The sequence below is a fragment of the Onychostoma macrolepis genome, chromosome 13, assembly GCF_012432095.1.
Source record: "Onychostoma macrolepis isolate SWU-2019 chromosome 13, ASM1243209v1, whole genome shotgun sequence".
NCBI lineage: Eukaryota > Metazoa > Chordata > Actinopteri > Cypriniformes > Cyprinidae > Onychostoma > Onychostoma macrolepis.
The window spans coordinates 1,770,221-1,904,329 of NC_081167.1; the positions used below are offsets into that span (position 1 = coordinate 1,770,221).

At 38.1% G+C, this 134,109-nt stretch overlaps 2 protein-coding genes across 2 annotated transcripts; one reads left to right on the forward strand and one right to left on the reverse strand.

Moving 5' to 3' along the window:
• Positions 1-16,805: 16,805 nt before the first annotated feature.
• Positions 16,806-38,360, forward strand: LOC131552581 (filensin). Its single transcript, XM_058796440.1, has 8 exons — positions 16,806-17,194; positions 18,140-18,200; positions 18,987-19,082; positions 26,532-26,618; positions 33,149-33,262; positions 34,413-34,633; positions 35,156-35,247; positions 37,465-38,360. Exons 1-8 carry the CDS (start codon positions 16,806-16,808, stop codon positions 38,358-38,360), a joined length of 1,956 nt encoding a protein of 651 aa, XP_058652423.1.
• Positions 38,361-40,615: 2,255 nt separating this feature from the next.
• On the reverse strand, positions 40,616-95,928 carry pcsk2 (proprotein convertase subtilisin/kexin type 2). Its single transcript, XM_058796878.1, has 12 exons — positions 95,462-95,928; positions 93,168-93,272; positions 83,611-83,724; positions 83,108-83,216; positions 82,957-82,994; positions 73,154-73,230; positions 67,050-67,138; positions 64,581-64,756; positions 58,255-58,470; positions 55,360-55,460; positions 52,223-52,450; positions 40,616-42,358 (listed from the first exon to the last, which is right to left on the reverse strand). Exons 1-12 carry the CDS (start codon positions 95,642-95,644, stop codon positions 41,869-41,871), a joined length of 1,926 nt encoding a protein of 641 aa, XP_058652861.1. The 5' UTR covers positions 95,645-95,928; the 3' UTR covers positions 40,616-41,868.
• Between the last annotated feature and the right edge of the window lie 38,181 nt (positions 95,929-134,109).

Genomic DNA, 134,109 nt, shown 5'->3' on the forward strand with positions numbered 1-134,109 from the left:
CAGTTCAATTCCAACTGCAGCAAAGTCAGATTGTGTAAAGGACTCATCTGGTTCCCGAGCTCTAGTCCCGATGGCCGTCTCCTTGACAACATCTTCACTGGGGATCTGTCTCTGGGGCTCATCTAGGTGTCCTGATCTCAGCTGACATTCAGGGCTGTAGAGATCATCTCTAGGTGCTGATCCACCATCTGATCTGGATACGGACTGGATCGGATGGCTATGGTGATCTCGAAATAAGAAAGAAACAGACTAAAATTAGCGTAGACGCCATTCTTCTTACGATGTAACAAGTACATTGGGTTTATGGGAAGTGTTCCCGGTTCTGGTTGAACTAATTAATGCAGTCTAAGAATCCTTTAACGGATTTGAATATTAGAAGCGTATTAGTGTGTTATGTGTAAGCCAGGTTAAAGAGATGGGTCTTTAATCTAGATTTAAATTGACAGAGTGTGTCTGCCTCCCGAACAGTGTTAGGTAGATTGTTCCAGAGTTTGGGCGCTAAATAGGAAATGGATCTTCCGCCCGCAGTTGATTTTGATATTCTAGGTATTATCAAATGGCCAGAGTTTTGAGAACGCAGCAGACGTGAAGGACTATAATGCGATAAGAGCTAATGTGGTCATACTTCCTGGTTCCAGTAAGAACTCTAGCTACTGCATTTTGGACCAACTGGAGTTTGTTTATTAAGCATGCAGAACAACCACCCAATAAAGCATTACAATAATCTAACCTTGAGGTCATAAATGCATGAATTAACATTTTTGCATTTGACTTTGAGAGCATAGGTCTCAATTTAGATATATTTTTAAGATGAAAAAATGCAGTTTTACAAATGCTAGAAACGTGGCTGTCAAAGGAAAGATTGCTATCAAACAGCACACCTAGGTTCCTAACTGATGACGAAGAATTTACAGAGCAGCCATCAGGTGTTAGACAGTGTTCTAAGTTATTACATGTGGGGGTTTTAGGTCCGATAATTAACACCTCTCTTTTTTCAGAATTTAGCAGTAAGAAATTACTTGTCATCCAATTTTTTTATATCGACTATGCATTCCGTTAGCTTCTCAATTTGGTGTGTTTCACCGGGCCGCGAATAAATATAGAGTTGAGTATCATCAGCATAACAGTGAAAGCTAACACCGTGTTTCCTGATGATATTTCCTAAGGGTAACATGTAAAGCGTGAAAAGTAATGACCTTAGTACTGAGCCTTGAGGTACTCCATACTGCACTTGTGATCACTGCTACAAATTGATGGCAGTCAGATAAGTATGATTTGAACCATGCTAATGCACTTCCACTAATGCCAACAAAGTTTTCTAGTCCATTCAAAAGAATGTTGTGGTCGATAGTGTCGAACGCAGCGCTAAGATCCAGTAGCACTAATAGAGAGATACAACCACTATCAGATGATAAGAGCAGGTCATTTGTAACTCTAATGAGAGCAGTCTCAGTACTACGAAACAGTCTAAATCCTGACTGGAAATCCTCAGAGATACCATTTTTCTCTAAGAAGGAATATAATTGTGAGGATACTACCTTTTCTAGTATCTTTGATAAAAAAGGGAGATTCTAGATCGGTCTGTAATTAACTAGATCTTTGGGATCAATTTGTGTTTTTTTAATGAGGGGATTAATAACAGCTAATTTGAACATTTTGGGGACATATCCTAATGACAATGATGAATTAATAATAGCCAAAAGAGGATCTATGACTTCTGGAAGCACCTCTTTTAGTAGTTTAGATTTAATAGGGTCTAACATACAGTATGTTGTTGGTTAGATGATTTAACAAGTTTATACAATTCTTCCTCTCCTACAGTAGAGAATAAGTGGAATTGTTCCTCAGGGGATCTATAGTGCACTATCTGATACGATACTGTAGCTGACGGCTGCATGGTTACAATTTTATCTCTAATAGTATCAATCTTGGAAGTAAAATAGTTCATAAAGTCATTACTGCAGTGCTGTTGGGAAATGTCAACACCTGCTGATACTTTATTTTTTGTTAATTTAGCCACTGTATTGAATAAATTCCTGGGGTTATGTTTGTTTTCTTCTAAAAGAGACGAGAAGTAATCAGATCTAGCAGTTTTTAATGCTTTTCTGTAGGATAGATTACTTTCCTGCCAATCAATACAAAATACCTCTAGTTTTGTTTTCCTCCAGCTGCGCTCCATTTTCCGGGCTGCTCTCTTTAGGGCGCGAGTGTGCTCATTATACCACGGTGTTGGACTCTTATCCTTAATCTTCCTTAAGCGTAAAAGAGCAACTGTATCTAAAGTGCTAGAAAAGAGAGAGTCCATAGTTTTTGTTAAATCATCAAGTTTTTATGTGCTGTTGGATATGCTGAGGAATTGAGATAAATCAGGAAGATTATTTACAAAGCAGTCTTTTGTAGTAGAAGTGATGGTTCTACCATATTTGTAACAAGGAGTAGAATTTACAGTTTTAGCTATATGGAGGTTACACAAGACTAGATAATGATCTGAGATATCATCACTTTGCTGCAGAATTTCAATACCATTAACATCAATTCCATGTGACAATATTAAATCTAGAGTATGATTTCAACAATGAGTAGGTCCTAAGACATGTTGTCTAACCCCAATAGAGTTCAGAATGTCTATGAATGCTGATCCTAATGCATCTTTTTCATTGGATATTAAAATCACCAACGATTAAGACTTTATCTGCAGCCAGCACTAACTCTTGTTAGTAAATCAGTAAATTCTTTAATAAAGTCTGTATGGTGCCCTGGTGGCCTGTATACAGTAGCCAGTACAAACATCACAGGGGATTTATCATTAACACTTGTTTCTCTAGATAATATTATATTAAGCACCATTACTTCAAAGGAGTTATACTTAAAGCCTGCCCTCTGAGAAATACTGAGAATATTGCTATAAATTGTAGCAACACCTCCCCCTTTACCTTTTGGACGCGGTTCATTTTTATAACAGTAATCTTGGGGGGTAGACTTGTTTAAAATAACGTATTCATCTGGTTTTAGCCAGGTTTCTGTCAAACAGAGTACATCTAGGTTATGATCAGTGATCATATCATTTACAAAAAGCGCTTTCTTTACAAAAAGCCAATCTTTATCATTTGTTTCTCATTATATAAATATTTTATTTGTTGAACATAAATTAAATTGTTAAAACCTGAAAATTAACTGACTTCTGTGATGTGAGGTGGCTAGCAGACGGTCAGTTTAGCCAGTCTGTCTGCTTCCTGACCTGGGCCCCAGTTAGTCAAGTACGAACTCTAAGACTATGTGCCATATTTCTAGTGAGAAGAGCGGCACCACCCCAGGAGGGATGAACACCATCTCTTTTCAACAGGTCAGGGGCCTCATTTATAAAACTCTCCGTAGATTTCATCCTAAAAGTGTACGTAGGCACAAAAGTTTGATTTTGCGTATGCACAAAAGTTTTCAGATTTATAAAACCATGCGTATGCCGGAACCTGCGCAAAAATCCCTTTATAAATCCCCATTAGGGGAAGATTGTGCGTACGTGCATCTCCACCCCGACTCCTCCCCGAAATCACCATATATGGTGCTTACAACGCCTAGTTTTACTATGCATAACCTCATCTGCATATAATTTCCCTGCATATTCCCATCCACGTGACACCATGTTTAACACCATCAAAGGTACAAGATATTAAGGACATATGAGATACGGACTATAAATGCCATTTGTGCCAAACATTTAATTTTTATTTATAAAATAATATCATCCAATATCCTTGTTATGTTTTAGAATAAATATTGTGACGGGAGGAGCCAACGACAGACACAGTGGGTGTGGCGTCAGGCCTCGGAGAGGCTTTTATTTAACAGAAATAATAAAACAGTGTCCAAGGGGGAAAGGTGTCCAACAAAACAGGGGGGATCTGGTGTCCTCGTTGTGCTGCGGGGCTCGTGAAGGAGGGCAGTGTTCCAAAGGGGAAGGGTCCAGGGAAGGGGCGGAGTCCGGTGGCCGCACGCGCTCCCGCTCTGGTCCGGTTTACGAGGGCGGCGGCTTCTTCTGAGCGGCGGCTCTTCCTCTTCTTCCTCGGCCTTTGGCGGGACTTGATCGGCCCGGCATCCTGGCCCGACGGCCGTATCTGGTGCGGCGTTCTCCCGGACCGCGGGTTCTGCAGCTCACATCTCCGGTGGCGCGATGTCCCTCTCGCACCCTTCCTGGACCCACGAGGACACCAGCGTGCATGCACGGGGAAGAGACCGGTCTCGAGGAGAGGCGCGCTGGGCATTTAACAGCGGCGGTGATGAGGCTTCATTCAGTCCAGCTGTGCCTCATCACACGCCGCCAGCCCGCGTTGATCCCACGCCCCTCCTCTCATCCACCCACTCCAGTCGGGAGCCTGGTGAAGGGCGGCGAATAAGGGACGGGGTGGTGATGATGATGAGGGGGAGGGCCATCGATCCGTCACAATATATAAAAATATTCATAAAAAACTAAACTGTTTAAAATAAGTATCAAATAAATATTTGAATATAAAATACTCGACCACCGAGTATCCAGCAGTGTCCGCCATAATATCGAAGTAAGTGCGCATCATTGATCATTGATCTCGCTAAAAATATTTTCTCATAACATGAAATCTGCAGTTTAAAGATGAATTATTGTGCACCTATAGCACTCCTCACTGTCATTAAAACATAGCATGCCTCAGGAAAAGTGATCAAGCGCATCCACTACAAATATGTCTAAATTCATATTGCCTAATTTTTGTTTAACTTCTTCATAATGACTTTATGTAATTTCAGTGCTTATTTACATTATGAGAGGGGAATATTTAATGCAAATGTGTATATCGACATGAAAACAGAGTTTAAAATCGTTGTTTACTTCATTAATTTTCTCACTCCTGGAAAAAGAGTCCGTACGCATGGGTCAGAGTTTGCGTGCAGGTGCGCAAATTTTCCCGTCAAGTTTGTTTTTATAAATCCCACCTTTTGCATAGAAAGTGGCTTACGCCTCTTTCAGGGCAGGTTTTGTGCTTACCGACGGTTATAAATGAGGCCCCAGATCTGCCCCAAAAACCCCTCCAATTGTCTTTAAAACCTATGTAATTCTTCGGGTACCACTTAGACAGTGTGTAAGGTTTCTGTTTGTGACAAATTTTTAGGATTAGAATTACGAATATATATATATGAAAATTTTGGACTCAGTGTGAAAGGACCTCTAATCTTGATATCTGCAACTTGAGAGCGTAGTGTTACGATGGTACAGCAAGTATGTGAGGGACCTACCGTGGTGTAGCTACACGCATTTTCAATCCACTGGCGATGTATGTACATTGTCACTTGCATATCCTCAACCTCTGCATTGTGGATGTCTGTGACACCACTACAACTGAGTCAATGTTCAATCACTGTATAACTTCATTGTGTGATCATAACGACAGACTTTTCTGGTAAATCTACTACACTGAAACCTTTTAGCGACACAAGATCAGTCACTGATTTTCACTTTTTGTTCCCTTGCATTATGAAGCAACGAGTTCTCATGCAGTGCAATGTACTGTGCAAAGCGCTGCAGTCATCCACCTTGCATTATGCCACTGTAAAAAAGCTGCCACAATCTCTCTTTTAGCAATGAGAACTGATCGCCACTTTCAGCAACTTTGGGAGTTCACAGTCGAGTAGCAGACTAAACCCAGGACTACTACAAGGAGTTGCATTGCGGTGAACTGGATAACACTATTAATGAGATCCATGAAAAATTTTAGGAAAATAACATGAACATTTTAATTGCACTTAATTGCAACTCAAAATCACAAAACCAAGGTTGCCCTCTCAGCACATTTCACAAAACTCAGCTCCCACAATTACGCAGTTCCCAGGATTTCTCCAGTTCTTAGACCAGTCAATGTGCACGAGTCTCCGTCCGTTTTATCCGGTCTCTCCACGACAAATACTGCAATCAGACACAGGTGTTCATCATTTTGCACTCACCACTCGTCTCCGCTGCAGACTTCGCTTTGTTTGTAATGTTATGTTATATTTATTGTTCATTGGCCACTGCTTATGCTGAGGCAATGCGGACAGTTAAGCAAGAACGCAGTTCATCTCAATTTTCACAAGGATGCGTTCTATGTTCTCATGTCCTACCGAGTTCGTTGTTCCAAGGAAGCCTTGCAAGACTGGTCTCCATGAGAACACAAGTCCGTTCTCTGCGTTCTTGGAATTGAGATGGGTGTTCATGTTTATGTAGATTTGGATAAGACAGCGAATCACTTTGATGCCATATCTGGTGGACACCGTTTAGACCTTGATCCATTGTTTTGATATGAATAATTTTCTGATGCAGGTACAAAAAGACACTCAATTTTATTTAATTTTTTTTCTATAAAAATCCTCCCCAAAAAGCATAAAGAATGAATTACAATAAATTTTAAAGGAGTGGTTTACTGCTTTTTTTCTTTGCTTGATTGCGTTTATGGGGTGCAATATAACATGTCTTCGTGTTTCGTTTGTTTAAAAACGCCTTATTTTTCATATATTTCACCTTTATTGTAAGCCGCTTTCTCCTCTGTCATTTGAACGACCGGTTGACTTCCTGATTCTCTGAAACCACTCCCTCAGAAACAGGCGATGGGCTCAGATTGGTTAGTTGGGCCGGTGTGTTGTGATTGGCTAAACTGCGTACTGCACATTGTCCAGAAACTTCACGCCCATTACCTTCACGGGCGACAGTCGCATGTGCTGCGGTCAAATGTAAATAATGGTGTCAATATTGCCGTATCAGTTTGAGCCAGAATCAGACCCAGAAAGCGGTAATGAAGAGAGTCGAGCAGAACTTCCGCAAGCACGGCTCTTACAAAACGTTTCTGAATGGAAGTTTGCTGTTGTGATTACATACAATTTTTTGAAGTTTGTACACGTTTGTCTCATACACACAAAATAGCATCGAACTAACTGGCTACTATAACCAAACAGCACTGACTTGTGTTTACATTCTTGATCAAATCGAAAAATTACGTCATAAAGTATACATGGAAAATACATTTACAAAATTACAGAATTTATAGAACAATAATTACAAATTCGGGTCCAAAATGTTTGTACGCGTTTGTCATAGACACACGAAATTGATTCTGAAGCTGTCTTCCGTAAAATGTGCAGCACAGAGAGCTAAATTAGGATTGTAATTGTCAGGAACATAATCAAACATAAATTTTAACCATTGTTGACGAACTACAGCGTCCGTAGAAAGCCCGAACACAGAAGACCTGACAGCTGGGTGAAAATAACACCGTTTCGACGGCATGGCTACAACTCTCCACTATAACTCTTCCTCTTCGACAAAGCCGTAGAACATGGCCTTGCCCCCTTTTTGGCATGTTCCGGAGGGAGGGGTTGATGCAAATTTATGGGTTTTTACGTATGCAACCAGGGAAGTATCTCGTTGTAGTCCCATATGAGTCGTTAACTTTGCAGATACTGTTCATGCACCAACAGCAACATTACACACTATTTAAAATGAAAAAAGTGAAATCGCAGTAAACCACCCCTTTAAGTAGATATTTTTTCTTGCTTCAGCCCTCATCTTGGATGGATTTTTATTTTCACTATGCTTATTACAAGTGAATCATTACAATCACAAGATACAGTAATCTTGGAAGGCAGCATAATCATGATTAACAATACCACTGTCAAATATTCCTGTGTCCAGCATTTACATATATGGTAGAATTATTTAAATTTCAAGAATATTATTTGCAATATGCCCATGAAGTGTACACAATAGCATCATAGAACTCTGTGTGCTATTCATTGCAACCCTATACAAAAGCTTTCCATGTTGCTCTGTAGACGTGCAACAAATACCGTGACTGTGTTTGTTCATTCTTTGAAAAATGTTTGTTTAGCTGTCATGTTTTGGCAAAGTTCTGTGAATCACTATGAAAGCTAACAGTGGCCAACACTAGAATATTCCGCATTGTGAAATATCAGTTCCAAATGACAAAAACCCCATTGATCTCCCAGTGAGGGTTCAATAGCCAGGCACACAGCACACAGTGCACAAGGAAGAGAATAAACACTCATCGTGCACAGTTCTGTTCACTCCACACCCTCATACACCATCCTCCCATTTGCTTCTAGCCAGTCACATCTCTTACAATGTCAAAAGAGAGCGTGTTATATGAAGGTATTTTTGGTGCAAAACAACTGAGCGTCTGTGACAGCGGAATTTGTAGTTGTAGAGAATAGTAAATTTGAAGTCACAGACAAAAGTTGCAAACTTGTAGATTTTTTTCTCTCTACCACAAACACAGTCTCAGATGCTGTTTTTCGCTTGCAAATGACAAGTTTTGCGCACTCTTCGTTTAGCACCATATATCTGTGTGAAATATGGAGCAAAAGTGATTTTTGCATCTGTAGAGGCAATGGCGGGCATTCTTCAGAGATCAGAGAAGTTTGGCCAGTCAGAGGAGCTACAGGTTGTAGTCTATTGTTGTCATCTGCTACGGAGGTGTATTGGAGTCTTTTCTTGTGATTGCATCATAGAGGTGCTAACAAGAGGTGAGTAATAAGCTAACATTACCATTAATGCCTCCGAGACCTCGGCCCCAGCCCCTGCCCCTGTCTCGGCCTCTATGTAGCCCTACCTACACGGAAGGAGACTAATCAACTCATAATGACATTCAACGAGGACAGGAACAATCCAAATATGGGCACGAGAGGAGGGGAAACTCAAGACACAGGAAGACAGGACTGACAATTATAAAGACAAATGCTAATGAGTTATTGTGATTTTTATGGGGTTGGGGTTGTAAAAAAAAATATGGTATACAGAGTTGTACTGTAATTAGATTGTTTTATATAGGTAAAAAATTAAAATAAACTGAACAGTACTAATACTGACAATACAGTAATAATACTTTAAATGAAGATCCAGTAATAATACATCCAGCTACTGTAAAATGTACAGCAATCTCTTTCCTGAGCGAGAAGGGGGAAAAATAAAATAATAATAAAAATGTTTGCGAGCTGCGAGCATCTTCTGGAGCGGACAGCAGCAAATACCAATAAAGGTACATTTTCTTTATCTGAAATCACTCACTGTTATACTGTACATTTGTTTATAATTTAAATATATTAACAAATATATTTAATCATGTATATGACACTCTCATAATAATCTATTTAATTAATGGGCTAATCAATCTTTATAAAGCCTCTTTGTGAGTTGAAGCTGTCCTGCAGTGTTTAGCTTTAATCAACCTTTTATCAGGGTTGGAGTTAAACTCGTTTAATATTTAAACTATAAACAAATGTACGGTATAATGGTGAGTGATTTCAGAATATGAAAGAAAATGTATCTTTATTGGTTGCCGCTGTCTGCTCCAGAAGATGCTCGTGCAGGTCTTTTTTTTTCCTCCCTGCTGCTAGGCGCCCAAACTAGCTCTGATTGGCCAAATTTCTCTGATCTCTGAAGAATGCAAGCCGTTGCCTCTACAGATGCACAAATCACTTTTGCTCCATATTTCAAACAGATATATCGTGCAAAACAGAGAGTGCGCGAAACTTGTCATTTAAAAGTGAAAAACAGCATCTGAGACTCATAGCAGCAGATTCAAGCCCCGTTCACATTACAAGCGACACGCAGCGACAAAGCAACACGATCCCATTCCATTCATTTAAATGGAGAGCAGGCGATTTCCGGCGACAGCGAGCGATTGCGACCGTTGGTGACCGGATGGGGCATGTCCAGCGAAAGTTCAGAATCCTTCAAGTACTCCAGAGTGCAATCTGGACGATTGGGGCGGGACGACACGTGTCGCTCCGCCCACCCCCCATTTCCATTAGTTTATAACACGGCAAATCTTATTGGTGTAGACCCGAGCATGCGCATTCCTTTGTGTACGATTTTGTATTTAATTTGGCCATATTACAGAAATATTATGTGCTAACTCTAGAATCATAGGCCTATCTTAATTATTATATGTTTAGTAACCATGGTAATTTTAGTCAGATGAAGTCATTGTTTACAAATAAACTCTTGATGACAGCACCTTTAGGCTGAATTCTAAGCGGCTGATTTTACGTTTTAACGCACAACCGTTTTTTGTTGTTTAAAGAGATGAGTTATAGCCTATGTTGCTCAATGCGTCACAAACTTGTAGGTCATAAAGTGCTAATAAAATGTTTTCATGGCAAGCTCAATGTTTCCTTGTTTATATCTATAAAAATATTTGAGTCTATGTTGATTCTCTTACAGTTTTTAAAGGTTCCTATCTTATAGTAAATAAGTGTCCGTGACATCAGATATTAAAAATCCAATTATTTATGTATCCACACCCTCATTGTGTGTACGTGTTCTAATCTGTGTACGGGATGAATTTAGATTCAGTTATTAACACTCGATCATTGTACCCATATAGACCTGCATAACTATCGAATATTAAAACACTCAGAGCTGTAAATCTGTGCAATAGGTACGTGTACAGTGAAAAGTGCAATAATATCTGACTTCATTTAACGTGCAACCCACCTGTTGGAATTGAGTACCACTATTTACGTTCATCACACAGAAACATAATTAATATTTCTCATAGGTGAGGCTATTTATAGCATAGGTAGGACTATATCATGGCCACGAATTAAGAATTTGTTCCCCAGACTGAATTCGTGAGCCGCTCATATTACACAGCTCTGTTCTTTCCGAAGTACTCGGAGATCCCGCCACCAAGCGTTTGATAGGAACTTAATCTAACTAATTCGTCATAAGTTTTTTTTAAAAACACATTTGCTAATTGATTCTAACTAAAATCGCTGTTGTTAGCACTTAATATGTCTGTAGTACAGCCAAACAGCGTAGATCATTCATAAAAACGTATATAAAAGAATGCTCATATGCAAACGTCTACACCAATAAGCTCTGCTGTATTATAAACCAATGAAATTGAAGGTGGGCGGAGCGACACGTGTCGCCCCACCTTAATGTGTCGCCCCGCCCCATCGTCCAGGGTGTACTCTGGGGCTACTCGAATCCTTCAACTTTATGCAAATGAAGAGCGACTTTCGGGAGCGACAGCCAATAGGAAAGAAGACGGTAGAGCTCATGTGATTGTTCTCCTCTCAGCCGTAGATAAACATATGCAATGGAAGAAAGTAGGCTCTGTTTCTCATTCATTTTTGTTTGTGTGTACGAATTTAATTTAGATTTAGATTATATTTAGTCTTTTGCCTCCAAAATGTTTGTACTTAGTGGCAAGAAACCTGATTTGATGTCAAGGCAACCAGTAGTGGGAACGCCCACTAGTGACCTCATCGCCAGCCCCTGGAGACATGCAGGTATGAACGGAGCTTTATGCTGTTGTCCCTACCTGGTCTCATGGCATTTACGTACCTGGGTGCACTTTTTAGCGTGACATGAAATACGTATCAATAAGTACATATCACTGCAGTTTCCAAAATAAATGAACACTTTCACACAAATTTACAGAGTTGCGATTAATAAAGCGTAATTTTCGCACAATTACTTGAAGAATATCATGCTATGACTTCAAAACAATATTAATATGCTGGGAGATTTAAAAACTGATGCTTTTAAACGTTAGCATCACACATATACAGCTTCATATCTATGGGTTTTCATAGATGACAAGTTTGTTCGGTAGCTCACGGAGTACGGAGATGGACTTTTTGCATTTGTTAACACTATCGGGTAGGTTTAGGGTTGGATTTGGTGTAGGGCATATTTCCAACACGATACAGCATTAACCTTTAGCGACAGTCCCTGGATATTTGAATTCTGAACCGCCGCAATACGTATCTGAAGCAACGTAATAAAAAAACAGCAATACGTACCAATATCTACGTAATAAAAACGTGCCAGGGTTCACATATTGAACCTGTGTTTTAGCGCCACTCAGTGGATATTTCTATTTGAAACTGCGGCGAAACATGCAGCAAGGTATGTAAAACGGTGTCGCACAAAAAGTGCACAGAGGTACGTATTTTTATGAGACCAGGTTGTGTTGTCTTTATATGCACTTGTGTTTGTGCTAGAAAAAACATTCTACAAGTGTGCAAATCTCATTGCTAGAATTCACATACTGATTTGCGGATGTACAAAATTCGTCCGTGACTTCACATTTTTGATGCAGGTGTGTGAATGTGTTTTGCACCATATTCACTGCAGCAATAATAGCAAAACATGTGAGCGTACCAGTTTCTTGATTTGTGGAATAGGATTTGTGTATCTGCAATGAAGGATTCGAGAAGGTGTAACTGTTGTGTTGTGTTTGTGGTAGAGAGAAAAAAATCTACAAGTTTGCAACTTTTGTCTGTGACTTCAAATTTACTGATGCACATGTGTGGCTATTCTCTACAACTACAAATTCCGCTGTCCTAATACCTTCATAGTGTTCATTTGGAAAGCCTACTATTCCCCCCATAAAGTAAAGGAGAGGGGAGCTCTGCCTGCCTATGCTTTGAGCAATCACTTGAGGATGCTCCAGTGTGATAATAATTCATAATGACAGAGAGAAGCTCCATCTCCAATCAGAGCATGGCAGAGACCCTCAAAGCCCTGATGTGGATGACTCAGCCATGCACTGCTTCACCTGAGCAGAGCCACTGAGCCCCCAGTATGCCAGACACACAGCTGATTAGCTCCAAACCACTCGCAACAAAAGTGGACTCTAAATTCTAAAAAAATTTGTTTTTGGAATAATTATGTTTTTTTTATGTTTTTGAAAGTCTCTTATGCTCACCAAGTCTGCAATTATTTGATTACAATACAGTAAAAACAGTAATATTGTGAACTATTATTAAAATTTATATTGTAATATATTTTAAAATGTAATTTATTCCTGTGTGTCACATTCTGTTTTGGTTTCTGATCTTGTTTTTAATTCCTGAGTTTCCTTTGCTAGTTTGTTTCAAATGTTTGCTAATTAGTATCACAGGTGTCTTGCTGAGTTTATCATTTACCTGTGTATTTATATGCTATCAGTTTCATTCGTTCCTGGTTCATTTCCTGCATGTTTAGTTTTGTTTTGTTTGTTTATTAAAAGGAAAGTTGCTAATAGAGCCTCCTCACTTCTCCTTGCCTGCCTAGCTGTAGCAGAACAGTGGACCCAGAAATGAAAAATGGATCTAGCAGCCATCTGTCTCCTCCTCCTCACCCAGAATGATCACAAGAAACACAGTCATGCCAATCATAGACCTAGAGCCTGAGCCAACGCCGGCCATGGATCCAGAGCTAGAGCCCATGTGTGCCAAGGACCATCTGCCTGTGAAAAGTTCCACCGTGGAGCTAGATCCTGAAACTCCATTCATCCCAAAGCCATTAGCCTGACTATGTCAGACTTCGTACTTCCGCTCAATTTCATTTCGCTTCTGTACTCAGTCTGATATAGCAGACCGTCTCCCGGTTTATCTCTGGCTTCGCAGCAGCCGGGCCAACCAACGAACAGAGGGCGGGCTGAGAGCCGTGACGTAGACGCTAAGCGCCGAATTTAAGATTGTAGTTTAGGTGAGGGAAATCTAAAACGACAGCGGACATGGAGACACGGGATGCTATTCGCTCTGTTGTGGAGAATATTCCCGGCTGAAGCCCAAACAAGAAGAGTGTTTGGTTCACATTTTGAATGGAGGTGATGTTGTGGCCCTACTCCCGACAGGTTTTGGGAAAAGTTTTATTTATCATCTGTTACCGATCGTCAGAGAGAAACTGGGGAGGCCAAAGTTCGGCAAGGCAATAATTGTGGATGCGTATATTTACTTCACATAATCTGCAAAAGTCGTTCTCAGCCATCTTCACTCCGGTATTTCGCTCAATGGTTTTGTTTTCGCCGCATACCTGTGTTTACAGCGGAAGTTCGAGGCGGCTGAGTTGCCGAATAACATACGTCATAACCAACCGTTATGTGATTGGCTTAGAGGTACACCAATGATTTTAAACTTCAGACAAGCGCCTGCCCATGAGAAAGAAAACGCTTGTCAATTATGCCCTCCCAGACTCTGTCTACGAAGCAAAGCGATGTAGCAGAGTTTGGTATTACCAGGCTAAGCCTCCATGTCTGTCCTGGAAGAAGTACTAATCCAGCTCGACATCCTGGAGAGCAAGTCCCACCCTGGTTTATTGGACTGTTTCCTGGCCCTTCCTGCTCCGCTGGTCCCACCTAATCTCCAAGCTCCTTTGTCTCCGCTGGCTCCATCTAGCTCCTTGGCTCTACCCCTCCCCAGCTCCACCTCCGAGCAGCCCAGTCCGCAGCTACTCCAGCTAATCACTGTCTTCAGGATTACTAGAAAACTACAAGCATGTGAGTTTTATCAGGGTTGGAGTTAAACTCTGAGCACAGTGGCCCTCCAGAGTTTGCCCATCCCTGGCCTACACGTCGGATTCTCCTCTCTACCTCAGGCCTACAAGTCCAGGACTCCACCTCAGCCTGTTAACCCATTTGGCTCCACCTTGGCTCCTCTCTTCCTCATCCGCTCTGTGGCTCTGCCAGGCTCCCTTGCCTCAGGCTCTACCTTGGTCAGGCATTACCCTGGTTCAACCACAGTCTTCCAGGCTTTAAGCTGTACCTCATACCTCCACTGCTTTGGCTCCACCGGGCTCCTCCTTTCCTCCAACTCCAACACTGTCCTCACTCTGAACCTGAACCTCTGTATCGCAACTGGCTCCGCCTCAGCTCTGCCTTGGCCCTCCAGACCATTGGCATCACCCTGGGTCTTCAGCTCTGCCTGGGTGTCCACTTCAGTTGGTCGTCCCTTTGGTTCGTCCCTTTCAGCTTCACCGTGGACTATTGGCTGCGGAAAATTCATCTTTGCATCACAGGAATAAATTGCATTTGAAAATATGTTTAATCCGTAAACAGTGGCCATAAATACACTGGGCTAGACAGAGAAAGTTCAGAATGATTCTAGCACTGTATTTGTTCAGATCATACAATTGTTATTACAGTATTATATAATAATAATTTCTTTCATAATATTAATATATTATAAACCATAAATTAAGCTGATAATCACTAAAATGAAAAAAAAATAAATACTCCATGATGGCTTTGTGTGTGGAGTTTACATGTTGTGCATTCTTTCAGGTGCTCTTGTTACTCCCAAAGTCCATGTATTAAATTGCCAGTTAGACAATAAATTGCATAAAGGAGGGAGTGTGTGTGAGTCTGGGATGGCCTGTTCTGTTTTCCTGCATATGGCCTGAGATGCTGGGATAGACCCTATGGCAAGTGTTTTGGAGAATGGATGGATGGATTTATTTTTTTATCATAAACTGAGCTTCTATCTAAAATAAATATTAAATAATTGCAATGCTTTGTTCATAGTTGAAATTAGGTCTGATAATTTCTGATGGCATCAACAATATAGATAACTGCTTTTAAAGTTTTAAAAATGTCAGTCAGTAACTGGCGGGAACTACATAAATAAATGTAGCTCTGTAATTCAATTCTACAAAATTCTACTCTACAAAATATAACACACAGATTCTTTTTCATAATGCACTCCAGATAAATGTAGTAACTACTTACATAGCAAGGCCTACCTGTACATCCATTCAAACTTCAAAATCACTTTTAAAACTGCACAAGTATTAATAGTGCAGAGAGTTGACTTTATATCCTTCAGGCTTGAAACTCCTCTTCAAACCATATAAAGGAACATAAAGCTGACCTTCAGATTAGAAACATTCAGTCAAGACCTTGTCAAGCAAAAACCTTGATAAACTTTGTTTTTCTAGTTGACCATTGATGTCTTTATTTTTTGCTGATGCCATTTTAATAAAGCAATAAACCACAGAGACTGTGTTTTAACTCGATTTTACCATGGGCAAGGACGTTTAAGAATAATCCTTTACCCATTACTTTAACACTTTTAGAGCTTACAACTTCCATGAAGTTTACTTTCTGTTGCTCACTTGACCCTTTAACATCAGAAAAGACCTGAAAAATGCTGTCTTATGATCATTTTTAACACATCACTAAACCTGTTGGTCACACTTCATTTTAGGTGGCCTTAATTTTGGATACAATATAATTGTTATTAACACTGCAATTATATTTAAATTGCTTGCATTTAATTAACACCTAACTGTAACCCAAACCTTACCCCGTAACCCTTATAATCCTATCATTACCCTACCGTTACTAGTAAACCTAACCATACCTCAATCCATTAGCAACAAATTTTCCAGAACAACATATAAATCCAGTCTAATGTTAGTACATAGTAGTAAAGGCCACCTAATAAAAAAGTAAGACTGTACAGATTTCTTAAAATAAAACCATTTTTGCGTAGAATTACAATCCTATTTCCAAGCACAGAAAGTGACATTCCATGATAGCAATATAAAGAGGTTTATCAGTAGGTGCATCAGTGGATGTATTTAACAGTAGTTTTGGGACTGCGTATGGCATTGCCAGACTGCAGTCGAGAAGTTGCTGTTGTTTCATGTGCTCTGAAACAGCAGGCCCTGCAATTTTTCATTGTCGAACAGAAGGCCGTGGAAGCGCATCATTGTGATCGCAGAGCTGCTGAGCTGGAAAAAGCAGATCTCAAAAGATCATTCAACACGGCAAAGCCCTCGACAATGGTGGCCTTGTGCGGGACTCCACTGGAAGAATCCATCGAGGACACCATGTGAAACACCAGGATGAAAAGTTTTTTAGCAATTTTTCCCCGAGGCCTGAGCGGGCAGAGTTTAGTCTAGCATGAGACAGCAGAGGGTGAGCACCCCAGTTTTCACACACTAAAGGTGCTGAGGGGCACTAAAGCACTAAGCCAAAGATTGTAGAGGTGGAAACCATCGCGCACACAGTATGTTCAAGACCAGCTACCTGCGTGAGGTGCGCAAGCAGAAGTACGAGCGCTCCGATGTCTACGAGGAGCCCAGCAGCCCAGAAACAGAGTTGGCTCCGGCCGGCGGGCCCTCGACAGCGTCCGTCCAGGGCTGGGAGAGCCTCCAGGAGCTGAACAGCCGCCTCGCGCGTTACATCAACCGAGCGCGAGTGCTGGAGCAGCGCAACGCTGTGTTCCGCAAACAGCTGGAGACTCTTCAGCGCATGGAGGAGGCACCAGGGCTGGAGGAGGCATTCAGCGAGCAGATCAGCGCCAACAGACAGCGCATCCGGGAGCTGTTGTCGGACCGAGCCAAGCTGGAGAGGGAGCTCAAAGATGCAGAACGCATGCTGGATGAGTACAACAGCAGGTTAGACAATGCCACAGAAGTATGAGGTTGAGGTTAATTGCTAACGTCTTAACCAGAGAGCAGGGTGGCCTAAATAATGCAAACATATAGCCATCGTGTCATTAAATAGATTAAACACTAGAACATTTAATTACAGCAGACAATATTAAAGCATCTATTTAAACAGGAAGAAAGATGTAAAGAAGTACCATTTAGGGGCTGGTTTACCTGAAGTAGATTATAACATATTAACAGGCAACAGAAGAAAAAAAAAGAGAGAAAAAAAAAAGCTGATACAGCAAAAATGCAGCTGATTTCACAGACAACTGACATAGAATGTAAAACTTTTCTGCTTGTGGTAGTTTACATGCTGCTAATTTTCTTAAAACTCTGAATTTCTACGATTTGATACCACTAACCTGGCAAACTTTGGCAAATCCTGTAATTAGTTCTTCCTCAAAGGTGCTCGGTGATGCAGTGAGAAAACTTTAGTCTTACAGGCATTGAGAAAACTTTCCAATTAAAAAGCTGAAGTTATGTAAAGTCAGTCAGCCAGAGGACTTAAAGTTTATGTGTAATATGCATCAGCTCATCAAGAAATGGACGGTGGGCTTTAAGTAGCATGTTTTTATAATTGTATTTTTTTGTCTCACAATTCAGTCTTTTCTTGATACAATTAATAGTTTACATCTCTTGAGTTATAAACTCACAATTTAATCTCTCTATTGAATTGAACACAATATCAACTCAAAATTGAGTTATAATTTATAATTGAGTTTAGATGTTTTAAAACACCCAAGAAACCACTGAACTATGGTCAAAAGAAATTTACAGCAGACTCCACTGATCGAAGCGACATAGAGCAGATCAATAATGCTCCTTATACCTGATGTTTAGAAAGAGCCTTGAAATGAAAACCTTGAGCATACATGATGAGCTCTCTGAAACACTCTCTGTTGTCCACAGATACAGAAATGAATGTGAATATCAAGAGCAGCTGCGGCACACACTGGAACAGCTCAATAAGGTACAAATAAACTGTGCAGTTCTCTGACCTGCAATTTCTCAGACGATTATAAAGCAATAATCCACAAGAGATTATGCTTTTTAGTAACATAAAATCAACATAACACAGACTCAAGGACTTATCATTTTTTTATGAATGCAATACTGTAAGCTACTCTAGGCCTTTTGTACTTTAAGCTACTACTTTTGCCAGAAACATACTGTACTCTATGCAAGTCCTTTCAAATTCAAATGATTTTAGCTATTCCTAAACTTAAATCTGTGTGTTAGTACAGTTTGTTTTGTAACACTATGCATTCTCAGAAAAACAAAAGAGGCAGACATTTGTTTAAAAATGTCATCTTCAGTCTTTTGTTGTTTTCAAGCTGTAATGTTTTACAAACTCAGTACAAACTACTGTAACGTTTTGAGCAAGTAAGTGAAACTGGTAGCTACCCAGATAATAACACATTTTATTAGCACAGATATTTAAAGGTCACTCCCTTGAGTTTTGGGGATTGCTAGCGTGATCACAAATGCATGAACACGTATGTTGCTGGCAGGCATCTGTGTTTGAGTCACGAACTGTATGTTTCTGGTTTAAGATCAACCCTTACATATGGTGAAGTCTCTAATGCGTACCATGGAGTGCTTCATTGCTTTAAAAATCCACTACTGTTTATCTGCTTGAGTGCAATGTAACAGGGCTAACGGGAGTCTGAGAAAGGAAAATGCACCACCGCTGTTCATTTTTCCAGAGAAAGTCTCTCGCAGCAACACGATTGTTCATTTGGTCTTGTGTTTACAGGAAGCCGACACGGTTCTATTGAAAAACCTTGAGTATCAAATCCAGCTGCAGTTCCTGCAAGATGACGTCAATGCCATCAAAGAGAGGCACAAAAAGGTAGGAGGCGAACACAACTCCTATTTTCTATCTTTTTGAGTAGCTTCTTGAAAGCTCTTCTGTGAAATTGTCATCTGGTAGCAGAAGTGTACACTGAATGGCAAACCATGGTAAATCCACTTACTAAAAGCATTTGAAACAAATGATGTTTTAAAGCGTACACTTGTGGATGTTTCTCGTGTAGAACAGCAATTACACTTTCACAAAAAAAAATCACACCATCTCCCTTGAAAACTTAGAGTCAGCTTGAAGTAAAAGAATGGCCCTGTTTAACTTTTACTGCATGTTTAGTTCTCATTGCTAACAGTTAATCACAGCAGTTAATCCAAATATATTCATTCATTCATTTATTTATTTATTTTTTACCACCTGGTTCCATTTTTAGTAACACTTTAGTTTCAGGGACCAGTTCTCACTTTTAACTACAGTAGTTGCTTATTAGCATGCATATTACTAGCAGTGGTGTAATGTAACAAAGTAATAATTCTTCATTACAAGTATTTTTTGGGAGTAGCTGTACTTGAGTTTTTATATTTCTCTCAACTTTCACTTTTACTCCAGTAGCTACATTTCCTAATTAAAATGTATACTTTTACTCTGATACATTTCCCCAAAGCATATTAATTACTCACTACAAAATAAAGTCGGAAGAACACAAAGAACACTTAAAATTCAAGGCATTCTAAATTGTAGATGGTAAAAATGCCTCTGTATATTTTTTATTCTATTTATATAATTTAATATAGGTAATCTATATCACATGAAGAGCGACGTTTTTTCTCCACATATCAACATGATAACAAATGTAGTAATCATTTTATGCAACTTTAATAAAGTTGGCATTAAGCGACTTACATTTTAGACACAATATTGCCTGTTTTTGCTCAATTTTGCCAATGAAAATCGACAACGGACGGTCTTTACTTATTGAATGAATCAGCATTTTGAACGAACTGGTTGAATGAATGATTCAGTGACTCACTCATTAACAGTCACTTGCTGCCACCTAGCAGTTTAATTTCACATTTCGACAATTTTTTTTCATGTTTTAAATTATTTATTTAAAAAAAACATTTATGCATTTGTAACATTTTGTAACTTTATTTGCTCCTTTTCCATTTTGCATTTACTTGTACTTTTACTTTCAATACTTAAGTACGTTTAATATAAAAAAAATAAATAAAAAAAAATGCTTTTCATACTTAAGTACAATAAATATCACATACTTCAATACTTTTATTCAAGTAATATTCTAAAAGATGACATCAACTTCTACCAAGGTCATTTTCTGGTAAAATATCTGTAGGGTACTTTTACTCAAGTGTGGCTTTCAAGTACTTTATTCACCACTGATTACTACACTGTAAAAAAAAAAGTTGAGCCAACTTAAAATTTTAAGGCAACCAGCTTCAGCAGATTTTTGAGTTTTCTCAACTTGTCGTTTTAAGTTTATACAACAAACATTTGAGAATCTCCCGCAAAAATGAGTTGAGCAAACTCAAAAATCTGCTGAAGCTGGTAAAAAATTTTTGTTTAAGTTCGCTCAACTTTTTTTTTTTTACAGTGTAGCATATCGGCCGTGTATTAGTACTTACAAAGCGCATATTAATGCCTTATCCTGCATGACCATATTCTACATCCCTTAATCCTACCCTAAACCTAAACTTAACAACTAACTATGAATAAACAGCAAATTAGGAGTTTATTGAGGCAGAAGTCATAGTTATTAGTTAGTTTAAAAAAAGTGGGACCCTTTGTTTTCTCATTGAATATCCTCATATTCCTAATTTTCTCATATATTCTCAGAAAAACAGTGTATTATGGATGTGGTTGAGAGTTGTGTTTTTGTGCTGAGCTTACATTTGTTCACCCAGATGACAGAATTTGGCACTGGACCATCTTTTAAATGTGATGTCAGCAGTGTTTTTCTGTGCCGTACGGTGACAGGCCATTGTGTGCTCCTGCATTATGTTTAATCAGCACTGCTGTACATCACATTCAGCCAAATGTGAAATGCCAGAAGTTTCTCATCAACATGTGCATTATTTCAGAAGCTAGAACAGCAGCCAGAAGCACAAAAACACACTCTCCAACACAAACACAGATATATGACACAGCAGCCATAATATTGCTTTGGCATTTACATTTTTAGCAGGGATTGATATCGTACTGGTATTACTGTTTAATATAAAAGCATAATTCAGTAGGAACAATAACATATTTGCCACTAATGCTTTCCAATGGCCCGAAATAAAATATTTAGACACTTAAGACACACTTAAAGAGTACTGTAGTTCACATAAAAAAAAAATAAAAAAGCTTACCCCTCAGGCAATCCAAGATGTAGATTAGTTTGTTTCTTCATCGGATTGGGAGAAATGTAGCATTCCTTACGTTACAGGTTAACAATCGGATTGAAACCAGAAGTTTGGGAGGAACATAGCAGTGCTAATGCTAGTTGGAAGTACTGCAAAATACTGTAAAGTCTGTGTTTTATCTTTTCTACTTAAACTTTACTACACTATCTAAGCTTCAATGCTTAAAGAGACTAAAAGCCACAAAAAGCTACTAGATGATGACAACACTGATGGGGTCTTTAATTTGCTTTTTAAGCAGACTGTTCAGATCTGTAGTCATCGGTGTTGTTACAGTTTTTCTCTATTGCTAAAACACTAAAACCAGGCTTTTAAACTAAAATTTCAAAACTATAACGCCATTTTTTTTAAAAGCACACCCATTTCCCTAAACTATAAACACCATTCCTCTGCTTTGACACATGAGTCAGATTTGGTGAATTGTTACTGCAAAACTCTGCACACAAATATTGTAATTATAATATTTTAAATAAAGCATTCAATATTGTTCACTCAAGTCTGCAAAGTTTGGTTACACACCAATTTGGCCCAAAGTCGGCTTACAGTTTTCTCAGTGGCTTTGGTGTATTTCTCAGATCAGAAATGACATTCTCAAAACTACTTGTTCAACCTCCACATCATCTAGTCACATCATAAAAAGCTTCTCGTTCTTCTGAACAAGTTGTGATTGCTTTGGTACATTCATGCAATTGATTATGTACATTTGTCTGTGGTTTCCTACATCATCAGTTACTAATGTCATGTTGCTGGAAATGTATTACCGGTATATAGTTCTCTGTGCTATAGTCTTACCCCGCAAAACATCTAGTCATTAGTACATATAAGTCATTACGGTAGATGCAAAATGGTTGATAGTTGTCATAAACTTTCAAGCATATTTTCTACACATTTTTATTAGACTTTTTATAAATTTGCCATGAATTGTTCAAGTGAATCTTGACTTTCACTAATGAAGAGAATATACAGTAGATCACTCAATGACAAACCAGTTCTCTGAAATACATCTCATGAACCTTCAATTGAAAGCATATATAGACAGAGGACAACACAAGAGTTACAAATTCTGACAGTGGACTTTCTTATTTTTATTTTCGCCTTTGTGCCCATATTTCTTTTTCTTTTCTATTTCACGATGACATTGTAATTTGTAATTTTTTTTTTTTTTGTTGTCAGACCACTAGTAAAAGTGTAACTGTGAATCATATCCAGTCTTTTTCAATCAATATCTCACATACAGCAATGTGTAAATGTATACTTTTGAAATGGATATATGGCATACATAAGAAGTGCAGGCTTCTGCATTTCAGTACAGTAACTGTCATCCAAACTGTTGTCATAGTTTACATCAGGTAATACTAACAGAGTGCAGTGTTATATTGACAACATGACTAAGCATTTTGACTATCTTGTTTGTGAACAATGACACAAGGACTTTTCATTCTGATGGCACTGATATGTTTATTGGCAAGAGGATTTTACCCCCGGTGTCTGGCCAGGGTCAGTGTGTGATGTTGTGATGTTGACGAGGTTCTTTGATCTGTCCCAGACCAAAGACGGGATACTGGGGCACAATTATTAGTTTTGTTGTTATTTGCTATATTGTACTGTACTCTACAGTACATTAAATTAAGGAATAAAACACACGGGGAGTACCACAAGCAACACTTATTACCGTTTTTTGTAGCATTGATTTGAGTTTATCTCATCAGTGTGTAAGAGTGTGTTGTAGTGTGTGTGTGTTTTTGAGTGTTTGTGTATCATGTCTGAGAGCAAAGTTTGGTTTTTCAGCAAGATTGTGTTGTTTTGAGTGGAGAGCTTCATTCTGACCTGAATATATAGGATAATATAGGAAGTTTGGGGAATTATTTAGAAGTTATGGATTTGTGTTTAGAGTTTTGCAAAAAAGAAGCATCATTTCAAGAAATGTGTTTAAGCAATCGAGAAAAACTGTAATATCCAGTTTATCTATCTGTTGCAGTAGTATTGATGTGCTGTAAGCCTCTCGGAAAGAGACGACAGAAAACTGAAGCTGTTTCTCTGCTCACGTCTACCATGACATCTCATGAGGCGCTTGAGAGAACAGATGCTTTTTACGCAGTCATGCATATACTGTCTAAAGGCGCTGGCTCGGTTAATCAATCACTGTTTACAGCGCATGAATATTACGTATATGAGGCAAGAGTGAGTGAAATGTGCCACTGTGTTTGGATGCAGATCCTGACAATATTGCAAGCTTTGTGTGCCGTTATATGTGCGTTGCATTCCCGATGACAACTACTTCTGATCTGAACGTTCAAACTAATCCACTGCAAAATAGTCAACTTTAATCATACGCAAAAAAGATCAGTTAGTGACATAATCCATTACATTAAAGATTTTAGGTAATATAATCAGACTACTTTTTTGATTGCTTTTAGATTACTTTTGGCATAACTCATTTATCACGTTGGTTCAAATAAGACAATTGTGTACCACAAAGATAGTAATATAATAATGCAAAGAGTAAGAAAATATATTCCATTCATTGTTACCAACAACATGAATTGCATTAAAAAGTATATTACATCAAGGTTTTCAAAACTGGGATTCTTGAATTAAAAAAAAAAAAAAACTTTTACTAAAGAAGATTAAATATTTTATTTGTTTGCAATAATTAAATAATTTCAATATATATATATATATATATATATATATATATATATTTTTTTTTTTTTTTTTTTATGTGTTTGAAAGACAAAAGCCTTCCAAGGACATTGTAAATAACACACTGAATGGTTATAAAATTATAAATTAAAGTGTTCGTCAGTAGTTCATGCAGTGCTGAAATGTTAAGAAAACACACACACGCACACACACTCACACGCACACAAATTTTTTGTGTGAATTTTTGTAAATCTAGTGTTTGAATGCTGTGTAGACTCGCAATTTGCTGTGTAATTATAGCCAGCTGATTAGTGACAGGTCTTTGTGTGAATATCCACAAAACTGGAGGTCTTTCTGTATGTACTGTATGTAAGTGGTAGGCTATTTTAGAAAGTTTCATTTACATTTACATTTAGTCATTTAGCAGATGCTTTTATCCAAAGCGACTTACAAATGAGGACAATGGAAGCAATCAAAATCAACATAAGAGCAATTATATGCAAGTGCTATAACAAGTCTCAGTTCGCTTAACACACACGTAGCAAGGTTTTTTTTATATAATAAATAAAAAGAAAACAGATAGAATTGAAAAAGAATAGAGCAAGCTAGTGTTAGATGCCTTTTTTGCTTTTGTTAATTGTATAATAAATAAAAAGAAAACAAATAGATAGAATACAAAAAGATTAGAGAAGCTAGTGTTTTTGTTTGTTTGTTTGTTTGTTTGTTTGTTTGTTGTTATTAAGAATATAATTAGAATATTAAAAATAATAATTAATTTAATCAGTCTTAATCAAGCCAAATCTCAGTTGGACCAGGTTTTTAGGGGAGCACGGGGCACAAAGTAACGCAGTGTTAGTTGTAATACATGTGGTTTAAATATTTCCACACATGCTAGAATAGCAAAATTTACAGTATTTACTAGTTGCAATATCAATACTATATAGAGAAATAAAGTGCACCAAAATTCAAAAATCTTTTGAAGATATCACAGAACATTTATTTAACCATAGAAAAAGTAAATTTCTGACTGAAGTAAAAATCTCAATTATCTAAATTTTTAGTATTCATTTAAAATCAGTTTAGATCAGTTTTTTAATGCTTCACTAACTAGCAGAAGACACTAACCGGTTTTAAATTCCTTGTGCAGATGAGGAACGTTATAACACTGCGTTACAATGTGCCCCGCTGTTATTAAACTATGCTAATCTATGACATTTGCAATGTCATTTACACTAATTAATTTTATGAATCTTAGTGAGAAACCACGAGAAACAGGTGAATAAAGACTGACAGTCAGTGTTTAATGTTCAGAAATTATTATTTCAAGAAATGTAAAGCATTTTGGCTGGTGTATGTGTCTCGTGTTCTGTGAGAGCTGTGTGTGGAGGGAGGGGAGTGTGTGTTCATCTCTTTTTCTGAATGTGTTTCTTCATCTATTTGCCCACACTGTATAGCTGTGTGTTGTGATCAGGGCCGTTTTAAGCATGGTTGCAATGTGTTCATTGTCAAACTCCAAAATTAGATTGTTTTTAATTCTTAAAAAAAAAAAAAAAACATAATTTTATTTGAAAAAGTTAATCATTTTATTTTATAGACACAATATTTTGGTTTGTCTTGTATATATATTTTTTTTCATTAGACCAGATAACATTTGGAGCTGTCATGTGGTCATGTTACGTGCCCCTCAGATGTTACAATGTACCCCACCTATGGCATGTTTTCACATTTCACTTCCATTCTTTTGGGATAAATTAAGAAAAACATATAGGCCCACACTCTAATTATGAAACAAAGTGACATATTGGTAGTATTGTGGATAAAAAACTGTAATCTGAACTCCATGTGGATTTACAAAAACGTAGAAAGTCAAAAAGCATTAAGCTTTGCCTGCTCTCCCCTACACAGTGAATATCATATGTTTTTCCCACCACAATCTCATGGCTATTTCTGTAGCTGTTTCACGTTTTGGTTAAATTAGTGGCTAATTTGTTTGAATTGGTACAATCTTATTCATACGTTTTTGTACAATGCTTGTACCCCAGTGAATGATATGTTTAGGAGTTCCTGTGGTGTGGACACCTGTGTGAACTTGACTTCATATATTAATCACCTGCAGATGATTAAAGGGCTTAGAAAGGTGAAGTAATTTATTTTTAATAAAAGATCAACCACAGTCGTTCTCAACTGGTTTTGAGATCCTGTCAGGACAGAACCGCTGATCTAGTATCATTTCTTATCTATATATAACCATCTATTAGAACACAACATTTTACTTTTTATTGCTCACAATCGCAGTGAAGCAAGGAAAGCATCCTTGTAAACTCCTGGTGTGCAGGTCTCCTCTGTAATGAAATTGACCTTTCAACAGTCTCCGGCACTCATCATCTCCACCTACATTGATTCCTGTCTCTTGTGTTTGTTTTCTCCACAGAACCTCGCCGAAATCCAGACGTATCTAAACATCCTGCACCAGATCAACCAGACTATTCCCCTCATGGCGAGCACGTCCATCTCAGAGGTAGGGTGACCTTGTGGCTCACAGCGCCTCGGGCCCTTGCCGACTCTTCGGGTGTCACATGCAATAAGAATTGTGCGGCGGCGGTGCCAGTGAAATTAGCGCAGTGCTCTGAATGTGCCCCGAGTGATCAGTCTCCCTGAGTGATGACACCCTTTATCTTCCTGCTTCTCACACGCTTCCTCACAGGCTCACTGTATGAGTGCATGTCTCACGTCTGTACTGCAGGGACCTGGAGGAAAGATCACTGCGTTCATGTATGCTTTGCTTTTTGCGTTTGTTCATATTTTAAAGGGGTCATGAACTGCCTTTGTTTTTTATTTTGTACTGTTTTTTTTAGCACGTTTTTTTTTTTTTTTGCACTGACCACTTATAATGTTATCAAGATTTTTGCATAAAAAATATTATAATTTAGAAGTAATAGGCTATTTTCTGACCTATTTTTAACCCCCCTCATCAGAACGCTCTGTTTGGATAGGCGTGGAGGATTGTAGACATGGAAGTAAACGCCCACTGCTGTGATTGGCTAATAGTTGTGTATGTTTGACAGCCTACATACTTCACAGATGGACGCTGCTGTGATTTAGGTAAAAAATGCAAAATACTAAGTAAATATCAAACGATCTGATTAATAGACAAAGCAATAGCGAGCATGTAATGACAACAGTTACTCACACTTGTGTGTTGCGACATTACTGTCGGATCCAATATAGTCGCACAGCATCATTTCAGTCCCGTATCTAATTGTGCCTTGTTTGTAAACGAATCCGCGGTAAAGTGAAGTGAACAAAGGACCAAGTTCTTACTGATGCGGTGTGGATCTTCATTAAAAATAAAGTTCATCCACTCTTTCCTAATGTTGGGATCAGAAGGAAGGCAAAGACTGTTTTTCCACAGTTTGGCACTGAACAGCGTCTTGTTGTCGGAGCTTCGTTATCGTTTGGTTTCTGTGTAAACTTGCATTTGCCTCTCTCATAAACACTACATGTGCGAATCAGTGGGCGGGGCTAAACAGGCAGCAATGTAGAATCGGTGGGCGGGGTTGAACAGGCAGTGATCTGTGGGGAGGCGATGCTTATCCACACTATTACATCATAGAGTGGCACATTCCACAAGCTGTCGTTTTTGCACACTGGCTTCAATATAAGCTGTTTTTAGACTAACGAGAGAGATTTGAGATCTTTTTATAGCACAATGTCCTCTTATATGTCAAAAGATCAAGGGAATTTTGGTTTCTCAGTTCATGACACCTTTAAGTGAAGCAGAGCAAACTTTGCAGCAGTAACTATTAGAAGTCAGCAGATATGAGATGGGCATAAATACATGAAAATGTATTTAAAATAAAAATACAAAATACTGTGTGGAAAAATGTATTTAAATACAAATACAGTATTTTGTATTTTGAAAATACACAAAATACATGTGAAATTGGCCATCCAATGCAAGTATCCCTTTAGGCTGAATCTGGACCTATTCTGAATGCAAAAGAAAAAAACAAAAACTTGTCACAAATTGATTGTTTGACAAACTACTCTGCAAACTTTTTTCCTCTCACCACTGCTTTCTGATGGTTTGGAGAACAATTTATCCCCCTGTCGTTTCACAGAATTATACAACGGCGAGCACATCAAGTATAAAAGCCTTGTCCGTTTAGGGAGGAGCGTGTGCAGTCAGCAGGTTCGGGGCGAGCCAGGCGAAAGTACAAACATGGCTTCAACTGCACAAAACGCTTAAACTATGAGAGAAAGCAGAAGCTGTGAGTTGATTCCACCATAGAAGGCAAGCGGTGGAAAGGGCCTGATAGTTCACCCCAAAATTAAAATTATCCCATGATTTACTCACCCTCAAGCCATCCTAGGTGTGTATGATTTTCTTCTTTCAGATGAATACAATCATAGTTATATTACATTTCCAAGAGAAGTAACAAATTGGATGATCGAACCCAGCATCATCGTCTTGAATAAGAACAGCACCAGTGCCTAAGACACTAGCATCCACCTCTATTTTAAATGCCCATGAAAAGTGGAGGGGAGCAAGAACAGGCTTACTAGTCAATAACAGCTTTACACTTTCAAATACACATTGACACGCATCAGTACAGATAAAAGCCTTTGCTGGACTTAGCAGACTGGTCAGGGGATGTACTACAGTTGAAAAATTTCAACAGAAGCTTCTGTAGTACCCAGCCATTCCCAAAAACCGACGCAACTCTCATCTTGTCGTGGGGACAAGAAAGTCAACAATAGCAGACACATTGGCACTAACAGGACAAACTTGACCTTGACCTACCTGTTTGCCCAAATAAGTGATCGTTGCTTTACCAAATTCACTTAGTCAGATTGATTGTTAGGGAAGCATTAGCTAACCTTTCAAAAACTGTCGGAAGAACAGCCAAATGCTCAGACCAATTAGAAGAATAGATAACGAGATCATCAAGGTAAGCATTACAATTTGGAATTCCTGACAAGACAATATTTACAAGACGTTATAAAGTTGCGGGAGCATTTCGAAGCTCGAAAGCCATAACCCGGTATTGTAAGAAGTTATATGGAGTGACAAAAGCTGAGATTTCCGCAGCTCGAGGTGTCAACAGTACATGCCAGTATCCTCTGAAAAAGTCAAGCAGAAGCCAAATTATCTATACAGTCTTCCATCCTAGGAAGCGGAGAGCTATCTGGTACAGTCACAAAATGTACTTTCCGGTAATCTGTGCAGAAGTGAAACATACCATCGAACTTTGGGACAAGTAAACAAGGAGAACTCCTCGAGCTATAGTTATTCCTGATGCCGTCCCGTCTTTCAATACTTTCAACAGACCTCGTACTTTGTGACCAAAAACTAAATCTGCAGGACTAAAACCTAGAGATTCTTGAGTCGCTTCACGAGCAGCGAGCAGTACTAGGAGTACTCCATCGTCCCATTCTTTACCAGAGCTTAGACAGTACTTTCTTAACATCGGCTTCAACTTTTGATGAAAACATTCTATGGCACCCTGACTTTCAGGATGGTACGCGCTCGAAATTCAATGTGTGATACCCAAGGTTTTCAACATTTGTTTGAACAAAATTCATTTCCTGATCGGTCTGCGCAACTTTTGGCAGTCCGAACGTAGAAAAGAATTTGATCAATGCTTTAAAAAATGCTCTGGCTCCTCCAAATTTTATAATGGCATTGAATGGGGGTCGAGATTTTGAAGCCCAAAAATGTGAACAAATCCATCATAAAAAGTGTCCCACACGGCTCCAGTGGGTTAATAAAGGCCTTCTGAGGTGAACTGATGTGTTTAAGAAAAATATACATATTTAAAACCTTTTAACCCATAATCTCTAGCTTCCGCTAATTGTCATATGCCCGTTCACGAGAGAGTGGCGTTTCAGCGGATGACGTTGGCGTAGCACAAGCTCCAGTGAGAAGCGATGAACACAGAAGCGCAGAGGAGAGAGCAAAACCAAACACCGGCCACAAATTAGAAGTACAAAATGAGGATTTGGATTTCTATATAAACCAAGAGGAGACGAGACTCCGAGTCTCTCACGAGACTAGCATATTCACACAGGAGCTCAAGCTACTTTCCAAATCATCCACTGGAATACCACTCTCTTGTGAACACAGTACAACAGTTAGCGGAAGCTAGAGATTAGGGTTTATAAAGTTGTAAATATGGATATTTTTCTTACACAAATGCATTGATTTGCTTCAGAAGGCCTTTATTAATACACTAGAGCTGTGCGCTAATGTGCGAGTGTAAATCTGAATTTCCTTTCGTGGCACACTGCACTTATAACAAGTGCAACTGCATCAAGTAAATCACACTCATTTGCCTGTGCTTCTTTTTCCACTCCAACGTTCCAATAATTCCTGCCCACTATAAACTGCATGGATATTTTTGCCTACCCCGATAGGCTTATCTACGTAAACGATTTAGAAAAAGTTTAATCGATTCACACTTTATATCATCGCCACGATATGTATTGTCATATCACCCAGCCCTAACATGCAGTAATGCTTTAAAGGGGTCATCGGATGCAAAATTCACTTTTACATGTTGTTTGAAATTAACTGTATCTTGGCAGTGTGTGTACACAACCAACCTATAATGATAAAAATCCACCCAGTGTTTTTTTTTTTAAATATTGATAAATCATGACCCCTTTCTAAAATCAAGCCGTTCTCAGATTCTTGTCTGTGTGACGTCACACAGATACAGGCCCCTCCTACGATTGTTGATTGACACTGGCATTTTACCTTAGACACGCCCTGATGAGCTGTAAACCGTCCGCCATTGTTTTGACGCCGGAGCAGGGGTTGACAAGAATGTCTTCTAAGCGATTGAGGTGTTTCGTTGTTGGATGTAATAATGAACATAGCAGTCATCATTTACTGTCGACATCTGAGCCGCTGAAGACGCAGTGGATTATGTATGTTTTTGAAGGGAAAACATGAGAATGGCTCGTCACCCCACGGAAGAGAGGGGTGTTATAGACTTTTCATTAAGACCCTAAAGAATCATATGAGCTTGTGGAAAATGGGCATCCGATGACCCCTTTAAAACATTTGACAAGTTAAAAAACATCAACCGATTAACTAACAAAACTGATTGGCTAACGCTATTTTTACCCTTTCCTGTGCTATTTTATTCCTTCATGATAACTGAAGGCAAATCTGAATGATGCACTTTTTTTTTTTTTTACTTCAATCAACAAGTAGCTACAGTTGACCATGACATCCTCTCCTTATCTTATTCCAAAAAAGTTGCTTATGCAATGCTGAATCACTGTCTTGTGAGGGGAGGGGGCTTGTCTGAACTAATTGATGCACAAAATCAGCACCCTGATAAAGAGGTTGACTGGCACTAAATATTTTATGTATTTTGAAAATACAAAATTATATTTAATTTTTTCCCAAAGACTTTAAAATACAAAATACTATTTTGTAAATCATATACGTATTTTAAATACATGCATCTGAAATACTGCCTATCCCTGGAAATATTCAAGGGCCGATACAATATAATTAATGAGCAAGATGTACAGCCAATACATGACATGTAATACAATTTAATTGCAGCAGCTGAGATGTAAACATATACACTGGAATTAAATGAACAATTGTTTGCTATGCAATATTTACTTAAAATATGCTAAAAATAGCTAAAAAAAAAAAAAAAAAAAGCACAAACGTGTAGATTTTGGAACACCTCAAGGGAAAACACTGATATTTAGTAGAGACCTTTGCTAGCAACCATGTACAGTATTAGCAACCATCAAAGACATGCTAGCAAACCAAACAATTATACTGTCTTGTATTATATACTACAGTATATAAAGAATACACAGTGCACATGGTGAAATTTTCTGAGGAAAGTGTGAGTGGCGCATGCATTTGCGAAGCTCAAAAGCACATTGCTAAAATGGGTTGCCAAGGCCCTGCTATGTGGTTGCTAAGGTGTTTGAGTGTTTTTTAGTGCGTTGATGTGTGGCTGCTATGGTTTATGAATGGTTGCTCACTGGCCCAAGTCAAACGATCCCTCTTTCTTCGTAAGTCTGTGGAATTGTTTTGCTCGTTTCATAGTCTGACAGGTGAAAGTCCGAGTCTGCTTAGAAAAAAAAATAAATTTTCACTCATATCATTCATTCACATCTGTTGCACAAATGGTCTTGAGTGATTTATGAAATATAATAACTATATTAGCATCTACACCAACATCATAACATGCTGTTGATTATAAGCACGCTGCAGTTTTGTCACTGCCGCTTTAAAATGCTTAATCTCGTTAAAACAGGAAAGATTCTGATTGGTTATCAATGCTTTTTTGTTATTATTATTTTATTATTAATCAGCTGGGGGTGATTTCAAGTGATTCCAACAATATCGTTCATCTGTGTCGTTATCATTATAATCCATGGTGTGGACTGCGCTATCCTCTTACAGTTAGAACGATTTTTAAAACTATATTTTATGTAGTTTATTATACTTTGGGCATTAATACTTATCTTTGGGTGTTTGTTCAAAATTACTAGCACTTAGCCAATAAAACTGTGATAGCTTTAGAAGAAAAATTAAATCTGGATTCTGCAGGTTTATCAGGCTACTCGTGATTTAGCCTATCTCTGTATTTTAGTAGCCTAAAAGATGGAGCCAGAAAAAATGGAGTCTAATTTATCTTGGACTGTTTTTAGCGTAGTAACACTTGAACTTTAGTTAGTTGATGGCACAACAATCACATTGAATAACAGATATTTTTATAAACAGTAAAGTAAAATGCAAAAATTAAATATGTAGTTTTATTTCTCAGTTTTAAAACATTGTCCTTTTAGCTTTTTATTTTTAATCAATACATTGATAATTGAGTCCTAGTCTTGCATATGGATGTCTTCTCTTATAACTCCAGGCATGTTTGACCTTCAGCGTCGCAGCCCTTTTAGAAAAGTCATTGCCCTGATTTGAAAGGTGTACAGTGACGTGAGTCAAAGTGAAACATGTTCGACCTGAGTGTGATCAGATCTTTGATCATAACTGCTCTTTTCTCGCAGGATCAGGAGAGGCTGATCGCTCAGAGTCGCATGCCAGCGCTGCGCAGACAGGTGGAGGAGTACAAGAGCGCCATCTGCCAGCTCCAGGCGCAGAAACTGCGGCTGCAGACCGAGGTAAGCCAACAAGAGCTGGATCATCTCTCACACTCAGACACAGATCAATAATACCAGCAGTTCAGAATCTTCTGAGCATGACGTGCACCTGACAGAGACACAATGCTGTGGACTGTTATACAAAACCCAAATGACCAAATTAATGATGGACAGAATTTTAAACCCTGGATTTCATTTTCAGACATAGCTGAGAGCAAATAAGCTGGTTTTGCTTCATTACCCAGGTTGTAACTAATAAATGGAGACCCAACACATAAAAGTAACCAAAAATGTTCTTACAATGTTACATTAAGATTTGTTCATATTACTACTAATGGCTTATAGGCCAGACAATATGAAATTATTAACATATACTGAATATAAAATAAATACAATTGTCTCTGTAACAGGTGACAAAAATGCAATGCTATTGTCCACTGTTAGAAACATTGTTAAACATATAGACTATGTACATTTATAAGTCAGTAAGTATTATTTCAAGAGATTAATATTTTTATTCTTCAAGGATGCGTTATATTGCACAACCTGATATTGCCGAGTGCGACGTGTTCCTGGGTCAACATCTTTGTTGACCCTGGAACATCACTGTGATTAACCAATCAGATTTCAAGAACCAATTTATCAGGAGTTTAGGATTACAATCAGTGTTTGGTGCCTGTACATCAGTGTAATTCATCTATCAGTTCCTCTGATTTTAGGGATTACTCATGGGTAAGGTTAGGTTTAGGTGTAAGAATATGGTTAAGATTATATTTTTGGATTAAAATGTTGTTCCAGGGTCAACAAAATATGTTGACCCAGGAACACGTCTAACTCGGCAATATGAGGACGTGCCGTTATATTGATCAAAACTGACAGTAAAAGCATTTATAATATGTTACAAAATATTTCTATTACAGATAAACACTGTTCTTTTGAACTTTCTATTCATCAAAGAATCCTGAAAAAAAAAACGTATCAGTTTCCACAGTTTGAAACAGGAAATCAGCATATTAGAATGATTTCTGAAGCTCATGTGACACTGAAGACTGGAGTAATGATGCTGAAAATACACCTTCGATCAATACATCCATTATATTTTAACATTTCAACAGCTAATTGAAACTGTAATGGTATTTATAATGTATGTATAATGTATCTGTTTTTCTAGACCTCTGTGTTGGAACAAACCATCAGGACCACACAAGAGAGCTACGACGACGAGACCCAGCTGTACAACGAACAAATCGAGACCCTCAGGAAGAAGATCGAAGAGGCTGAGAGGTCACTGGAGAAATACACCAACGACTGTCGACAGCTGGCCATGTACCAGACCTCTCTGGAGAACGAGCTGGAGCGGTACAAGAGAATCATCGAGAACGAAGACAACAGGTGAGACAATGGGACGAGTGGTATGTCATGCTCCACAATTTATATGTGGCCTCTATATATATATTATATCTGTGATTTATGTGTAATACTGTGACATTATTTTATAATGACAATGAAGTTTCCCTGTTTATCTTCACTGTTCTGGACAATGTATGTGTATATATATATATATATATATATATATATGTGTGTGTGTGTGTGTGTGTGTGTGTGTGTATTAAAATTATGTCATTTTGATTTGGTTTAGGACTCTTGCTGCCACACAGTGGCAGTATAACCACATTGTCGTCTTACCCAATAAACCCAGCTTGTTTTTTTTTTTTTGTTTTGTTTTTTCTGGACACTTTCTTCTTTATCTACTGTAATTAAATCCTTTACCGATATTTAAGCATAAATGTATTCCAACATCATTCATTAACACAAAAGCTTTTTACATTAATAATATTTGACATTGTTTTCTCTGAAATCTTTCTTTAATATGGCTGCTTCGGGGTTTTTTTTTTCTCCCTCTTACTGTCACAGATTGAACTCAGCGATAATTGGGACACCCATTACTTTGCTCACAGCCGATTACAAATACAGCCATAGTCCTAGAATGACCAGGAAAGGAAAAGGTGAGCGTCTGGGCTGGGGGTGGGGTGTTATGTAACATGACTGCATCATTGTGATAGTCTTAAAAAGCAACAAATCAGCAGCCAGCAGCTGCCGGCCAGAATGAAGATTTACGCCCACTCAGCTGTCAATCATGCCCACTCTGTCTCGCTCAGTCCCTCTCCAGCTACTTGAATGTAGAAACATAATACAATTGCCTTTAAGATCCTTGTATTGGCCCTGATAACAATGATAAATGACTATGACCTTTATGTCTGCACTCATGGAACTATAGCGAGTAACTGCTGTTTGTTGAGAGCCACAAAACGTTTCCTAAGAAGAAAGAAAATGGTTTAGGTTTGTTTAGTACATCTGTCTTTTTATATTGGCTTAAATTATAGTCTTTATAGATTATAACATCACATCCTCCCTAAATAATAACTAAGTGAACATAATAATGTAAATAAGGCTGAAATAATTTGGCTTTATCAGATGTTGCAATGTCCCAGAGCTATTTTTAATGTTCTGAAATATATATATATATATATATATATATATATATATATATACTGTATATATATATAACGAAGCCAGTTCATTTAGAAATATTCCATATGTTTCTAATATGTTTTCTTCCTCTAATTACATTTTTGGTAATGTACATTTGGTAATGTACATTATGTACATTTTGGTAATGAAGTATAGATTTGCCCTATGTCATTAATATCAATTTCCATCCTGTTAGTTCACTGTAAAGGTCTAATGTAGCCAGACGGTTGCCTGCTGCCATAAGGCAGGGTAAAAAAAATATAGACTGGCATGCTATATAGACTGTCAGTACTTTCTTGTTTATTGCATATGCCGAAGATATTCAGTTCACAGTGAGGTACTTCACCTGATCTTCCATTATAGATGTGAGAGGACTCGTAAAATTAAATTACTTGGGAATCCAGTATTTTAATCCTATCCTTTTCCAGTATAACTTGGGTAAATGTAAACACGTCTTTTAAATTTAAATGTAGTACCTCAAACAAAACATTTTTAATGTCTTTTAAAGAGTTTGAGCTGTGAACTTCACAAATGTTTTTAAATGCAGCATTTAGTTGCTCCTTTGAAGCTCTCATTGCTGCAGTCCTGGAACTTGTAAACGCAGCTTTTGTTTCCTGCTGGACCGTAAAGATTGCCGTACAGTAGGTTCCTGGAGCACCTGCAAGTCAGCCAGTTTAATTCAGAGTTCTGCCTTATGTTTAGTGTGCCGTATGCATCTGAGGCCTTGTCCCAAATGGTACCCCAAACCCTTGCAGTTTTCCTCTGAGTCCACACTGTTGTGATGTAGTGCTGCTTTGACTGTTGGGTAGAAGTCTGCTGCAAGCTTGCCTCACTGCAGTTTCGGCAGAAGTGCACCTCAAGGGCGCACAGCAGCCAGCCACAAAGGGGGCACTCCCGAGCACACTTCTGAACACTTAAATGATGAAGTTGCATGGTTCTTTTGGCGTATTGATTACCATTTGTATAACCACAGGTTTACTACAAATACCATGGTTAAACTATGGTTAGTGTAGCAAAACCATGGTTAATTTGTGGTTAGCATGGTCTAACTATAGTAACCATGTTTTTTTTTGGTTTAATTTGTAGTAAAACCATGGTTAATTTTAATAAGGGATGGTCTTGTGAACTTCATAGATATACGTACATGGTGGCCATTGTAAGTTCAAAAGACTGCAAGTTTACATGAAGTGTGCCATTTGGGACAGGGCCTGACATTCAGTGATAGGGGAGTGGGCGGTTCATGGGCGTGAAAGCTGAGGCTGAGACCTTGACTTACAAAAGCCAGTTTCAGAAAATGACATTTCATCAGTGCATTGCAAGCACAATTTCCACACATTGAGCATACTTATGAGCACTCTGTGCCACAGTGGTAACAAACCTACAGAACTAATTCAATTAACTACAAATATCTGTCGAAAATTAGCTGTAGAAGTTTACATGAATGCCTGCTAGAGTTGCCCATTTAGGCAGCTGAGAATACAATGCATGCTTTGACGCTGCAAAAATATGAAGTGTAGCTACAATTCTTTTAGAGTATGTTTCATGCCCTGGCCAGAGCATATTTTGGAAAGTCTTACATATGCATTTACTGAAATACTTTCTTTATTTACAACACAACCATAGTAATTTTTGCCTGACCCTAAGATTATGCCCAAATTTCTTTAAAAGCATGTCTGTTATCTGCTTTTTAGATATCACCCAAGTCATGCAAGACATCACCAGTGTAAAACCTCGTCAGAAGTACTTGGCTAAGAAAGTATTTAAAAAGAAAGAAATCACATCCAAAGGAGTTAGTGGACTTGAGAAGAAGCCAGCAGAAGAATTTGAAGAGGACGAGAAAAGACTGATGGAGGTGCAAGGGGTGGGAAATGAGGAGCATGTTCCTCGTGAGGATGTGCCTGATGGCGCCCAGATCAGCAAAGCCTTCGACACACTCTGTAAAATCATACACGACCGCATGAGGCGGGTACGGAGACCAGAGCCGATTGCTGACTTCTTCACCAAGGGACGCTACGTACTAGTGACGGGCGACTCTAGCTACCTGGACCCCTGCTTCTTTTCAACCACCCCTTCTGCCAGTCACGTCTACGTCACAATCCAAGATGGCATGATGCCTTATGATCCGCACTGGGGAGGTACACCCTCACCTGTCCCGAGCCCCCCATCTGGACCAACACCCACACCTTCAGGACCAGAAAAGGGAAAAGACAAGGAGGGTGGAAATGGGGAGAGGGGAAAGTCCAAAAGTGGAGAGCCTCATCCAAAGATGAAAGAACCGGAACCGAGCCCCAGTCCACCGCCAGGCCCTCATGACGACAAAGGCCCCAGCCCTCCTCCAGGCCCCAGGCAGCCCTCACCCCAACGTGGCGGCAAGGGCAAGACCCCGGACGATCTTGGCCCTCCACCCATGCCATCGCCCAGTTCCATCCCCCCTGACTCCATGACTTACGAGAAGGTAGAAGTAGTGGAGTCAGTGGAGAAGCTCTCACCTGACAAAAAAGTGAAGGGCTATGAAGAGACAACCACAGTGGTGGAGACCATGATCGAGAAAACCAGCAGAAAGAAACACGCCGATAGATCTTCTTGAAACCACTCAAACATTCTGCACGTTCAATCCATTCCTGCCTCGGACCTGCTCCAGTTTTGCCTCCTGCCTGCTGTTGACGAGATTCCTAGTGCTGCGCTGTTAACTTCTTGCACCACTGCACCATTGCCTTTGGCCTTTACTGTCTGAAAACTTGGGAAGCCAAAAATGAAACACCCCATATTCCCCCCTCACACAAAAATAAATTTGGTAACACAGAAAACATGAATTGCCAGTTTTAATTGGATTGACAGGCTCTATTCCAAAACCTAGTGAGCCTTCTAGGGCACCATCCTTACTGAAACGGAACTTCTTAAGCAATTGATTTGGAACGTTCTACCTAGAGCTACTTACAAAGTGCACAGAAGAATCTCTGTTCAACAAATGGTTTCAAAAGAGTTTGGTGTTACCATGTTGCTAAACTAACAAAGTATGTTCATAAATTCATAATCATAAAAACAGAGAGCATACAAATGGTACATTTTCAGTTTTATATTTTATATTCTGCATTTTCTCTTGCTTCGTCTGCCATCTTGGATGGATATTCTTACTCTGGGATTGCCTTCTCTGCAAAAGATACTTGCAATGCTGCCTTAGAATTCTTCCACGTCTCAGTATTGTAGGAGGCAGTGAACCAAAAGCTGCCTACCTTTTGGAACAGCCTTATCATCGATAGTACACCTATGATGCCTTAAAATGCTGCCTAGGTAGGCAGTTCCCTAGGTTGTGGAATAGAGCCATACAGCCACCCCAATTAACATGTACAGTATCACCCTCTCTCGCCCTTACCCTCAGGTCAAACCAAAGCAAATGTTTAGTTTTATTTGCTACTATTTTGTTCAATTTAAGACACCAGCATTGCCCACCACAGTCTTGATGTGTAACTGCGACTCAAATAAACATCAAACCAAAAAATCTCAATTGGTGTTGTCTGTGTGTTGTAATCTGTAGTGCTTAATTTGTAAATTGTGAAATCCTGGAACAAAGCAAGGTGACCGATCCGGCAAGTGATCAGAGGAGGGGAAGTTAACAGAGCATATGCGCAATCACATTGGTGGACCAATTTAAGTGATTGCCAGCTTGCATCAGTTGCTTTTATTTTGCAATTTTTTTGTGTGTGTTTGGGTAGTTTTGTGTAGCTCCTGGTACAGGACAGTTGGAACAACCCAGCGGTTGTGATAAGCGTGAATATTTTGCATCCTTTTCAGGTGAGAGTAGTTCTAAGTTCTGTCAACTTGCATTTTTTTGGTGTAAAGTATAGGTTTGTGTCTTATTTAATTTTTAAAACCGTTTGTTTACTGTAAATCATTTTATTTTATGCGAAATAAACTAAAGGGTGATATCAGTCACCTAAACGTGTTGCATCGGTATTTTCGCAACAATTACTTTAATGTCAATCAGTATCCACCGATTACAGAAGTAGTTACCATGAAAATATAACCTCCAAAATATGGCATGGATAACAAGCATATCTAATTTCCTACTTTCATTATAATTTTATATTTAAAGGGGATAAAGTAATTGACATTATTATTATTATACGTGTGTTTTCATGAAATGTATGCAAGCCACAGGTCAGCATGACCGTTTTTCATTGGTGTGAGGAGGTTGAGGTGCCAGATTGGATTTTGGTGCCAGATCCGGCTTGTTCTGGTGTTGTGCTGAATTCTGGTGTTGACTCTTACAAGAGATGAGCGTTCTAAGGAAAGCTGGGGTTCATGGCGGCTGCCGTGTTGAGATCACATGACCAGCTGCATTCTACTCACCCTCGGTAACTCCTCTAATACCCTCTAGTAAACCCTCTACTTCAGAATAGTGTCATTGATAACTTTTTATGGTGGAGCATCCACAACAATAGATGACAGTATAAAGTCCAAGACCACTACATAAAGATGACTAAGGGGCAGTAAAAATGACAATGCAGCTTAAAAAAAAACAAAAAAACAAGTATATATATATATATATATATATATGTGTGTGTGTGTGTGTTAAACCAGAGCCTTAAGTATCACTCAAGTATTCTACTGACAGCCCCTTGGAGTTCAGCTAGTTCAACCATCAAGCAAAAATCTTTCACTTTTCTGCATGAGCCAGTTGCAAAAAGAAACTCATCAATTTTTCATGAAACTGACCTTGCGGGATACAGATGTGACCTTTGCATAATTTTCTGTCCAAGATCCAAAGCCAAGAGAAAATACTGAAATATGACATTCAGAATTCAGTAGAGGACTCTGACTTTTTTTTTTTTTTTTTTGCCAGAGATGTATTTGTTCATACCAATTTATAAAACAGATAGCTTTAAATTGAGATAAGCAAGGTACAACGTCAAGTCTTAAAATGCCTATAAACACACCTGAAGCTACAAAAAATATCACAGAAAGTTGCTACATTGATTGGCAACCAAAACAGCCCAGAGTAAAGATTTATGAATTATGAAGAATTATGTTTATGCAGTTTATTATTAACAATAAATGTACCTGTTTATGTGTACCTAATGTACTTATAATTCTGATTGGATGAGCTATGTTCAAAACTGTACATTTGCTAGCTGCTAAGCTTCTTGGAAATTATTTGCTATAATAAATCGATTTACGGTTACCAAGTTAGACTTTCAACCACTGTACCCCACATCACCCAACCCGCTGGGAAATTACTGTCTTAATCACTCAGGTGCTTTAACAAACAGCTAAATAGATTTATTATATATAGACAATGCTATGAAATATGCTTTGTTTGGCCATAAGCAGTAGAATGATATACATTTCATCTCTTCATAAAATAAAATAAAAATCTTCTCCTCACAAAAGAAAACAAAAAACAAAGAAATATCACCGCTCTGTTTGCAAGATACTAAACTTTTAAGGAGAATCACACAAAATGATTTACAGTCACAAACTGTACAGCAGAGGTGGGGGACAGCAGGGTAAGCAAGAACATAATAAAGTATTGATATATTTGGTTTATATACATTTCTGTAAAGAGTAAAAAAGGAACATTGAAAGTAAGATATTTTCTCGCTGGGACATACAGCGGTGCGAAAAAAACACATTTGGACACTCAAGTCACACATTGTAGTCTGAATGTCACTGCATTTAAAAACAAAATATATACAAATGATGCTAGAGGTATTCTCAGAACTAACTTTCTGAGGTACTGCTGCAATGAATTTGCCAGCTACTGTCCAGATGACTTTTAGTAGATGTATGAACTGTATTGAAACCTGACAAAGGTCTTTTAGTGAAGTGTTTGCTTATAAAGTGTGCTTGTGCTGTCTTTCATTAATGTAAATGCCACTTGCTTTGATATTTGGCACAATGATGTTCAAACTTTCCCAAGCGCGTCTTAAGTGTCGAAATGGTTTCCGTGGCCGCTGTATCATTCAGAGAATACACTTTAATAGGAGAGACTCACGTCAGACATTCATCAAATAATCACAAGAAAAAAGAGAAAGCTGAGAGAGAACGGGCTAGGAATATACGCTAATACAGAGATGATATTATCATGCACGTGGCTAGTTACTTTTACTCAAAAGGCTTTTCAAGCTTCTCTCCACAGCCTCGTCTAATTCTTCCTCAAGCTCTTCTTTTTTGGACATGGCCAGTTTGGACTCGTAGTCCCGCACCACTTGGTCTATGTAAGGGGCACTTTGTGTTCCGTGCAGCATGAGAGTCCACTCCTTCAGCACGCCACTCTGCGGGGCTTCGCCCTGGAAACCCACCTCCAGCAGCCAGGTTCCTCGAGGGTCCTCGCCCCACGTGTGGGTGGTCATGAAGGGCCACTTGTCGAAGCCCACCTTGGCGTCATCGTCCCGGGGTCGGCGGCTCAGCAGGATGGACTTGGTCCCCATCGGTGACGTCATGTTGATGTTGAGGTCTCCGCGGCGGCTGGCGTTGACGGTGATGACGGCCTGCACATGTTCCAGATAGCGCACAAAGTTGTCTTTGCCCTGGCAGGCATCGGTCGTGACGCTCAGCACCAGTTTGCTGCCCGACTGTATTTTGCTGCGCAAAGAAAGAGAGCGAGATATTACTTGCATGTAATTCTGCTGAAAAAAAAAAAAAAAAGAGTAAGCTGCGACCGACGATGTCTAACTGGCTCATATGTGACCCTGGAGCACAAAACCTGTCGTAAGTAGCACAGGTAAATTTGTAGCAATAGCCAACAATACATTGTATGGGACAAAATTATGCCAAAAATCATTAGGATATTAAGTAAAGATCATGTTCCATGAAGATATTATAAATTTACTTAATTTTTGATTAGTAATATGCATTGCTAAGGACTTCATTTGGACAGCTTTTTCTTAATATTTAGATTTTTTTGCACCCTCAGATTCCAGATTTATAATACAAATAGTAGTATCTCAGCCAAATATCGTCCTATCCTAACAAACCATACATTAATGGAAATCTTATTTATTCAGATTTTAGATGATGTATGTATCTTAATTTCTTATACCTGGTTTTGTGGTCCAGGGTCACATATAGAGACAACAGATGACATTTTATCAGGTGCACTTTATGTTAATACTAAACGTCCACAGATGAGCCTCGGCTGTGCTCTAGGCATCTCAAACCAGACAAGTGTCATGTTCTTCCATAATCACCTCTCTGGAGCAATGGAGATGGGGGGGAAAAGGCCATGTGGAGAAGTTCTGCAGATTTTTTTGTAGGAATCAAGCAGCAATCATTCACAAACGTCTCCATTTCAATACTTATGTAGTGTATTTTATATATAAAAAAGATCTAGTTTTGATTTGATGCTTTCAGCTATCAGTAAGAGTGCAGCACTCTCAGCACTCAGTGAAATGTGAATACTGTAAATGGATATTGAATGAGTAAAAATGTGGGATAGGACTTGTTTGTATCCATTAGGAATTTGTTTGTTACATACAGAAATAAGGAGGGTTTAACAAGGAGAGGAAATTTGTTGCAGAGCACGCTGTTTACATAAAATAATATAAAAACAATGCAAAGACAGACATTTTAAATAGCGTTATTTACAATAACACTAAAAACATGCATTCCCTTGTGAGACAGAAGTATGTTTAATTGTACTGAATGTGTACTTAAGAGTACTTTGAATTTGAAAATGGCATTTTAAAACGCTGTAGTTGCAGATAATATTAAATAAAAGGCCACTTAAGTGTACTTACTGTTTCTTAACACACTTGTGTGCGCTTTGTAATAATGTCAAATTAAAGATTTACTTCAAAGTTTAAGTATCAAATCATTTTTTATCATGTTTTAATAATTTTAAAGTACACTTATTTGATATTACATTTAAAATGTTTAAATGTACTAAATTTCAACTGCATTATGCAATATTTTTGAGTTTCTTTGCCCTCCTATATTTTTAATATATATATATATATATATATATATATATATATATATATATATATATTAGTATTAGTATTTATTTATATTATAGGTCAAATGTATATTAATGTAAAATGTAAAAATTATATTTCTTTTCTTTTTTAATGCTGCAAATCGGACTGAAACAGAATTTCAATGTATAAACATAAGATTATAATAAAGACCTAACCTAATCTAACTTAATCAACAATGGGCAATTATACTGTAAATATTCTTATATAATGTCATTTCTATTGAAACTTCTGTCATGTATTTAAATATATTTTAATTTGTCATAAATTCTTGTCAGTACATTTAGCAGTGCATTTTAACCATATTTCAAAAACAATAGAGGTAATTGTTCTTGTAATCATAAAAATGTACTAAAGTCCTAAGTGGGTCAAAAAAGCACTCTAATAGCATTTCATTTAATTGTAAATAACATGCAGTTCACACTTAAATATTATTTCTGTAGTAAATACTTTTTTATAAGGATGCTAAAGTGTATTTCTTTTTCACAAGGGTTAAGAAAGATATAGTGTTAATTAATATTTCACACTGATTTTAAACCCTTCTGCAGACTTAAATCAGTGCAGAAAAAAGTATATGTGAGCTCGACTATTAGATGAGATAAATCTGTTCCCGGTGACATTTACAGAGTTCATATTAATTCAGCGACATTAGCTAATAAACCGGTATGAATGCGAAGAGCTCTCTGGTCATAATATACAAGCGTCAGGCACAGACAAATGCGCTTCACTACAGCTACAGAAATGTCAAATAAATAATTACTGAAAGAGTATGTGTGCAAAATCTGCAGCTCCAATGCAAAGCTTGTGTTTTCATTTCAGAAACAACCCTACACTTCTGCCATTCTGAGCTACTGCCATTTCAAAACTGGGCCACGGAAAAAAATGATTACATGTTCCTCTATTTTCAATGGCGCACCATCCTGCTGCCAACAATTGCTTTGACCAGATGATGAGTTTTTTCCCCTCTGTAAGGTTGCTTTGTTGTGGCCCGCCGCTGCTGACGGTCTGTTTTGTGCTGCTGTGATGATAACGGCGCAGGACTGGAGTGAGCGAGTGTAAAGTGGATGTAATGGCATTATCAGAGGCAGGTCTCCCAGACTGGTCCATTACGTGCTCAGATTAGTGGGTGTGTTTGTGTGCGCATCAGTCTTTGAGAGGCTAGTGTTTCCCGGGAAACTAGTTGAGAGAAATATCCAAAGGCCACACAAGAGGACACAAGGGTGTGGATGTGATGAGAACAACAGTTATTAAAAGAGCCATGTGAAACGTAGAAGAAAACGTAAGATCCGTTGGCCTACTTAGCACTTAAATGTCAAAAGCACAGACTTTCATGTTAAGCAGGTTTTTGGCAAAATCAAAAACGTAACTGGAACTTTTTCTCTCTCAATTCTAACATTTTTTCTTACAATTCTGACATTTTTCTTGCAATTCTAAGAAAAGTCTAAATTGTGAGATAAAACATTTTTTTTTTTTTTTTCTTTTTTTGTGGTGGAAACCATGAACTGCAGGAACAGAACTGCGAAATGTAAACTCAGAATTATGAGATTCTTTTTTTTATATATATATAATCACAATTCCGTTTATCTCAAATTTTTTTCTCTGAATTGTGAGCTTCACACAATTCTGGATTTGTATCTCGCAACTAACTTATTTATTTGGTAACACTTTATTTTGATGGTCCCTTTTGAGGATTCTGTTGACAATAAGTAACTTTGCACCTACACTATTATTAATTAACTTTGCACCTGGCTATTATTAATTCATCATTGTCATTAGGATATGTTCCCAAAACCTTCAAATTGGCTGTTATTAAGCCTCTCATTAAAAAAAACACAACTTGACCCAAAAGATCTAGTTAATTACAGACCAATCTCGAATCTCCCTTTTCTGTCAAAGATACTAGAAAAGGTAGTATCCTCACAATTATATTCCTTCTTAGAGAAAAATGGTATCTCTGAGGATTTCCAGTCAGGATTTAGACTGTTTCGTAGTACTGAGACTGCTCTCATTAGAGTTACAAATGACCTGCTCTTATCATCTGATAGTGGTTGTATCTCTCTATTAGTGCTACTGGATCTTAGCCCTGTGTCCGACACTATCGACCACAACATTCTTTTGAATAGACTAGAAAACTTTGTTGGCATTAGTGGAAGTGCATTAGCATGGTTCAAATCATACTTATCTGACTGCCATCAATTTGTAGCAGTGAATGAAGAGGTATCATATCGATCACAAGTGCAGTATGGAGTACCTCAAGGCTCAGTACTAGGGTCGTTACTTTTCACACTTTACATGTTACCCTTGGGAGATATTATCAGGAAACACGGTGTTAGCTTTCACTGTTATGCTGATGATACTCAGCTCTATATTTCTTCGGAATGCATAGTCGATATAAAAAACTGGATGACGAGTAATTTCTTACTGCTAAATTCTGAAAGACAGAGGTGTTAATTATCGGACCTAAAACCCCCACATTTAATAACTTAGAACACTGTCTAACACCTGATGGCTGCTCTGTAAATTCTTCGTCATCAGTCAGGAACCTAGGTGTGTTATTTGATAGCAATCTTTCCTTTGACAGCCACGTTTCTAGCATTTGTAAAACTGCATTTTTTTCATCTTAAAAATATATCTAAATTGAGACCTATGCTCTCGAAGTCGATTGCAGAAATGTTAATTCATGCATTTATGACCTCAAGGTTAGATTATTGTAATGCTTCATTGAGTGGTTGTTCTGCATGCTTAATAAACAAACTACAGTTGGTCCAAAATGCAGCAGCTAGAGTTCTTACTGGAACCAGGAAGTATGACCACATTAGCCCGGTTCTGTCAACACTGCACCGGCTCCTTATTAAACATTGTGTAGATTTTAAAATCTTGTTAATTACTTTTAAAACCCTGAATGGTTTAGCTCCTCAGTACTTGAGCGAGCTCTTATCGCATTATAGTCCTCCACGTCCAATGCGTTCTCAAAACTCTGGCCATTTGATAATACCTAGAATATCAAAATCAACTGCGGGCGGCAGAACCTTTTCCTATTTAGCGCCCAAACTCTGGAACAATCTACCTAACACTGTTCGGGAGGCAGACACACTCTGTCAGTTTAAATCTAGATTAAAGACACATCTCTTTAACCTGGCTTACACATAATACAGTAATACGCTTCTAATATTCAAATCCGTTAAAGGATTATTAGGCTGCATTAATTAGTTCAACCAGAACCGGGAACACTCCCCATAACACCCAATGTACTTGTTACATCGTAAGAAGAATGGCGTCTACGCTAATATTAGTCTGTTTCTTTCTTATTTCGAGATCACCGTAGCCACCCGATCCAGTCCGTATCCAGATCAGATGGTGGATCAGCACCTAGAGATGACCTCTACAGCCCTGAATGTCAGCTGAGATCAGGACACCTAGATGAGCCCCAGAGACAGATCCCCAGTGAAGACCTCGTCACCTAGATGGCCATCAGGACAAGACCTCAGGAACCAAATGAGTCCTTTACACAATCTGACTTTGCTGCGTTTGGAATTGAACTGCGGGTTCGTCTGGTCAGAGGAGAACCGGCCCCCCGACTGAGCCTGGTTCTCCCAAGGTTTTTTTCTCCATTCTGTCACCGATGGAGTTTTGGTTCCTTGCCGCTGTCGCCTCTGGCTTGCTTAGTTGGGGACACTTCATTTCCAGCGATATCGTCGACTTGATTGCACAGATACTATTTAAACTGAACTGAGCTGGACGATGACATCTCTGAATTCAATAATGAAATGCCTTTAACTGAAAATTGAATGTTTCATCTTGTCATTTTACATTATTAACACTATTTTCCTATTCTGATATTGGAAAGTTGCTTTGACACAATCTGCATTGTTAAAAGCACTATATAAATAAAGGTTACGTGACTTGACCTACATGTCAACTAACTCTCATTAGAGTATTAGTAGACTATCTTCTTAATATCTCCTAGCTCTTTATTGTGATGGTGTCCCAACAGATACTGACTATAAGTAACTTTGCAAGAATGCCAACTTATTCTAACCTTAACCCTACCGGTCTACTAATACTCTACTAACACTCTAATGAGAGTTGGTAGATATGTAGATGCAAAGTTACATAGTCAACAGAACGTGTTAAAGGGACCATCAAAATAAAGTGAAACCATTTATTTTGTATCCCATGGCGTCCATAGTGATGGGTGTTATTTGTAAGCACAAGAAGAATAAATTTAATTCAGAAAACCATTGTGTGTTAATTCATAATTTATGTGCAACAAATGTATGCAACGTTACGTTTATTATCTGTAATAATTTATGAAGACAAAACACAGTACATTGAGGTCTATGAAGCTAAGGAAAAATACAAATAGTGTGTAAGTACCAAATCTGATTGACTTATGAAAATTAAAGTACCTGAACTGCAGTGACCTGATTTTATGCAAATGTAATTAACAGCTTCGTTTATAACACATCAGTGAACAGGGAACTCTGAGAGACAAACTGAGCCATGAAACCAGTGAGAATTATAAAGAAAAGAGAGTGGGACTGAAATTCATGAATGCTGTTATTGATAGCAAATAAGGAGGAACATGAGCTCATGCTTTCATTTTAATTACATTTGGAGACAAAAGGTGGGCCACTGGGTGTCATTTGCTGCCTGTGAATAGCTTGTTTTTTGTTTCTGTATAGCTTTGTGTGAGCTCTGCAACAACTACTCTGCAACAAAACAACATTTCATATCTATCTAAAATGATTTAAGAAGTGCTTTGTAAGGTATACTGCCATTCAAAGGTTTGGGATCAGTAAGAATTTTGAATGTCTCTTATGCTCATCAAGGCTGTATTTATTTGATCAAAAACAAAGAAGAAACAATAATTTTGTGAAATACTATTTCAATTTCTAATATTGTTTATTATATATATATATATATATATATATATATATATATATATTTCTGTGATGCAGTGCTGAATTTTCAGCATCATTACTCCAGTCTTCAGTGTCACATGATCCTTCAGAAATCATTCTAATATGCTGATTTATCATCAATGCTGGAAACTGTTGTGCTGCTTCATATTTTTTTAGAACCTGTGATACTTTTTTTCAGGATTCTTTGATGAATGAGAAGTTAAAAAGAAAGAAGAGAGAAGTCTTTACTATCACTTTTTTATCCATCCTTACACATCCTTGCTGAATAAAAGTATTCATTACTTTCAAAAATATAAAGAAAGAAAAAAAAATAACGGTAGTGTATATTGTAACACAAGATATGTATTTGATTAAACATTGTTCTTTTTTACTTTTTATTTATCAAAGAATCCTGAAAAAAAGTATCACAGGTTCCAAAATATGAAGCAGCACAACTGTTTCCAACATTGATTAGAAATCAACATATTAGAATGATTTCTGAAGGATCATGTGACACTGAAGACTGGAGCAATGATGGTGAAAATTCAGCTTTGCTTTACATGAACAAATTATATTTTAAAGTATATTAAAATAAAAACTATTATTTTAAATTGCAATAATATTTCACAAAATGACAGGTTTTCTGTATTTTTGATCAAATAAATACAGCCTTGATGAGCATAAGAAACTTAAATAAAAAATACAAATCTGACTGATCCCAAACTTTTAAATGGTAGTGAATATATAAAAAGCATATTTTTGAAAACTGCTTAACTTTTTTTTTTTTTTAGCTGATAGAGTTAAAAAAGTACTGTAATATCATAGAAAAGGTATAGAAACGGTCATGTATCATTATCACATGTAGGTGAGAAGGTTGGCTGAATCCTGTAATGGCTCAGACAGTCACAGATTCAGGGAACTCCTGCGAAATCCTACCTGGTCTCATGGCATAAACGTACCTGGGGGCACTTTTTAGCGAGACACGAAATACGTACCAATAAGTACAAATCACTGCAGTTTCCAAAAGAAATGAACACTAGAGGCAGTAAAACGCCGACACCTTTTATTCCTTTTCACACAAATTACAAAGTTTCGATTAATAAAGTGTAATTTTCGCACAATTACTTGAAGAATATCACGTTATGACTATGCTGGGAGATTTGAAAACTGCTGCTTTTGAACGTTAGCATCACACATATCCAGCTTCATATCTATGGGTTTTCATAGACGGTAGGTTTGTTCAGCTCACGGAGTACGGAGACGAATTTGAGAGCTGAGGAGCTCCTGTTCAAGTCCCGTGTAACTACGGTTCGACAAAACAGTTCAAATCTGCGTAAAAGGAAGTTGAAATGGCATAGTTGCATCTACAAATACGTTTTCATATCAGTTTTGCATTTGTTAACACTATCGGGTAGGTTTAGGGTTGGGTTTGATGTAGGGCATATTTCCAACATGATACAGCATTAACTTTTAGCGACGGTCCCCGGATATTTGAATTCTGAACCACCGCAATACGTACCTGAAGCAACGTAATAAAAACATTCCAGGATTTATGTATTGAACCTGTGTTTTAGCGCCACTCAGTGGACATTTCTCTATGAAACTGCGGCGAAACGTCTTGCTAAAATGTGCCCGCAGGTACGTTTATGCCATCACACCAGATTGGCGAAATCAATTAAACCCTGATTTTTCCTGACGACAGTGACACTTGCGATGTGTTCTGTAGTTAGTTTCATGTGCGCGTGGAAGCATTCATTAGTCAGTGGACAACTTCCACTCATTACACTTCACTCACATCTCTACTGCGCCGCTGCTTAATTGCTGTTCTTGAATTGTGACTCGCCAGAACTCCCACCAACCCTGTGTGAGGTATGATACGAGGGCTGACACTGTCGATGGAGGTTTTGACAAAGACACCTACACAAACAAGTGCACACACACACACTTGGCGTAATTGTGGCTGTTGCCATAGCATGCAGTGCCCAGCAGTGAGTGGGAGAGTACTAATTATAGCAGATGTGAGAACGAGCGGCCGAGAGCAGCAGAGTGTGGAGAGTCAGGAGGGCGACACATGCAATATGCCTTCACACAGAGCACAGAGGGGGTCAGAGCGGCCGGATAACACCACAATCACACACAGGTAATGCATATCAAAACAGAGGGAAAATAATATTTAACACCACAGTGAATTCTGAAATCAAAGCTGTATTACATTTCCCCTCTGTTTTGATATGCATCATGTGTGTATGATGGCTTTATCTTGTGTTTTAGGCACTCCAGGGACTTTCACACTGAGCTTGGTTTAGTGATGTAAATGTAAGATGCAATGATGTCCTTGCATAAAAACTATAGATACCTATGGAGCCATTCACTGGAGTGATCAATCGCGTGCAACAAAGCAAGATTTTATTTTTATTTTTTTCACCAGTATGTCAACTATGGTCCCACTTTATATTGAGTGGCCTTAACTACTATGTACTTACATTTAAATTAATCTTTAGATCACTTTGCTGTTGCACAAAAGAGCGAGACTGGTGGCACTATAGCACAGAAAGCAGTTTTCAAGACCAGTGTAAACACAGATGAAAAGTATTATATAATGTTATTATATTAGAAACACCATTCAAACATAATTTAGAAAATTAGAAATAGTTTTAGAAATGATCCCATCAAACTAAACATGAAATTGCTGAAATAGAAAGACTGAAATAGTTTTTTCTTTAAAACTTAGAAAAATCATCTTTGTACAGGGTAGGATAATAATGATTACCAGGCAATGCCACAAATAGTATCTAAAATGTACATTTATGACCCCATAATAAATATGGCCAACAGGATATGATGTCACAGTGCTTATTTTGTGAATAATTAATACGTAACTTTCCCTACAAACCATCAGGCACCATTTTTGGAGTTTGTGTTTGTTTTAGCTCAACCCTTGATTGATCAAACATCTTTGTGCTTGGGTTTACAGGTCAGATTTCATTAAACTGAATAACATTGTGTGTTCTTAAAATGTTTGTCTCCATAATCACTTATTAAAATGTAATTACTTGTTCTGACTTTGTGACCTTGCGATGGTTTTTCAGTGCCTTTTACCTTTTAATTCAGTCAATTGACTCTATGAATGCAGACTGCATTTGTGTTTCTGCTAAAAATCTCAAAAAAACTCTTCCTGTCATGTAACTGTTGGTCAAAAATCATTAGCCACAGTAAACTTAACATTTTAGTATATTATATTTAAACCATAAAGTTTTAGTAGAAGCTTTAAATACCCTTAATGCGAAAGTGGATAATATTGCTTTGTCCTGTTGTGTAAAACTTCCTCAAGATTTAATTTTGTGCTTAATATTCTTACAATTTCTATATACTGCACTGCACTGGAAGTTGCGGTGGCCACTTAAGCAAATGCAAAAACGAGTCAATTTCTGGTGGATCTAATGATCCATTAAATCACGCTCTACATTTGTCTCCAACATCCTGTTCATATGGAAATATTACTGTCGGACTGCTGCAGTGAAATGGTTGCAGCAGCATGGTTGTTTTTTCTGTTGTGTTCTCGTACTCACTGTATCTCCTGCACGGATCCAGCCACACAGTGGAATCGTTCCGGGACGGTCTTCCACTCCCGCGCCAGTTTGACCATTCCTCCAGCATCCAGCACGCCGTATCCAAACAGATGGTTGAACTCCAGGCCCACACCGTTCCTCCTCCACTGGTGCACCTCGTCATGCAGCTTGTTCCTCTTAGAGGTGAGGACCGTCAGGTGCTGCAGGTCCCTCCACGTCAGGTTCGGACTGCAGGCAAACACAACAAAAGAAATAAAGTCAAGCCTAGGAGAGAAAATCACTAGCATGACTGCTGTTTGTCATAAACTTGAATCATTCAAGCCTCCTTCAAGCTCCCAATCCTAATAGTTATCATATCCATTCAATATAAAATGTGCTCTATTGAGTGAATGTCTTCCTGCAAAGTGCACATAGCAATGGAACAACACAATAAAAAACACATATGGTTTCTCATGTAGCTTGACTCAAGATGAAGAGCAATTTGCACAGAGCGCTAGAAGAAACGGATATCTTTGACCATACTCTGACCATTAATCCTAGAGATTGGCAGTAAAACTAAACTCAAATATGAGGCATGAGGTTTATATTTTATTAATACACAGCTCTCTGGAATACTGGAACCCTTAGCGATCGTAGGAAAATGGCTTGGAGGTCTTCAGTACTGCTTTTATGGTGAACTCTGATACATGGACAGAAGCTCAGAAGTCTCAAGTTAAATCAAGAGCGAGAAGAGCCAGATCAAGCTGCTTGTCTTTCATATAGTCTGAGAGTAACGGATGATCAAAAAAGAAAAAAAAAAAAGCAAGGCAGGGACTTGATTCTGTGCATTGGTTGTTGATTGGATGTTGAGATGTGGGTGTGGCTCTCAACAACAGAGGCGGAGTTTAAGAGCACTAAATGATTGGAGAAGTCCTGTTTATTCGTCATTGAAGAGAAGTCTGTCATTTCACTGGAAGAACCAGTTATGACATTTTGATATGAAAAAAAAAAATTAACCATGCATCGATGGACTTAATGTAACTTAAAGGGCTGGACTGGTAATCTGGCAATCATGCAGGGACAACTGCCCATTGGTTTGTATTGTATTGCTTCAACCCTGGAAATATGGGGAAGTATTGCAAAGTCTATAAGCAGGCCAGAGGCAGGACACGAGAACAGACGCGCTAGCAGAGAAAGCACAGCAAGCTCACTTATCACGATGCTCGAAATATTCAAAGAAAACCCTAAATACTAAATTGGGGGTGGGAGTTTACATGAATGTATCTCTGTCTTCAGAAAAGTTTTGATGGCATTTTCTTTTCATCTTACCTCCATATAATGCATATTAATGTAGTGTTAATAAGAGTACCTCTGCTTTGTTTACAGCGATGACCAAGGAAACGCTGTTTTGTGACTGTTGCACCTACTGGCAGGGGATGAATTGGAATTTTTAGCATACTGTGACTATTTTGAAATGATACAATATAATTTAAATAAAAAGTAACTGCTCATGCATCTTTGTTTGGATTGTGATTAAAATGCAGTGGCGGCCTCTAATTTCAAATGGCTGCAAATCTTGTTCATGTACTCTTTCATTCTTTCTTGTCTTTTGGTCAGTTGGTATCAGAATTGGTCTGGTATACACACATATAAATATGACTAGGCCACTTCTGATCATAGTGTGCCGCTTGGACCGAAAATGCCAGGGCTGATTTTTTGTTCCAGTCCAGCCCTGAACCATACTGCACTACACTCCTCTGAGTACTGCTGAAATATACAAACACATGCAAATAAGATGCCATTTATGATGTGGATTTACATTTGGCTGAACAAAGAGACCTGCTCTCTCGCTACCTACATCATTATTTAGTACTGAGCAAACACAAAGACTTTACACAGGGAAGGCTGTGTCAACAGTTATTAACACCAGTCCTGACACCGTAATGTCCTACTGAAATGTGTGAACGGAGGCAGAAATGATGTGGCAAAACAGCCTTTTTCCCACCAGTCGCTCCTTACAAAGCTTTCTCAATCAAGTGTAATGAACACAGTTGCTGTTGAAATCACTGTCTGTTCCTCCACCTCGAGATCATGCGCTTCTGACTGTGTGACAGGTATTAGTGATACTCGGCTTCAGTCACAAAAAAGATGCCATTAAACAAATATAAAAAATATACTGTCTTTGTGTTTCATCTACATTAATTTGGAGATTGAATGTGAAATTAATTCAATATAAAAGTGTATTTAAAAACTTTAATGTTAGGTGGGATTAATCTCACATAATTTCAGAAAAAAATGTGCGATTAATTAGTTATTTTTTAATCGATTGACAGCACTAGTCATAGCTCTCTGTAGTTGATTTCAGTCAGTGTGGTTCCTCGACATGAAATATCGAGTCTTGAGCTTCACACTCTTCTAATGAGTCTAAAGTGCCAGATGCAGCCAAATATGATTTGTTTCCTGGCATTCAGAGAAACATGGGTAATTGTTGGCTTGAACCAAAAGCGACTTTCAGTTTCCTTTTCATGAGGTGATCAGCGACATACACGCCAATTTGATTCCTCATCAACGGCTGAAAGTATGTGGATATGAAGCGTCTCACCCGAGGGTCTCAGAAATGAACAGTGATACCCTCCTTTCCTCCAGCAGGGCAACAATCACACATTTATCGTGCTGCTCCAGCTACTTTTTCTGGCCAGGTACTTGTTTACTGAACGTCTGACTGTGATAGACTGGCCATCTGTTCAGGGAAGTTTGGAGAATGAATGGATGACTGAATGTTACAAAAAAAGGCTTTGGGTGGAATGTAAGTTTTAAAATCGAGTAGTAAGACTTATAAGTAAAGGAGTGTGAAGCAGCGAGTTTATTTGTTGGCAGGTCATGCGGTAACATCATCATTCAACTCTCTAATCACCAGGAACGCAGCTTCGGCTCTGGCATCAGCACGGTTTCCGTGTTAAAGGGTATCAATCATACACGAGGGAGGTTTTAGAGCGGGAGTTGTGCTTGTGGTGCTGCGCTCTGACACAATCCTCGTCAGCAGTAATCTACGATCTCAGCTGCCTTCTGCCAGCAACGCTGCCTTATTGTTTCATAAATCTTTGATAGAAGATCGCTACTCATCAGAGCTGTGTGCTGGAAAGCAGAAGTGTACATACTTGGCCTCCAATGCCAGGGCAAACACGCCAGCGGCCTCAGGGGCGGCAGCAGATGTGCCTGAATGACGCAGTGTACAGTTTCCATACAGATCCGTGGTGGCCTGGAGACAGACGCAGACAAAGAGAAAGCCTAATTAAACATTGGTGCCAATGATATTCTGATTACACTTCAACAAACAGCAGGTGAAAAATGCCTTTGAAATTCTAATTCAGTTTTGAACTGACTTCAGAGGGAGCAAACAGGATGCATAATTCTGGGTTAAATTTAAATTTCCAAAAACATTAGATCATTGTTATTAGATCAATTCATATTTTTTGACTATAGTGGAATAACATCAAGAAGTCAAACCAACATACACTGTAAAAAGTGATTTTTCAAAATAGTAAATACAATTTAAAAACACAAATGTTTCATTTTTTTTTTTTACCTTAAAATGTTTCATTTAATTCAATGTTGCTTGCTGAATCTTTGTAATTGTTAAATTTAATAGAATTTTTTTTTTTTTTTAAGTGTACAAGGTGGAAACAGCAAAATAAAAATGATTTGTTCCTGCTCATTTTGTTGTTGCGTTGGCCCAATGAAATTCCTCTGTTGTGTGACTGTGTTGAATTTGTTTAAATGCAATTCAGTAAATTTCCCTTCCTGTCCTGTTTGTTGATGATTAACAGAACTTGTAATGAAGCACTTGGTTCATTTGTGCAGTGAGGAAAACCCTACAAAATCCCAAAGCTTTGTTCGTCACAACACTTTGAGGTAATGTAGACTTTGGAGTTGCCCGGCATTTCATGATCTATCAAAGGCAGGAGATGAAAGAAGCATCCATATTTACCCTCCAGAGATGGGCGTTTGTACTTGTGACCAATTTTGACTGATGTAAGCAAACCTCACTAAAAGCAATGAGATGAAAGTCAAAAAAAATGAATTATTTAGTGCTTTGTTTTATGTGGTGTAGGCCTAATTTGTGTGAATATATTTGAATGGATATCATTGTCTGTGAAAAATATTGGTTAATAAATCTTGTGTATGTTTTTCCTAAAGCTGTCGCAGGTATCATGTTAACAATGAAGAAACAGCTATAAATAAGAAATTCAGATGCAGTGTATATCAATTCATTTGCTTCATAATGTAATCACCGAATCCGCACAAGTATCACCTAACTAAACATTAAACATTAACATTAACAGCAAGACATATTATCGTATTTTCTGTCTTTAAAGAAATTGTTCATCCAAAAATGAAATTGCTTTCATAATTTATTCACTTTCATGTTGTTCCAAACCTGTCTGCTATATTTTGTATTATAGATATTATGACAATTATTTAAATTCTCTCAAGTCCCAAATAGACACCATGTAATTAACATAAAAACTGTTAATTTCTGCATTTATTTTAACTGTGTCTTCTAACGTTTTGTGTGACAAACTGATCAAAATATAAGTTTATAATTCACTAATAATCTTCCCCTTTTTAATTAAAAAAATGTAATCATTTGCCATTTCTTTTAGTTTCATTTCTTCTGTTCAGTGCTCAATCAGAGAGAAGCGATAAACTGGCGACTCACAACACCAAACCCAAGCAGCCCTGATCACCCTGAGAGAATCCGGACTGACACGAGGCAATTCCTGCCTTTCCTCTGACAGACTAACCACAGTCTTCATCTCAGACGCTTTCTTTGATCGGGAGATACGCTCTGATTAAGTTCCCAGCTCAATGCATCCCTCCGACTCCATCTGAGAGTCATTGTTCAGACACAAAATGGATGAAACGATTAGCTCCCCATCATTTTATCACTGTCACACTCTGTATTATCATGCTGCGGAAAAAGCGATTGTGTTTCAAAAGCTGTTTTAAAAGCTTTAAAAAAGGTGTTTTAAGCTGTTTCGAAAATGTTTTAAAGCACCTATTGACTTTGGCACACCAAATTGAATATTGCTGTAAAAATTTCCAGACTCAATAGCACACAACTGGAACCGTCCTGAACCTGATTTCACCTCAGAAAGATATATCCCACAGATGATTGCCTTTCACAACATCCAGTGATAAAAATAAAAAGAGTAAAATATAAGAAGATGATATAAAATATAAAAGTGGATATAATAAAATAATAAGAATTAAAATAATAAATGGTGATGTTGTAATAATGTTGTATAAAGGGCATTATAATTAAATCAAATAAATTTCATAATAATATGTCTGAAATTATAGTGGAATAATAATAATAATAAATCTATTTCTATCAATACATAACATATATTACCACAAACATTATATTAAAACAGTGTATATATAAACAATGTATAAAAGATGTAATAACGGTAATAGTAATAAATGGTAATACCATTGTAATAATGTTGTAATAAATGTTAGGTCACACTTTATATTAGGTGGCCTTAACTACTCTGTACTTACATAAAAAAATAAGTACAATGTACTTAATGTGTTCATATTGTATTGCAAAACACTTTTGCTGCTATTAAAGTGGGATGTGGGTAAGGTTAGGGACAGGTTTGGTGGGATGGGTAGGTTTAAGGGTGGGTTAAGGTGTAAGGGATGGGTCAACAGTGTAATTATAAATGTAATTACAGAAATTAATTACAGATGTAATTACATAAAGGTATTATTAACAATATAAGTACAATGTAAGAACATGTATGTACACAATAAGTGCATTGTATCAAATTATTAATTTAAATATAAGTAGTTAAGGCCACCTAATATAATTATATATACAACATTGTGCCTTTAAAAATAATAATTAATAAAACATAATTTGGGGTGGAAAATGGCTTTGTTTGTGTTTTGCAAGTAATTTTTTTTTTAAGGACTGAGTTGGTGCCCCCCATTTCAAACAAACTAAATCTGTAGGAAACACCGATAAACACACACACACTCACCACGCCTGCTTCAGGGTTTCGTTTACGGCCGTTGCTGAAGGTGGAGGCGAGGGTGGAGGAGCAGCTTTCATCGTAGAGCGCGGTGCGTCCGTCATTGATGGCCGAGTTAATAGAGATGGTCCACATGCTGGAGGCGTATCCGTCGCAGTTACAGTCGTCATAGCTACCACCGTCTCCGGAGGCCCACACATAGATGCTGCCTTTCCCACCTCGGCCCTGTCGGACACGCAAGAACGGCACGATTACAAACAGCACTCGCACCTGCTACAGCTCAATAAGGAGCAGTCCACGCTCTTTGATATTTCTCTTCAAGAGCCTTCCAGATTTACTCAATTTATCATACAAATTACACTCGCATAGTAATTCAACAAGACATAAGAGAGGCGTTTCGAGACCTTTTAAAGACTACAACTCTCCTCTGAGTGTCGATGATTCAGGCACAGGCATTGTGTTTAAGGTTCTCGTCTGAACATATAATTTTGATGCTTTTAGCTGAATGCAAAAGCGCTCTTTTCTTTAGGCTTTGTGTTTTATAGTGGCAGGCACCTGACAGGAGGAAATTTGTACAGTGCAATTGTGATCTTAAAAGGGTGCTTGATTATTGTTATTTGAACAGTACGTGGTGATTTACCATGCTAACACATTGAGGAGAGATTACGGTGCTTCCAGACCCCTGGGCATCAGCCTCTTTGGAGTAAACAAATAAGAAAATAAGATGGTGTCTTCACATTCTGCAATCGCTACAGAAACTTTATGACTTCTCATAATTTAGATTTTATATCAAAATGACTCATTCAGCATCTAATAACCCCAATCTTATGTTTGGCAAATGTGACTTGTCAAGGGGCTAATAAAACTTGTTTGCTAATATGAGAAACAAAGTCACAATGGTGTAATGCAATAAAGCCACAATTACACACCACGTGTTTAATACATTGCAATTTGGACTTCATCAACCTCGAAGCTATGCTAAGGTGTTCAGAAGGCATTATTAGAGCCGAGGAAGTGCTAGAGACCAAAAACGCATCTCATTTCTTCAACCCTGACTCATTGGAAAAATGTGCCTGTAATTTCTGTAAAATGATACGAAACATTGTTTCTTGTGGGTTTTGCAACACGTTTAGATGTCCAGTGAGTGGTGCTAAAAGTGTATTTAATTTATCAGAAACAGATGAATGTTAATCTGGCAATGTTTTATTACATTGGTCATTGTACATATCGCAGCAGTTTTGATCCGCTAAGAAGTTCAAGCTTTATTGCATTCGTACCACCTACACTAAACCAAAGTGATAGTGTTAACAAAAGCACATTGAGCACAACGTGAGATAAAAAACACATTTGTTGAAGCAACCACATTTTTATCTTACTTTGACTAGTCTTTGATCTTTGATCGGGAGATACGCTCTGATTTAGTTCCTAGCTCAATGCATCCCTCCGACTCCATCTGAGAGTCATTGTTCAGACACAAAATGGATGAAACGATTAGCTCCCCATCATTTTATCACTGTCACACTCTGTATTATCATGCTGCGGAAAAAGCGATTGTGTTTCAAAAGCATGTTTTAAAGCACCTATGATGACTTTGGCACACCAAATTGAATATTGCTGTAAAAATTTCCAGACTCAATAGCACACAACTGGAACCGTCCTGAACCTGATTTCACCTCAGAAAGATATATCCCACAGATGACTGCCTTTCACAACATCCTCATCATTTATTTTTGTGATAAAAATAAGAAGAGTTTATCGAGGGATATCTGTTATAGAGAGTCGTGACTTGTGATTTATGGGACTCCACAATGCAAGTGCAGTGCTCTACCAGGTGAGCTACCGAGCAAGTTTACTTCATAGGAAAAGCCATATATATGGAACTGATTATGTGATGCAAACATCAAAATTAATGAACAAATTATGCACTACAGTAAGTGTTTTGAGATCGCAAGTCTTTACCCCTCATTTTGACCCGGAGAGGAAATAATTTTTCCCGAAAATGTTCATGTTATCAGATTAAACAAAAACGTACTGACTTTCCTTAAACAGGGTAAAACAACTCCCCCTTTTTTGGGGGGGAATGTTTTTTTTTTTTTCCACCTTGTTACACTAGTGGTGTTCCCAGTCAAAAATTCCCAGCCTATAAAAAATTGCTTATAAGTTTCTTGTTATGCTATTTTATCACCAAATGCTAGAGTCAATCTTTTTATCAACTTGTTTTCTTTCAAGTGAGGCATAACGAGAAATTTATGAGCTATTTTTTGTAGGCTGGTCATTTTTGCACGTGAACACCAAAGGTGCATAGGGTTTTCAATACAGCACAAATCAATCATCTGCTCCTGTAATCATAATTTGTGTGAAAAGGAATAAAAATGAAGGTAGAAGCATGTTTTCAGATGAACCTATGTTGCATTTCTTAGTTTATTTCACACTGTGCCAACATTTAGAGGCACCTATTTGAGTGTTTTTGTCTATCAATATCAATTTTTCATTTGTGCCTTGTTTCTGGGTGTCAGACCTCTCAGGGTACTGGCCCCATTGGTCTAGGCCAGGGGTGGGGAACGTTGATCCTGGAGGGCCGGTGTCCCTGCAGAGTTTAGCTCCAACCCTAATCAAACACACCTGAAGCAGCTAATCAAGGTCTTCAGGATGCAGTTAGGTATTTTTTTTTTCCAGGGTTTTTCAGGGTTGGAGCTAAACTCTGCAGGAGAGTGGCCCTCCAGGATCAACGTTCCCCACCACTGGCCTGGACCATGATCCAACTCTTTTTACATTTTGCTCAACTGATTAAATTAATATTATGGTTCCTGTAAAAGAAAAGATCCAATATTACAGACCACAAACAACTTCAACTGGTGTCATTTCTCTCTCTATTTCTCTTTCTCTCTTGCTGTTAATGAATGGAGACCCATCAGCTGAACTCTGGAACAATTAGCTAAAACAAAGGGTTGTGCTTTAAGCACTGCTGGTTTTGTAACAAGCTTTGTTTAGTGTGGGAGGGAAAACATTTCTTCCAGACGACTGAAGGAACAATTGGTCAAAGAGCAGGAACAGGAGCGTCTGTGCAGCTATTCACACAATGCAGTGTCATGACAATGACTTCAGTATGGGTTATAATTATGAGTAGTTTCTATCACATTGCTACAGTACACATGATTTCTTACAGTGCCTGAAGTCCCTGTGATATTCTGCTCTCAAGAATGACTCGGGGTCCTCCTTCAACACAAGTTTGTGGGATTATTCACCAATTTTTTATCAACTGCCAGGTGAAAATGCCAGGCCTGATTGCTGGGAACAGTAAAAGCACACCTCTCCTCAATCATGATTTGAGGTCGGTCAAAAGTCTGAAAAGTTTTTATGGTTGCATTTGTATGGTTGCTTTTCACTCCTTCAAAGCAGCTTTACAGTAAAGTGCCTTACAAATCCCCCATGGAGCAAGACAAAGGTGACGGTGGCAAGGGAGAAAACTTCCTAAAATAAGATGATGAACATTTGAGAAGATCCAGGTTACGCTTACCTTCTGACATATTTAACCCTCATGTATTTTCTTCTCCCTGAAAATGCTAGTTAATGTCACATTGGAATAAAACCTACTGACTGCGCTCACACAGGGTTAACAAATTCCCCCCAAAATTCAATCATTTTTGTACTTTTAAAGATTTTTTTCCCCAACCTTACACTTAGCTTGTTAATTGTTTGTAAATCTCTCAATATGCTATTATTACCGAATACCGGATGTTTTTTAGCATCTTGTATTCCTTCAATTAGCACAGTTTTCTATGTCTTTTTTGGAGCTGATTGATCGGCTGTATTGATCTGAGTTTATGCACCATGTTTTTGAGTGAATTTTGCCAAATTATCCACAAATATTGCTTCTTTTTTTTCACTGAAACTCTGAGGTGCTCAGATCAATTAGTTTCTCAAAGTAATACAAAAGAAAATAGGTGGATAAAAGGCGGAGTAATAATATAGCACAATGAGCAATTTTTAAAAGGTAATTTTCAGCACAGCACCAGGGTTCAATAATTGGACGTGTGTAATGTCTACTTACTCTCACAGACTTTCAGCTATTTTATTTTAGTTTCTGTTTTCATGGACTTGTAGTTTGTATTCTTTACTTCCTGTCTTCTTTTGTTTAATTTCCCGCCACTTATTAGATGTCATGGTGATTCATTTAATAAGCACAGGTGTTTTGTCATTATTTCCCTCGTTTGTCCTGTATTTAAGTTACTCTGTAACTCCGGTATTGTTTGTGCATCACACTCTGTCTCGCACACTTGCATTACCTATATCGCCTTTCTTGTTGGAATTAAATTAAATAGACACAGAATGTGTATTGCTGGTTATATATTTTACTATTTGATATGTTTGCTAGTCTAGCTGGTGGACCAGCATTGCCATAGTGTCCAACAGCAAAACAGAAACTCGTCAATCAAAAGTCAGCTGGTTAAAGGAACATTCTTGCTTTATTTAGTCTATTGACAGCATTTGTGGCAAGTTTATCAGCAGATAATCATTGGGACTGATCCCAGATTTCTTCCACAAAGCCATCGTTCCACAGGGTTTGAAGCAAAAATGTGAAGACTGTCCTACAGTTAGATCCACTGAAATCAATTCTAGAGTTTTCTCCTCTTTCTTTTATCATTGTGTGTATTTTGTGCATAATCATACAGTGTTACAAGGATATGACACTGGGGTTGAAAGATTGCATATATCTTTATATGTCTGCTGCGTATTTGCTGTACAGTGACCACAAATTCTGAGTGACAAGTCGAGATGATTTGCTGTGGTAACTGACATTATGCCAAACACACTGTCACCAGCAGCCAAACCGCAATGCTCAACTGTATCTGGCGTTTCATTAGCACTGTGGCATCCTACAAATAAATAAATGAAGCATACAAGAAGTGTTTGCCATCTGACCCTCGTAATGATTAAATAGCGCTCACTATTACTCCCAGGCTAAACCTCAGTCCTCTCCAACTGCAGTGAGGAAGCCTGAGGGACAGACGGTCTTCACCCATCACTGCTATTCTCGTCCAATCTGATTTCAATTGCAAAGGGCTGCTCAAAACACACAGCGATTACTTTGTGCGATGCCTCGGCTTGACAAGTGGAGCGCCCTCATAAATCCTGCTCAGCAGAGGAGCACTCGGCACCATTTATACCCATTAACTGAGGCAATTTGTGAAGGCAGCAGTCACGGACAGGGAATGTGCATCTAAATGACACATTTAGTGTGACGCGAGGAGACTTTGCAAGGTTGACATACAGTATGTGGGAGAACTCCTGGAGAGTCTTGAGGAGTCAAAGCTATTTTGTAATGAGGCTGCATGGATGCAACACATAAATGCCTTTGAATGCTTGTGGTCTGAATAAAAAATGACGGAAATTGTATTGGTACAAGACTGTAAAAATACTATTGTAAAAATCTGTTAATTAGCTAATGGTATGTTCCCTTTGTATCAGTGGCGAGCAATAACTATGATTATTTTTGTTTTTTGTTTTTATCATGTACATTAGGGTTTTATGTAACATCTAATGTTGTTAAATTAATACTAATTGCATTATTTTAGTGGCATGAGTGTTATCATGATGGTGTTTAGTATTTGTATGACACTGTGTGCACCTTCAATATATTAATATTCACCTCAACTTGTATTGAGGTTTGATTCATCATGTGGCTTTCTCGTCACCACATGTTTTTAAGGTGGTTTCCTGGTTAAAAACTAGTGTAGGACTATTTGTTCGGGACTGTTTCATATTACAGGAGCAATCATGAAGATGGTTTGGAAATGTGGAGTTGGACAATAATCAGCATAGCATTTGAAATTAATGAATTTTCAGCATTTGCTTGAGACAAGTACTTATATTTACAAAGACTAAAATGTGAGAAATTCTCATCGACACTGATTACACTGATATTTGCAATTCAAAAGATAGCCAATAATGATAACATCGTCATATTATCTGCATACTAAACTATGATTTGTCTGTGGGATATCAGGAATATACAGAGAGATTTCTTTCTGGAAATGCAAATTCTAGTTATATGAGTGAAACTGGTTTTATATTGAATTTGAATCTCTAAATACACTCATATTTTCTGAAATGCAGCATTATTTGCTTAGGTGTCTGATGTTAAAGTTGATCTGAAGTGGCAGAGAGAGACCAGGAAGACGCTGAACTCTGGGTTTTTTTCTGACTGGACCAGATGTTACAATTCTGTACCTCAGTTTTTTGTCCTCTTTTTTTCTCTCAGGTGATTCACAAGATAATCAATTTAGCTGCGCTTATCCTGTGAGAAACCTCTGTGGTTTTTAAGCGTGAGGTACCTTGTTGACTCCGTCGGCCATGGCCTGCAGGGTGAGCTCACGCGGGCCATCCACCGTCTTGCCGTCGTCGGTGGGACCCCAGCTGGCGCTGTAGATGTCAATGACCTGTGGCATGTGGCTGATGGACGAGGCCTCGATGATGTCCGTCATGAAGGGCTGGTCCAGCATACGAATGCCTGCGAAATGGCAGGATTGAGAACATGGGAACAGCAGGAAAACCCTTGATGTTACTCTATTGATGCTCTGCGGTGATGAGTGCAGGGGTGAGAGGGCTTGAGATTCACTGAAGATAATGGCTTAGGTGCTTCATCAAGCACAAACGAGCTTTCACCTTAACTTCGATTTCTCTCTCGGCTACCAAACCTGCTGAAAATGACCTTATGCTGGACTACACTTACAAAAGTTCAAGTACTGCAAGTTCATTTTATTACGCAAACTTAAGTAAAGTTCAAGTATTCTAAGTAAACTTTATTTAGTAAGTGTACTAATATCATTGAGTATACTTGTATGTATATGTCAATACATCTTGGGACTCAACTGACTTACTTTTTAGTTGATAAAAGTATACTCTTCAAAGCCTTAATTCTGGCAACTATACAGAAAAGTCTAAGCACACTTGGCCTTCTGTATACCTTATCGTTTGATTGAGATATACTTAAAATACTTAATTATACTTTTCTTAAGTACACTATTATTAAAAAAAACTTAAGTTCAAAGCTGCGTCCCAAATGATGCACTATACACTATGCACTTATACACGAGAAACGTATACACACTAAAATACACTAAGCATACTATAGTAGTAGTAGGTATACTAATATCAGTTCACTGGTAGTATAAGTGTATGTGTACTATTTCAATATTTCTTGGGAATAAAATGGCCCATTATAAAGTTTATAAAAGTATAATTTTAAGTGTAACAGTAGTAAACTTTGAGCAACTAGTTAACATCTAACTTTTTCTTTACTCTAAGTTTAAGTAAACTTATTGGTACACTGTTAATTAAGTAGTTTTTTATTTATTTATTTATTTTCTATGAAAGTACACTGTGAAGAAAAATCTAATATAAGTTCAATAGTTTTTTTTTAAATAATTGTATAATTGTACTCCTGAACAAAGGACTGTACTAAATGTACTTAGACTCTGTATACAGTGTTTTCTATATACATGTATCAGTATCCTACACATGTTAAAGCTTAAATCCAAGGCACTCCAGGAACATCAGCGGCTGTCATTCTGACTTGTTCCTGGAGGAAATCCTTCTGTGAGCTGAAGAGCTGAAGCTAGAGTCATGCGGGTGTCCCTTTGTGAGGGACAAAAGACTTTGTCTGGCTATTAGTTACTCGCCTTTTCTTTTCTGGCCTTTTGAAAAGAAAAAAAAAAAAAATCAATGTGCCGCAGAGCGTAAATGATGTTTTTATTGATGCTGCTGTTGGTGTTGTCTGCTGGATGTTGTGAAAGACGGGAAGGGTAGAAATGATCAATTGAGCTGATATTCCATTAGGCTAAGAAACAAAGCAATGTCTCAAACGGGGACAAGACATTCATCATTACCGACAGCACAGAACAAACCGGATAAAGCATGCAAGTATTTTAATTACAACACTGTCTTGATAGCATCCAAACACGTTAATCTGAATATTGTTTCTGCTTCTTGGTTGTAACATTTGAAACATGCATTTTCTGTAAAGCTGCTTTTAAACATTATGCATTTAAAATGCGCTACACAAATAATCGATTGAATTGCATGCTGAATTTGTACATTTGTCTGCACCATATGCAACCAAATAAATGTTCTTGGTATTATTAGGTTTGTTTGAGAAGCAGCTTTTGCTTAGAAGCAGTTGTTGTGATGTCATGCTGACACGAGCAAGCCTCACAATCCAATAGCCAGTACAGAAAGAAAAAAACTTAATATCAGTAATAATGTGACCATGGACTACAAAACCAGTCTTAAGTGTCAATTTTTCGAAATGAAGATTTATACATCATCTGAAATCTGAATAAATAAGCTTTCCATTGATGTATGGTTTGTAGGATCAGACAATATTTGTCTGAGATACAACTATTTGAAAATCTGGAATCTGAGGGTGCAAAAAAATCTAAATATTGAGAAAATCACCTTTAAAGTTGTTCAAATGAAGTTCTTAGCAATGCATATTACTAATCAAAAATTAAGTTTCTTTATCTTTCTCTATTCTCTATCTTCATGGAACATGATCTTTACTTAATATCCTAATGATTTTTGGCATAAAATAAAAATGGATAATTTTGACCAATACAATGTATTTTTGGCTATTGCTACAAATATACGCCAGCGACTTAAGACTGGTTTTGTGCTCTTTTCTGGTTCCTTCCCTGACAGCGACGCCTACTCTCCTCTACTTTCAAGACCATTCGCTTGACATCTCATATGAGATGTTAATGTTATTGTGAGGTCATCACTGTCAGAGCCTATCAGAGACGTACCTGCTACCTTGGAGTTGTAGGCCACGCCCACCCCACAGATGTTGTTGTTTGAAACCGCAGACACCTCTCCAGCACACCTGGTGCCATGACTGAAAAACATCAGTCGCACGTCACATATTTCACAGTTATTTCACATTTCACAATTGGTGTAAATAGAAATATAGAACAAGCTAAATATAAACATCCCTAAAGCCGAGAACACACTACACGACTGTCAGGCCGATTATGAATGGAGTTTGGTCTTGAGGACTGATCCCTCCCAGTCGGACACAGCCTCAGTCGCTGTTTGCAGTCGCATAGTTTGTGGTGTCTAAAGATTATAGTCTTCAAATTCAAGAATCAGTCGTTGCCAGCCATTTTCACAAAGATTTTTTTTAAACATGTTTAATATTTGCTACTGATGCCAGCGATAGTATGCAGAGGAGATGGATTCACTGCAAAATTAATTTTGCATTCATTGTTCTTGATTGTTGTGATTTATTTCTTGTCTTTCATTTACTTCACAAGTTAACACTGCAAATTAAATGGTTTCAGGGTTTTTTTTTTCTGCAGTCAAAGAAAGTATAGCCTAAATTATGTCAGTGATTTCTCTCATTTTAAAGATTATCAAGAATACTTTTATTTCAATCTGCAGTCTAATAAAAGTTAGGAAAAAATAGAATAAGCCTATAGGCCTATCTATAGACTACGGGCTAATTCCATTTTTTTTTTTACTTTTAACTTCTTCAAATTTGTTATGAAGAATTTTAAATCAACTTCATAACAAATACACTAGGCTAACGGATTTTCTTCATAACGAATATATGAACATAATGAATAGCTTAGTTTTGTGTCAAATGGATGAGGAAATTACAGAGCCTTGAATTTATGAAGTAATGTTGTTTTTTTCGTTCTAACCGGTAACTCGCGAAATGTAAAGAAAAAACCTACCTTTTTATGACACACATGAAGAACGTCTATGAATGTATAAAACTGATCCAAGATCAGGTAAAAAAAAAAACATTGCCCACTAGTGGAAAACCACTGAAATTTCAGAACACTTCAAAACAGTTGTGACATACAGTAAAGCCTCGTTTACTAAAATCGCGTGACTTTGTTAATTTGATACGCACTACGAACCACTGGTTCCACACAAATGATTCACAAAGATTTCAAAGCTTCATGAAGCAGTGCTCTGAAAGCTCCATAACAAGCTCAGACAGTAGATCACAGCAACGCCAGCATCACAGGCTCAAACGTGTGCCATGCATGTGATTTAAGCTGCTTTGGATGAGCGCATCTTCCGAATGCATAAATACGATCGCAAAATGTTCACTGTTTGCTTGATGACAAACGAGCAAAATATAAGGTATCCGCTAAAAATCTTTCCAGTCACCATAGCTTTCCTTGGCTTCTGCTCATATATTCAGAAGTTGAAGGTCTGGAGTGAGTGATGAGAGCACATGTCTTGTACTCGATAATGATGTGTCAAGTCTGAATCCATGCATGAGAACTAAAACTACAACAGAGGGCAAGACTTTCAGCAAATAACCACAGTTTCATTCTGTTCCTCATCAAAACAAAATCTACATTAAGGTTAATTAAGGCCATTATTCTGATAATTTTGCTTACTTGCTCCATTGCAAAATATATTTCCTTAAATGTGCATATTCAGAATCTGTCCGTCAGAAATTGCCTGTATCATGGAGCATCCAATAAAGGCTTTTGTATGGACATATAATTAAATATTTCATTACAATTGCAATAAGATGTTTACCTTTTAGATTTCTAAATGAAACTGTAATATTGGCTCAGCTGGGTTCACGACACTTGACTACATTCTGATATTAATCTGAATTCATGTGTATGTAAATGAAGTTATTGATTCTGACCCTTGCCCTACTTAAATAACAAGCCTCAAACGCACAAGACGAGCTGCTAAAGAACAGAGACTCCTCAGGAAGAGCCACAGCAATGCGTCCTCCTCCCCTGCACTCAGACAGACAGCGTTTCTATTTATATATAAGCGTCTGATTACGCTGTGAGTCTGCAGCTCAGATGATATTACTGCTGCTCTCAGCACACGCCCCAAGCAAGCTTCACACCCGCAACCGAGGCTGGAAAAACACAAGAGCCACTTGTCTTCCTTCTATTAGATTCTGTCTGTCCTTGATGTGCAGCATTCATGTCATGAATACAGTTTTTATACTAGCACCAGGTAAGAACCAAAAAGGCATCACCAAACAAAACACGTACTGTCATTTAACTACTACTGTAAAAATTTCCATAAAAGCACAGCAACTCTTAGCATTTGTGTCCGTGTGTCTTTGGCACAATGAGCGTCTCTGAAGGTGTGATGGCGTGCTGTTTGAGCAGTGCGGCACGCTGACAGAAGGCTTGCCAGTCTTCACTGACCTTCCTCCCGTAGGGCACCTTCTGTCCACCATACATACATACAAACGCAGGAGAAATATCTGCCTGCTGCACAAACCTCCACAATAAACAGCTCTGCAGCCAAGCCAAGAAAACATCTACCCTGTGCTTTTGGATATATTTCAGTTTTGAACAGGTTCATAGCTGGGAATTCTGTCTCTCTCGAGTGAATATTGCTTTTTAATTAGGTTTAATCAGGCTAGTGTGGTGAATATAGCACGATATATGCCTTTACAGGAGCAGGGGAGATTTGAATTTAAATCGGTTAAATGGCATTTTCCAGTCTCATTTCAAATTTCTCTAGCTTAATATAGAGAGATAACTACAAACCATTCATAGCAGGTTGATTGCTGTGAAAAGTATCACCGTTTTGGCTCTGCATCTCTACATACTGTAGGTATTATTGTTGAGTATCAGAAACACTATCAAGCAATGGCATGAATTTGGGGTGGGATTATATATATGTGTCCAATTAATGCCATCCAAGATTAGGATGAGTTTGTTTCTTCTTCAGATTTGGCGAAATGTGTCTCTGCATCAGTGTCTCAGCAATGGATGCTCTGCAGTGAATGGGTGCCGTCAGAATGAGAGTCCAAACAGCTGATAAAAACATCACAATAATGTTTTTAATCTTAATGATGCATTTTTTTCTTACAAACACACAGCTTTTGTCTTCTCAAGATGTTAACTGATGGACTGGAGTGGTGTGGATTATTGTGATGTTTTTATCAGACTCTCATTCTGACGGCACCCATTCACTGCAGAGCATCCATTGCTGAGACACTGATGCAGAGACACATTTCTACAAATCTGATGAAGAAACAAACTCATCTACATTTTGGCTGATCTAATGATTGAGCACATTTTCAGCTGAATTTTATTTTGGGGTGAACTATTTCTTTAAGCTGTCGACATGTTTATGGCTACCTGAATAATAACACATCCAGCTTGGCTCAGACATTTATAGAGAATCTATCACACACTTGAGCAGCGAGGGCCAGAGTATGTTCAACTGGGCCATATTTTATGGTGATATTTTTGTTTCTTTCTTGTCCACACTCCCTCACTCACATAAACAGCTCTTATTTCTTCAGTTTCAGCATGCGCAGCAGAGCGGACGATCAAATGATTTATTCAGAGAGAGTGGAGGAAAGCATTGATTTAACTATTAAAACTATTTGCATCACACAGAGCATAAATTAAGGTTTATTGTGAATCAGAATCTCCTGAATACTGAGTCCTTCATCAGAGTTAGCAGTGGCTCTGGTTTAGAAACGCGACATGAAATGATGGCACAGTTTTGCTCTTAATCTTCACCTCTGGGTGAGGGTTTTGGTCAGGCTGCTCTGATATGAGTGCAGAAGGAAAGGCTCGGCGCACTGTGTTAATGCAGCTGGGCTGAGAGCCAGTCAGAGATGACTTAATGGGGCTACGTGTAAGGAAAATCAATACAGAGGGGCAAGGAGTCCTTCATCCAACCACTGCTGAAAAACACACTTGCAGGTCAATGCACTGCCAGCCCACTCCCGGCTAAATCCTTCAGTACACTCGGAGTAATCTTACATCTTATTAGACATGTAGTGTACGCTAGTGTTCAAAAGTTTGGGGTCAGTAAGATTCTCTCTCTCTTTTATACTTTATAATATATAGTATTTAAAGTACCAAAATTATATTGATCAAAAGTACCTAAAGACATTTAAAACCTTACAAAACATTTCTATTTCAAACAACTGCTGTTCCTTTGAACTTTCTATTCATCTGTGAATCCTGAAAAATAAAATTGATCAAGGTTTCCACAAAAATATTGTGCAGCACAACTTTTTTCAACATTGATAATAATCAGAAATGTTTCTCGAGCAGCAAATCAGTATATTAGAATGATTTCTGAAGATCATGTGACACTGAATGTGCTGAAAATTCAGCTTTGATCACAGAAATAAATTACATTTTAACAGATAATCACATAGAAAACAGTCATTTTAAATTGTAATATTTTTTCCACAATATTACTGTTTTTACTGTACTCTTGATCAGATGAAAACTGCCTTAGGCTATGTTCACACTTTTTGTCTTTTTTGAAGCTGCCAGCGTCTGTTTTAAATTATAATCCTGTGGAGTAAACCGTGTTTTCAAAAAAGTCCTGAGCGCTTTTTTAAATCCACCGCTGGCGTCTTTATCTGCAGCTCAGAGCATCATTTCAAGTTAAAAAGTTCAACTTTTCTAAAAAAAAAAAAAAAGCCCTACATCAGGTGCTTTTTTTCAACATTATCCTCCCCGTTAACTTCAAAATCCAACGCAAGAGCCAACTTTCTCTACATTTCTGCAGCACACACAAGCATACCTGTCAAGTTTTGGATTTGAAAATAAGGGACATTTTTCGGCGCCCACCAACAAGCAGTCCCACCACCCCAAACAAGCTCCAGTATCCCTTACATTTTAAGACAGGTGTTATAGCCCAAATGAAAACACAAAAGGGTATATATGAAGAGCATTTATTTAAAGGCTTATTTGCATATTTTCTGTTCATTTAACATTGCTTGTCTTTACATTTTATTTTCATTCCACATTCTTTTTATTTCATATTGCTTTTCTTTACTCTTTTAGTGAGTTATTGTACAAGTTTGTTGCAGACTTTGCATTCTTTATGACTGTTTTGGAAGGAGTGTATTTGTGGGCTGGGCCAGAGTGGTTCATTTTACATGAGAGTAAAGCGCAAACAGTTCTGTTGTCTAATGTCATCCTATTCTCTGTAACAATCTTTCGTACCATGCTAAAATTAAATTCGCTGTCCCATTGATCGCGGTATTTACACAAGTGTTTTGGTTTTTTGGCAGGAGTGCCTTCCGTCACTGTTGTTACCTCCATTATCCGTCTCGGTTTTGTTTTTTTCCCGCGTTGTCACTCATCATCTGACCTCACACACTAACCTCGCGACAACTGCCACCTACAGTACTGTAGGCTACTGCAGATGGCAGTTATCGCGAGGCTAGTGACAGCTCAGATTGGAAATGCTTTTTTTTTTTTTTTTTACTCCGGTGTTATTATTTTTTAATAACGCAGGTTAAAATACGGGAGATTTACGGGAAAATACTAATACAGGAGGACGGCGGGAAAGAAGGGTAAAATACGGGACTTTCCCGGCCAAAACTGGATACTTGACAGGTATGCACACAAGGCTACTGTTGCAGCAGCTGTTGTTATAGCAACAAAAGACGCCCTCGGCTGCTATTTGTAACCAAACGCTGCCAGCTTTTTTTTTTTTTACTGAAAAAGCACTCGTCAACTTTTTCTTTTCAAAAAAGTGTGAACACGCCCTTATTGAGCAGAGACTGGTAAGAGACTTTTTTCAAAATCATTTCAAATTCGAGAGAGAGAAAGAGTGTATTATCTTAAAGTTAATTTTGTGTTGATTAGTTTATATTTTTAGTTTGGAAGTTGAAAGCATTAAACAATACGCGGCACAAGTTTAAAAGAGACTAATTTTGATTCTAAATTCAAAGCTGTAAAATAGTAAATATACAAACCATTGCATAAGTTTTGCTTTGTGCCCACTCCATATTTGTTTACATGACTACATGTTTCTTGCTACTTTCACATGAAGATCACAAAGTCGTGGCCACCGATATCAGTCAAACACACGCGGCACATCAGAATACAGTCACACAGTCCAGCTCCAGAGCTGAGCTCCTCACCTGTTGAACCAGTCGTCTGTGTAGCGTGGGTACGGGTACGGGTCGTTGCTACTGAAGTCAAAGCTGGCTTCTGCGTTCTGAAACATCGACAAGAAATACAGCATCCGTCATCACGCATCGCAGACTTACAAATTAGTGCCAATTATGTCAAAACAAACAATGAGCCTATTTCAATAATTAGTCATTCATTATTTTGAAACCAACTCTGGAATTTCCATTGTGCTCACACCCCTGTGTGTTTGCGTTGCCCCTCATTAAGCATTCGTCTAGCTATTCCTTAATTAACCATCCAGCCGCTCTCAGAGGTAATACATTTGAGCACAGCAGGAAACACGACACTGACACCTAAATTATGTGAGGAACTTTATTCTGGTCTAGCAGAGAGATGATACAAAGAAAGGTGATGACAAAATCTAATACCACTGTATGAGTCATTGTGTCACAGTAATGGTGTATATAAGGATATGCATGAAAATTCAATGAACAAATGTTAAGGCTTATTTGTATGTAATCCAGTAGGTTAAAAATGTTTAATCCAATTTTAAGTAAACTACAAGATCATATTGTTCTTATTAGGGATGTAACGATTACTGGTTCGACGATAAATCATGATAAAATTCCCCACGGTTAGTATTACCGTTTCATATTTTAATTATCATTAAAACCGTATTCGTTTACCGCGATCTGAACAACTCACGATAAATAAATACTGAGTTTTGAGTGAAAACAGGGCAGAAAAGCTGTGAGGTTTTAAAAGAGTGCTGAGGGAATTATACAAATGATTACATGAATTAATAAATTATATGAATGTACCTCTGAAGGTTCTGACTGTCTTCAGAAACAATTTGATGGTATTTTGTTTTCATCTTTGCTCCATGTAATACCTAAAGGAACTGTTCTTAATCGCAGTACTGTTTTGTCCGCGGAGTTTACGGGAAACAGCTGTAATTCAGCTTTTCCATATAAAGCGCCACCTGCTGTCAGTGAGTGGATTTACAGAGACTTATATTCACATTCAGCCTGTGTGCAGTTTCTGTCTGGCCAAAAACAGACCGAATTTGCATGCTCTGCTGTAGCCTAAATATTGAGCGGTTGAGGAAAAACAAGCTTATGTGGATTCTACACATTTAAACAATTCAGATAAGTTACGTAGAATTATTTTTTGGAGCAGATAAAATACATATAACCATTTATTAATCAATTATCATTTTGACTTGCTTAAGGCTGAAATGTGAGGTTTACCTTTTTATGAAACTTTTTCAAAGCTTTATTTGAACATTTACATTAGATATTTGAACATGTTATTAAACTGTTGTCAGTCAAGTTGTCATTTAAAATCCGAACATCATTGGTAATGTTATTATTTTAGTGATTATGCAAACAAAAAGTCATTTTATTTGTTGTTTGTTGATTTTTAAATGTAAAACTTGGTGAAGTGATTTATGTGTTGGTACTTTTTTAACATTTCCAGCACATTTTAACAATACCGTGATAATACTGATAACCGTGATAATTTTGGTCACTATAATCATGATAAGAAATTTTCATACCGTTACATCCCTAGTTCATATATATATATATATATATATATATATATATATGAATCTCTACTATCAGTTTTATCAATTTAAAAGTACTACTTTGTTTCCAAAAAGAAAAGAAAAAATGACTAACCCCAAACTTTAGAACGGTAGTATATATTGTTACAAAATATTTCTATTTTGAATAAATGCTGTTCTTTTTAACTTTCTATTCATCAAAGAATCCTAAAAAAAATTTAAAGTCAAGTCAAGTCACCTTTATTTATATAACACTTTTAACAATGCAGATTGCGTCAAAGCAGTTTTACATGTTAAATAGGAAAAATAGTGTGTACTAACCCTAGTTAAAAATAAATATACTTAAATGTATTTGAAATACATTTATTTCATGCAAAGTAGAAATACATTTTTATATTTATGTACTTAATAAAATGTCCTGCAATTGTATTTTTAGTATACTAAACTGGTATACTTAAAGTCTGCTAAATTGGAACAACTAATTTTGTACTTAATGCACTTTAATTGTGCAGAAGTAGTGCTGAAGGCCAATTAAAGACATGCTTAGTATATTTCATTGTGCTAAAGTGGAGCTATTGCAAGTATACTTCAGGTACACTTTAATTTTTTTATTTAATTTTTTTTTGCATTTAAACTTTGATATTATTCAAAGATCATACAATCATCAAAAGTGACATTAAAACACATTTTAGACGTAATATTAAGAAAAGTGCATTGTGCACAAGTAATATGCCAAGTAAAGTTTAATTATAATTTTTATGTCAGTAAGTCTCAAGTTATCTGTCAGTAAATATGTTAATAGATTTGAACTATTAGTATGAAATAAATGTATTTTAAATATATTACTTTTTTACTAGGGAATGCAAAAGGACAACAGTAAACACTCAATTTACTGTTAAAGTCAGGTCATCATTGATTCAGTCATCGTCCAGCTCAGTTCAGCTCAAATAGCATCTATGCAATCAAGTCGACGATATCACTGGAAAATAAGTGCATCACAGCTTCCAAAAAAAAAATGAAGCAACATTGATAATAAATCAGCATATCAGAATGATTTCTGAAGGATCATGTGACACTGAAGACTGGAGTAATGATGCTGAAAATTCAGCTTCGCATCAAAGAAATCAATTATATTTTAAAGTATATATACACACATTGCATTATTTTTAAATTTGAAAATATTACTGTTTTTTTTCATGTGAGCATAAAAAACCTATTTAAAATACATAAAAAATCTTACTGATCCCAAACTTTTCAACAGCATTTTTGAACAGCATATATAGCCTATAAGTATGGCATCAGTGCGAAAACTTTGCATTTCTGATTCTTCATCACATTTGTGTGTAGATTTATGTCCTGATGGCCGTTTAGATATATCTACCACCATATAAAAGATGTGAAATCTCTCTATCTACTGTCACACAGAATATACAACCCAATCCTAAACCAAGGAAAGACGCAGGAGCCATAAACATCTCTCATAAACTCAGCCAGTGAAATCATCTTCAGAGCGGATCCAGCAGAAACCTCTGGAGAACCTTCCCTGCTCTCACTCATCAGCGGTCGCTCTCGCTCCGTCGCTCTGGTCTTAACAGCTTTTCTCAGCACGGTCCGGGCCACCATATGCTCTTTCATTATCTGGAGCATTCATTACCCGGAGAGCCCTGAGCGCGGCCTTCGTTAGGCCAGAGTTGAAAAGATGGCAGTCTGGTAGTCAGTGGCTCCAGGCGGATGAGGATGCAGTCTGGCATTTACCACGATGACTCAGTGGGAGACAAAAGGAAGACCTTTCGCTCCCGAGCCCTGGCTTAATGACGAGTTTGGAGCAGGTAACTGGGAGGACGGAATGGCTTGGGGAGGATTTCATACCGCCGGTCTACAGACGATACCAATCATGAATGCTGGACCCTCAAAAATGAGATCCACTGCTCCATAATTAGTCCGTCTCCTAGTGGAGCCATTGATGAGTAATGTGTTTATGACAAGGTGACAAGAATTTCTTCAAGGAGTTATTGTTCGGAGCATCAGCTCAATGTTAACTATTAGGAAAAGCCAAATGTATGCAATGAACAATCTGGTAGGTGATGATGACCTACAGTATCCAGCCACAAATGTTCAGTGCTTTTAATCACTGGCTGCCAAGAACATGAAGCATCATCGGAAGAGTGTGCGATAATGACAAAAATATCGATATTTTTTTCTGGGATTTTGTCAAAATCAGTTAGCCAGTTAAGGGGGTTGCTCAGTGTGTTTTTGTAACCCTAAAACCTAACAGTCCACTAATACTCTAATTCCATATTATATAAAAATAAGACTTTTTTTTTTTTTTTTTTTTTGGCCACATCAAGTCAAGGCATGTTTGTTGTTGTTGTTGATTTCTAAAGTGAGCAACATACTTGAAAATGTTAGCTTTCACATCAGTAAAACAGCAATTGTGATACAGTACATATCGCAACCCTGGCTGGATTTCTCCTATCATTTAGTCTGTTTAAAATCTTTCTTACAGTTCAATACAAGCTCAGATCTGCCTCGAAACGATCAACAACTGATCTACAGAACCAAGTCCCGCACTACATTTTTTTTCAATTATCAGTTTCGCTCGTTTGTAGGTCACAATATAGAAGAAGAGATCAGTCGCTACTTCCATTTCATTGGGACTCTAATCGTTAATACAAATACTAATTATTTAAATTTTCAGATTTTTTTCCAGTGTTTCTGCTTCGGTGTTCCATAGAAAAAAGAACGCTGAACAGGTTTGAAATATGAATTTTTATGTTCGTGAGACCTGTTCAATGAAAAACACAAGACATTAGAGCTCTACCAGCAAGGCCACTGCCACAGAATCCAAAAAAAGAGGAGCCAATTTCTTCTGTGAGTCTGCGCTGAGAGAAAGTAGAGCATGATAATGGCCAGCAGTCCCGGAGCGAACAGCCCCCAGAGCCCCTGCACACAGCCAGAGCACAGGAACTAATGACACATCGGTTTGCTGCGCTTTACTGCAGCGCGCCTTTCTCCGTAATCCATCACAACGCAATCACGACATTCACATCCAGCCGTTCATCTGCTCTCTGCTGCCCAAGAGAGTTCATTAATGGAGAGCAAGACCAAAACATGAAACCACATCAGTGCCTCCAAACGCCATCAAAGATACCAATATTTTGAATCTGCGATGTTTACATACATACATCTGCAGCGGTTATTTGGCTGAAAAATATAATGTGCACTCAGCCAGTCATTACTGCAAAATTATACCCAATAAATGGACTCTTATATCACTCTCAAGAAGTTTATTAACCGTTAAAGGGAAGTGGAGGGCCTAAAACCTCCTGTATAGGAGGTATAATATCTGTGAGGTCAAAGTTTACACCGCTCTGAGGACCTCATGTGTATATGACAGCATTTTAATCACCATGGAAACTGAACACCATCGAGGAAAGCAGTCGTATGTTGAAAGAAGCAGCGCTCTGTTCTTTGGCAAGTCTCCATCTGGCTGCCGCCTGGAGACTGCAGTTAGCGAGCGATGAATTAAATCCAGTCCCCTGTCAAAAAATCCTTCAAACGATTATGCTAATTGGCTCCTCATCCCACATTAGTCCTTATTAGGCGAATTATCCTGAATCTTTTTTTAACCCCACACACTTCAGCCACACGCAAATGCTAAAAACAAACATTTACATGCCATCTTTCGGCGAGTATAGCTCTGCTAAAAAAACTGCGGTTCTGGCGAGGAAAGTCTGGGAGGAATTGGTGCTAAATAAAACAGTAGCAGGGGAGGACATGCTGAGTTACTGCCTCATCTGGGCCCGGCTGGAGACGTCAGCATCATCCCCCTCCGCAGCCGAAGCCAGGTTATTTTTGGGTTAAAACTCATCTGTGGTGCTCTTGCGGCTCACAGAGCTCAGCGGGTCTCAAAACAATAATGGCTCTATTTCACTGGCAGATATCTAGCGCGTTTCATTTGTGAAATATTCTGCAAGGATGCAATTCTGCTTCCGACTCTTGATTCTTTCAGTGGTTTGGAAGGCCCTCCTCGGTAAATACTGTATATACTAAACAAGAAATCTACACAGAAACAACGTTTATTGTTACATAAACAGAACTGCAAAAATAATGTTTTCGAACACTCTCCTATCTTTCACAGGTCAGGCAAACATATAGTCACGGCCAATCTCACACTATTGGTTGAGCCAGTGTTGCCGGTTTTGACTCAATCTAGTCAGCCCTCATGTTGATACTAAACACACACACAGCAGCTGGTGTTGGTCAGACAAGCCGCACTTTTAGCCAATCAAGAGCGATAAAAGACAGATGCGATAAATAAGGGATCAGATTTTGAAATTGTAGTTGTATATCCCAGTGATTGCTACGCCAAAGTAGCATAAATATAAGATGTAGCTACAGTAAAGCGTGGGAGAGTGAATCAAACAGTGGATTGTTCTGTTTGAGGTTAAAGCGCAGCACAAAGGTAAGCACATTATTGTTATTAATTTTTGAACACAAATTACACATTTTTAGTTGTTATGGTGTGTGCATGAGTGTATCAGTGTCAACCCAAAAAGATGGCTTGTTGCACTAATTACATTGCTTATTCCGATGACTTACACTGGGAAATTTTGTCTACAATGGAACTGTTTTTGCTGTTGACATTGAAAACGATGCATGTGTGTTTTCAAGGGTTAAATGTAGCGTAGGCAGTTTCTGCGCTACTATTGTCATCTAACAGAACTTCAAAAATAAATCATGTTTTCAAACAACCTTTGCAAACGCTCTTTCACACATCACGCCTGCCCCAACTCAAACATCACAAACACAGCTCAAAAAGGCCCCCGATATACTTCAAACAAAGTTCGTTTTTGTTCTTCGTTTGGTGGCAAAAAGAAGTTCGAAGGCTGAGCGACGGTATACTGTTTTCGATCATTCCAACACCCCCGTGCTGCTGGAGGCGGGGTGTAGATTCATGTAAACATGTCTCGCGACGCTCGCGCGTATGTCCTAAACACAACAACGATGCAATGATGGTGTATCTAGCTGTGAGACGGGTAGCAGAATATTATCAACAAAAGAATAATGATTAGCAGCAGTTTGAGTAAAGTATCATGTTTGCAATTACAAAAGAACCATTCCGTTTCCATAATCTGTCCTTTAAGTGTGAATGGCTCATAGTCTGAAAACTTTAGCATGATGTGGAAAAAAATATTGGAGTCATCTCAATAACACAAACCTGTTTGTTACTTTATTTTAGTGTTCATTTATTTTATTAAACTGGATACATTGTTACACCTGTGGTGTCTTGATTTGATAAAAACAAAGGTTTATTATTGTATGTTCTTTTGGCATTTCATTTATTGTATACCTTTTAAATTCACTTATTGAAAGAACAACAACAGCAGCAGCAGCAGCAGCAGTATGGTGTAACATTTATTTGAAACACATGTATTTGGTACTTGTTACATTATATCTTTACTCTTTCCTTTCATTCTTTTCATGGCTTTCTACGTTGCTTTTTGCATAACTCCGGGTCGTCGACACCAAGCTTTGTTGCAATTTCTTTCTAGGAATTAAACGCTTTCTCTGAATCTTTAACGTCTCTCCGCGAGTGATCGTACAGGTGTGGATATATCTGTGGCAGCTCAGCTATTCGACACAGTGTATTTATGTTGCTAGTGACTTGGAGATGTTGTTCTCCAGCCTGACCTCCAATGAATGAGAAACAAACCGAGAAAAAAAAAAAAAGCATGTCAAAGAAGGTGGAGCTCCAGAACACACCCACCGATTGCGTAATCGTCACGGACCAATGGTAGCTCAAAGGTGTTTAGGAGCCAAAACGAACTCCCCCAGAAGGTTTGCTTTGGTGAGCTGTTTCGAACTTGATTTTGTTCGAAATGACGTCATATCAGTTCGTTCTTCGATTTCGTTTGAGGTATATCGGGGCCTTTACAGGTCTATAAAAGTGAAGGCGTGTCTCAACAGGTAAAAGTAGGCTACTGTCAATAAAATAAAACATATTAGGAATACTTCTAACTCGAAGAACTCCACAAGTTTGTCGTATCCATTGAAACCCAAACATTCCATCAAATTTATCCATCTTGTAAAAACACTGCCAATGTTTACCCTTGTTTTACCACATTATCTGTGTCTGTGTATTTTGTCAAGTCTTTGAATTTGAATTCCACACCCAGTAAACATCCTCTGGCTCCACCTGCTACACGCTCCCAAACTCTCACTATTGGCTGTGCGGAGGTATGCAAATACACATTTTGACAGGCAGGTACGACATCCTATCACTGCATTCAGACCAAATGCAAAGATTGGACGAACATTTTATGATCCTGAGACTTCCACAGAAGATATATTTATATATTTAAATATTTAGACTACTTTAATTATTGATTGCTATCAGGATATTAAGAGACTTTCAACCAGTAAAATAAAAAAATGTTTCTGGGAAAAATTGCCTACCCTACCTTTAAGGTCTTTTAATTTCTTAACAACCGTTTGCAAATTCTGACATACTTTAATAGTTTCTACCCATATGGGTAGAATTTTTGTTATAATTGCTAATTTTCTTTTACTGTATTTGCCATGTTTGATATTTTACTGTGGTATTGTTATTTTGTCAGTGTCAACCCTGGTTCACATGGCATTAGATTTCTATCAAATGGTTATGAATGTTTTGAGCAGGTTTTGGAGAGCTTTGGGGCTGGAAATCATCAACCCAATCTGTCAACACACATCTTTTCAGAAGATTTAGATTAAATCGTTTGATTCATAGAGATTTCAATTATTTTTTTTTTTCAGATCTCTTTATTAACTTTTTGAAGCATCAAAGCATGATCGCATGGACTTTCAATGGAAGAACAGAAATCTGTTGGGTTTCATTAAAAATACCTTCATTTGTGTTTCAAGCTTAAAAGTTTTATTGGCTTGGGATGATATGAGGGCAAGTAAATTATGACTGAATTTTGTGTATGTATTAACTCATAACTTGTGCATAATTTTTGATGAAGCGGCTCTTTTTAATGAATCTTAAAAATAACTCTAAAATTATGCACAAGTTATCAGTTAATACATATTATGTTTGTTGTTGCGTGCAACCATTGAGGACAACACAAAAGAAACATGCATTAACTATTCATAGACTTTGTGGCACAGAATCACTCTTTCTCATCTCATTCAATTCAGACTAACAAGCTCACAACTCAAAACATCATAACTAAAACATTACTGCTTTTGCCATGACACTGCCCTCAATACAGGTGCAGGAAATGCTGTAAGAGTATTTTAGCATGTCCACATCAATAAAAAGTCAGGGCTGACTGACAAAAGCACGTTTTCAGAGACGCAGGGTCAAGTAAAGAGGGAAAGAAATGTGCTATATGTATGGTTTGATGTGTGGCAGCATCTCTTAATTGCCGTGGTGCAACAAGCTCCCATCTCAGAGGAGAAGATAACTCCACCATTAGCTGCATATTTAATCGCACACAGCATGCAACTGTGTCATCTGTTTGTGCAAAAGAAAGCCTGTCTTTGTGACCGGTTTGAAGGGGGATCATTGGCATACGCTGGATTTAGTCCACTGTGTACATGCTGTACTGCTTCATAAGCCACATGAACATTAAACATTAATTAGGCTGTGAATCGCAAAATGACACTTTCTTTTGCTCTTGCTTAGTGCTCAACATTCTGCCACTAGTCAAGATCTAGACGTGTGAGAGGACAACTCGAGACCCATATGAGTCACTAAATATCATGTTAACTGTATATATGACAATAAAGTTATTGTTGTGAAACCAGTACTTCCCCCCCTCCCTTATTTTCCTTTGCACTGCATCTTCCACATTTGCTCCATAAGTAGACCTCACATCCTTCCTTTTTTTTTTTTACTTGAATTGAATGCACACCCAACCTTTGAATCCTTTCCAAAAGATGCATTAATGACTTAAGACCATCCTATCATGTGAAATGTTCATCAAAGAGAGCAAAGGACTGGTGTTTGTCCCGTTTTCTAATCAGACATGCCACCATGTTTCTACATTCCCAATGAACTTGGGATACAATTAATTAATAGATGACAATTAATAGATGACTTATCTATCAAATAACCATTCACATATTAATTAAACATGCACTTCATTGACTTTATATCTTCCTGCTCGAGCACTGGATATCTGTACATCAATCCAACAAGGTTACTTCAAATCATATTAAACATGTGGATCAAAAAGGGAGAAAAAAAGCACTTACGTAATTTGAGGCGAGATCTGGATGTAGGTAATCAATACCTGCAAGGTGATTGCAAAATGACACATTACTGGACATTTAATGTTTACATTATTGCACATTATCAAGCCATTTAGTGTTAATAACTGCTCTCTAGCGGCCAGATTTCACACACCGTCGTCCATGATGGCGATGGTCACACCTTTGCCGGTGAAGCCCATGCTCCAGGCTTCTGCCACATTGAGATCCAGGCCTGGGGTCCCGTCCGCTTGGCCTGTATTTATCTAATCAAACAACACCAAAGCGTCACACGAGCTGAGCATCCACCGCGTGGAAAATGAGATGTTATGAGGGAGGTGGCGCAGGAGGGAAAATAAATGTCACGCAGATATTACACTTCGCTGAAGCCCTGCTGTGCGGTGTTTATAACTGACAAACTAAATTAAAGACCGTTCTCCGTGGCAAAACAGACAGGGATGCCTGTCACGATAAGCCCTGGAGAAATAAGGAAGATATCAGCGTGTTTTGACGCTGGTTCATGCACCAGTGTTGACGGTGACGGCTAATGAGGAAAATGGTTTAAATGAAGAGTATCAGCGATCCCGGTTAATCGAATGCAATCGCTTCCAATGCTGAAGGTCAAATCAAATGAAGACATTACCAGCTGTAATTACTTACAAGATACCACTGCTTGGTGAAAAGCGGGTCACTCATGTTGACGTCAATGTTACTGATTTCTCTGTAGCCCCTCTTTTGACGGCCAAAACCCTCCTGAGGAAACACATTTTTCACCTGAAAAACAAAGCAAAGGCAACGTTCATTGGATTTCGGCCTTGCAGACTCACACTTCTGTGCGTGAATACCATGTTTCAGTCAACAAGTGTGCAGCAAAGTACAGTTGGAAGATAATACACCTCTGTCCATGTTCTTGCTTCTTTTCATTGATTTTTTTCACTATTTTGTTTAAGGCAGTTGTAACAAATGAATATCATCATACTTCTCCAGTTGATTGTTTACAATACGAAATGCAAATAAAGCATTACCTCATTAAATATGCAGTAATTTGCATGCACTGCAGAAATCTGAACACTACATATATATGCTACATATGAATGAATAATGATATATGATATATGAATGATATATGAACAAACCCCTCAGTAAAAGCCTTCGGAATATAGATAGGAATAAAACTGCAATTTGGTGTATGAAAGTGTTGCTAAAATGAAGGTAAAATAAAAACTCACAGCCTTTAAAGATATGTATTGGAACTGAAATCTACACACACAAATAGAAGTGCAATAAAATAGACACTTAAAAGTTGGATGGTTTTCTTTTTGTTTTTTTTTTCCATCAGACTGAAACAACACGTTATGAAAAGCCAAACAACCCAAACTCTGAAAACTGACCAGTGCATGAAAAAAACAATGTTTTTACCTGTATTTTCTTGCCTTTAAATATAATTTTTTTGAGCAAATTCATTAAGTAGGACCTATAGACCCCAGTCTAGTTGAAAAGCCTGCTGGGAACACCAGCATCCAAAACACAACATCTGCTGGTGATCAGCCATGATGTCTCATCAGCCAAGCACAGCCTGTAGAGTGCAGGTTACTCATGGCTGTCCTTTAAAGCAGCTTCACAGTGTGACCTTTGACCTCAGCAGCAGCAGAAGCCCCTGAAGCCCATCACTGTAAACATGACGTCAGCCATTCCTCACAGACAATGACTCTCTCACATTAGCATGTGCGCTCGCTGCAGATAACAGATCAAAGTCTGCACTCGCATTCAGAGAGCACTTTGATGGCAACACAAACCATCAAACGAGCATTTTCATTTTCACAGCCATTTTAATTGTTCATTTACATTTTGACCTTATTTGCATCGTCAAGTGTAAACAGATTAGAGAACATTTTATTGCTAAAAACACTGATAGCCGATGAGGTTTTGATTATTTCTGTGAGCAGATGGGATTCCTGGCCTTAGATGAGAGTTTATTGTGAAACATATAGTTATGGCCCTGCAATCTGATTGGTCGATACAGCATTCCAGGTGTGTTAAAATATAGAATATACCGTCATTCCTGCACAGCATCGCAGAGGCCAAATATAACCTTTATTTACATACTGTTTTTTCTATACTCATAACTCATAATGTGTAATAAAATAGTGCTTTATAGCAAAAAAAAAAAATTATGTAGTGGCATTTTATAATTTTTGAAACTTATGTTGGAATAAATCTGTTCATTGAGCACAATATGCGGCAAATTATTGTAATTACTTTAGACCTTTACATCCATTAAAATATCATTAGCAAAACAAAAACACTAACAATGAAATGTACAAAGCTCTCTGTAAGATTATAAATAACTCTCAGTCATGAACATGAACGGCAGCAGCTGGAGCCGCAGGAGAGGTCAGAGCTCTCTGACCCCATTGATTCAGTGTGAGAGTAAATCAACAGATGAGGTCTCTCAGACTCAGTCATTCGGTCTGCTGTGTGTGATGTCCCTGCAGGTAAGGGTCATGCTAGGATACATAAAGCATCCTGGGCAAAATGGAAAACTGGGCCAATTTTGAATTGTATATCTCTAAACAAATTGGAAAGACCCTCTCAAATACTGAACCATGTGTTAATACAATTATGAACGATACAAAGTTATTTCTAATGCATTACAGATAAATATGAGATGAGGTTATGCTGAATTATCTGTCAAAGCGTAAAGTAGATGATTTAAAGTAATAACTCAGACTACAAAAACAGTACAGTAATCTGGGTGATTGTTACACTCTCACACTTTGTTTTCATTTTGCATGTTTCCATAATGGAGTTTGTTGTCATGCCTTAAGATAGGTTGTCATTAATGCAGGTGTGTATCATTAATTAGCAAGAGTTTTTCTCTGTGTATTTAAGTTTATATGTTTCACTCTTCAGTTGTAGAAATGCAAATGTGCAGCGCAAAAAAATTTTAAGTCATAATTTTAACAGTAAAAGGTTGTAAAAATGCTACAGTAAAAGCCTGATTACATTTAATGTAAAATACAGTTAAAATGATGGTTTTTGGACATGAAAAAGAACAAGTTATTGTATAATTTACGGTGAAAAATTGTAAATTGACTCCCAGAATTCCCTGCATGACATTTCACATGATGTTTTTTCATTGAAACAACTTTCTTCTTAGTTTTTCTTATCAGTTAATAATAATGTGTTTTATTTATATAGCACCTTTCCAGAGCTCAAGGACACTTTACAATAAACATTGAATATGTGACGATAACATCAAACAATAATACAGAGGATAATGTCAAATGTCATACAGGAAATGAAGGGAACACCGGACATCAGAGGAGTAATATGTAGATAGGACAGATGAAACAGAAGTCAATTTAAAAAAGGTATTCTGAAAACAAGTAAGTTTTGAGCAGTGATTTAAATTCAGACAGGTTATTGACAAGACAGAGTGATCTGGGGACAGAATTACATAATTTAGGAACAACAACGCTGAATGATCTGCCATTCATGGAAGAGAGGCGATACCGAGGGACAGTAGAATCAGAAGACCGCAGTGAATGAGGTGGAGTATAGGAAAAGAGCAAATCACGAAGATAACAAGGAGCCAAACCATGCAAAGCTTTAAAAGTAAGCAGGAGAATTTTAAACTTAATACGATAGGCCACAGATCCACTAGAAATGGGGGTTATATGGGCCGAACACGGGTGAGAATACGAGCGGTCGAGTTTTGAATATACTGTAATTTAGCAATGGCGGTAACAGGTAAGCCAATGAAATACATTGCATTACAATAATCAAGACGTGATGAAACAAAAACATGGATGCATCTATGACACCAATGAAAGGATGGAGCTGGACAATTCATCTTAAACGAATGAATGCTGACTTAGCGAGAGAGTTAATATCGGACTGAATATCGCAGGTAAAGTCAGCGGTAACTTTGGTAGTGAGTGAAGGGATTCCAATAATCATGATCTCAGTTTTATTCATATTAAAGAGGTGGTTGATTGCGATTTCACTTTTTTAACGTTAGTTAGTGTGTAATGTTGCTGTTTGAGCATAAACAATATCTGCAAAGTTATGATGCTGAAAGTTCGGTGCAAACGGAGATATCGTCTTTTAAAATTCTGGCAGTTTAATGCCTACAAAAATGGCTCATAGGGACTACAACGAGCTTCTTCCCGGGTTTGTGACATCACAAACCCAGAAATTTACATAAACCCTGCCCCCGGGAACATTGCACTGCTTTAAAGAGGAAGGAGAAGAGCTGTTGCCATGCTGTCAAAACTAGGGGTGCACCAAAAAATTCACATATGAATCGCGATTAATCAGTGTTCTTAAGCAGCGGTTCTTATCCTGTTCCTCGCATCCCCCTGCTCTGCACACGCTCTGCATATCTCTCTCTCGCTCTCACCTGATCATCAGCTCCAACAATGAACTGTGTTCCAATTATACACTTTATGTGTATAGACAGACAGATATTTTTCACATAGCTACGAGAAGCGTTAAACCTGAATGCGCACACGGTTGCCATGGTAGCAAGCAATATACTTGCTGGCAAACACTTCTTACTGTTACAGAAATGTCACAACGCAATCATGCATTCTGCTGTATTAAAGCTTTAATCAGGATAAAACCGTATATTGAAAGCTAACAGAAGCAGTAGCATTTACAAATAAAAGCATATCTAAAAGTATGAGACAACAACAAATAAAAAGCATACCATTAAGAGCCGTGCTTGCACAGGTTCTGCGTGATCCTCTTCACTAATATTCTCTGGGTCTTGTTGGGTTATTGATAAGCAATATTGACAACGCCATTGTTTACAATACAACCGGAGCACATGCCACTGAGGTGAGGGGTGTGACGTTTAGACATGCACTAGAGGAGGTTTAGCCAATCACAACACACTGAGCCAGCTAACCAATCAGAACCCATCATGTATTTCTGAGGGAGGGGCTTCATAAAACCAGGAAATGATCGGAGCGTTCAAAAGAGAAGGGACAGAGAGGTGTAGAATAAAGGTAAATTATGTGAAAAATAATGTGTTTAAAAAAAAACAACCACCCCTTTAAGTTTCAGAAAATTAGAGTTGTGTGTACAGTTGTGTACATGAGGGTTTTATCTTACATCTAATGTTGTTAAATTAATGTTTATTGAATTATTTCGGTATCATGTGTTACCATGATGGTGTTTAGTGTTTGTGTGCACCTTCAATATATTAGTATTTACTTTCTCAGCCTGTGGAAGAGCTGTTGTGATGAGCTTTGATTCATCAGACTTTCTCATTACCACCTGATTTTGAAGGTTTTCAGTGTATTAAACAGATATTAGTACTTTAATAGGTTGTTATATGAACATTATATTAGTTAATAAAGTAAATTTTTTACAGTGAAAGTTTGTAAAACCTAAAATTTTAGCACATCAAGTTAAACTAAATAAAAACGAGAAAGGTTGCTTTGGAAACTAGCTGAAATAAATATGTTTTTTATATATATTTCAAACTGTTTTTAATGGTTTTAGTTTTTTTGTTTTTGTTTTTAATAAACCTGGTAAGAACCAGGAGAAATATATATTGTGATATATATTGCTGTGATAAAAAATGACTCGCATGTGATATGAGATTCTGGTCATTGTGCAAACGTCTATCTGAATCAGAGCATGTGCTTCTTTCTGCAAAAGAGGGAAATCCAGCTCTGCCAGGCACTGGGTTCAAGGACATGATAATTGAGTTGTAAGAATTTGAGGTGAAAGGAGGGAAAGTGACAGGTACAAGTGCTGTTCTCTGGATTAAATTGGCTTCATGGGTTTATGGGTCGGTTATGTCTACTGTAAAGATTCACATCATTTGCAGAACCATTTCTACACTACCGTATATCAGCACTGAAGGACACATTACCTTTCATTTAGCAATTTTGCAATCAGTTGCATTGTGTTTTACCATCCGTGAGCCGAAAAAACATCAGATTTTACATTTACATTTACATTTTTTATCCAAAGTTTCAAATGAGAATACCCACATGAAAACAATACTATCGTAAATTATAGTAAATTCTATAGTGTTTTTGAACCATACTTAATTCCTTGTGGTAATTCTATAGTTGCTGTGGTAATGTAAAAACTATAGTAATATAAACAAATTACTTTACCCAATACTGTACTATAGGGTGTATTATACTACAATATACTACAGTTCACTGTAGTAAAAACTAAAGTATACTACAGTATTCATTATAGTTTATCAGTTAATACTACAGTATGATGTAGCATTCATTAACAGTGTTGTAAATACTATAATATCTACAGTATAATACACTTTACTATAGTATAGTTCAAAAGCACTATAGTATTTACTATAAATTATGTGTGTAACAATAAAAGTTGAAGAAATTAAGTAACAGATTTACATTGCATAAAGGAAATACAAGCGTTTCCAAGATAGCAACAGTAAGCGCATAAAAGTCTTTCATAATTTTGTCCATAAAGTTCTCAAGAGCACATTCTTATTTTAAGTGTTATTTAAAGTGCCTTTAAAGGTGAAGTGTGTAACACTTGTGTATTGAACCAAAGCCCTGAGAAATACGGCAGTAAAATGGACTGTGGACAGTCCTGTTGACTTCAGGGAGACGTTCAGCAGCATAATGAAGAATGCTCTTATGCAACATCTGAACAGGACAGAAAGGGAGAGACTGTCCAAATGAAGAGCAAAGCAAACATTAGCAGAGTCTCAGTGTAAACAGCCAGAGAAGAGCGTGTGAATGAGCAGAGCACAAAAACAAGAAACCGATCAATACGCCACGCTCTGTGACAACACTTGAGCTGAGATGATTGTGGCAATGGAGAAACCTCCCCTTCATCCGTAAGCACTGATTCTGAAGGGCCTTCCAGGGTCAAACCGAAGGCTGTTTGCATGAATATGAACGAGCGTCTAAAGCTGATGAGATAAATCCATCACAGACGGCTAAAGCGCTGCTTCTGCTTCTCCAGGATTCAGATTTGCTCTTTGGACAAAAAGTGGCAACCCAACATTGTTCAAAGTGAAACAAAAATGTCCTTAAAGTCACACACTGGAATTTAAATATTTCACATTGAAATGCATACACTGAAAAGAAAAGAAAGATTCATTGAATTTGCAAAAAAAAGAAATGTAAAGGGTTACTCCATCCCAAAATGAAAATTTTGTCATTAATCACTTACCCCCATGACGTTCCAAACCTGTAAAAGCTTTCTTCGTTTTCGTAAAGCAAATTAAGATATTTTTGATGCATTCTGAGAGCTCTCTGACCCTCCCATAGACAGCAATGTAATTAACACGATCAACGTCCAGAAACATAGCAAGGACAACGTTAAAATAATCCATGTGACATCAGGGGGTTCAACCGTACTTTCCAAAGCTGCAAGAATACTTTTTGTATGCAAAGAAAACAAAAATAACGACTTTATTCAACAATTCATCTCCCCCGCGTCACCCGCCATTTTGGAGAGTATCCACTGAGGGCAAATAGCGTATGCCATGCGGATACGTCGTTTAAGCTTTGATTTGAATGAAAACAGAGTATCCGCATGGCGCAGCTGACACAGAACAGCATACGCTTTTTGCGTTCAGTGGATACTCTCCAAAATGGCGCTAGGGTGACGCGGGGGAGATGAATTGTTGAATAAAGTCGTTATTTTTTTTATTTTACCGATCTCCTTGTTGCGTTTCTGGACGTTCATCATGTTAATTACATTGCTATCTATGGGAGGGTCAAAGAGCTGTCAGAATGCATCAAAAATATCGTAAATTGCGTTACGAAGACGAATAAAGCTTTTACGGGTTTGGAACGACATGGGGGTGAGTAATTAAAGACAAAATTTTTATTATGGAGTGGAGTAACCCTTTAAGGTAAGTGGTTACAATCAATTTAAATAAATTTAGCTACATTTAAATAAATTTAGTTGACTAACTTTCAACATTTTTTTATTTAAATGTAGCTAAAATAAAATGTTTGCAACCACTTACCTTAAACAAATTTAGTATCATTTTTTTTCAGTGTATAGGCTCAAAAATTCATGCAACAAAGCAGTCCATTTCGCTTTCTAAACATCTCTTTTGTTCAACGCAAATCACATTCCATGCGTTTTCCCACTTTGTATTTGAACCTGTCCTAATTATAGTTTGGGTCACATTTTCCTGTACTTTGTGTGGTTTTGTTCATGGCTGAGTACAGATGAGTACATGAGTCTGTCTTTTTGGCAAAGTTTTTGTGTTTGAATGTACACACAGTGAGTTATACTTTACTATTATTTGCATTTGCAATGATTTTTCGCTGTTGTCCATGACCTGATGTCCATTTTAAGGTTTCGGGCCATCAGTGAGAACCGCCAAGCTGAAGCACACCACAGTCTGTTAATGAGACACGCGTGTCGTTTGTCAAGATGATGAATGGATCGAATGTGATAGGTCTGACACTTCTGAATTTATTACCCTGGTCGCTGGAACAGCCTTTAATTGAATCCAAACTCAAATCGGGGAAGTTATCAGACATCATCTGTACAATAGATGGAAATAATGGGATTTTTTACATTCGAGCGAATGCATGTATAATTTCAGAGGCATTAGTTATTGGAGACCATTTTCTTTCTTGTTGAACACCGATTTTATGACATTTCACTCCCGCCACATGATGTATTTTGGGAGATGATAATGCAGGGCCGGACTTGATTTTATCCATCAGGAAATGAGCAGATATTGAAGAGTGGGCTTTAGTCTACACATTGTAAGAAAAAAATCTGTAAAGTTTACAGAAATTTCCTTTAATTCTTAAAACACAACATAATGCAATGCATAATTCATAATACAGGTAAAGCACATGTAAAAAATCAATACGGAAAATTCCTTCATATTAGCACAGTACATTGGGCCCTCTGATGGACTTGTTTTAAAATTACTACGTTTATGTGAATCAGTTAACTAGCTAGAGTGGCCATCACAACTTCATTTAATGCATCCTGATGTTTCGAAGATCTGTGCAAATGATGCTCAATCTGTCGATGAAAGAGTGCTTTGATGGTTTGGAAACATTTTATGCCACTGGATGAGTTAACACACTCGGCCCTGATGAACGGACTAATAAATAATTCAGCTCTTCAAGCCCGACTGAAGACCACAATTGAACATTAATAGCTGTTTCGTTATTAAAAGTGCAGAAAGTGAACAGGTCCTCTCATGTGAGTGCAAATTGCTGCTGTAGCCACTCACAGGATTACGGAGGTTGATTATAGGCTTAAATCTTACAGACTGAAATCTTCCCATTTTCAGTCTCAAAAATTTCATTTATGGTTCATTTATTTTTATGAACAAGTAGTCTGAGCTCCAGACAGATTGGAAACCAAAACTGTGTTTAAATGACTTCCAGGAGCACAGCGGTATATTTCACTTTTTGCGTCTGTGAAATAACCAGCACTTATTGGATGGAGTCTACAAACATTTTTTTTTCAGTTTGTTCACATCGTAACATAAAAACAAAGCAAACACATCTCCTCCTGTCAGAGATGGCAGCTGTTAGTCAGAATATGCGGGACCTGACTTTATGTCCCAAAATTAAAAACTTTGATCAACTTTTTTGAGTTCTATTCATCTTTTCTGATGTGAATACATACATTATGCAAATCTTATGCCGTACATTTAATCATGTAAAAGAGGCCATGCTGTATGTGATATACAGTATATATATATATATGTATGAAGTATTCAGATGCAAAAGCCTCTAAGTGTCGTTTGAATTTTTTTTCTAAAATTAGTATTTTTATCAGGCTCCTATGTGTAGGTTCAGTAATTTCACTTTAATGGCAATGAATATGTTCTTTTCACCTTCTGCCACCTTCTGCATGAAGATATTGTCCTTGTCATGTGTACTAATATCAATAGTTGACCTCAATGGGTGCTGCACAGTAATGTAACAGCTGTTTCGCATCATAGCTATTACTATATTGTGTATTTTAACACAATTAGAGCACCATCAGCAATTAAGCATTTTCATAAATCATAATGTAACCTCATTCAAACTTCAGTGTCATAACACGTGATAAAATACCACTCAGACATCAAGCCAAGGTACGAGCCAAAACGGGTGATTCTGTGATTGACACGTTAGCCTTTAACTTTTACAAGCAACGGCTCTGGCATCAAATGCGCCTGGGCTAGTTTCTATGGGAACGAACACACGGTTGGGTTCTGGTCTTACCCGGTGATCCTTCGCCAGGCGCCGGTGCTGCTGCAGGCTGCGTTTCCTCCGGGTTTTAGGGATTTCCCGCGGGTAGAAATGAAATAGTCCCTCGCCAAAAGGAAGCTGCAATTAAACACACCTGTATTAGAAGAGCTGAGAGAGAGAGTTTGGCCTCTTAAGAAGTGTGGAATATGATTATGGAAACCCAACAGATGCATGTTTTCCCCAAGTATGACTGATAATGTTTTTAAAGGTCAAAATCCAGAGTGTCTAGCTATATATAAATATTTCATCCCGTTGTGAATTCATAAACTTAAGGAAACTCTTTAATGGACTAAAACACTCCTCCACATAAAAATGTGAAATGTGCCTAAAAAACATGCTGAAATGATTTGTGCGTGCCGCATTTGCAGTGTGCAGATCTTAAAGTGTAATATAAAATTAAAGCATTTAGATTAAGATTAAAGTATTTATGGTGTCAAAATTTGCCACTAATACTTCCCAGAAATTATCATTTTGATGTGTATTATATTACTGACACTGTTTGAATATTAGACAAGAACTTCATTGGCTCTACAGTCTAGTCTGACACCAACTAAATAAAATACATTGAATTCAAATGTCAAAAAAATTAGGTCATATTTTTTTAAACTCCAAGATTAAGCTGGCAGATATTGTACTACGCTATATTCATTACAGTTAACTTGAAATATTGAAGTAGAAATATAGTGCAGTTTGAGCGCAGAATATACCGAAATGTCACTCGGCCACAAATCATCCAGTTACATCCTTCTGAATGACTGAAACCATCACATATAAACTATATTTTGGCAGCTGTATTGTATTTTTCATTTGAACTCTGCTGTCTTGCTGTAGATTAAACTATAATTTTGTAGTTTCTATGAAATATTAGCTCTTTATTTAATTTACCTTTTGGTGCAATTCATTTTATTTCTTTTTTTATTTATTCCTAATCGTTCCTCTACTTCAGGAGGACAAAGTCATTTCACCAGCAGGCTGTCACTGTAAATTAAAATCCTGTTCTATCTGAGACTTGCCGTGTTAAAGAAAAGAAGAATCCCTGAATAAAAGGCACTGACAGTGAATTGAAGTCAAATAATGTGAGTGAAAAGCTGCAGACTCTCCAGTAAAGCTAAGAGAGCTCAGTGTTTATTAAGGTACGTCTTTCTTGAGCAAAGAAAGCAGAGAATTATATAATTCAAAGGGAGCGCATACTGGCTCAGACAGAGCGAGTATGAATTAGGAGGACAAAATCCCTCTCAAAAACAAACCAAAAAAACGTCTAAAACAATAAGCTATACACATAATAATGGGTCAGGTGTTATTCCTAAACTCGGCCACACGTGAAGCTCTGTTCCACTCCAGTGAGAGCTGCAGCAGACATGCTTTGACATTTGACAAGGCTGATTTGTCAGGCTAATCAAGTCCTCTGTTCGGTGATAAACGGCCCTTCGTGAGATGGAATGAATAAACACTGCGATGTCAGATGAAAGACATGTTTACTATTTACACTCAGTCATTTTCTTACTGCTCATAACACTTATGCAACCGAAAAGAATAATATTAGCACAAGCCCTGCTATTTTCTGCAGTTCTGAGGGGTTAATGTTTTGTTTTTATATTTCTATTGTACTCCGAACAAGAAACTGTGGTCCATTCGTGTTGACTTTTAAAAATCCACATCCTAATGATGCTGTTTTCATAATTACCAGAATATCTGTAGATCTCCAATCTCTAGTTCCGCACTAGTCAAATGATTTTACAGCAATGGGATTTTTACTGGATTTTTATTGAAATCATAATTTGGAACCAATCCTATGGATTCTGACGAGATCAAAATGTGCACAAATCCCACTGGATATACTGACACTCCTGTTTTCACATTTATTATTATAATAAGAAGGATTTTATTTTTAAATGTTCTAATTTTTGGATTTGTGGGAATCCTTTACACTTTCCTTTAAGATTTCTGTAGGAAAGCCTAATGATCCATATGACCGTTAAAAAAATAAAATAAAATAAATTAGGCATGGATTTGTTGAATTGATCCACTGTAACATAAGAGCAATTTTATTCACCAGCCTTTCAACTTCTGAGCTCGTATTTTGCTGAATGAATGTAGCACTTCATTCCAGTTGCTTTGTTTGTGTTGTCCACAAGAGAACACCTTGTACTCAGATTTTCATGATTGATAGCTATGTGTGATTGCATAATTATAAATGTCTAAAAACAAACATGCATGCATCAAAGTGGCAGTCTCGGAGGCGTTCTGCTGCGCATACTGCTACTTACCTTCCTTGCGCTCCCGAAGCCGTGCTCCAGGGCAAGTTGATGAGCATCTTCGTTCGTCCCCTCGCGCAGCTGGACCAGAAAATGATCGCTAAAGATGAGCTCCTCGTCCGCTGCAGCTATGAGCACCAGAGCATTGAGCAGGATGAGAGCCAGCGCTGTCCCATCTCTACAGAATCCCAGCATCGTGCTGTCTTCGCCGTGCTGTTAGTGAGTGAACGCTGTCAAACGCAGAGGAACGCTGGAGCTCTTCAGCAGGGCTCGTCAGGACGCATCTCCTCAGTCATCGGTGGATGAGGCGAGGGCAGTCGGACCGTGTTTGTGTGTGGGACCCAATCTGCATGTTCTGCCTCCCTTTAATCTATAATTCATCGGCATAAACGTGTGGCTCTTTTGCATGTGACGTTCCACGGAAAGATGCCCAATAAGCTGAAGCGGGTGTGGCTGATCGCCTCTCTCCCTCCCTCGGTAGTGTGCATGAAGTAGTGTACTTCAGCACCCTGGAGAATTCCTCCATCCACTCCGGCTATAGTTTACCCGGCTCGGATTAGCAGGCAATCCAGACCAGTTCAGATGCGCTCGATAATTTCGACTCGTTCCTCAGTTTGTTAACAAGGCTTTAAAATAAATGCAGCTCGTAATTTTGTTGAAGCGCTTATTAGCTAATTTCACAGTACAAAAGTGTGTTTTTGAGCTGTAAATCGCCCATTTAGGGGTGTGATTCCAGACTGATGAAACTGAACCATCTGAAACCATACGTAAAGTTTGAAAAGCATTAGGCTTACATCCAACTAAAATGTTTCATAAAAAAAAAAATTATAATGATTTTGTGCTAACATTTTGATAATTTTAAAGACCATATGACTTTGAGCGTTTGTTCTTAGCTTTGAGAAACATTTGCCAGAACGTTATGAGCACATTCCCTGTTAGCTGAGACCCAGTATCTGTTTCCCATGTATTAAATGAATGGGGACGTTTGTAAGCTGCAAAAAGAAAAATAATAATAATAAAATTAAATTAAATCATAAAATATAATAATAATAATAACACATTTTAAAGGGGTCATGAGCTGCATCTTTATAATAATAATAATTATTATTATTATTTTATATAATGTTCTCTGAGGTCCATGCTGCTGTGATGCGTGAATCAGTGGGCAGGGCTAAAATGGCAGCGCTGTAGAAGTAGGCGTTGATCTTCTTCATCAGAGGCAGTCTTTCGTCGCACTATGACGTCATAAGCTTGGTTTCAATAAAAGCTGTTTTTGAACTCACCAGAAAGTTTTGAGTTCTGAAACTTACAGGATGTTTGTATAGTACACTCACCTGTTATTTGTCAAAATATCAATGAATGACTCCTTTAAAGTACTCTGAAGCCACATGATTTTGTTAATCTTGCCCACCACTTAAGCTCTCAGATCAATTAGCCTTTGTAGCCTAGATTGACATCAAATGTCACTGGATCTCATGTTTCCCCCGATAATGTGCTATATTTGATCTGAGGGTAACAGACATCCCACCTCTCCCAGAAATTCCACACCGTAAAAAATTACCTGTTAAATGGTTAATGGCAAGTTCCCCTACTATATACGGTAAAAACTGTATTGGACATTACATGTAATTTTACGGTAGTATACCGTTTTTGGAAGTGAAAAATAACTTATAATTTACAATGAATAACCGTAAATTGACATTCAAAATTCCCTGCATTACATTTCAAATTTGATGTTTTTTTGTTTTAATAACTATGTTTCTTCTTTTCTTGTCAGTTTTGTACATTAGGGCTGTTACACCTAATGTTGTTAAATTAATGTTTATTGCTTTATTTTAGTTTCATGTGTGTTACCACTATGGTGTTTGGTGTTTATGTGAATGACACTGTACACCTTCTATATATGTTAATATTTAAAAGCTGCTTGTGATGGGCTTTGGTTAATCATGACTCTCATCACCTGCTTTTGGTGGTTATCAGTGTATTACAAAGGTACAAAACAGATTTCAGTAGGTTGGTATATTAACATTATATCAGTTAATGAAAGTACGGTATTTAACTGTAAATTTAAGTTAAAACTGTAAAACCTAAAATGTTGCTACCATATTTTTTACGGATTTTATTTTATAGTCTCCCACATATCCTGGAAATCGAGCGTTTAAGAGAGGTTTCCACCTGGTTTTAAGATGTGTTTTCGGTGATCTAATCACAAATTGACAGTCAAGACATGTTACTGTTTTTACCTGGTATTACTATGCATTTCAAATGTGTCTCCTGTGACCGCTTGCTTTCAGATTTCCTATTATTTCAACACACTACACTACAGGGTTTTTTTTTTTTTTGTGCATCTATTTCATCTCCTGGAAATCATTTCTGCAGAGTGGGATATCTGTAAAGTAATGTGTAGTGTAACATTGATTCCATTGCAAGCTGGATTATTGTGTAACCACTACATATCCTTACAAACTGAGGGACTAGTATAGATCCGGTCAGGAAATTCAACTACTAATTCAAATTTTTGGACAGTTAAAAATGCATTTTTTTACTGTAATATTCTAAAATAAAATAAAAAATGGAAAAAGGGGCTCTTCCAAACAGTGGCATATATTTTGTTATTTTGTTTGTCTGTTAAACTCAGTGTAAAGTCTTCATAAATGTATTTTGGGCAGGGGAGCGAGTTATTAGCCTACATTTTGATAAAAGATTTCCAAGAAGCATGTGTTTTCTTTGGATTCATGTGCACAGATGAATTGTGAATAATAACTAGGAACGTGTTGTAAGATTTTCATGTTGACATTAAAGATTTAATGCCGGTAGCCTATATGCTGGTTTGGCTTCTTTTTTAACATGCAAATACAAACACAGAGTAAATGAAGGCAATGAGGAGCCAAACGTCCGTCCTGCTCGCTGACCGACTCCACTGTCATTTATTCAGCGCCGAAGGCTTCTTTTCACAGATCGCCCATAACTAACACCAATTAGAAATCAAACACGAGGTCAGGGAGGGATGCGTGTACAAACAGATGTTGTTTACTGAGGTGTCGTCTGTTGCTCATCTGAACACTACTGTATGCATAAGAGAGTGCTACAGACCCGGGCAAAACCTCCGCGTCAGACTGTGCTGTCAGAGATGACTCGTCTTCTGTGGGCTGCATGTGATTTCAGTAGTCATTCTTTATTGGGGTTTCTATTCAAAGTGACCTTTTGTGTCTGTGGCTCTGAATGGGCTAAATGTGGCTCTCGTGTGAAGGTGATGTGAAGATCAGCGTGTGTTCGGCAGAAGCGCTGGAAGACGACTGGTGAAGGTCTGTGACGAGGTAGTGATGACATGTCATTTCACTGTCTTCAGAGAAAAAAAAAAAAGGCTGTTGTTTTAGCCAGTGCTTTATTTGTTTTCTATATTTTAATTATTTACCCAGATAGACAATCTGAGTACATATTTGAGTGTTTTTTTTAGCAATGTCAATTATTTATTAATTTTTATTTTATTTCATTTTTTGTGGAAATTATGCTAAAAACTATGAAATGTTTTGTTGATGAAAATCAACAATGCTTAACAGAAATATTCATTTATATATATTTGCATTATGTATTTACTGGTCGTGAATTTGCATTTTTCACATTTAAAATGTAAAAACAATTCTGGGCAATTAGTAACAAAATTGGGCAATTTTCTGACCAATTACTGAGTTTGATGGTGTGACTCACAGAACCCCTTACTAAAGGCCACTCTCTTGGGGATCCATGAAATTGCTAATCAGGAACCCAACAGAAAATAAATAAGACATTTTCAAGCTTGCACATTAGGAGGAAGGAAAGCTTTGCCTCTTACTATTGATTTAATTTGTTATGTGTTTGGAGTTTTCATGACCTCAGACGAATTGAAATGCTACATGGAATTATAAAAAGGTGATTAAAAATGATGCAAAAAACATACTTAAAAACACACACTTTTCCTTATACAAATACACAATTTTTAGCAAAAAATTAAGATGCTCAGACAAGGTGCTCAATCAGAGCTCATCTTTCACAGAAGAATTGTTTTTGCTTTCAATGTCAAATAATATCTACTCATGCTTATATGACACAAAGATTGAAAATAATTTTTATGCAGTGCGATCTTTTCAGTGACTTTATAGTCTCAGAATCAACATATGTGATGTGCATGAATGTGGAAGTGGTCTCATACCTGCCTATTCATGGATTGTTCAGTGCATGAGGAGGCTTTCTGCTAGTGATCCCTCTCACTCACATTCTCACTGCATATGCAGCTCCAGTTCATTACCGCTGCTCCAGATATTATGTTGGTAAATCATGCATGTGTCCTCACATTACAATAACAGTAGGAACAACTGCGACTGTAAATCACTCTGGAAGGCAGAGCTGTAATCTAGATGAGTGTGTTTGAATGCACTTGAACAAATACTCACACACCTGCAATTTACAGCGGAGAGAGAATCATCTGTGCTGTTTGAGCTCTTCTGTCTTTGTTTATGGAGAGTGAAAAAATAGGGCTTTTTGAAGGAATTTTTTTTAATAATCCATCAGCATGAGAACTCAAAAAAGCCATACATATTTAGTTAATTGTAATAATAAAATAATGAATAATTAATGAATACTATTTCATTAAATAGTATTCATTAACCCCCCAAAAAAGTTGCAGAAAATGTGCTCACCCTCAGGCCATCTGAGACATCGATGAGTTTGTTTCTTCATCAGGTTTGTAGAAATGTGTCACTGCATCAGTTGCCTCAGCAATGGATGATCTGCAGTGAATGGGTGCCGTCAGAATGAGAGCCTAAACAGCTGATAAAAACATCACAATAATCCACAAGTAATCCACACCACTCTAGTCCATCAGCTAACATCTTGAGAAGACAAAAGCTGTGTGTTTGTAAGAACCTGATCCATTATGATTATCATTAAGTACTTTGTCTAGTCAACAGGTCATATCATTGAGAATCTTTGTAATTGTTTTTTTTTTTTTTTATTACTGAGGAAGGCAGTAGAGACGGATATTTCTCCCCAGTATTCAGAATTATTGTCTATGATTATGGGTTCTTCACCTTTGATGTATATTTTATTACCATTATTTATTTAAGAAGTATTTAAAACTTGTGTTTAAATAAACAATAAAACTTTTAAGGCAGTGCAACAATGTTTTTTTTTTTTAATATATTTAATTTGTCATTTTTAACTTTTTCCTGATAACAGTGAAAACAAAAAAAGCTGTGATTTTTTTGCTCATTCAGATAACAGTAATCATTTTTGTTCTACTTTTATTTGTGTGCACTCACAATGTCAACAAAACACTGTGCTTCTGTAAAATACAGAAAACAAACAGGATGTGCTTTCTCTGTCTCTGTAAACTGGAGTGCAGCAAAACCTGCCTCAAAGCCATAAGAAATGTATCTACAGAAAGCTTGAAATGTCTACTCTAAAATGAACCAATTCAAATGTAAAACAGAAACTCTCTGATTATGTAATCCGCATAAGGAACATTTCTCTCTAATGGCACGTAACTGTACTGCAGAGCTGCATCAGCGTTGCTAACTTAATCTCTGCAGCTGATACACTGACTGAGAAAACACCAAGTTATTAATAAGCTAATAAAATATCTCCTTGCTATTTTTACCAACACATAGTCATTACTTTTGCAGGTGTTTTGCAGCAAGCTTTACTCGAGTGTGGATAGGCTATATATTAAAGCCTCATTACGGTTTAGTTCCCCATTTCCAGTATATATTAAATTAAATTAATATAAATGTGCAATTAAGTCCCTGTTGACTACTAGTTGACTAGAAAAATCTTCAGTCAGGGTGCAGTAATAGACTAGTCGCAAAATATAAACAATATTGTCATGCATAAACAAAAATTACAACTTCTTAATCGCCCTACAAGCAGACTTCAAGTAGACTGCTTAATGTAGTTTATTTTATTCGGTCCCACTTTATTTTAGGTGGCCTTAACTACAATGTACGTACATTTAAATTAATAATTTGATACAATGCACTTATTGTGTACATACATGTTTTTACATTGTACTTATATTTTTAAAAATACCTGTATGTAGTTACATCTGTAATTAATTTCTGTAATTACATTTATAATTACACTGTTGACCCATCCCTTACACCTTAACCCACCATTAAACCTACCCATAACACCAAACCTGTCCCTAACCTTACCCGTATCACACCTCAATAGCGGAAAAATATTTTGCAATACAATAAGTACATTGTACTTATTTTTTGATGTAAGTACATAGTAGTTAAGGCCACCTAATATAAAGTGTGACCTTTTATTCTTTTGATTTCTGGTTGATATTGACATGGAGCTAACAGTGGAAAGCCTGGGCTGTGCAGTGACTGGCAGTGGAATCAGTCATCATCACAAGAAACTCCTGCGGTCTGACAGATCTGGAAGTGAAGCGGAAGAGCACTGACCTTTCACTCTATCAGACTCCTTCACCTGGTCACTCTGACCTTCTGAACATAACAACATATTGATCTCATGCTCTCACTGAGCAGCCATCGTTAGATGTCCTGCAGAGTCTAGTATCTTCATATTTATATAAATCTTTCCTCAGCCGAGGAATCCCTGAGAAGATGCCCGATGTCAGATGTACAGCAACATCACCAAACAGCATCTAAATAAAAACTTGTGAAAACATAATCACTGTATGTTGCCTGGGAAACAAGCAGGACTTTAACGTCTGGAAAGACCGAAGCTTGTATTTTCTCCTGCGGTTCAATAGCGGCTCTTCTTTCTTTGACTCTGAATGGTAGATGAAGTGAGAGGTGAGGGTTCAGAATGATCTCTGTGTACACACTTAATCACAGCCATCACATCCACACTGATTGCAGGTTTGTGTGCACGCTCACTGCTGAGAAGCGACTTTCTTTGGGTCCAATGTCTCTCTCACTTTCTTGTTCATTCGGTGAGATGAACTTTCTCATTCAGCTTTTGCATTTTTGGGTCATTTTTGACCCGTCAGAATGTGAGCTCATTAAACAGTCATGTTATATCTGATAATTTTTATTTTTTTTAAACTTCTCGTTAATGAATGATTGTGCAAAACTGACAAAGTTTTGGATATTACAGTGTTATTACCATGTTATTACTATACCCTATTTTATTAATTAAAATGTAAGACATTCTTTGAAATTTCACATTTTTTTACATGCACTACAGCAAAAAAACTTTTTGTCAAATATTAATGATAAACTCTATTTGAAAGTTATAGGAACATATGAGAATTAGCAATATTAACTGGATTTTACTCTTTGAACTTATATCACATGACTGCTCGAGAAAAGTCACATTCATGAAACCTGCATATTCTTTTTCTAACAAAACAGCAAAATATTACTCTGGAATGTTTTCAAATGAAATATATTCATTTTATCTGCGCAAATTCAGAAACTTCCTGTCAGCATCCTTCCTCCTGTAGTTTGTCTCCGTGCCTCTAGAGGTCCCCTGTGTTCTCCTCTGCCTTAGTTCTTCCTCGTGTGGCCTTGTTAGCGTTATCCAGCTCACCTGTGCCTTGTTTCCCCCAGTGTATTTAAGTTGTGTATTTTTCCCTTGGTTCCTCACTCGGTTTTTGAGTCTGTACCCTGTGTTTCCTGCCTGGTCTCACTTAAGCCTCTCTAAGCTAGCCCAAGTAAGGTATCCTGAGTTCCTTTCTTTGATTGTTATTTTTCCCTGGCTTTGTTTTCTCCCCTCGTGGAGTTTTGTTTTTCTCTTTTGGCTTTTTCCATTTTGATGTTATTAATACCTCGGTCCGAGAAGAACTTTTGTTGTATTTTTCCTGCAAAGACCTTTTTAAAAAAAAAATAAACCTTCATTTCCTGGAATACTGCCTTAAGTGTTTCGTTTTGGGTCCAACATTATCACTCTCGTGGCTCAGTGGTAGATCTCACAACCACCACACCAGAGACCCAAGTTCAAGCCCGGCTTGTGACACTTTCATTGTAAAAACGATGATGAATGTTTAATGTGGCAGTAAAAATAGGGTGAGTAAAATTCTCCACTTGTCTGTACCTGTACCATTTACCTTTGATATAGTGTTTACCATCAAAATTCAGTGTTAAATGCATTTGTGAGATATGGGAAATACAGTACAAAAATAATTTTGAGATAACTAACCAAAAAAAAAAAAAAAGCAAAATAGTAGTTACAATTTTTTTCTTTCTTTCTTTTATTTATTTCATACAATGCACAAAAATCTCATAAAAATACTTCAAACAAATTATGCATATTTGTTCTTAATTCATTTCTTGTTCTAGCATAAAAATGTTTTTCCAAATTTTCTATGTAATGAAAAATGTAATGGGAGGGTTACAAGTGGAGCTAAAAAAGATCCAAACTCATATCACATGCCAGTATCATTCCTTGTTCTTGAAAATCAAAATAGCCAGCTCGGTATAATCATGCACTTATTCTGTGATCATCTGCCCCACAGTTAACATTGTCCAACGGCACCTTATGTCTTTTCTATCAGCACAGTTGTCAGTCAGCGTTGCATGGCTCCTCTGGGTTTGGTACCTGGAGCATATCACCTCCAGAAGACTGCAGAAGACACCTGTTCAACTGAGTTTGACTGACGATTTGTCATGTGACACAACACTGGCTGTGGTAGATTAAATTAAATCCATCCGTCTCGCTTCCATCTCTCAGGAAACTAAATTGTCCTGTCACCGTGCCAGAGCTATATTTTGCGCACCAGGTCAGGAATCGAATGACAGATGAGTCTCTCGCATTGCTAACTTAGTGATTTGCTGCGTGTTTAGCGGCCGCTGAGATACGCTTCCATCACAATCTATGTTGTTTGGGTGTGAGGACACTCACACATCTCTAAAATATACCACGACTGCCTGGACTGTTATAACAGCATTTAAAGATCAGCTTTATGTAAGTTATGCCTGTCCGAGGCAATTTCTCTCACAGTTCTTAGGACATATTTCCACTCATTCTCTACTATAGGAGAGGAAGAATTGTATAAACTTGTTAAATCATCTAAACCAACAACGTGTCATCTAAACCACTAAAAGAGGTGCTACCAGAAGTCATAGATCCTCTTTTGGCTATTATTAATTCATCATTGTCATTAGGATATGTCCCCAAAACCTTCAAATTGGCTGTTATTAAGCCTCTCATTAAACAAAACACAACTTGACCCCAAAGATCTAGTTAATTACAGACTGAGCTCGAATCTCCCTTTTCTGTCAAAGATACTAGAAAAGGTAGTATCCTCACAATTATATTCCTTCCTAGAGAAAAATGGTATCTGTGAGGAATTCCAGTCAGGATTTAGATCGTATCATAGTACTGAGACTGCTCTCATTAGAGTTACAAATGACCTGCTCTTATCATCTGATCGTGGTTGTATCTCTCTATTAGTTTTACTGGATCTTAGGGCTGCGTTCTACACTATCGACCACAACATTCTTTTGAATAGACTAGAAAACTTTGTTGGCATTAGTGGAAGTGCATTAGCATGGTTCGAATCATACTTTTCTGACCGCCATCAATTTGTAGCAGTGAATGAAGAGGTATCATATCGATCACAAGTGCAGTATGGAGTACCTCAAGGCTCAGTACTAGGGTCGTTACTTTTCACGCTTTACATGTTACCCTTGGGAGATATTATCAGGAGACATGGTGTTAGCTTTCACTGTTATGCTGATGATACTCAGCTCTATATTTATTTGCGGCCTGGTGAAACACACCAAATTGAGAAAATAACGGAATGCATAGTCGATATAAAAAACTGGATGACGAGTAATTTCTTACTGCTAAATTCTGAAAAAACAGAGGTTTTAATTATCGGACCTAAAACCCCCACATGTAATAACCTAGAACACTATCTAACACCTGATGGCTGCTCTGTCAATTCTTCGTCATCAGTCAGGAACCTAGGTGTGCTGTTTGATAGCAATCTTTCATTTGACAGCCACGTTTCTAGCATTTGTAAAACTGCATTTTTTCATCTTAAAAATATATCTAAATTGAGACCAATGCTCTCAAAGTCAAATGCAGAAATGCTAATTCATGCATTTATGACCTCAAGGTTAGATTATTGTAATGCTTTATTGGGTGGTTGTTCTGCATGCTTAATAAACAAACTCCAGATGGTCCAAAATGTAGCAGCTAGAGTTCTTACTAGAACCAGGAAGTATGACCATATTAGCCCGGTTCTGTCAACACTGCACTGGCTCCTATCAAACATCGGATAGATTTTAAAATCTTGTTAATTACTTATAAAGCCCTGAATGGTTTAGCTCCTCAGTACTTGAGCGAGCTCTTATCGCATTATAGTCCTTCACATCCGCTGCGTTCTCAAAACTCAGGCAATTTGATAATACCTAGAATATCAAAATCAACTGCGGGTGGCAGATCGGGACAAGAGCTCGGGAACCAGATGAGTCCTTTACACAATCTGACTTTGCTGCAGTTGGAATTGAACTGCGGGTTCGTCTGGTCAGAGGAGAACTGGCCCCCCGACTGAGCCTGGTTTCTCCCAAGGTTTTTTCTCCATTCTGTCACTGATGGAGTTTTGGTTCCTTGCCGATGTCGCCTCTGGCTTGCTCAGTTGGGGACACTTCATTTCCAGCGATATCGTCGACTTGATTGCACAGATACTATTTAAACTGAACTGAGCTGGACGATGACATCACTGAATTCAATAATGGAATGCCTTTAACTAAAAATTGAGTGTTTAATCTTGTCATTTTACATTATTGACACACTATTTTCCTATTTTGATATTGGAAAGTTGCTTTGACACAGTCTGTATTGTTAAAAGCGCTATATAAATAAAGTTGACTTGACTTGACATATTTCCTTCTTTTCTTATGAATTTAGCAGCTAGGTGCTTTCATTCAAACACATGCCATTTTCAGTTGTCTAGAAATGTTTTGGTGCACACATGGCCTTAAAATTGCAATAAACAAGTGCAATTATTTTACTTGAAAATAAACTTTAACAAAGCACTTTTTAATGTTTAAATTGTGTTGGCCTTCAATTACAAAGTATATTTCAGTTGATTAGTTTAATAAACTAATTTAAATAGAATGAACGAAAGCATGAACCGCTGATGGACAGAGAGGGACGTGTGTGATTCAGAGTCAGCTGGAGTTTCACAGGAAACATATTCATATTTTAGTGAAAAAAGTTATACTAATCAAAGAACATTGTTTTGAAAAATAAGACAATCAGAATAAAGCTTTTTAAAACAAACAAGATTATAAAAATTGTAGATTGGGATTTGGGGATGGATCCTACAGACACAACGTTGCCTTTGGCCCATTTAATTGTTTCAGTAATTCCTTCATAGGTTTTGAGTTTGAAAAAAAAAGATGCATGCAAATGATGCATCTGTAGATTTCTTTTCGGGTTTCAATTAAAAAAGTGTATTCTCAGACACTACATCAGTTGATGACTATGAACACCTCCAGTAATCACTCTAAGTGAGATGAATCTGGAGTCTTTCACATGCTTTATATGTTGTGCTCTCATTCAGCTCAGGCTTCAGTGCTGCAGCACGGCTGGATCGACTCAAAGGTGAAGCGTCCTTCCAGCTCCATCTGTGTTGTACACGGATGAAAGAATACGACACATTAGGGCCGCTCTTTCAAAATAACTCTTTTAAAAGTAGGTGATACGTGAGCAAAGGGACAGGTTCACTCCATCAAGATCAAGCTGACTTCTGAAATTATGCTCCAGGAAAATAATCTCATGCAGCGGCCAGATAAAAATAGGACAAAACAAAACTGTAATATCCTGTTAGGTGCATGATAAGATGCTTGCCAAAATAACAGCACCTTAATATAAAAGCACCCAAGGCTGCCCCCACATGCTGCAGAACCATTTCAGTAAATCCTGTTTAATCATGTTTACAGTAATGCAGTCATAAAGGAAGTCTATGGGGCAAGGCATTTCAGAAATACTGCTTAAAAAAAATGTTAATCGACTGAAAAAAAAAAGAAAAAAAAAAAAGATTTTTAAAAGTTGCGAATAAAACAAAGATTATTGGATTATTGTATTACAAGAAAATACTATTTCAGTATTTCTACTTCTAAATTTCACATGTAATTCAATGTGTTACTTGCTGGTTCTTTGTAATTATTTGTGAAATTTACTAGCCTATAGTGAAAATTGTTTAAGTCCTAAACCAGAATTTTTTTCAGTGTTGGATCTGTATTGGAAATATTTTTATTACAAATATAGATATTTTTTTTATACATGTTATATTAGGGCTGAGCGATATGGCCTACAAATCACATCTCTGTATTTTTTGGCTGAATTGCTATATACAGTATCTTGGTATTTTGGACATTTTTTCTATTTGGATAAAAATATATATATTTATTTATTTTAGGCTATATGTTATTTTTATTGCAGTTATTTTTAAATGTTATTTTACATCCTGCCCAATGTTGTCCAATGAAAAAAAAATGTTTATATTAAAGGCATATAGTGAATGTAACCATGTAGGTTATGCTATATACTATGTGCAAAAAGATTTAAAAACATATTACATTCTAACATTGTAACATTTTAATCTAAAAATAAAAATAATGCTTTTAAAGCAGAAGTTAAATTCACTAAACTAAAAATAAAATAAAAAAAACAAGACAAATTGTCACAGACTTGTATTAGTCTTGTTTGAATACCCCATTACAATAGTCACTTTATAGTTACTGCTATCATAAAAATACACTTACTTGTAGGTTTAAAATTCTAGCACACTGTCTGACAACAAATGTTTTAGCAAAATGTATATTTCAGTCAGAAGTATTGTGCTCCGTCTGTTTGGCGTGCACTCGGTTCATCCATTTCTGACACCAAAATATAAATATTTCCATGACTTTCTAACATTTACAGATGGAGAATATAGTTTAAATTAATGTATTCATTTTTTTTTTTTTTTTCAGTTATAAAACAAAAAGCCAATAGAGCCTTTATTCAACTCAGTTTAATTCAGTGTTGATCCAGTTTAATTAATAACATGGTCAACAATTCACAGCTTATCAGTTATGAAAACTTAAATCAGAAGACAACAGTACCATTATTCAGCTCAATTCAATTCATTGTTAATTCAGTGCAGTTCAACAGGGTCAATGATACAAGGTTCATCAATTATGAAACATGCTTCCTGATTTGATCATTTGCTTGTGTTACTGAAAACAAGACAGTGAACTAATGCTCAGGTTAATGAGAGAAATCAACTACAAAGTCAGACATCTGACCTGCGGTTTGGGTCAAAGCCAATGATGATCATCTTCACTGCAGCGCTACAAATCACCAGAGCCACGCGTGTGTGTGTGTTTGTGAGGGGCTGACGTTCTTTTCCACCTCCAAATTACATTAGCACAAACGGTAATGGTACCTCACTGTTCTCTGTCTGCTCGCGGTACTCACGCTATCACAGAGGCAACACCTGACCAGCACAAGAACACACTCCATTAGAAAAGCAAACAGGGTCTTTACAGACAACCCAAGGCGCAAAGCTTAAGTAGGTTTCCACTTTTCCCCAGCGCAGTACACAGACTCTGATGTTTGTTCAGCCGCCACTGATAAGCCTGTTTGTGAAACAATGGACAAAATGAACCGAGCCAGAAATGGAAAGCATGTTTAAAACACAATAATATTTACGAGCACATTTGCAGCAGCGATCATGTGAACTCCTTTGTAGAGATTTCCAAAGATGCTCTGGATGATTGTCGATTCATGCTGGATAACATGATCATCAGGTTTTATGCAAACCTGTAGAGTTCATGCCGGCTCGACATTAAAGCAGAGCGAGGAAAGAGGTCAGGCCTGCAGCTCTGTGAAGAAGCAACAGTGACACTGAGGCTTTCTGACAGCACAAGCTCTTAGCAGAGAGGTGTGAGGCGGTAAAACGAGCCCTGCCAGATTAAACATCTCCACGTGTCCCTGTTCGACCCCAGTCACGTTTAAGATAGCATACATGTGCTACAATGTAGAGTTTAGTATGCAGAAGGTCATTCAGATATGCAGATGCATGCTTTCCATAAAAGAAATTGTGAGAGTTGCATGTTCTTCCTGTGTTTGTGCCAGTCTTTTCTTTTATGTGGGCTTTTAGTTTGTACTCTTCAGCTGCTGTTATTTGTTGCTTTTGTGTCCAGTTTAGCTCCTCGTTTCATATTTATAGCCCTTGGTTTTTTCAGTACTTTGTCTGTTCTTGTTTCTTTCATGTGTTTCTGCATTTAAATGGACTGCCTCATGTTTGCTTTCCTCTTGTCTCTAGTATTTCTCATGTTTTGGTTTTGTTTGTACTTTTAGCCCTTATGTTATGCTTTTAGTTCGTGTGTAATGTTGCTGTTTGAGCATAAAAAAAGATCTGCAAGGTTACAAAGCTCCAAGTCCACTGCAGAGGGAGATATTGTATTTATCAGAAAACACTTTTCAAGAACTACAACAAGCGGCTCGTTCAGACTACAGCACACTTTTTAAAGATATTGTGAAGTCACAATGTCATGTGAAAAAAAGGGAACGAGGCCTAATTGAGCTGCATTATAGAGACCACAAACTGTAAAAAAAAAAAACATACCACTCTGAAACTTCCTGTAAAATCTTTGCTTGCAAAAGTTCTGCACAATCCTCTTATTCGTGATTCAGGGATCGAACTGGTACACTGTAAAAAAAAAAAACATACCACTCTGAAACTTCCTGTAAAATCTTTGCTTGCAAAAGTTCTGCACAATCCTCTTATTCGTGATTCAGGGATCGAACTGGTACACTGTTAAAAAAAAAAAAAATTTGAGCGAAAAAAAATGTTTTACCAGCTTCAGCAGATTTTTGAGTTTGCTCAACTTATTTTTGTGGGAGATTCTAAAATTTTTGTTGAGAAAACTAAAAAAATCTGCTGAAGCTGGTTGCCTTAATTTTAAGTTGGCTCAACTTTTTTTTTTCCCAGTGTATGGTTAAACTGACACCATCATTAATATTTACAGCTAAGCAGATGAAACTGGTGGTTATTGTAAGGGTTGTGACATTTCCGGAACAAGCTCTAAGCGGTTGGCATATCACAATGCATTGCGCCAGCTAACCAATCAGAGCATATTTCGTATTTTGGAAGGAGGGGCTTCATCGAAATAGGAACTAAATAGGGACATTTGAGACAGACTGGAAAGAGAGGTGCTGCAATGATGTAAAATATGCAAAAAGTAAACCCCATTCTAGTAGGCTACACCCCACAACCAAATCAGGACTTTGTAAAAGGGCATGATAGGACCCCTTTAGTAAAGTGCTGCTTCAAAACATTGCAGGAGGATTTCCAGTGTGATGAATGAACAGCAAGTAATTGGCAATCTTGATGAGTCTTTCCTGACTCATTAGCCCCTTTCACACATTAAACCTGGAAAATTACCATAAAATTACCAAATTTACTTTTCTAGTGAATGCAGTATAGGTGAGCCGGAGTGGCCTGAGGTTCACAGATCATGCTAGAGCGAGGTAGTAGGAGACGGATGTCTTGCTGGATGGAAAGCAGCCGGTTCTCTGCTGTTGTTAGACTTCTGTCAGGGTTGCTCACAAGAAGGGGAGGAGAGGCGGGAATCTAAATGCAACAGTCTTTAATGAAACAAAAACACTTTGTAGAAAACTCGTAATTACAAACCATCCTATACACATGACGTTAAAACGGACAATGAACAGAACGGGTATCCCAGGGGTATTAATACACAGATTTCACACAGGGTATTTCTAGGAACTAGGCACCAGGGCAGTTCCCTGAAAACTAAATGTTCCCTAAGGACATTTTCCTGGTTGCATTAGCACTGCCAGTAGGAACCCTGAAGTGATGTAAGTCAGAAAAAAGACTCCTGTACACTGCAGAACAGCATGTGGATTATCATATGTTTACTTTAAATGTCTTTAGAGAGAAATACACTTTATCTCTTTTCACTCATAATCGAGTGGCATGAGCAGTAATGCATGTATAATGTATGTATAAAATAAAGTATATTTCTAATGCAGTGCTAATCGATATAGCATTTATTACAGTTTTGACTGATGTTATAAAGTGAGTTATGTTCTCTTGTTGTCTTCTCATTTATAAATGCTTCTCAAGTTGCTTTTTCAAGTGCACGTTATATAAGCGACTCTTACTCACAGTGCTTTTTGTTGATTTATTTCATTAAAAATCACGATTTTGGTTTAATTTCTATCGTGCAGCCCTAAATCAACGAACAGAGATCTTACGTGGTAGTTCCTATTGTGCTGGGTTAGACCCTACTCTCAAGAACATTAGTTGTAGGAACTATGAAAATGTTCCTCCGGTGCGAAAGCCCCTACTAAACGAGTGAATTAACAAGACACAGGTGAACATAATCCATAACCAGTACCAAAAAAACATAATCAGAAAACAAGGAAAACAACAAACAGGAATTAAGCACAAGAACCAAAGGAATCAGAAAATGCATATCAACTTAAACGTCCTCAAACACAAACATACTGGGACAATCGTAGACAACATACAGTGCAGTATATTGATATTCCATCTTAAACACTGTCATACACAGTTATTCATGAAACACGAGCAGAACAATCAATGGCTAAGGTTGACTTTTATTAACCTAGAGGGAAAACAATAACAGCAGCCATCTTTTTAACAATCTGTGGTCATCTTGCTCTCCTTTTGTAACAAGATCGACTCATATGTCAAACTGAATGAACAGCATGCCCCCCTCTCGTTCAGGCCAGCAGATCCTCATTTGTGTGTTCAATAAAATGGTCTTGGATGTTACCAAAACTAATACAACACACAGATCAGCTGCAGCGCAAGGAAAGACAATTTCATTATTGAGTTGAATCCTGTTGGCAGGCTCAGCGATGGCAATGAAAGGCACGCTGGTTCAATACCCTCTTCAGAAAGCAGGCTTAATCAGACATCTGCCGAATAAATAAAGCTCTCATAAACGCTATTTTGCAGCACTCAAAACAAACCGTGCATTAAGCACAACCTGAGCTATAAAACTAGAGAGCAAAAGGTGCCTAGAAATCCTTATTTAAAAGAATATTGCTGGCTCTCGTCCACCAAGTAGCTGTGCACACAACTCAATCAATGAAAAGGCCATTAAGCTTAACAAACCTGCAGGATCTATAAACTCTCTATTGACTCTTAAAAATAAATAAAAGCACAACAGGAATAATGGCTAGGAAACATTTACTCGTGCATATATGTGTGGCAGTTTGAAGCACTAAAAATAACCCTGGAGCTTGTCAACCCAAGATGCAATAGTTCAAAAACCACCTGTGATATTATACACAATATACAATCGTGTTTAGTTTAAAGTCTAATCAAATACTCCTGCTGTAATAATCAAGTCATCCCGAAGCCCTTGATGAGCAGATTCACATGAGTTTCATTAGTGTTGATGCTGGAGTCTCCAGGATGTGGACCTCCAGAAATGCAGCTGAATAGCAGTAATATGTTACTTTTTCAGTGGTGCATAAAATAAAGACACAGCTTTTTTGCCATACAACCACAGTTCATAGTGACCAGGGGCCGCCAACCTCCAGGAGGACAAAAATATTTAAATACTTTGTACAACTACAGTAAAAAAAAAAAATTTTTACTGTGTAACAATGTCAGACCAACAGAATTTCCCCAAATGTTGTCCCAGCAAGCACTGCAAGCATGAAGGAATTATGCAATACTGTTGTTTTATTGTTTATTGTTTTCCATTCTTGCTGACCATTCATTCTTCATTTAAATAAACTTTTTTTCTTTTTTGTTACTTAGTTAAGCTGTTTTGTGCCACTGAATTAAAAAAAAAAAAAAAAGATAATTGCAACTTTTTATCTCACAATTCTGACTTTTTTTCTCGCAATTGCGAGTTTACATCTCAGAATTCTAAGAAAAAAGTCAGAATTGTGAGAAAAAAAGTCAGAATTGTGAGATTTATTTTTTCAGGGGCGGAAACGACGTTCTATAGCAAGTTGTTTTATTATGCATGATGTGAAGAGCTCCTCTTTCTACATGTGTTGATTGTCATCGTTCTTAAGGTTTATTTGTTGAGTGTTGAGGCCTACAGTATGTTCAGCCATTTAAAACAATATCATAAATGTCTTTGTGTTGTAAGATGATTGTAGATCAAAGATAGTGGAGTTCACTTAGCATATTAAGTGCCCTTAACTCTTTCCGTGCCATTGACAGAATTTTCCAGCTTTCTGTGTTTTCACTGGTGTATAGTAGGAGGCACTGTTATGCATCTCCTGAAAGAGTATTGAACTACTGGATCATAACATGGTGAAGAAGTAGCAGAAACAAGCGATTGCGTATGTAAGCAGATGCATATGTAAAATAATGCAATCATCAAACATTAATCATTATATAAATCAAAAGTGCTCAATGTTACCGATTAAAATGGTGACCCAGGAAGTGGTATGGAACTGTGCAAGAAGAGCAAGATGGATGTGTTGATGGGAGTGATCAACTCCATCTATATGTTTTGATTATCGTTCTGAATCTGTTCAGAACGATGATTTTTTTTGGCTAAATGAGGCATTGCATTTAGTGAATGAAAAAATTCACTGACAAAACAAAGTCATATTATACAGTTATTAAATTACAGTTATTAAAACAATAGTCGAGAGAACTTGAAAATCTGAATTCTCAACTACTTTTTTTTTCTTTTTTTTTACAGTGCATGCCCAGTCTTCTGAAGCCATACATATCCAAATTCTCTATTTGTGTGATAAAATTTCACTACAAATAACGTTCTGCGGGGCCCCATGCAATTGCGCGGTTTGTGCGCTGCCTAAACGTGCTACTGGACATGAGTGAGAACCGCCGTCTCACGCATTTGTCCACATCACAGTCTTATTTGGAAAAGTTTTACTGCATTGCTTTTGCCGTGCATCCATATAAAGAGCACTTGTGTGAGTTATATTAACCCGAGTCTGACTCAACACTCTCAATCTTTCCACTGGATTCTTTTCCCTTAATTACTCCTCTTCAAGTAAGCACAAAAATTAAATATCAGTCACAGCCGTGAGCACACAATTCGGCATCAGCTCTTAATTGCTTTACTTAGGCTTGTTCTCCTTGCTATGTTTAATTGGTTGTCATGACGAACTTCACATGCAGCAGCGAGGGAGGGAAATCGCAAAAGCCACCATGACAAAAGAAGATTAGAACAACCAAGAGAACCGACTCTTCCTCATCGAGACGTGCCACGTCAGCCAACCGCTGCTGGAGAAGACAGGATTGTGTGTTTTGGTCCTGCTAAATTCAAGGAGAAGGCAGCTGGGCTTGTGGATGTTCGGACATTTGTCAACGGTGAAGAGTGGCTCTCATTGTGACTTGCGACACGTGTGATTTCTTCTGACAGATTCCACCTGATGTTTCTGCAGGGTGTGAACAGTATAGGGTCAAAAACAAGCATTTCAGTAAACTTCAAATACCAAATATAGATAGCCTTAAATAACATTAAAATAGAAAGAAAAATTAAATAAAATATATATGTGTATATATGTATATACAGTGGGTACGGAAAGTATTCAGATCTTTGTTATATTGCAGCCATTTGCTAAAATCATTTAAGTTCTTTTTTTTTTCCTCATTAATGTACACACAGCACCCCATATTGACAGAAAAACAGAATTGTTCTCATTTTTGCAGATTTATTAAAAAAGAAAAACTGAAATATCACATAGTCCTAAGTATTCAGACCCTTTGCTGTGACACTCATATATTTAACTCAGGTGCTGTCCATTTCTTCTGATCATCCTTGAGATGGTTCTACACCTTCATTTGAGTCCAGCTGTGTTTGATTATACTGATTGGACTTGATTAGGAAAGCCACACACCTGTCTATATAAGACCTTACAGCTCACAGTGCATGTCAGAGCAAATGAGAATCATGAGGTCAAAGGAACTGCCTGAAGAGCTCAGAGACCGAATTGTGGCAAGGCACAGATCTGGCCAAGGTTACAAAAAAATTTCTGCTGCACTTAAGGTTCCTAAGAGCACAGTGGCCTCCATAATCCTTAAATGGAAGACGTTTGGGACGACCAGAACCCTTCCTAGAGCTGGCCGTCCGCCAAACTGAGCTATCGGGGAGAAGAGCCTTGGTGAGAGAGGTAAAGAAGAACCCAAAGATCACTGTGGCTGAGCTCCAGAGATGCAGTCGGAGATGGGAGAAAGTTGTAGAAAGTCAACCATCACTGCAGCCCTCCACCAGTCGGGGCTTTATGGCAGAGTGGCCCGACGGAAGCCTCTCCTCAGTGCAAGACACATGAAAGCCCGCATGGAGTTTGCTAAAAAACACCTGAAGGACTCCAAGATGGTGAGAAATAAGATTCTCTGGTCTGATGAGACCAAGATAGAACTTTTTGGCCTTAATTCTAAGCGGTATGTGTGGAGAAAACCAGGCACTGCTCATCTCCTGTCCAATACAGTCCCAACAGTGAAGCATGGTGGTGGCAGCATCATGCTGTGGGGTGTTTTTCAGCTGCAGGGACAGGACGACTGGTTGCAATCGAGGGAAAGATGAATGCGGCCAAGTACAGGGATATCCTGGACGAAAACTTTCTCCAGAGTGCTCAGGACCTCAGACTGGGCCGAAGGTTTACCTTCCAACAAGACAATGACCCTAAGCACACAGCTAAAATAACGAAGGAGTGGCTTCACAACAACTCCGTGACTGTTCTTGAATGGCCCAGCCAGAGCCCTGACTTAAACCCAATTGAGCATCTCTGGAGAGACCTAAAATGGCTGTCCACCAACGTTTACCATCAACCTGACAGAACTGGAGAGGATCTGCAAGGAGGAATGGCAGAGGATCCCCAAATCCAGGTGTGAAAAACTTGTTGCATCTTTCCCAAAAAGACTCATGGCTGTATTAGATCAAAAGGGTGCTTCTACTAAATACTGAGCAAAGGGTCTGAATACTTAGGACCATGTGATATTTCAGTTTTTCTTTTTTAATAAATCTGCAAAAATGTCAACAATTCTGTGTTTTTCTGACAATATGGGGTGCTGTGTGTACATTAATGAGGAAAAAAAATGAACTTAAATGATTTTAGCAAATGGCTGCAATATAACAAAGAGTGAAAAATTGAATACTTTCCATACCCACTGTATGTATATATACAGGTGCTGGTCATATAATTAGAATATCATCAAAAAGTTGATTTATTTCACTAATTCCATTCAAAAAGTGAAACTTGTATATTATATTCATTCATTACACACAGACTGATATATTTCAAATGTTTATTTCTTTTAATTTGGATGATTAGAGCTTACAGCTCATTAAAGTCAAAAATCCAGAATCTCAAAATATTAGAATATTTACATTTGAGTTTCAATAAATGACCATCCCTACAATATAAATTCCGGGTATCTCTTGTTCTTTGAAACCACAATAACGGGGAAGACTGCTGACTTGGCAATGATCCAGAATCATCGAATCATCGACAGCCTCCACAAAGAGGGTAAGTCACAGAAGGTCATTACTGAAAGGTGTGGCTGTTCACAGAGTGCTGTATCAAAGCATATTAAATGCAAAGTTGACTGGAAGGAAGAAATTTTGGTAGGAAAAGGTGCACAAGCAACAGCGATGACCGCAAGCTTGAGAATACAGTCAAGCAAAGCCGATTCAAACACTTGGAAGAGCTTCACAAGGAGTGGACTGAAGATGGAGTCAGTGCATCAAGAGTCACCATGCTCAGACGTCTACCAAGGGCTACCAAGCCACTTCTGAAACAGAAACAACGTCAGAGGCATCTTACCTGGCCTAAGGAGAAAATGCCTGACCTGAACCCCATATGGAATCTATGGGATATTTTCAAGAGAAAGATGAGAAACAGTCGATGCAACAATCCAGACGAGCTGAAGCTCAATAGTGCCTCAGCAGTGCCACAGACTGATCGCTTCCATGCCACACCTCACTGATGCTGGAGTTTGTGCTAAAGGACCCCCGACCAAGTATTGAGTGCATAAATCAACATACTGTAAAGAACTTGAACTTTTCTGTTTTGCAAATCCTTTTTTTCATTGATCTTAGGAAATATTCTAATATTTTGAGATATTGGATCTTTGACTTTCATGAGCTGTAAGCTCTAATCTTAAAAATTAAAACAAAAAACTTTTGAAATGTTTTACTTTAAATGTAATGAATCTAAAATATATGAAAGTTTCACTTTTTGAAATAAGTTACAAGAAAAACGTTTTCATTATATTAAATTTTTTTGAGATGCACCTGTGTATATATATATATATATATATATATATGAATATAAAACTTTTATCAATTTTATCAAAGCATCTTTTATCAATTTGTAAATAGTACAGTGGTTTTGTTTCTTCATGCACCATAACAGACAGAGGCAGAAATATCTATTAGGCTGCATTTGCACTGATGCACAGATTTAATATTTTGACACAAATCAGATTTACAGTAACTAAAAACATATCTGATTGTGTTTATTTGCTAAGACACTGCTACCATGACCAAGAAGTGCGTTTGAACATTTATGATGCACACATCCACATGCAGACGACTGTCAGTCTGACTGCATTTGAAAAGCAAATCGAGCAGGTTTGATACAAAATGTATCATTACATTTTTTTTAACATTTTTGTATCAACATAGTAATGAAGTACTGGCACTAAGCAGCAAATCATACTTTATTTAACTATGATTATGTTTAGAATTATGAGTTGCTGTTTATGCAGAGCTTTCCAAATTAGTCACTTCCATTTTCATTAGGCAGCTGATAGGCTGTAGTTTATTTTATGTGTGTGCAATTCATTTTACATCAGGCTGCTTTGAAAACAAGGGTCAGTACGAAGCAGATTAGGATGGATCGGTACCAACTGTTCGTGATCCAGCTTCACCTCCAGAAGTAAGTGAGTGTAAGTTATTTTTTTTAATGAATCTTTGCAAATCACCTTTTCTAATAATGTGCTAGTTAGCAAGTTCTGCAACCAGTGCAACTAAAGTGAACAGTCTCATACCGTGTCTGCATCAAATGCAAGCAGCACGGCACAACAATTTGTGTTTCTGGGCCTGCTATTAGTATGTGTGTTTATGTGTGAGAGAGACAGAGAGTCAGTGAGTGTATGAGTGTTTATTTTTTTAAATGACGCATACTCAGTTTAGTAAGAAAATATAGTATGGATTAGTACAGGTTATTGATTTTGTCAACCACCTACATCAACCCAAACAAACCGAAAGGAAAACTGCTGTATGGCCTTGGACAGTTTGTCCATTATTGTTACTGTGGTGAAATCAAAACAGCTAAAAACAGCTCATTCAGGAAGCAGGCAGCGTTATATCCACGTCAGACTGAATCACTCTCACAGACCTGATCTTCGTAAGAGGTTACAGGTCATTCTTCAGCAGCATTTTAAATTGTTTTTAAACATATATAAATATATATAAATATATATATATATATATATATATATATCATTTCCTATGCACAGCTGCATTACAAATTGCAAGAGATAGTCAGTAACGTAATCCATTACATTAAACATTTTGTCCTAACTCATTTATCAAATTCATTTAAATAGGTAATCTTGTACCATAATGATGTAAAAATACAACCAATGTCAGAGAACTGTGAACACACAATTGAAATACTTAATTATTAAAATATTTATTTTAAAATCTCATGGGTACTTAAAGGGGTCCTTGATTATGATTTCACTTTTTTAACTTTAGTTAATGTGTAATGTTTGAGCATAAACAACATCTGCAAAGTTCAATGCAAAGGGAGATTTTTTTTTTTTACAGAATTTGCTTTTTAAGGCAACAACAAACGGCTGCACTCTCAGAAATAAAGGTACAAAAGCTGTCACTGCGGCGGTACCTTTTCAAAAGGTACATGTTTGTACCTAAAAGGGTCCATTTTGGAACCTTAAAGGTACATATTAGTACTTAAAGTGTACATATTTGAACCTTATAGGTACAAAATTGTACCTTTTGAAAAGGTACCACCCCAGTGACAGCTTTTGTACCTTTATTTCTGAGAGTGTGGTAGGGACTACAACGAGCTTCTTCCTTGGTTTGTGACATCACAAACCCTAACATTTGCATAAACCCCATCCCCGGGAGCACATAATCACAACACACTACTGGGCCAGATAGCCAATCTGAGCCCATTGCGTATTTCTGAGGAAGGGGCTTTATAGAACCAGGAAGTTTATTTAAAAATGAAGCATGATGAGGTTACAGTGCCCCCCATAAACACAATCAAGCCTTTGAAAATAGCTGGTTGACCACTTCTTTAAAGCAAATACATTAGGAGAAAGATGTTCAGATGACAAAAAGTTTGGGAATGGCTGCATTACATGTAAATAATGAGTTTGAAAGACAAAAGCCTTTCAATAATACATAATAATACATGGTTAAATAAGCTACTGACTGATCATTTAAATAAAAATTAATGTGTTCATCAGTAGTTGATGCAATGTTGAAACACTTCTTAAACCTGAAATGATTTTTGTAAATTCAATGGTCAGATGCTGTGTAGTCATCTGACTAATGACTGATCTCTGTGTGAATGTCCACAAAACTGAAGACTTTCTGAGTGTATATAAGCGGCAGGCTATTTTAGAAAGGAAAATGTCAAAGATGAAAAAGAAAAATTAGAGAGAATCAATAAATGATGAATAATTTATTGCTATTGTGTGAATAATATGTAATTATGTAATCTATAAAAAGTAACTGCAGTCTGATTACGAGTATTTTAAAATATAATTCACTCTAATTACAAGTACTTAATTTTTGGAATCTGATTACGTAATCTAGATTACATGTAATCAGTTACTACCCAGCTCTGCCTATACGCAATGAAAATGACTTCTGTTGGTTGCTGTAATGTGTTTTATAAGAGATTTTGATTTGATTCATCCTGAGGTTTTCATATCCAGCGAACACAGAATGCTTTTGGGAGTTCGAATGAACTTGTTTTATGAAGAGAGAAATCCTCATACTGTGAATCTGTGTGAGATTCAGGGTCTCCATAAGCACTTTGAATAAAGACAGATGAATGTGATGTAATTATTCCAGCAGAGCAGCAGAGACACACATGAAATACCCTTCGAATGAATGACTCATCCTTGTTCTTTTCTCTTCGGTACATTATGGGATGTCAATACTTTAGATTCATGTGCTGCTAATGCAAACCCTCCAGTCAGGATTCATTTATACATGGAGTAAAGAATAAGAGAGAGAAATGTGAAAGGACAGAATGGAAAGTAGAAAGAAACTATATGAGAAAGTATGTTGAGGACACAAAAGCAACAGCTTAGTTTAATTAACGCTTAGCTATCAATAAAATGAGTATACAGTGTGACAACTGAACAGCTTATCCTAAATGTTAATTAGCTTTTATTAATTTTGTAGCTACTTGTCATTTCTGAAGGCCTCCGTGTGTCTTAAAGATGTCAGACAGACTTCTGATGTTCACTTAAAGGGATAGTTCACCCAAAAATATACAATTCAATTCCCATTATAACTATTAAAACATAAAATTTTCTATTGTGTTTTGGGCAGGGTTCTATTGTTTTTTTCTGCAGGGCAAATGGAGCAAAAACAGTCAACATTGACAATATATCCCTTCAATAAATTCCAATTCAAATATTGAACTAAAATGTATATTATTAACTACTCGTTTTAATTCTTGTATAATTCAAATTTGCAATCGTGGTTTTCTGGGAACTTCCCTCCCTTGGTCGTGTCATGTTGCTTAACTAGGCTGTCTGTTATAAATATAAAAACTAAGTTTTTAAACATACGTTTTTATGTTTCTTCGGTGTGCAGTTGCGTTTATTTGTTTTGATTTCTCCACGAGATTCTCTCACATAGACAAGCTGCATGAGCGTCAACTGGCGCGACCTTGTTGTTACTGATTATCCATTATCAATCGCCGTTTACACAGAATGTAATAAAATCAGAACCGTTCTCACCGAAATTTCGGTGCAATTAGATGTCTTAATCAGATTAGTTGTCTGGTCGGGCAAGAAATTCTCTTCATTCACTTGACCCTTCAAAAAAAATATCCTTTAAATCTATATGCTTTTATGTAGATTTATGAGCATGTGTTAATGTAATTATTAATTTAGTTAATTCTTAGTTAACTTAATCATTAGTTCATGAATCCCTGTGAATAAAAATATGAATTATCTGTAATATTTGTCTGTCAGTTGTGATTAGTTTTTTTTAAACAGTACCTAAAATGATATTGTCACAAAACGTGGTCTATCAACACACACAACGAAGAAGATAGTTAAACAGTCTTTAATGAATCCACACAGAGGGTAATACAAGGCAGGCAGGCAGGTGACACACGTAGGAAACATCAACAATTCCAGACAAAGGAGAACTGAAGAGGCTGGAATTAAAGTAGGGTTGCTAACAAGGGACTGACAGGTGAGGATGATTAACATGACAACTAATTGATCAAAGAGAGACAGAAACTGGGTCAATGAATGAACACATTATGAATGAAAACACAACAAAAACAGTTCTGGGGTGTGACAGTTCACCCCCCTCCTGGAAGGTGCGACCTCGCGCTGCAGACACAAAGGGAGGGATGTGGAGGGGGACTTAGGAGGAGGACAAAGGAGTGGATATGGGATGGTGACAGGGGATGGCAAAGGGCTGGCAGAAAGGTAGGCAGATAATACTGGTGGAGGTTCGGGTGGAGGACGGACACCCGGGAGATGGACGACGACCAGAGCCCAAGATGGAGACAGGAGGAGCCAAGGCAGATCAGATGGAGGGAGGAGCCAGGGAGAAGACAGGAGGGACTTGGAGCAGGAGGAGCCAGGTGGGATCCAGATCCCAGCAATGATGGCGACCCACGTTGGAGCCGACGGAGGGAGGAGCCATGGTGGAGGAAGAGCTGACGACTCCAGGGGGCTGACCGACGGCGGCGGAGCAGGTGGTGGTGGAGCCCGAGGTGGAGACGGAGAGCCGATGAGCCAGGGTGACGCCAAGGATCCGGAGGGCCAAGGCAGACCAGATGACTCCAGCGACCGAGGCGAAGGCAGGGACCTGGAAGGCCGTGGCGTAGCCGGAACGACTAAGGACCAAGGTGGAGCCGGAGGGAAGGAGGAGCCTGACAGAGCCAGAGGGGCGAGGTTTAGCCGGAGGAGTGGAGTACCGAGGCGGCGGATGGTCGACGATTGACCAAAGCTGAGCTGGAGGGACGAGGGAGCCCAGGGGAGCTGGTGGACTGACGGGCCACGGTGGAGAGGAGGGAGTTAGGAGCCATGGTGGAGCCGCTAGGTCAACGGGCCGAGGCGGAGTCCAGGACTCAGAGGCTGGAAGCAGAGACAAGGGATGCTCCAGTCATGACGCCGATGGAGACTGGCAGACCTGCGGCGATCCCACCACACAGATGGTGGGCTGAGGGTGAGCAGAGGGGCTGACAGGGGACAGCAGTGGCGATGGTGAGGACTGGTGCAGAGGTGGTGGGAGAGGGAGGCTGGTCGGGGTTCAGGATGATCAGGGGGCTTAGGAACGGTGTGTGCGCAGCCCACACACACACACCACAAGGCCACTTTCTGCACCGGGAGCGCCACGATAGGGGAATGACCTCCGTGGTCATTTCAGGACTAACAGAGAGTTCAGGGCAGACAGATAGTTCAGGACAGGCAGATGATGACGAAGAAAGGGCAGGTAATATACAGTCCACTGAGCTTAGCTCACCCTCAGCCATGGTGCAGTGGGCGGAGCGTCCCTCCACGCTTTTGCTGTCCATAGCACTCTCCCCCTGTGGCAAGCACTGTAGCCAGCTCTCACACCTGGTCTGACGTCACGGGTTATGGCTCCGGGGCGATCCTCAGCTCTGTTGCTCCATTAGGCGATGGCTCGTCGGTCGCGGTGGGTTCTGGCTCTCTGTCAGCGGTGGGCTCAGGCTCTTGCTCCTGCTCCATGCAGCGGGGTGATGGTGGGCTGGGCTCTGGGTCGAGCAGCATTCTTAATCGAGGCCAGACGCTCTCTGCTCTTTGATCGCCTCACTCCAGTTCAGTCCCACGGTGTCTGGGAGGTCAACGGGGCGGTGGCAGTTTGTCCCGATCTTGAACAGGGACTTCTGCGTCTCATCGTCAACGGTAGTGATAGCGAAACGGCTGAAGTCCCTCACGAAATCCTCAATATCCTGGCTCCTCTGAGCCAGAGCGGTGAATCTCGCAGCGAGCTCCATACAAAAAAAATCCAAAAGAAAAACTTTTTAAACAAAAAAGAAAGGTGGGGGAAAAAGAAAGGAGGGAAAAAAGCTGCACATTTTCTCTTCTTGGTCAAGTCAAGTCAAGTCACCTTTATTTATATAGCGCTTTTACAATGCAGATTGTGTCAAAGCACTTAACAGTATCAAATTGGAGGATAGAGTGTCAGTAATGTATAATGATAAGATTAAACACTCAATTTTCAGTTAAAGGCATTTCATTATTGAATTCAGAGATGTCATTGTCTAGCTCAGTTTAGTTTAAATAGTAGCTGTGCAATCAAATCGGCGATAATCGCTAGAAATTAAGTGTCCCCAACTGAGCAAGCCAGAGGCGACAGCGGCAAGGAACCAAAACTCCTCTGTGACAGAATGGAGAAAAACCTTGGGAGAAACCAGGCTCAGTCGGGGCCAGTTCTCCTCTGACCAGACGAAACCCGCAGTTCAAAAGTTTATATTTCTATTTTAATTTTGTTGCAATTTCTAACAATAGTAGTATTATGTAGTTAGGTATTTTATTATATTTTAGTTATTTTGTTATTTTTGGTTGATATATCTAGGGATATATCTCTGGGGGTCATCTGGGTGTCCTGGTCTCCGCTGACGATCAGGGCTGTAGACATCATCTCTTGGTGCTGATCCACCATCTGATCGGATACGGACTGAGAAACAGACTAGGAAAGAAACAAACAAATATTAGCGTAGATGTTATTCAACTGACGATGTAACGAGTACATCGTGTGTTATGGGGAGTGTTCCCGGTTCTGGTTGATCTAATTAATGCAGCCTAACAACTTTAACGGATTTGAATAATAGAAGCGTATTAATGTGTTATGTGTAAGCCAGGCTAAAAAGATGGGTCTTTAATCTAGATTTAAACTGACAGAGTGTGTCTGCCTCCCGAACAGTGTTAGGTAGACTGTTCCAGAGTTTGGGTGCTAAATAGAATAGGATCTGCCGCCCGCAGTCGATTTTGATATTCTAGGTATTATCAAACGGCCAGAGTTTTGAGAACGCAGCGGACGTGGAGGACTATAATGTGATAAGAGCTCGCTCAAGTACTGAGGAGCTAAACCATTCAGGGCTTTATAAGTAATTAACAAGATTTTAAAATCTATCCGATGCTTGATAGGGAGCCAGTGCAGTGTTGACAGAACCGGCTAATATGGTCATATTTCCTGGTTCTAGTAAGGACTCTAGCTGCTGCATTTTGGACTAACTGTAGTTTGTTGATCAAGCGTGCAGAACAACCACCTAATAAAGCATTACAATAGTCTAGCCTTGAGGTCATAAACGCATGAATTAACATTTCTGCATTTGACGTTGAGAGCATTGGTCGCAATTTAGATATGCTTTTGAGATGAAAAATGCAGTTTTACAGATGCTAGAAACATGGCTTTCAAATGACAGATTGCTATCGAACAGCACACCTAGGTTCCTGACTGATGAAGAAGAATTGACAGAGCAGCCGTCAAGTGTTAGATAATGTTCTAGGTTATTACATGTGGGGTTTTAGGTCCGATAATTAACACCTCTGTTTTTCAGAATTTAGCAGTAAAAAATTATTTGTCATCCAGTTTTTTATATCGACTATGCATTCCGTTAGTTTCTCAATTTGGTGTGTTTCACCGGGCCGCGAAGAAATATAGAGCTGAGTATCATCAGCATAACAGTGAAAGCTAACACCATGTCTCCTGATAATATCTCCCAAGGGTAACATATAAAGCGTGAAAAGTAACGGCCCTAGTACTGAGCCTTGAGGTACTCCATACTGCACTTGTGATCGATATGATACCTCTTCATTCACTGCTACGAACTGATGGCGGTCAGATAAGTACGATTTGAACCATGCTAAGGCACTTCCACTAATGCCAACAAAGTTTTCTAGTCTATTCAAAAGAATGTTGTGGTCGATAGTGTCGAACGCAGCGCTAAGATCCAGTAGAACTAATAAAGAGATACAACCACGATCAGATGATAGAAGCAGGTCATTTGTAACTCTAATGAGAGCAGTCTCAGTACTATGATACGATCTAAATCCTGACTGGAATTCCTCACAGATATCATTTTTCTCTAGGAAGGAATATAATTGTGAGGATACTACCTTTTCTAGTATCTTTGACAGAAAAGGGAGATTTGAGATCGGTCTGTAATTAACTAGATCTTTGGGGTCAAGTTGTGGTTTTTAATGAGAGGCTTAATAACAGCCAATTTGAAGGTTTTGGGGACATATCCTAATGACAATGATGAATTAATAATAGCCAAAAGAGGATCTATGACTTCTGGAAGCAGCTCTTTTAGTAGTTTAGATGGAATCGGGTCTAACATACATGTTGTTGGTTTAGATGATTTAACAAGTTTATACAATTCTTCCTCTCCCACAGTAGAGAATGAATGAATTGTTCCTCAGGGGATCTATAGTGCGCTATCTGATGCGATACTGTAGCTGACGGCTGCAAGGATACAATTTTATCTCTGATAGTATCGATCTTGGAAGTGAAGTAGTTCATAAAGTCATTACTGCTATGCTCTTGGGAAATGCCAACACCTGTTGATGCTTGATTTTTCGTTAATTTAGTTACTGTATTGAATAAATACCGAGGTTATGTTTGTTTTCTTCTAGAAGAGACGAAAAGTAATCAGATCTAGCAGTTTTAATGCTTTTCTGTAGGATAGGGTACTTTCCGCCAAGCTAAACGAAATACCTCTAATTTAGTTTTCCTCCAGCTGCGCTCCATTTTCCGGGCTGCTCTCTTTAGGGCGCGAGTGTGCTCATTATACCACGGTGTTGGACTCTTATCCTTAATCTTCCTTAAGCGTAAAGGAGCAACCGCATCTAAAGTGCTAGAAAAGAGAGTCCATAGTTCCTGTTACATCATCAAGTTGTTCTGAGCTATTGGATATGCTGAGGAACTGAGATAAGTCAGGAAGATTATTTATAAAGCAGTCTTTTGTGGTAGAAGTGATGGTTCTACCATATTTGTAACAAGAAGTTGGCTTTACAGCTTTAGCTATATGGAATATACAGGAGACTAGATAATGATCTGAGATATCATCGCTCTGCTGTAAAATTTCAACGCCACTGACATCAATTCCATGTGACAGTATTAAATCTAGAGTATGATTTCGACAATGAGTAGGTCCTGACACGTGTTGTTTAACACCAATTGAGTTTAGAATGTCTATAAATGCTGATCCCAACAAATCTCTTTCATTATCAACATGGATATTAAAATCACCAACGATTAGGACTTTATCTGCAGTCAGCACTAACTCCGATAGAAGATCAGAAAATTCTTTAATAAAGTCTGTATGGTGCCCTGGTGGCCTGTATACAGTAGCCAGTACAAACATCACAGGGGATTTATCATTAACACTTGTTTCTTTGGATAACGTTATATGAAGCACCATTACTTCGAACGAATTATACTTGAAACCTGACCTCTGAGAGATACTGAAAATATTTCTATAAATTGTAGCAACACCTCCCCCTTTACCTTTTGGACGCGGTTCATGTTTGTAACAGTAATCTTGGGGTGTAGACTCGTTTAAAGTAATGTAATCATCTTGTTTTAGCCAGGTTTCTGTCAGACAAAGCACATCTAGTTTATGGTCAGTGAACATATCATTTACAAAAAGTGCTTTTGAAGAAAGGGATCTAATATTCAATAAGCCAAGCTTTATCATGTGTTTATCTGTATTATATCGTTTTTTTATTTGTTGAACATCAATTAAATTGTTACTATTACTTTGGTTTGGATGTTTTCTGTATTTTCTAGTTCGGGGAACAGACACAGTCTCTATAGCGTGATATCTAGATGAAAAAGATTCTATGTGCTGAGAGTTAACTGCCTTTGGTGACATGAGGCGGCTAGCAGGCGATCGGTTTAGCCAGTCTGTCTGCTTCCTGACCTGGGCTCCAGTTAGTCAAGTACAAACTCTAAGACTATGTGCCATATTTCTAGAGAGAAGAGCGGCACCACCCCAGGAGGGATGAACACCATCTCTTTTCAACAGGTCAGGTCTGCCCCAAAAATTCTTCCAATTGTCTATAAAGCCTATGTTATTTTGCGGGCACCACTTAGACATCCAGCCATTAAGTGACGACAGTCTGCTATGAATCTCATCACCACGGTAAGCAGGGAGCGGACCAGAGCATATTACAGTGTCTGACATCGTACTTGCAAGTTCACACACCTCTTTAACATTATTTTTGGTGATCTCCGACTGGCGAAGTCGAACATCATTAGCGCCGACGTGGATAACAATCTTACTGAATTTACGTTTAGCATTAGTCAGCACTTTTAAATTTGCCAAGATGTCAGGCGCTCTGGCTCCTGGTAAACAATGGACTATGGTGGCTGGTGTCTCTATTTTCACGTTCCGTACAATAGAATCGCCAATAACTAGAGCACTTTCATCAGGTTTCTCAGTGGGTGCTTCACTGAGTGGGGAGAACCTGTTTGATGTTCTGATCGGAACGGAAGAGTGGTGTTTTGACCGCGACTATGCCGCCTCACTGTCACCCAGTTGCCCTGCTGCACGGGCTCAACCGAAACCGAACAATGTACAGGACTCCTGAGCTAGTCGCATCCAAAGCAGTATCTACAGCCCTCACATTCTTACTGTCCTCAACTAAAGTTTGGATGCGTGTCTCTAGTTCTAAAACCTTCTCTGTCAGCCTAACTATTTCCCTGCATTTATCACATGTGAATCCCTCGCTGCTGACAGAGACAGATAAACTATACATGTGGCAGACAGTGCAAACAACAATAGCAGGAGAAGAAGCCATTACTCACCTTGATTGATGAATGATACCAACTTAACTTACCACTTACCACTGTTGTTTGATGAGCTCGTGAAAAACGGAGCGAGGAAAAAATAAAATAATAATAGGCGCGAATAGAAATGCAAATGGAACCGCAAGTGACAAGCTAACGGGCTAACAAGCTGCACTCGCGGTTTTTAAAGGCGAACGATCAAATTAGTTAGATTAGTTTGAAAGATAACACCAGAAATATGGTGAGAATTAAGTTATATTTTATCACTTTAGACAAAAGGGATTGAAAGTAAGGTAGAGATTCAATAAAAGCGAAGGTACACGGAGCTACAAACACAAACCTCACAGCAGCACAACAGACTGAAGCTTGGTCTGGTGTTCTGTCACGTAACATGGTCTATAAAACACGCACGAAGATGAAGATCAAGTCAAATAGTCTTTAATAAATTCACAGAAGGGTAATTCACAGAAGGCAGGCAGGAGACACACGTAGGGTCAACATTCACAATAACGGACCGTAGTACAGAACAGGCTAGAACAGGATTCTTCAAATCTGGACCTCGAGATCCACTTTCCTGCAGAGTTTAGCTGTAACCCTAATCAAACACACCTGAACATGCTAATCAATGTCTTCAGGATCATTAGAAAATCACAGACAGGTGAGTTTGATCAGGGTTGGAGCTAAACTCTGCAGTGGATTGGACCTCCAGGGTAAGATTTGAGGAACCCTGGGCTAGAACTAAAGTAGGGTTGCTAACGAGGGACAGACATGTGAGGATGATTAACAAGACACAGGTGAACTAACTAATCAAAGAGAGACAGAAATTGGGTCAATGAACACAAGGGATGAAAACACAACAAAAACAGTCCTGGGGTGTGACAGATAGATGTAATCTAACATAATAAATATTTTATTGTTGCAGAAACATTGTAAGCACATCCCATTGCAACATTTTATGAACTTCATAAATATAATATAATCAATACAATCAATATAATCTTTTCTAGTAAAGTGTCTACCAATAAACTGAAGTATTAGTGAGATACAGAGATCAAAGGAAATGTTATTTTTCTTACATTACTTCCCAAACAAATTTAGTCTAATTAAATATACAGATTACCGATTAAACAATGGTGCAGCTTGGTCTGGTTTTGTATACAGAGCAAAATGCAAATAAAATCTAACTTAATCTAATATAACTTTTTGATAGATTAAATATATAAAATGGACCTTCTACTTCAGTTACATTCTTTTTTTATAGCTATGGGCAGTGCAGGATAGAGGGGGTAGATTACTTAAAAATTGTAGTCCATTACTGATTACGTATTACATGACAAAATTTGTGTTTAGTAATGTGATCTAGGTTACTTATTGTAGGTAATGTATTCTGGCTACTTTTTAGATTACTTTTTTGCCCAAATTGTTTTAAATTTACCATTAAATATACCGTATTGAGATTAAAAAAAAGAAAGAAAAATACACTCTAAAAATTCTGGGTTAAATACAACCAAGCGCTGAGTGAAATATGGACAACCCAGCAACTTTTTACCCAATGGTTGAGTTAAACATTTGTCCATATTTCACCCATTTGTTATCAAAATCATGATGAGCATTAAACATGACGTTACACCAGAGTTTCTATAACTTGGGTCAGTGTAAGAACTGCATTGGGTTTATGAGTTAATAAAAAGCTAATAATTAATTCAGTCTTAAAAATCAAAATAAAACACTTGAACACTATAGAAATATTTAATGTATTTACCTGCTTGTCAGTGTGACCATTAACCAGCGTCAGAGAATTGTGAACATGTGAATGCTTTGTTAAATTCTTAAATTCTTAATTTCCTCAGGGGTATTAATATTTTATGTCACGCAAATTCAGAAGCATGGCATGACAATTGCATGGCTATTCTATGTTGTGATTCTTGAATATAGTCCAAGCTAAATGCTATGGCACAGTAAGATTTTTGTAAAGAAAATTTTCAAAAGAGAAAAAAAGAAGAATTAGGGAATATCAATGAATTTTGAATGATTTACTGCCATTTTATGAATAATATGTAGTCATGTAATCCATAGAAAAGTAACAGTAATATGAGCATTTTAAATGTAATATAATCCAGTTACGAGTTTCTGGAATCTGATTACGTAATTCAGATTACATGTAATCAGTTACATGTTGGCTGTAGGTATGGTCTCTAGAATATGTTTTTAAATGTTGTATTGCATCGCGATCTAACTGCAACCAAAATGAAGCAATAGTGAAAGATTTAGTGCTTGTTCAGAGCATCTACTCACATGCCAGACACAAGTGATGTCATTAGCAGTGTGAGATATCAGTCTTGTCACAGTGGTTGTTTTGGCCTTTAGTTCATGTCACCGAGAAACAAACAAGCCCTGTTTGCAATGCAGATCTCTGGCAAAACCCACAAATCAATACTGAGGCGGCGTGTGAAGTGTTTTGCAGTCCTGTCAGATTTCACAGATCCTGCCACATGCACACTGGACACATGCTTTATTTTGGCAAAAGCTAAACAACGTGTGACTTAACGAATCGGAAGGAATTATTTCACTCGCAAAACTGCCTGTAATGACTTTACCTTGACGACCGTGCTGTTTTACATTGGTGGAGGAAAGCAGTTAAGTGGCGTTACGGCACCGTCTCGGAAGTACTGAAGCCTGCCATTACCTGTTTCTGGCCCATTTCTCTCAAGGGGAAAAGCAATGAGCACAGTGCATTTAGACCGTGACGCTTCCTCAAACACGGCCGTCACTATAGTGACCACCAGACCACGGTCATGAGGGCAGGATTTCATCAGGTATAAGTAACATTGTTTTAGAAAATAACACCCATAATACATCCAATAAAACCTTTTCTCCATGTCTATATCTGTCTGTGCTATAAACACATGCTCATTTTGTATCCTTGTTCCTGTCATAAAAAGCTTTAGTTGGCTTTCACGAAACCCAAATCGTTGTTGTTTCTTTTTTTTAATGCCATTTGAAGCTTGCTCTCATATAATGATTTGAGTGCTGATGGTTGTTTTTTTCTGATTTCACCTATGCATTATTCACAGCAAGCATACCGTAAATGTGTTTAATGTATTTTGTGGTAGCAACATTTTAGGGTTTTATGGAGTGTACTTAAATTTAATGTAAATAAAGTATATATTTCATTAACTGATAAAATGTTAAAATACTAATACTAAATGATAGAACATACTAAACAGTTAGAACTTAATATACTAAATGTAAGAATACTAAATGTTAGAATACTAAAATATTTTGTTTAACTTTATAATGTTGTACCTTTTTAAATATGTTTTTTAAAGCTGTTGTAATACAATGACAACCACCAAAAAAAAAAAAAAAAACAGGTGTTAATAAGAAAGTCACATGATAAAGCAAAGCTCATCACAAGCGGAGGAGGTATATATATGAGCAATATCACAGCTACAACAGCTGAGCCCAAGCTTCCGTTACTAATTCCAAAACGTCACTTTAGAACTAACGAAGGAACGTGGAGTTGCTTCATTAAAAGCTCTGTACTGTATTAATCAACATGATCTCACAGAATTCCGTGTAATGTTCACGGACTTAATTAACCTCCGAATCTGTGGTGGCATATCACGGAATCGCCGAAAATTCCGTCATGGGCTCACAGAAAAAATTCCATGATGGGCTCACAGAAGTGATACCAATGTAAGTCAGTGACAGGCATCAGCCGTGCTCCACGCACGGAAACCCTTAGCATCAATATGCCGACGCGATACTGGGAAATTTATCGTCATCATTATTGTTCAGAACTGGGTAGGTTTAGGGTAGGGGTGGGGTCAGGTACTCCAGTGAAAGTATAACTGCATCGGAGTCACTCTTTTTACGTGGTCCAATGCAGCGCTGGTGTTGAACCAGTGAATCCGTGCATGGACCACGGCTGATGCCTTCTGTGAGCCCAGCACGGAATTTTCGGCGATACCGTGATGCCACCACAGATTCGGAGGTTAATTAAGTCTGTGAACATTACACAGAATTCTGTGAGATCAGGTTGGTATTAATAGTGTATTGTGTGGAGTATCTGATACAGCATTCATTCTTCAGATCAATTTCATATTCACAATAAAACTTTAGTTTGAAAGTCCGCTGAGGAAAGCGATATCTTTGTCATACTATCCTTTCATCTGTTAAGGTTGATTTCCGATGACAGCGCTTCTCAGTGCATTTGCTGTCTTACAAGCTGTTGTGTAAAGTAAAAATAACTTCCTTGTTTACAACAGCGTTTCAGCAAAGTCCCTTTCAAGGAAAGTCTGTTAACTCGGCGGCCATATTTGCAACGCCTCCGGGCAGCTCATCAAAGACCAAGTCCTATCTAAATGAATAGGGGAATCCTGAAAAATTAAATTACATATTTCAAATCAGCAACAAAATCTGAAATAAACTGTCCATGAATGTTGTTTCTTATGCTCAAATAGCGTTAAAAATTGTATTTTCCAGGCTAGACCAGCCAATGCGCAGTCATAACGTGCTTATGGCTGTGCATGCGCATCAGATGCTCTAGTCTCAGGTTTCTATGGGAACCGGAGCTTCTAACTGTCATGAGTCCGGGTCCACGATGCTCCCCCTCACCACCAGAGGTCGCCACCTCCCGTCTTCCCGGACTCATTTAGCCATTACCACACACACCTGCCACTCATCACACTCCCAGCTGTTCCCCATCACCATGGACTATTTATTCACCTCACTCCCGCTACTCTGCCTGGTGATGTTATTATTGTATGGTTGTTTGTTGTCTCTGCCTGCCTGCCTGTTTTTCCCCTTCGGGGTGGTTTTTGTTGATCATTAAATTGTTTTTTCCTGCATCTGGACCCAGACCCTGTTCCTTCCGTGCACATCCCTACCTTGCCGTGACAGAACATCACCAGCAGACATGGGTCCAGCAGGGACGTTCCTCGATGTCCGGCAGGGAGACCGGTCCATCGAGGATTATGCCGGGGACTTTGTGAGAATGGCTCGCCAGTCGGCTACCGAGAAGACCTGCCTCATGGTCATCTTCTGGGGAGGCCTGGCCGACCCCTTTAAATCCTTGATGCCATACTGGGCCCCAGAGGAATCGCTGGAGGACTACATCAACCTGGCTCTGCAGTTGAGTGGCTCAGCTTTCAGGGTGGAGTTAGCTGCGGAGCCCGCTCCTGAAGCGGCGATCAAAGGGGCGTCAGAGGCCTCGTCTGCCGCACCCAGTACCTCCAGCCCACTCCCAGAGCGTCCAGGGCTGATACGCTGCGTGCAGGAACCCCCGCTGATGTCATTTCGAGCGGCGTGGTCTGCTCGCGGTCCTCCCGAAGCGGCGGTGTCCACTCACAAGGTTCCCGAGGCGGCGATGCCCGCTCACGATCGTCGCGAAGCGGCGATGTCCGCTCACGATCGTCCCGAAGCGGCGATGTCCGCACACGATCCTCACAGGATCCCAAGCGGCGGTGTCCGCACACGATCTCACAGGATCCCGGCGGCGGTGTCCGCACACGATCTCACAGGATCCCGGCGGCGGTGTCCGCACACAGGGTTCAGGCGGCGGTGTCCGCACACGATCTCACAGGATCCCGGCGGCGGTGTCCGCTCACGATCGTCGGCGGCGGTGTCCGCTCACGATCCTCACAGGATCCCAAG

Coding starts and splice junctions, on each gene's coding strand:
- LOC131552581 (XM_058796440.1), top strand. CDS start 16,806: ATGTTCAAGACCAGCTACCTGCGTGAGGTGCGCAAGCAGAAGTACGAG. Junction 17,195..18,139: donor CTGGATGAGTACAACAGCAG/GTTAGACAATGC, acceptor TGTTGTCCACAG/ATACAGAAATGAATGTGAAT. Junction 26,619..33,148: donor CGAGCACGTCCATCTCAGAG/GTAGGGTGACCT, acceptor CTTTTCTCGCAG/GATCAGGAGAGGCTGATCGC.
- pcsk2 (XM_058796878.1), bottom strand. CDS start 95,644: ATGCTGGGATTCTGTAGAGATGGGACAGCGCTGGCTCTCATCCTGCTC. Junction 82,995..83,107: donor CATCGCCATCATGGACGACG/GTGTGTGAAATC, acceptor ATCACCTTGCAG/GTATTGATTACCTACATCCA. Junction 55,461..58,254: donor GAAACCCTGAAGCAGGCGTG/GTGAGTGTGTGT, acceptor GTCTGTCTCCAG/GCCACCACGGATCTGTATGG.